This window comes from Gorilla gorilla, chromosome 7, assembly GCF_029281585.2.
Source record: "Gorilla gorilla gorilla isolate KB3781 chromosome 7, NHGRI_mGorGor1-v2.1_pri, whole genome shotgun sequence".
NCBI classification, from domain to species: domain Eukaryota; kingdom Metazoa; phylum Chordata; class Mammalia; order Primates; family Hominidae; genus Gorilla; species Gorilla gorilla.
In genome coordinates, this window is record NC_073231.2 from 91,680,227 (window position 1) to 91,824,405 (window position 144,179).

At 39.4% G+C, this 144,179-nt stretch overlaps 1 protein-coding gene across 1 annotated transcript; it reads left to right on the forward strand.

Moving 5' to 3' along the window:
• Positions 1-135,129: 135,129 nt before the first annotated feature.
• Positions 135,130-137,319, forward strand: LOC101144860 (G1/S-specific cyclin-D1-like). The gene has a single exon (XM_055348266.2). The coding sequence runs from the start codon at positions 135,274-135,276 to the stop codon at positions 136,156-136,158; it is 885 nt and encodes a 294-aa protein (XP_055204241.1). The 5' UTR covers positions 135,130-135,273; the 3' UTR covers positions 136,159-137,319.
• Positions 137,320-144,179: the final 6,860 nt, after the last annotated feature.

Consider the following 144,179-nt stretch of genomic DNA (forward strand, 5'->3'; position numbering starts at 1 on the left):
CCCGGCCTCCAGCCACCTGGCTCGAGCGGACCCGCCCCCAGTGATAATAACACAACTGGTCGCGTACACAGCGGCCCGAGGAGGACACCAGGTACTCGGTGCCACAACGGCAGCAGACCCTGCAGGAGGAGTCGCCGGGCTCCTTCCCCTGGCCAGTGAAGAGGACGGCGCCTCCGGGCCGCTCGGGGTGCGGGAAGGGGTAGCCGTTCTCCTTGAGCTGGTCCTGGGTGAGCAGGAACTCCTGGAGGCGGCAGTACAGGGCGGCCCTGCTGAGGCCGGGCATGGAGCTGGGGGTCAGGCCCTTGAGTCTCTTGAGGGTGTTCAGGACCACGTTCAGGTACCTGTTCTTGTTGGGGCTGCAGTCGTAGGCCACCTTCTCCTCGTTCAGCGCCTTCTCCTCGGCCTCCTGCTTGGAGGCGCAGAACTTGAGACACTCTTCGGTGAACAGTTGGAGATAGCCTCGGCGGATGACGGTGGGGACTTGGCACCCAGACCTTCGGAGGAGAATGGGTTTCTTCAAACTCGGTAAGGATGGACGACGGACGATTCGCTTAGAGCTGATGGTGGTGGTGGTCTTGCATGCCATCCCTGACCTGTTGCGCGTCTTCCCTGGCTGTCTGCCGACCTTGGAGCCACTGGAGCGCTGGCTGCTGCTGGCCACCCGGGTTCTCTTGGCATCTGTGTAACCTGTGACCAAGCAAGGCCTGGAAGACTGGGCGATCGTCTTCCTCTTCCTGGGGGCTGCGATGCGGACTCCCGAGGGCCTCTCTGTCAGCCTTGGGGCGGCTGGCAAGCAGCAGGCCGATCCCCTCTGCGCAGGGAAGTAGCACGCCTCCGTCCCCATCTTGGGCCACGCGGGGGGCACCGCCGGACCCCTGTTCTGGGGCTCCGCCTGGATGTCCACAAATGCTGAGGCCTGGTTGTGCATCTGGGGCACCCGGAGCCCGAAGCTCTGGGCAGGCTGATGAGAGGGCAGTGGGAATTCTGGAGCCTCGAGGGCCGCCTCCTCGGCCACCTTCTTAGCTTCTGGGAATCCAGGTGGGAACCAGCAGGGAGCTGTGGCTCGCAACATCTTGCTGCCTTCGGGAGCACCGGCCTGGCTCTGCTCCGCTCCCAGCTGGCGGCTTGCCTCCAGGGCCGCCTCCTCGGCCACCTTCTTAGCTTCTGGGTACCCAGGTGGGAACCAGCAGGGAGCTGTGGCTCGCAACATCTTGCTGCCTTCGGGAGCACCGGCCTGGCTCTGCTCCTCTCCCAACTGGCGGCTTCAATGAGTGCCGCGGCCGCCACGCGTCGCCTTTATAGACGCACAGGGCAGAGTGGGTGGGACTTCTCCTTGATAGGTTGCTGCTTCAATCCAATCACACTGAGCCTCATCTTCCACCAGACTCCAGCTTGGGAATGCCTCAGGGGGTGCGCTAGTGGAATCAACTGGAACTCCCTGTTGCTAACCTTGGAGCTAGGTTGCTTTTCCTGAGTTAATTAACTGTCCGTGCAGGGCAGTCCTATAATGGCTACTGGAATTGGGCTACCTAGGATTAAATGAAGGTTCAGGGAGGTTGGTCAACTTGCTTGGGCCCACACAGCACCCCATGGAGCCGGGACTGGGCCAGCAGTCTGCTGCATGCTGGAGGGCAGGATCTCTCTGGGGTTGCCTTTCCCTGCTCTGTTCCCTCCTCCGCTGCGGGCAAATTGAGGACAGGAAGTGGACCGCACCCACTTCTCTCCCAGGACTCGGGCAATGTTCAACCCAGGGGGTCTTCAAAAGGTTCATACAAAATGCACCTGCTGAAGGAACTATGCATGGATTTCCACTGGTTTGCACTCAAATAAACTTGTCCTAACTTCTTAGCACCTTTCTGAACTAGATCTAGTTTGAGGCACTGAGAAGGATGAGACATCCACTGAAAAGGACTCGTATCACAGCAACATGAATTCCACGAAAATTGCAGCAAGAGCAAACATCAAATTTATGGTGAAGCTTGGGTGGAAGAATGAAGAAATCATTGATGTTTTAAGAAAAGCTTATAAGGACACTACCCCAAAGAAATGAACTCTTTACGAATGTATAGCTTGTTTCAAGAAGAGGTGAGAAGATGTGGAAGATGAATCCTGCAGTGGCGGTGAATACCACTGTGCCCAGTTCAGCTGCAGTTACGACGAGAGCTATCACTGGAAATTTTAAACAGGAGGGATCACGATCCTGACGCATCCCTCTGACAGATTGTAACCGGAAGTTGGAACATGGCTTTACCAATATGATCTCGAAGGCAAGGCATCATCAAAGCGGTGGCTACCAAGAGGTGGCAGTGGTCCAGTCAAAGGAAAAGGAGGCCAGTCAGGAGCCAACATCATGGCATCAGTGTTTTGGGACACTCAAGGCATTTTGCTTGCTGACTTTCTGAAGGGCCAAACATCTGCTTTTTAGGAGAGTGTTCTGAGAAGCTTAGATAAAGCTTTGGTAGAAACATGCTGGGAAAGTCTCACCAGATCCTTGTTCACCACCTCAGTGCTCTGTTCATTCCTCTCATCAAACAAGGGCAATTTTGTCAGTTTCAATGGGCAGTCCTTAGGAATTCACCTTACGGGCTGCTTTCATTCCTTCTAGATTCTTTTTGTTTCCTAATTATAAAAAGTCTCCTGGCCTTGCTTGGAAAGATGAGAGAAAGTCTCCTTGCCTTCCTTGGACAGATGAGAGATGAGATCCTCCTCTTCTCTCCCAGGACACAATGGTCAGACTTGAGTTTCCTTTCTCCTCACTCTTCTCCTCCTTGGGGGAGGTGCGGTGCCGGACAGACCTACTCCCGTGTCTAGACACGGGTAGACTCGTTTAAGATCCTCACAGGCAATCCTCCATGGGGTCAAAGGGGAAGGACTTATCTCTTCAGGGCTCAGTAGTCCACATCCTTACGCGCACCTTCACCAGCCCAGGGCGGGGTAGCGGAGGGTGAAAGGGAGTGGCTCAGAGCCCGCTTCTTCCGCTCGGGCGTATCCTGGGAGGAACCCTTGTCCAGTGAGCAGGTCTTCGTCTCCACCAAATTCCCTAGGGGGACATTTCTGGCAGCCCTTCTTGTTCAGCAGCTTACGGGGGTCAGGTGGACCTCTGCTGGTCACCAGCCTGAAGCCCTTTCTCCATTTCAGCTATTTTTGCAGTTGCCTAGGTGACTTTTGAACCTCATTACCCAGAACAGCAAACGGACGAGGGGTGAGAAGAGTGGCCGTCTGGGTTTGCAGCATAGTGCTGCCTTATAGGAGTTGTGCAGTCTTCGGTTGTGTGAAACTTCACCTGGCTGATTTGTGGGAATGCCTCCACAAATTCGCTAAATTCAGTAGCTTTTGCCTTCCAAGATTCATTTACACAATGTCGAACGCTTTATATGAATGAGCATGAAGAGTGCTGGGCAGGAAAGTGATGATATGGGTGGTAGGGACTCCTCCGAGTAGAGGAGTAGGGTTTTACTATTATAACTAGGAGGCAAATAAAAAGGAGCTGAACGTCATCCATAATAAAAGAAGCACACACTCACAAAGCTCCATACCAACTACATGAAAATGGAAATCATGATATTTGGAAATACAACTCAATTGGAAATCATTAAGTAATCTCATCAAACATTTTTCAGTGGGTGGCAGGGCTATGGCGGGAAAACGGCAATGCTTCCGGCACCTACTTAACTTGATTCCATGAAATTCACCCAACAGGCCTCCAGAGAAGATATTACTGCTTTGATATTACAAAGGGAAAACAGCAATGGCGTCTCTAAAAAGCACAACGTTCTAGGACTGGAATGACTTTAAATCCACACATAAATTTCTGAGTGTTTTTTGCCATAAGGTACTTTGCACCTTACTGTAAACCACATCCTAAAATTGTCTGCAATGCAAATGGATTATGTGCATCCAACAGGAAACAGCACAGGTTGAGAAGCTCTTACTTCATAGCTCATTGTGACCACTAGTGAAAAGTGTGGGGTCTCATCACTTTCCCTCCCACGTTTTGCCTGTTGGTTTCTCCACACTGTCAGGAGGATTTGACCAACTCCCTGTGGCTCAGGTTCGCTTATGCAGCCTGGTGGGGAAACCAGTGGGTATTGAAGACCTGCCTCTGGTGTGCCAGGAAGTTGTGCCTGCCGGCCACTCTGACTTGCGATCTTCCGCCTCAGTGTATGGCATCCTACACCTGGGTGATTAACATTGCCAGCATGATAAGAAGGTCCCTTCATCACTATTGCCACTAGTCTTTCCTACTCCTGTGCCCTGTTTCTTCTTTATTGGAACCCAAGAACGAGCAAACATAGTATTTTCAAACATCTCTCCCCCTTCACTGGTACCACCAATATTCCACCATCCTAATTCCCTCAGAAGCATTCAGTCTCTCCATCCTGAGGTGGTGAAATCCCTCTAGGCATTTATAAGTATACCTGGACAAAAGAAATACAAGATACCAGTGTATTAACTAAATATAGTGTTGCTACGTTCGTACTTTTCCTTGGTTGATTTTATTTTATAAATAGGTATCACTCGCATTTTTCAAAATGCGGTAGGCACAGAGAGTATATATGATGGACTGACATCCTCCTTCCCTGCACTCAGCAACCGAGATCTTCCCCCTACGGGCACTCAAAGGTCTCATTGTCTGAAATATCAGCCTAAACGTAGTTTATGTTTAGTAAGCAACAACTGTAAATAGTCCCACATCCAAACGGAGTGGATTTAGGTTTCACTTTTCCAAGGAAAATCCATCAAAGAATTTTTCCACATACTTTAAAACCATCCCACGTATAGAATCCATTATTATTGATGGGGACAAGCCCAAGGGTCAGCGGCGGGGATTCCGGGGGACTGGGAGTGGGGGGTTGGGGTTACTCTTGGCTTTTTGCCCTCTCCTGCCGCCGGCTGCTCCAGTTACGTTCGCTTAGCGGCGCGGTGGACAGGGTGAGCTCTCGGGACTGATGGCGGTTTTGGAAGAGGCCTGGGGCTAAGGACAGGCCAGGGCGGCGGGAGAGGCGGACCGGTGGCGTGGCTGGATCTGGGCGCGCTGTCGGACCTTCCACATCACCAGCTGCAGGCAGGCGTTTGCGTCCTCGCTGGAGTTGTGGCCGTCCTGGCTGTCCTGGATGATCTGTCCCAGGTAGTCGGCCGCGAGATTCCTGAGGGAGCGCTTGTAGGGGAAACCCAGGTAGTGCGGGAAGAGCACGGCCGTATCCACCACGGTGCTGTGGATGAGCTTCAGGGCCAGCAGATCGCTCTCCAGGCTGTGCCCGATGAGGATGGTTTGGGCGCTGAAAAAGCTCAGCAGGATGGCTTGGACTTGGGGCAAGGTGATGCTCGTCTTGGCCACGTCGGCCTCGGTGACTCCGGAAAACCTGGTATTGTAGTCCACGATCTCGTTGTCGGGCTTGACGAAGGTGTCGTACACCACTCGCATGTCGGCGTCCACCACGGTGACGCGGGTCAGCTCTAGGCCATGCGTGGTGTAGCACATCTCACAGTCCAAGGCGTAGATTCCTGGATAAGCGTCTCTGGACAACTCTTTCCTGAAGGTCTCCACCAAGCCATCGAGGCTCTCCTTGCGGCCGTCCCGCACGTGCTGCTTTGCCACCTGGCAGCCCACAGAGCCAGGAGCAGCTGCACAGCAGGTGTACTGGCTAACCCGGCCTCCAGCCACCTGGCTCGAGCGGACCCGCCCCCAGTGATAATAACACAACTGGTCGCGTACACAGCGGCCCGAGGAGGACACCAGGTACTCGGTGCCACAACGGCAGCAGACCCTGCAGGAGGAGTCGCCGGGCCCCTTCCCCTGGCCAGTGAAGAGGACGGCGCCTCCGGGCCGCTCGGGGTGCGGGAAGGGGTAGCCGTTCTCCTTGAGCTGGTCCTGGGTGAGCAGGAACTCCTGGAGGCGGCTGTACAGGGCGGCCCTGCTGAGGCCGGGCATGGAGCTGGGGGTCAGGCCCTTGAGTCTCTTGAGGGTGTTCAGGACCACGTTCAGGTACCTGTTCTTGTTGGGGCTGCAGTCGTAGGCCACCTTCTCCTCGTTCAGCGCCTTCTCCTCGGCCTCCTGCTTGGAGGCGCAGAACTTGAGACACTCTTCGGTGAACAGTTGGAGATAGCCTCGGCGGATGACGGTGGGGACTTGGCACCCAGACCTTCGGAGGAGAATGGGTTTCTTCAAACTCGGTAAGGATGGACGACGGACGATTCGCTTAGAGCTGATGGTGGTGGTGGTCTTGCATGCCATCCCTGACCTGTTGCGCGTCTTCCCTGGCTGTCTGCCGACCTTGGAGCCACTGGAGCGCTGGCTGCTGCTGGCCACCCGGGTTCTCTTGGCATCTGTGTAACCTGTGACCAAGCAAGGCCTGGAAGACTGGGCGATCGTCTTCCTCTTCCTGGGGGCTGCGATGCGGACTCCCGAGGGCCTCTCTGTCAGCCTTGGGGCGGCTGGCAAGCAGCAGGCCGATCACCTCTACGCAGGGAAGTAGCACGCCTCCGTCCCCATCTTGGGCCACGCTGGGGGCACCGCCGGACCCCTGTTCTGGGGCTCCGCCTGGATGTCCACAAATGCTGAGGCCTGGTTGTACATCTGGGGCACCCGGAGCCCGAAGCTCTGGGCAGGCTGATGAGAGGGCAGTGGGAATTCTGGAGCCCCGAGGGTCGCCTCCTCGGCCACCTTCTTAGCTTCTGGGTATCCAGGTTGGAACCAGCAGGGAGCTGTGGCTCGCAACATCTTGCTGCCTTCGGGAGCACCGGCCTGGCTCTGCTCCGCTCCCAGCTGGCGGCTTGCCTCCAGGGCCGCCTCCTCGGCCACCTTCTTAGCTTCTGGGTATCCAGGTGGGAACCATCAGGGCTCTGTGGCTCGCAACATCTTGCTGCCTTCGGGAGCACCGGCCTGGCTCTGCTCCTCTCCCAACTGGCGGCTTCAATGAGTGCCGCGGCCGCCACGCGTCGCCTTTATAGACGCCCAGGGCAGAGTGAGTGGGACTTCTCCTTGATAGGTTGCTGCTTCAATCCAATCACACTGAGCCTCATCTTCCACCAGACTCCAGCTTGGGAATGCCTCAGGGGGTGCACTAGTGGAATCAACTGGAACTCCCGGTTGCTAACCTTGGAGCTAGGTTGCTTTTCCTGAGTTAATTAACTGTCCGTGCAGGGCAGTCCTATAATGGCTACTGGAATTGGGCTACCTAGGATTAAATGAAGGTTCAGGGAGGTTGGTCAACTTGCTTGGGCCCACACAGCACCCCATGGAGCCGGGACTGGGCCAGCAGTCTGCTGCATGCTGGAGGGCAGGATCTCTCTGGGGTTGCCTTTCCCTGCTCTGTTCCCTCCTCCGCTGCGGGCAAATTGAGGACAGGAAGTGGACCGCACCCACTTCTCTCCCAGGACTCGGGCAATGTTCAACCCAGGGGGTCTTCAAAAGGTTCGTACAAAATGCACCTGCTGAAGGAACTATGCATGGATTTCCACTGGTTTGCACTCAAATAAACTTGTCCTAACTTCTTAGCACCTTTCTGAACTAGATCTAGTTTGAGGCACTGAGAAGGATGAGACATCCACTGAAAAGGACTCGTATCACAGCAACATGAATTCCACGAAAATTGCAGCAAGAGCAAACATCAAATTTATGGTGAAGCTTGGGTGGAAGAATGAAGAAATCATTGATGTTTTAAGAAAAGCTTATAAGGACACTACCCCAAAGAAATGAACTCTTTACGAATGTATAGCTCGTTTCAAGAAGAGGTGAGAAGATGTGGAAGATGAATCCTGCAGTGGCGGTGAATACCACTGTGCCCAGTTCAGCTGCAGTTACGACGAGAGCTATCACTGGAAATTTTAAACAGGAGGGATCACGATCCTGACGCATCCCTCTGACAGATTGTAACCGGAAGTTGGAACATGGCTTTACCAATATGATCTCGAAGGCAAGGCATCATCAAAGCGGTGGCTACCAAGAGGTGGCAGTGGTCCAGTCAAAGGAAAAGGAGGCCAGTCAGGAGCCAACATCATGGCATCAGTGTTTTGGGACACTCAAGGCATTTTGCTTGCTGACTTTCTGAAGGGCCAAACATCTGCTTTTTAGGAGAGTGTTCTGAGAAGCTTAGATAAAGCTTTGGTAGAAACATGCTGGGAAAGTCTCACCAGATCCTTGTTCACCACCTCAGTGCTCTGTTCATTCCTCTCATCAAACAAGGGCAATTTTGTCAGTTTCAATGGGCAGTCCTTAGGAATTCACCTTACGGGCTGCTTTCATTCCTTCTAGATTCTTTTTGTTTCCTAATTATAAAAAGTCTCCTGGCCTTGCTTGGAAAGATGAGAGAAAGTCTCCTTGCCTTCCTTGGACAGATGAGAGATGAGATCCTCCTCTTCTCTCCCAGGACACAATGGTCAGACTTGAGTTTCCTTTCTCCTCACTCTTCTCCTCCTTGGGGGAGGTGCGGTGCCGGACAGACCTACTCCCGTGTCTAGACACGGGTAGACTCGTTTAAGATCCTCACAGGCAATCCTCCATGGGGTCAAAGGGGAAGGACTTATCTCTTCAGGGCTCAGTAGTCCACATCCTTACGCGCACCTTCACCAGCCCAGGGCGGGGTAGCGGAGGGTGAAAGGGAGTGGCTCAGAGCCCGCTTCTTCCGCTCGGGCGTATCCTGGGAGGAACCCTTGTCCAGTGAGCAGGTCTTCGTCTCCACCAAATTCCCTAGGGGGACATTTCTGGCAGCCCTTCTTGTTCAGCAGCTTACGGGGGTCAGGTGGACCTCTGCTGGTCACCAGCCTGAAGCCCTTTCTCCATTTCAGCTATTTTTGCAGTTGCCTAGGTGACTTTTGAACCTCATTACCCAGAACAGCAAACGGACGAGGGGTGAGAAGAGTGGCCGTCTGGGTTTGCAGCACAGTGCTGCCTTATAGGAGTTGTGCAGTCTTCGGTTGTGTGAAACTTCACCTGGCTGATTTGTGGGAATGCCTCCACAAATTCGCTAAATTCAGTAGCTTTTGCCTTCCAAGATTCATTTACACAATGTCGAACGCTTTAAATGAATGAGCATGAAGAGTGCTGGGCTGGAAAGTGATGATATGGGTGGTAGGGACTCCTCGGAGTAGAGGAGTAGAGTTTTACTATTATAACTAGGAGGCAAATAAAAAGGAGCTGGACGTCATCCATAATAAAAGAAGCACACACTCACAAAGCTCCATACCAACTACATGAAAATGGAAATCGTGATATTTGGAAATACAACTCAATTGGAAATCATTAAGTAATCTCATCAAACATTTTTCAGTGGGTGGCAGGGCTATGGCGGGAAAACGGCAATGCTTCCGGCACCTACTTAACTTGATTCCATGAAATTCACCCAACAGGCCTCCAGAGAAGATATTACTGCTTTGATATTACAAAGGGAAAAACAGCAATGGCGTCTCTAAAAAGCACAACGTTCTAGGACTGGAATGACTTTAAATCCACACATAAATTTCTGAGTGTTTTTTGCCATAAGGTACTTTGCACCTTACTGTAAACCACATCCTAAAATTGTCTGCAATGCAAATGGATTATGTGCATCCAACAGGAAACAGCACAGGTTGAGAAGCTGTTACTTCATAGCTCATTGTGACCACTAGTGAAAAGTGTGGGGTCTCATCCCTTTTCCCCCCACGTTTTGCCTGTTGGTTTCTCCACACTGTCAGGAGGATTTGACCAACTCCCTGTGGCTCAGGTTCGCTTATGCAGCCTGGTGGGGAAACCAGTGGGTATTGAAGACCTGCCTCTGGTGTGCCAGGAAGTTGTGCCTGCCGGCCACTCTGACTTGCGATCTTCCGCCTCAGTGTATGGCATCCTACACCTGGGTGATTAACATTGCCAGCATGATGAGAAGGTCCCTTCATCACTATTGCCACTAGTCCTTCCGACTCCTGTGCCCTGTTTCTTCTTTATTGGAACCCAAGAACGAGCAAACATAGTATTTTCAAACATCTCTCCCCCTTCACTGGTACCACCAATATTCCACCATCCTAATTCCCTCAGAAGCATTCAGTCTCTCCATCCTGAGGTGGTGAAATCCCTCTAGGCATTTATAAGTATACCTGGACATAAGAAATACAAGATATCATTGTGTTAACTAAATATAGTGTTGCTACGTTCGTACTTTTCCTTGGTTGATTTTATTTTATAAATAGGTATCACTCGCATTTTTCAAAATGCGGTAGGCACAGAGAGTATATATGATGGACTGACATCCTCCTTCCCTGCACTCAGCAACCGAGATCTTCCCCCTACGGGCACTCAAAGGTCTCATTGTCTGAAATATCAGCCTAAACGTAGTTTATGTTTAGTAAGCAACAACTGTAAATAGTCCCACATCCAAACGGAGTGGATTTAGGTTTCACTTTTCCAAGGAAAATCCATCAAAGAATTTTTCCACATACTTTAAAACCATCCCACGTATAGAATCCATTTTTATTGACACAAATTTAGTACCAATAAAAGACTCTTCTTCTCAATTTGTTTTATTTAACAATAAGTCTTGAACGTCATTCCCAGTTAACATTTTGAAGAGTTTCCTCTCTTTGGTTCTGTCTAAGCTGCAAAGTATTCTTCCGTAGGGATGAACGTACTATAATTTATTAGCCAGCCCCTTACTGATGTACAATTAACTAGTTTTAAATCTTTTACTCTTGAAAATATTGTTTCTCACACGTAAATATTTCTATAAAATAAATTAGTCGATTTAGAATTGTTGGAGTTCAAGACCAGCCTGGCCAACATGGTGAAACCCCATCTCTACTAGAAACACAAAATTAACCGGACATGCTGGTACATGCCTCTAATCTCAGCTGAGGCAGGAGAATCACTTCAACCTGGGAGGCAGAGATTGTAGTGACTCGAAATCACGTCACTGCACTCCAGCCTGTGCGACGCGTGCGAAACTCTCTCTCAAAAAACAAAAAAAAAAATTAAAAAATAAAAGCGGTACATATACCCAGTAGAACACTATTCAGCCTTAAAAAAGAAAGAAATCATATCATTGGCAACACGAATGAGCCTAGAGGATGTTATAGTGAGTGAAAGAAAGCAAAGGCCGGGCACGGTGGCTCATGCCCGTAATCCCAGTACTTTGGGAGGCCAAGGCAGGTGGAAGAGTTGAGCCCAGGAGTTGGAGACGAACCTGGGCAACATGGTGAAACCCCATCTCTGAAAAACACACAAAAATTTGCCAAGTGTGGTGTTGGACGCCTGTAGTCCTAGCTATTCAGGCGGCTGAAGTGGGAGGATCTCTTGACCCCGGGAGGTGGAGGCCGTGGTGAGTGAGCCGTGTTTGTGTCACTGTACTCCAGCCTGGGTGACAGACTGAGACCCTGTCTCAAAAAATAAATAATTACGTAATAAAGTTTTAAAAAGCAAGCACAAAAAGACAAATACTGCATGATCTCACTTATATGTGCAATCTCAAACAATGCAACTCATAGCTGTAGAGAGCAGAACGGTGGTTACCTGAGGCAGGGGCCAGAGAGGGACTGGGGAGATGTTAGTCTAATGATACAAAATTTCAGATAGGAATAGTTCTAGAGATCTATTGAACAGCCTGGCAACTACAGTGTATAACTATGTATTGTATACATAGTTACACTACAGTGTATAACTATGTATTGTATACATAGTTACACTACAGTGTATAACTATGTATTGTATACATAGTTACACTACAGTGTATAACTATGTATTGTATACATAGAAAATTGCTATAAGAGTAGATTTTAGACATGTCCTCATCACATTAAAATCAGCATGTGAGGAAACTAGTGTGTTAATTAGCTTGATTTTGTCATTCCACAGTGTATACATATATGAAACATCATGTTGTACGCCATAAATATATATAATTTTTATTTGTCAATTTAAAATTAAAATTTATATAAATTATAAAAATAAAATGAAATAACATACACTACAAAAGACTTTTATTTATTAAATCCCCACAGAAGGGGTCTAAGTTATAAAGGAAAATAAAATTCCGGGAACGGTAAAATCAAGCAGAAATGCCCTACTTCAGTGCTTTCCGAAATTTGTCTGACAGAGTGGAAATCCAGTTTTTCACTAAGTCACTGTTCTGGAACAGTTTGTGTGTGTGTATGTATGTGTGTGAGGGCTCACATACACAAATTGAATTAATGGAAATGTAAGCATTCAAATTATCGTTTAATTTAGTTATGTAGATATACACACACACACACTCACACATCGAAAACATTTATGAAATCAGCCATTCCACCAAAACTAGCTGCTTAGTGTCTATCTCTCCTTGAAGATTCGAAATGGAAATGTGGATTTAGAGAGGCATGATGGTTCATTCTCTCTTGGAGCCCAGTTGGAAGTTGACTGACGGATTCAGACATTGTAATTGGTTGGTCTGGGGGAAGAGTCCACTTTGACTCTTGGGAAGTCAGCTAGAGCAGCAGACAAAGCAGGGGCTCTGGAGCCAGACTGCCTGCACCTGACTTCTAGCTATGATACCTTGGATAAACTACTTAACACTTGTGCTTCAGGTTCCTCATCTGTAAAATGGGGATAAGAATGCTATCTCTCTCACAACTATTAGGAGGACTGACTGGGTTAATACGTGCAAAGTACCAAGTACATAAGAAACCAACAACCAGTGCTCATTACAGTCATTATTATTTTGGGCAAGTTAAGCCGCATGTTTCTTTAGGTATAAAATTAGGCTCTATTTGCCTACCTGTTGGGTTGTTCCAAGGATTAATCCCATAGTGTTCATGAATTCCCTTTATAAACTATTATAGAAAAGAAATATAGTTAACATTAATTGAACACCTACTATGTGCGATCGTTTTAAGGCTTGCCATGTGTTGCTTCATTCATTCCGCACCATCACATTATGATCACTCTTTCGTTTTCAATTTTTTTTAAATTATACTTTAATTACTAGGGTACATGTGCACAACATGCAGGTTTCTTACGTATGTAAGCATGTGCCATGTTGGTGTGGGGCACCCATTCACTAGTCATTTACATTAGGTATATCTCTTAATGCTATCCCTCCCCCTCCCCCTGCCCATGACAGGCCCCGGTGTGTGATGTTCCCCTTTCTGTGTCCAAGCGTTCTCATAGTTCAATTCCCACCTATGAGTGACAACATGTGGTGTTTGGTTTTTTTGTCCTTGCGACAGTTTGCTAAGAATGACGGTTTCCAGCTTCATCCGTGTCCCTCCAAAGGACATGAGTACATGCTTTTTTATGGCTGCATAGTATTCCATGGTGTATTTGTGCCACATTTTCTTAATCCAGTCTATCATTGATGGACATCTGGGTTGGTTCCAAGTCTTTGCTACTGTGAATGATGCCACAATAAACATACCTCTGCGTGTGTCCTTTTAGCAGCATGATTTATAATCCTATGGGTATATACCCAGTAAAGGGATGGCTGGGTCAAACGGCATTTCTATTTCTAGATCCTTGAGGATTCGCCACACTCTCTTCCACAACCGTTGAACTAGTTTACAGTCCCACCAACAGTGTAAAAGTGTTCCTATTTCTTCACTACCTCTCCAGCACCTGTTGTTTCCTGACTTTTTAATGATCGCTATTCTAACTGGTGTGAGATGATATCTCATTGCGGATTTGATTTGCATTTCTCTGATGGCCAGTGTTGATGAGCATTTTTTCATGTGTCTGTTGGCTGCATAAATGTCTTCTTTTGAGAAGTGTCTCTTCATACCCTTCCCCCACTTGTTGATGGGGTTGTTTGGTTTTTCTTGTAACTCTGTTTGAGTTCTTAGTAGATTCTGGATATTAGCCCTTTGTCAGATGAGTAGATTGCAAAAATTTTCTCCCTTTCTGTAGGATGCCTGTTCACACTGATGGGAGTTTCTTTAGCTGTGCAGAAACTCTTTAGTGTAATTAGATGCCGTTTGTCAATGTTGGCTTTTGTTGCCATTGCTTTTGGCGTTTTAGACATGAGGTTCTTGCCCATGCCTACGTCCTCAATGGTATTGCCTGGGTTTTCTCCTAGGGTTTGTATGGTTGAACTTCTAACGTTTAAGTCTTTCATCCGTCTTGAATTAATTTTTGTATAAGGTATAAGGAAGGGATCCAATTTCAGCTTTCGACATATGGCTAGCCAGTTTTCCCAGCACCAGTTATTGAATAGGGAATCCTTTCCCCATTTCTTGTTTTTGTCAGGTTTGTCAAAGATCAGATGGTTGTAGATGTGTCCTATTATTTCTGAGGGCTCTACTCTGTTCCATTGGTCTACAGTAACCAAAACGGCAACCAATAGCATGCTGTTTGGTTACTGTAGCCTTCTACTTTAGCTTGAAGTCGGGTAGATTGATGCCTCCATCTTTGTTCTTTTGGCTTAGGATTATCTTGGCAGTGGGGGCCCTTTTGTGGTTCTATATGAGCTTTAAAGTAGTTTTTTCCAATTCTGTGAAGAAAGTCATTGGTAGCTTGATGGGGATGGCATTGAATCTATAATTTACCTTGGGCAGTATGGCCATTTTCACGATATTGATTCTTCCTATCCGTGAGCGTGGAATATTCTTCCATTTGTTTGTCTCCTCTTTTAGTTCGTGGAGCAGTGCTTTGTAGTTCTCCTTGAAGAGGTCCTTCACATCCCTTGTTAGTTGGATTCCTAGGTATTTTATTCTCTTTGAAGCAATGGTGAATGGGAGTTCACTCATGATTTGGCTCTCTGTTTGCCTGTTACTGGTGTATAAGAATGCTTGTGATTTTTGCACATTGATTTTGTATCCTGAGACTTTGCTGAAGTTGCTTATCAGCTTAAGGAGATTTTGGGCTGAGACGATGGGGTTTTATAAATATTCAATCATGTCATCTGCAAACAGGGACAATTTGACTTCCTCTTTTCCTAATTGATTACTCTTTATTTCTTTCTCCTGCCTGATTGCCCTGGCCAGAAGTTTCAACACTGTGTTGAATAGGAGTGGTGAGAGAGGGCATCCCTGTCTTGTGGCAGTTTGCAAAGGGAATGCTTCCACTTTTTGCCCATTCAGTATGATATTGGCTGTGGGTTTGCCCTAAATAACCCTTATTATTTTGAGAGATGTCCCATCAATACCTAATTTATTGAGAGTTTTTGGCTTGAAGGGCTGTTGAATTTTGTCAAAGGCCTTTTCTGCATCTGTTGAGATAATCACGCTGTTTCTGTCTTTGGTTCTGATTAAATGCTGGATTATGTTTATTGATTTGCATATGTTGGACCAGTCTTGCATGTTAGGGATGAAGCCCACTTGATCATGATGGATAAGCTCTTTGATGTGCTGCTGGATGCGGTTTGCCAGTATTTTATGGAGGATTTTTCCATCGATGTTCCTCAGGGATATAGGCCTAAAATTCTCTTTTTTGGTTGTGTCTCTCTCAGGCTTTGGGATCAGGATGATGCCGGCCTCATAAAATGAGTGAGGGAGGATTCCCTCTTTTTCTGTTGATTGGAATAGTTTCAGAAGGAATGGTACCAGCTCCTCCTTGTACTTCTGGTAGAAATCGGCTGTGAATCCGTCTGGTCCTGGAGTTTTATTGCTTGATAGGCTATTAATTATTGCCTCAATTTCAGAGCCTGTTATTGGTCTACTCAGGCATTCAACTTCCTGGTTTACTCTGGGGAGGTTGTATGTGTCCAGGAATGTATCCATTTCTTCTAGATTTTCTAGTTTTTTTTCCTAGAGGTGTTGATAGTATTCTCTGATGGTAGTTTGTATTTCTGTGGGATCGGTGGTGATATCCCCTTTATCATTTTTTACTGCATCTGTTTGATTCTTCTTTATTTTCTTCTTTATTAGTCTTGCTGGTAGTTTATCAATTTTGTTGATCATTTCAAAAAACCCTCTCCTGGATTCATTGATTTTTTGAAGGGTTTTTTGTTCTCTATCTCCTTCAGTTCTGCTCAGATCTTAGTTATTTCTTGCCTTCTGCTAGCTTTTGAATGTGTTTGCTCTTGCTTCTCTCATTCTTTTAATGGTGATGTTAGGGTATGCATTTTTTATCTTTTCTGCTTTCTCTTGTGGGCATTTAGTGCTATAAATTTCCCTCTACACACTGCTTTAAATGTGTCCCAGAGATTCTGGTATGTTGTGTCTTTGTTCTCATTGGTTTCAGAGAATATCTTTATTTCTGCCTTCATTTCGTTATGTACCCAGTACTCATTCAGGAGCAGGTTGTCCGGTTTCCATGCAGTTGAGCGGTTTTGAGTGAGTTTCTTAATCCTGAGGTCTAGTTTGATTGCAATGTGGTCTGAGAGACCGTTTGTAATAATTTCTGTTATTTTACATTTACTGAGGAGTGCTTTACTTCCAACTATGTGGTCAATGTGGAAATAAGTGTGATGTGGTGCTGAGAAGAATGTATATTCTGTTGATTTGGGGTGGAGCGTTCTGTAGATGTCTCCTAGGTCTGCTTGGTGCAGAGCTGAGTTCAATTCCTGGATATCCTTTTTAACTTTCTGCCTCGTTGTTCTGTCTAATGTTGACAGTGGGGTGTTAAAGTCTCTCACTATTATTGTGTGGGAGTCTAAGTCTCTTTTGATCACACTTTAAAGATCAAAAGGTAGAAGCGCAAAGACGTTATCTGTCCAATATTACAAACCTAGTAAGTGGTGGAATTTGGCCTTGAACCCAGATATCTAACTCCAGAGCCTAAGTGCTTCACCTACCTCACAGTGGTGCCCCTACAGAAAAACACGTAAGCACACATTCAGAAAGCTGGTGGGCCGGGGGGCTGGCCTCCTACTCAGAGGCCATGGAAGTCCCACGTGGGGTGGCTAGTGGTGTATGGGCAGAGGGATGTGGACAGGCGCGAGGGGGCACGGCAGGGACTCGGGGGACTGGGAGTGGCGGCTCGGGGATGCGGGAGGCGATTGGTGGAAGGACAGAGGTCTGGGAGGGGCAGAGGGATGGGGACAGGCCCAAGGGGCCGCGGCAGGGATTCCGGGGGACTGGGAGTGGGGGGTTGGGGTTACTCTTGGCTTTTTGCCCTCTCCTGCCGCCGACTGCTCCAGTTTCTTTCACTTTGCGGCGACGTGGACAGGGTGAGCTCTCGGGACTGATGGCGGTTTTGGAAGAGGCCTGAGTCTAAGGACAGGCCAGGGCGGCGGGAGAGGCGGACCGGTGGCGTGGCTGGATCTGGGCGCCCTGTCGGACCTTCCACATCATCAGCTGCAGGCAGGCGTTTGCGTCATCACTGGAGTTGTGGCCGTCCTGGCTGTCCTGGATGATCTGTCCCAGGTAGTCAGCCGCGAGATTCCTGAGGGAGCGCTTGTAGGGGAAACCCAGGTAGTGCGGGAAGAGCACGGCCGTGTCCACCACGGTGCTGTGGATGAGCTTCAGGGCCAGCAGATCGCTCTCCAGGCTGTGCCCGATGAGGATGGTTTGGGCGCTGAAAAAGCTCAGCAGGATGGCTTGGACTTGGGGCAAGGTGATGCTCGTCTTGGCCACGTCGGCCTCGGTGACTCCGGAAAACCTGGTGTTGTAGTCCACGATCTCGTTGTCGGGCTTGACGAAGGTGTCGTACACCACTCGCATGTCGGCGTCCACCACGGTGACGCGGGTCAGCTCTAGGCCATGCGTGGTGTAGCACATCTCACAGTCCAAGGCGTAGATTCCTGGATAAGCGTCTCTGGACAACTCTTTCTTGAAGGTCTCCACGAAGCCATCGAGGCTCTCCTTGCGGCCGTCCCGCACGTGCTGCTTTGCCACCTGGCAGCCCACAGAGCCAGGAGCAGCTGCACAGCAGGTGTACTGGCTAACCCGGCCTCCAGCCACCTGGCTCGAGTGGACCTGCCCCCAGTGATAATAACACAACTGGTCGCGTACACAGCGGCCCGAGGAGGACACCAGGTACTCGGTGCCACAACGGCAGCAGACCCTGCAGGAGGAGTCGCCGGGCTCCTTCCCCTGGCCAGTGAAGAGGACGGCGCCTCCGGGCAGCTCGGGGTGCGGGAAGGGGTAGCCGTTCTCCTTGAGCTGGTCCTGGGTGAGCAGGAACTCCTGGAGGCGGCTGTACAGGGCGGCCCTGCTGAGGCCGGGCATGGAGCTGGGGGTCAGGCCCTTGAGTCTCTTGAGGGTGTTCAGGACCACGTTCAGGTACCTCTTCTTGTTGGGGCTGCAGTCGTAGGCCACCTTCTCCTCGTTCAGCGCCTTCTCCTCGGCCTCCTGCTTGGAGGCGCAGAACTTGAGACACTCTTCGGTGAACAGTTGGAGATAGCCTCGGCGGATGACGGTGGGGACTTGGCACCCAGACCTTCGGAGGAGAATGGGTTTCTTCAAACTCGGTAAGGATGGACGACGGACGATTCGCTTAGAGCTGATGGTGGTGGTGGTCTTGCATGCCATCCCTGACCTGTTGCGCGTCTTCCCTGGCTGTCTGCCGACCTTGGAGCCACTGGAGCGTTGGCTGCTGCTGGCCACCCGGGTTCTCTTGGCATCTGTGTAACCTGTGACCAAGCAAGCGCTGGAAGAGTGGGCGATCGTCTTCCTCTTCCTGGGGGCTGAGATGTGGACTCCCGAGGGCCTCTCTGTCAGCCTTGGGGTGGCTGGCAAGCAGCAGGCCGATCCCCTCTGTGCAGGGAAGTAGCACGCCTCCGTCCCCATCTTGGGCCACGCTGGGGGCACCGCCGGACCCCTGTTCTGGGGCTCCGCCTGGATGTCCACAAATGCTGAGGCCTGGTTGTGCATCTGGGGCACCCGGAGCCCGAAGCTCTGGGCAGGCTGATGAGAGGGCAGTGGGAATTCTGGAGCCTCGAGGGCCGCCTCCTCGGCCACCTTCTTAGCTTCTGGGTATCCAGGTGGGAACCAGCAGGGAGCTGTGGCTTGCAACATCTTGCTGCCTTCGGGAGCACCGGCCTGGCTCTGCTCCTCTCCCCACTGGCGGCCTCAATGAGTGCCGCGGTGGCCGCTCATCGCCTTTATATAGGCGTGGGTCAGAGTGGGTGGGGCTTCTTCTTGATTATTTTGGTACTTTATTCTAATCACACTAAACCTCATCTTCCACCAGACTCCAGCTTGGGAATGCCTCAGATGGTCTGCTAATGGAAGCAACTGGAACTCCCGGTTGCTAACCTTGGAGCTAGGTTGCTTTTCCTGAGTTAATTAACTGTCCGTGCACAGCAGTCCTATAATGGCTACTGGAACTGGGCTACATAGGAGTAAAATTAGGTTCAGGGAGTTTGGTCAACTTGCTCGGGCCCAGACAACATCCCATGGACCCAGGACTGGTGCAGCATTCTGCTGCATGCTGGCGGGCAGGATCTCTCTGGGGTTGCCTTACCCTGCTCTGTGCACTCCTCCACTGTGGGCAATTGGAGGACAGGAAGTGGACCGCATCCACTTCTGTCCCAGGACATAGGCAATGTTCAATACTGGGGGTCTTCAAAAAATTCATAGAAAATGCACATGGTTAAAAAACTATGCATGGATTTCAGTTTGTTTGCGCTAACGTAAACTTGTAGTAACTTTTTACAACCTTTCTGAACTAGACGTAGTTTGAGGCATAAAGAAGGATGAGACATCCACTGAAAACGTCTCCTATCAGAGCAACATGAATTCCGCTAGAGTTGCAGCAAGAACAGACATTAAATTTATGGTGAAGCTTGAGTGGAAGAATTTAGAAATTATTGATGTTTTATGAAAAGCTTGTAAGGACAATACCCCACAGAAATCAGCCGTTTACCAATGTACACTTTGTTTTAAGAAGAGATGAGAAGATGTAGAAGGTGAATTCTGCAGTGGCTATGAAAACCAACTGCTATGAAAACCACTGTGGCCAGATCAGCTGCAGTTAGGAGGAGAGCTTTCTGTGGAAATTTTAAACAGGAGTGATCATGGTCCTGTCTAAAATGTAAACTAAAAATGCAAACATTATCTGAGCATGGTGGCGGGTGCTGGTAACCCCAGCTACTCGGGAAGCTGAGGTAGGAGAATTGAACCCAGGAGTTGGAGGTTGCAGTGAGCCGAGATCTCGCCACTGCACTACCGCCTGGGCGACAGAGCGAGACTCTGTCTCAAAAAAAACAAACAAAACAAGCAAACAAAAAACAAAACAAAACAAAAAAACCCAAACAAACAAACAAAAAAGAACTTGCAATGCTCCAGTTATTTATCCATAATACCTTCCTCATAAAAATTCAGGAAAGGGATATTAGTTTGGGGAAATAGTTTCTCCAAAGTCTAGAAAATCTTGAAATAACTCTGCCACCTATGAAATTTCATCTTCTCACTGAGAATACTCTCACCTCCCAGATATATTTTCTCTCATGTAACCAGTGCTGTGTACACAGTGAGGGTCTGGCTGTCATTTGCTGTTTTTCCTGCTGACCACTTCTTTCTTTAGCTGCACTTTCTTTAAATGCAGTGAAAGTCTGCATCTGGTCAAAGACTCATTGTGTCTTTAGGCCTGTGAGGCATTTTTCTTCTCCTATTATGTACTGATTTAATTAGGTCATTTCTCAGAACTTTCCTGACCCCCACTGGCACAGCCCACAAAGGTATGCAGAATTTTCTACTTCTATAAATCCTCAAGCATTCAGCCAGCACCTGTGAGGGCAATCCCTCACAAAATACAGCTTTTCTCAACTCAGACCTTATTTTAATATAGAGGGTGTGTGTGCTTGAAACCCTGGACGTTATTTTCATTGCAGTTAGAAAGTTTGTTATCAAATCCTATTTACAATGTTTTTGAACTGTGGCCTCACGTTGAACATAACAATGATGAAGAAATACAAAGCAGCCTGCATAGGTGGTGGCAGAAGCGCGAGGACCCGGCAAAGTCAGGGAGAGTTAAGTGGACCAATTATGCAATCCGCGCAACAGAGACAAAGGATCTGCAGCATGGCTCCACCCATGCATCCAAGACAACGATCTCCTGCTGAAGAACTTCTGGACTGGCCTGTGGGGTTCTTTTGGTACCAGACCATTGTTCTTTGCTTCCCCATTTATTGCTTCTGTAACACACAGATTGGTTTAAGGCTTTTAAAAATCTATTAAATTATCTCTATACCCCTGTTGAAACAAATTCTATGGTTAATTTCTTACATATTACTTTAAAAAATATTTTTGTTCTTACTCATCTCTCAGAGATTACTCATTCATGCTAATGCTTCTGGTCAAAAAATGTGTGTTCCATTTTTCACACTATTCTTCATCTTCTAGATTTCAATTTTGACCAATTTTTAGTCTTTGAGGTTATAGGCCCACGAGTTCTAAATGCTAGTAAGGCATTAATATGGACTCCATTGATCTACTGCTGAAAGGAGTGAAAGAAAACTCTTGTAATTTTAGAAGTCTGAGGAGGGCAACTGTTACTAATAATTAGCACCTTATCAATATAACATATAAAATTAGATGATGGATGAGAGAAATAGTGGGAGAAAGTGCTTGCATCAGTGTTCTATTGCAGCATAAAAAGTTACCACAAACAACACAAATTTATTATCTAACAGTTTCTGTAGGTTGGAAGTTCAGGAATGGCAGGGCTGGGATCTCTGCTCAGGGGCTGATCAGGCTGAAATGTAGGTGTCTACAGGGGCGTGGTTTTCAAATGGAATGCTTTCAACCTCACTGGTTGTTGGAAAAGTTCATTTTTTTCTCAGTAGTAGTTGTGCACTCTCCATTTTCCTGCTGGCTTTTACCCAGGGGCTATTCTCAGCTTCTAGAAGATGCCACAGGTCCTTGCCTCTGGCCCCCACAGGCAGTTCATGCATGGAGGTTTACATTTTTCTGGGCCAGCCTGAGCATATCTCTCTGAACTCTTCTGCTCTGGCCATCCAGAAAAACTCTCCGCCTTTAAAGGTCTCATTGTAGCTTAGGCTCTCCCAGGATAGTCTCTTTATTTGGCATCTTAATTACATCCAAGAAATCCCTTCACTTCAGCATGCGAATTGGTGTTTAATTGAATAATTGGGAGAAGGTGCAAGCACACCAGGGGCCCTAAATCTTGGGAATGTTTTAGGATTCTGCCCACCAAAATGGTCTGGGGAGAAATGAAGAAAACTTTTTTATGCTGAATATCCAGTGTACGGCGAATGAGCTGCTTGTGCCTAGTAACTGTAAGTGATTGAAGTCACGGCCTAGGTTCAGGTGGCCTCTCTGAAGAGATTCCTGGGTTAAAAGGGCTCCCTTTCATCAACCTCCTCTATCTATTTCCTTTCCACGGATGGCAAGTTTTACAAAGAAACCCACCCTGCACTGAACATAGGGGTTCTTTAAGACTTCTGGACTTGATATGCAATCTACAGATCTCTTATTTGGGTCACTTTTTAAAAATTAACTTTATTATTGCAGTATGATATTCATATAAAAAGTGACCTAATCATAAGTGTTCAGCTTAACAAATGATCACAGAGTGAACACACCCACATAACCACACTCATCTCCAGAAACAGAAGCATCCCAAAGGCTCCCTTAATGTCCCCTCCCAGGCTTTATATCCTCCTACTTCTCTTAAATTAACCATTACCCTGATTTTTGATACCATAGGATTAGGTTTGCCTGTTTTGTGAGCTTTTTTATGACTAAAAACTTATAAATAACCTCTTCATCAGACGTCTTTCATTCAATATTGTGTTTGTGAGTTTCCATTGGAAGAACATGCCACAATTTATTTGGCCATTCTATTGTTGATGAACCTTTGCACTGTTTCCAGTTTTTGACTTCTACAAATAATTCTGTGAACATCTTTGAACCTGTATTTTGGCGGGCTGTGCACACCTGCCTGTTGTGCATATTCCTAGGAGTGGAAATGGCAGGTTATAGAGAAGGCATGAGTTCTACTAAAACATTTACTGCCAAAGAGCATCTCCACCCTTAACTGTGGTTAATGCTCCAGTTTGGAGACTGTTTTACCCTCTATGCAGAGTAAACTTCCAATCTGCTACTGGAGTGGAAAGGCTCAGCCATCTACATAGCGGAGTGAGTGAGGAAAGGGGTCTGGGGATTCAGCAGCCTCTTATAGTTTCAACTCATTCTCCCTATTTTAGCCAGCCCATCTCTCCTCAACCCCTTCAAGAGTTACCTGATGCTGTCAGCTTCAGAACATTTTGTCTTCTTTCATGGCACAAATTAGATTGCTTTTCAGCTTTCCTTATCATCAGTTTCAGATTCATTTTCCCCAGATCTGCTGCCTTTTTCTTTTCTCTTTTCTTTTCTTTTTTCTTTTCCCTCCCCCTCCCCTTCCCCTCCCCTCCCCTCCCCTCCCATCCCATCCCTTCCCGTTCCCTCCCCTTCCTTCCCCTTCCCTCCCCCCTTTCCCTTCCCCGTCCCCTCGCCCCTCCTCCCACCTCCCGTCTCCTCCTCTCCCCTCCCCTTCCCTTTCCCCTCCCCTTCCCTTGCCCCTCCCTTTACCCTCCTCTCCCTTCCCATCCCCTCCTCTCCCCTCCCCTTCCCCTCCTCTCCCCTCCCCTTTCCCTCCTCTCCCCTCCCCTTTCCCTCCTCTCCCCTCCTCTTCCCCTCTCCTCTCCTCCCCTCCCCTCCCCTTCCCTTCCCTTCTTTTCCTTTTTTGAAGATAAAATCTCACTCTGTTGCCCAGGCTGGAGTGCAGTGGTATGATCTCGGCTCACTGCAGGCTCAACCTCCTGGGCTCAAGCAATCCTCCCACCTCAGTCTCCAGAGTAGAGATGAAGTTTTGCCATATTGCCCCAGACTGGTCTCAAACTTCTGAGCTCAAGCAATCTGCCTGATTCAGCCTCCCAAAGTGCTGAGATTCCAGGTGTGAGCTATTACACCTGGAAAAAAGAGGCTGCCTTTTTCATCTCTCCTGTTTTCAAGATTTTTGATGCTGCCATGCCCTCTCCCATTTTTTTGCCCCTATGGTTTATACCTTTAAGACAAAGTTCATTGTCTTTTGTTTTAATGAGGAGCTGGAAGAGAACAAAAGAAGAAAGCACACGTGTTTAACGCTATCTATCTGGTGAGGTAACATTCCTTTAAATGTTCAACATTCCTCCCGGAGTAAAGGGGTAAAGGAAGTTTCTTTGCATTATTTGAAATGGCTCATGGCTTCACAAAATAAGATTCTAGCCTGCTTCCTGTGGGTAGGATTTTGTTTCTCTCTTTTGTTGTTGTTTTGGAGACATTTATGCATTTTTATTTTGCTTATAATGTGTCACAAGGAAACATACCATCTGCAGCACCAAGTCTAACAACATATAACCATATGTTGATAGAACCAAAGATATTTATCAGCTGTGACTTCCGCAGTGATGGGTTATTAAGATATTTTTGAATTATTTAGATGTTTGTTTCTGTTTTATGCCAGTAGTTTGAGAAAATATGTAGCTTAGATCTCAATATAAACTGTTTTGCTGCGCATATTTAGGGGGAACAGATATCAATGGTAGAATTAACAATGTTGTCCAATTGATGGATTCAAACATAGTCAAGAGTGTCTAGTGATGTTGAACTCTGAAAATTGTGCCAAGTTATTCTGTGCCTACAGGCAGAATCACCTTGAGGTACATTTTTTTTTATTACCATTATAGGAGAAATTACTTGAGGGGCCTACGTCAGTTAGGGTAAGGCAAGGCCAACATATACCTATTGTCCTGGGGAGGAGGGGAGGAGAAATAATAGACCATATGCGGGCCCCTGAAAGTGACCCTTCCAATGTCATTTGGATTAGAAAATGGTCCTGAAAAGAAAGTGGGAAAATTTACCCAGGCACCAAGTAACTGCTTGGAAGTAAAGAGATCAAGGTTCTTTTGTTTTCTTCATGGGTTTTGGTGTTAGAAAAACCTTTCTACTGTGTTGGAATGGCAATGAAAGATGTCCCCTGGTAGGAAAGGACATCACAGGTCTTGGAGGGAAGGTTGCCATGAATGAAAAGGGAGTGTGTATTTTAACTAGGGCTTAGAGACCCCTGGCATAGGGCTGACTCTGATACAGGAGGCAGATAAGGCTGAGAACCCTGCAGACCCACCCTACTCAGGCATATTGGTCCTGTTTTGGTATCAATGGTTAAATATGTGTGTACAAAGTAAACAGCTCAAATAGGCGGGTTTTCCAGGAGCCTCTGCTATAATCAGGACAAGTAGAGGCTTTACCGACAGAGACAGTGATTATCCTATGGACCTTGGGGTCTTGGAAACACCAAAGTGTTCAGTGAGACACTATGTGACAATAATAGACACTGAGGCAAAGGAACAGAATCGGTGACATGGGGGGACCAGCCAGATGCTAGTTTACTCTCTGCCTGACATTTGGAAAGAGAATTAATTCTTTTAAGCTGAGTAAGATTGTGGGATTCTTGAACAGTTTCAATGAGAGAACATGTATACAGTGTTGATACTCCAGGAATGAGATCTCAGACTTTCTAGTATGAATGTATGTGAATTCCTAAATTGTTAACAGAAAAAATAGGAGATTAGACAATATTTTCATCTGGTGAAGCAGGTTGTACCTCTCAATTTTTGTTAATGAGATCCCACCTTTCTGCCATATATATGTGTATCTCGTTTTAGATCATCTTCCATTAGTCAATGTTGAAAATTGGCACCCACATTGCAGGATTGTGATTAGGATTAAAAAGAAAGTAACGAATGCAAACACTTAACACAGTGCTTGACACATAGTGAATGCTAAATAAATCTTTATTGTTTCTGTTCTCTCAAGTTCTTTCTGGTTGCTACAAAGTGTTTATAGCACCAGGGTGTAGAAAAGCCATCTATGTTATGGGCTTTGTGATCTTAGCACAGAATAAATATCTATGTTATGGGCTCTGTGATTTTAAGCAATTTACAGTCATCTTCAGAATGGGAAATACTACAGCAATTTCCCAGGGATGTTGCAAGGGTTGAATAAGACAAAGTATGTGGCAACCGCCTCAAATACAGCACTAAAGGTCATGCAAAGTGAAGTTCTTTTGATTTTTAGTATCATTCCAAGGAAATGCCAAATCTGGCTCAGTATTTAGACAATTATAGTGGCTAATCCTGAATCTTCATCTCTGCATGGAATAGTTTTCCCAGTGAACCTTCAAAGGAGAAAAAGATTGGAGGTAGATTCTTATTCCTTTCATTTCTTGAGGAGCATGCTGTTTTCCCTCATTTTTTGGGGATTGTTCATTGCTAGTACTTTCCCATGAGGGCATAAAGTGGTAGACAAAGATAATTGGTCAATATTGTTTGAGTTGCTTTAACCTAGGAGTCTGACTGCCTTCCTCCCTCCCCACTGAGTTCACTAGTACTGTATCTCTAAGTGCCTGAGTTCCAGCTCTTGTTCAACACCAGCCAGTTTCACAATCTTGGCCAGGAGGGAATGATTGAAACCAGCAGAAGAAAGAACAGTTTTAAAAAGAGATTGCGACATGATGACTCAGTGACAATCAATTGAAGGAGAGTGGAGGAGTGGGGAAGTGCCGTGAAGGCCACTGTTTCATTCATTGAGAGTGCTGAACTGGCACCATAAGGAAGCCAGGAAAAGCTCCATGAAACCAGATCTCCAGGCGGAGTTCTTCAGGGCAGAGGGGCACCACACCTCTTTTTTTTTTTTTTTTTTTTTTTTTTTTTTTTTTGAGACGGAGTTTCGCTCTTGTTACCCCAGGCTGGAGTGCGATTTCGTGATCTCGGCTCACCGCAACCTCCGCCTCCTGGCTTCAAGCGATTCCCCTGCCTCAGCTTCCCGAATAGGTGGGATTACAGGCATGCACCACCACGCTCGTCTAATTTTGTATTTTTAGTAGAAATGAAGTTTCTCCATGTTGGTCAGGCTTGTCTCGAACTCCCAACCTCAGATGATCCACCCGCCTCGGCCTCCCAATGTGCTGGGATTACAGGCGTGAACCACCGTGCCCGGACTTCCCCCCCCCCCCCCCCCCCCACCAATTCCTGCAAAAGTGAGAAAGTGACCATTTCCCACAGGCAGTGGCTAAATACCAGACATCCGGAGGGAAGCTGCGTGCGCACTCTCGGAATGTCCCAGGTCCTGATCTCGTCCTCACCACTTAGCTCCCATGGAAATTCGATTAGCGGCTTGGGAACACTGGTGCTCATTTGAGGAGAATGCCAGCACTCTCTTCCACTCTGTTGATTATCTGTTCTTTACTACTTGGAATCATTCTTTCCGATTATGTTATCCGTGGCATCGGAATGCAGTTTTGTTGTGTTTCTGCCATCGGAAATGATTTCCCGAGTGATTCTCTCATCTCTTCCAGACATCTCTCTCCCCTTTCTCCTGCACCCCCGCCCCATTTGTCTGGCAGTGAGTGAGTCAGAGCTTCTTTCTTCTTTCTCTTTGCTGCTGGCATTAAAGGGAGACTCCTTAGCGGCTGCTCAGCTACCTCCCAGAGACAGCAGCCTTTCTGCAGTGGGAGCACTGATTTTATTGATTCTCTGCAGGTTTTCTAAATAGCGGGTCTTCCGTAAATCAAGCCTATTGTGACTGTGAGTGAAATGGGCAGTAAAGACAGGTGCCAACAGTGGAAAACAATTTCCAACACATGTAGAAATTTAAGGAATTGTTATTGTTTGGCTATGGCACCGGACTTTAAGATTTAGCTCGTGTTTGATTCAAGATTAAGTTTTACAGTGTTTGTCACACCAGCGTATAGAAAAATCATCCATCCCTTGCCCCTACACAGGACTCTAATTAAGTTACCTCAGACACAGGGGTGGATTGAAAGGTTATTTATGGTACAAGATTCCTTAATTTGTTTTTGCTTGGCCTCACAAGTTTCATCCTTCCTTTGCCATCTTATCTAGGGCAAGGTTCTCAATCTCAATTTTACTATTTTAGGCCAAATTTATTTTATTTGATTTTATTTTTTGCTCCTATGCATTGTAGGATGTTTAGCAGCTTCCTTGGCTTCTAGCCACTAGACGCCAGTAGCATACTCCCTCCTTTCCTAATAATGACAATCAAAATTGTGCCCTGGGGACAAAATTATCCCCAGTTGAGAACTGTTGGTCTAATGGAAGATAAGTAGAATAAAAGAAGGACTTAGAAGCCTTGAGCTCAAATCTTATTTCAAAGGCTCCTTAATGTAGCTTCTAACTTTAATCTTTGATTCTGGAATGGCCTGTGCTGTTATAGCCTGCAAGCTGGCCAGTGCTGCTGGCGTGAACTCTGGGATAACAAAGCCAAAACCATGTGTCTGATCCCAAGGAGGCCACAAAGCCTGGTCAATTCTATGATCCTAGACTGTTGCTCTAATCCCAGAAAGCTGTACTTCTGGAAACTCATTCTTTTCGATAACGGAAATTCTTCTTCCTACCTTCAGGCTCCATTCGTTCACCATCCAGGTAGCCACTGTTAGCAATATCTTAGATGACCTTCCAGAGTTACTTCTTGAATATGTCAGTGAATGTGCATACAGGTTCCTGATCAATTTCCCGCTCCCCCAAATGGGCATGTAGTACATGCTAGAATGCACCATTTCTTTCTTATCAATAAATCATAGAATTATTCCATATCAGTAGATATTTCATTTCTTCTTTTTTTGGGTAAACTGCTATATAGAATTCTATCATACAAATGTATCAACTTATTTAACTTCTTTCACTGATTTGTACTATTATAAAAAAGTGCCATAGTGAAAAATTTGTGTAAACATCAAGAAGTGAAATTTCTTGGTTAAATGAAATATGCATTTGTAATTTTGATAGATAATGCAAATTGTTCTCTATAGGAGTTATAGTAAGTTACCTTCCCACCAGCAATATATCACAGCAGTCAGGACAACAGAGTGCTACTACTTTGGATTTTTATCGATTGGTAGAAAATTGTTTCTCAACGTAGTTTCAATTTGCATGCATCCTACTATTGAAGAGATTGTGTTTCTTCATACGCGTAAGAGTCATTATTTACTTTTTTGTGGACCATTTGTTCATTCCTTGCCTATTTTTCTTTTGGATTGTTGGGGTTTTTGAATGAATTTCTGTAAGTGTTATATATTAGGGAGACTAATCTTTTGTTATATGAATTGCAAATATGTTTTCCAATATGTCAATTGTTTTTTATTTCGTTCACAATTTTTTGCATAAATAAACTTTACAAAAATTTTATTTCATCTAATAAACAACTTTTCCTTCATGAATTTTGGTTTCTAATTACAAAGAAATTTGTATTTTTCTTCTTTTATTATTTTCCCTTTTTCAACATCTAAATTTTTAATCCGTATGGGATTTATCCAGGTAGCTCAGTATAAGTTATAGATCCAATTTTGTGTTTTCCACTACTCAACCCCCCCCCCCCCCCACCCCCCTTGCAGAACTCACTGGCTCTCTTGTTTATTTTTTCAAAGCAGGCATTTTTAAAGGGAGCTTACTAATGTAAGGACATTTTCTACTTTTCACCACATGAACAGTGCCTTCAGCAGTAGAGGGCTGGACTGGGGTGCAGGACTGTGGGCCATTGTCTCCTGCAGCACCTCTAGCTCCTCCAAACTACATTAAGGTCACTTCTTCTTTGCACAAAGTCCTCATGTACTTGCTCACTAGGTTTGCGGGAGTATATGGGGTGAAATAGCACATAGATTAGGGGAAAGCCTGCTCCTTTCTAATTTTGTATAAATGTGGCCAGTTTGAAAAGAATCTCAAATGCATTCAGTGATTAGGAGTCAGTTGGCTCATTCTTGAGTTTGTGAGCATAGCCTGAATACCTTCAGCGTTTGACTTTCAATGTTTACCTTCAAGTGAAAGTACTTATTTATCTGTTAACCACTAATATGGTTTGACTATCTCCGCACCCACATCTCATCTTGAATTCCCATATGTTGTGGGAGGGACCTGGTAGGAGGTAATTGAATCATGGGGGCAGGTCTTTCCCTTGCTGTTCTCATGATAGTGAATAAGTCTCATGAGATCTGATGGTTTTATAAGGGGGAGTTTCCCTGCACAAGCTCCCTTCTCCTGTCTGCCACCATGTGAGATGTGCCTTTCACCTTCCACTATGATTGTGAGGCCTCACCAGCCACGTGGAACTGTAAGTCCATTTAAACCTCTTTCTTTTGTAAATTGCCCAGTCTCAGGTAGTCTCAGCAGTGTGAAAATGGACTAATACAACCACACTTGGTTCTTCTTTTTCCCTGTATTAACCTATCTTGCTTGAGTAAAAAGAGAATACTATATGGATGTATGGTTCTTTCAAATTGTGGTTCTCAGCAAGGTCTATAACCTAATGTGCATTTTCATGGAGGGGAAATAGATCAAGATCTCATATTTAAGCAGATCCACCCATATCTGCTGTCTTCTACAACAGATCCTGCCATTTCCTTGCCAACCTCTTAAAACTCTTATTGCTGAGCTGGTCAGGCTCCATGGCTTCTATGTGTGTGCCAAAGCCTGACCACAGACGCCTCCATCATTCCTTCAGAAGCATTTTGTCAAGCTGGTACAAAATAAAAGCTGGGATCCTGGCTGACCCATGATAGCACCCACTCACTCAACTTTACTTACAACGTTAGTAATTTTCACACAATTACTAATGTGAGAAAATAAAAATAGCTTGAGAAACACCAATAATTTCAATGAATCATTCAGATGGCATTATTTAACTGTATAGTCCCAGACACACCCTATAGTTCATATATACTGTGCATTTGCAAATAGTAATTTTGTCCTTTATTTTAAGTCAAGAATTCATAAGGCATGATATCTGTCTTGAAAATCTAAGCTCACCTTGATTCATGTCAAGAAAACTAAGAGCCATGCTTCATTTAAATTGGAATCTAAAACATTTCATTGGCAATCTGCATTTTAGAGACTGCAAAAATATCTGCCGAAGAAAAGCAGGAATTGGTCCTGTATGTGTTCAATTTCTCAAGATTTTAGAACAACTAACAAAACTAGCACAGCACTTTGATTTCCTTTGTTTTGAAGATAACACATTAGCTTAATTTTGAGCATTTTGTTCAGAGAAACACTAAGTGGTGTGATAATGGACACACCACATAGATAATGGACGTAGCACATAGATTTTCACATTGCCAAGGGTGTGAACGAGAAACCCATGGGAATACGATGTCTGGAAACTGCTTCATAGTGTCAAACTTGTCGACGGGTCCCAGGATCATTCCTTATTCTTGGCTATTAGTCTGCAAAATGTGACTTAGAAAAGACAAAGGGAAAGACCAGGCATGCAGTGGGTGTGGTGGCAAGGTTAGCACCATTTTGCCCTTAGATTTACACTGTCTGAGTCACCTTGACCACTTTGCTCTTTGGGCATCTACCTCTGCAAATAGAAGCTCTCAATGCTGAGTTCCAACCTGTTAACAATAGCAAAGGAGAAGCAGTCTGCTGCACTCATTAATTTTTCAGTGCCTTAAGGTCAGAGACCACACCTTCTTTACATTTTGCAACTTCCAAACCCAGCTTTATGCCTGGAACTAAAATAAACTGGCAACACATTTAGAACCATCCTTGATTCTCTGAAAGGTAACTTGGTTTCTCTTTATAGTACAGTTGCTAATGTGCAGCTTCAGGCAATTTAGTCTCTCTCTCTCTTGTGAGGACCCAGACATTGTAAGTGCTGTATAAAGCACTTTTTTTTTTTTGGCCATGCTTCTTACCATGGTTTATTTTCTTAGAACTTAAGCTAAGACATTAAAAAAAAAAATGCAGGTGGGGGATGTGGAGATGGGGAACCAACTTAGTAAATAGAAGCAAGACCATTTTGCCTCAGGGTATTTGCTTTCTACAAAGGGTTTCTTACAGCAAAGGGACGAAAAACACTTTGTCCAGATAGACATCTTGTCATAAGTGTTCTTTGTGTTCTTTAAAATTAATGGATAGTGAGGAACTTTCATATTCAGTTTTGATTTCTGTAGTCAATGAGCAGCTGCTGGTGTCCTCCTAAAAAGAAATTTCATTTTGTAGAAGATTTAGATCTTGGTAGGAAGGAATAATATTTATAGAAGGTCTGAATTCAGTGGGTAAATTTCTTACCTTTTCCTTGCTATAGTTGGCTTTAAATATATATACATTAAAAAAAAATCACAGTGCTTGCATTACCACACCCTAGTCCTCACTCCTGGGCCATAATCCTTCCTATTTACTCTTATTTCTCTGGGCAATTGAGCTGCTCCAGCTTCTTTTGGCTCACGAAAGCATTACATCATCATCCATTACATTCCCCCTATTGACCACATTGGAAGGATCTCTATGTTCTGTTTTAGCTCTTCAGCCCCACAGGTATGGCATAAATAAGAAATGTCAGACTTGTATAAAGGGCCTTCATGCTGCTATTTATTCTTACCCAGTCTTTAGTGGATTGCTAGCTTAGGGCCCTATTTTCTAGTCTAATCAAAAGAGAATTGGTGGTGTACTTAAGATCTAGACCTGCTGTTTTGGTAGAATATGTAACTGCCTAGATAATGGAGTTGCAAGGATGAGAAGCCAAATCTATCCTTCATCACTGGATGCTGTCTAAAATTTGACTTTTGGAGTATCATCCTTTTATCTCTAAGCACTAATAAAGCATAGAGTGTGAAGAGAGTAGGGACAGAACTAACATTTTTGAAATCTGATATGTGCCAGAGAGTCTTTTAGGCAAAATCCCTTATTACTGTCTTTTTTTCTTTAATTCATGCAATAAAACTGTGAGATAGATACTATTATTATATTCATTTTGTGGATGAAGAAACTGTGGCTTAGAAAGAGCCTCAGGTCACACAGCTAGTCAGTATGAAACCACCACCAGCACACAGTCAGTCATTACAGAAAACAGGATTTGAACTCTACTCTTCAAATCAGACTTGAAATTACTCGCTGTTTCCATCATATCCTGGGAGGAGTCTCAGAGCAGTCTTCCCAGTTAAGGAGTAGCCTCTCTTGGGAAGGAGAGGTCACTACTACAGGAAGAGGGAAAAGAGCAAGAGTGCTGAGTTTACAGAATATGATCAGCTGTTCATTGACATGTTTGCCTGGAAGTGGCCCTGCAGGCGCTGGCTACAGAGCAGGTCTCTCCTGGGACTCCAGGGGAAACAGGTTACACAAACATGCAATCAGAGAATGCAAGAGTGTATGAGACCCTGGAAATCACCTAATCCAGCTCCTTTCTTTCACCGCAAATGAAGAAACAGACAGGAAAAAACTTGCCCAGAAAGATGAAGCAAGTTCAGGGCAAAGCAGAGTTTATAAGCCATGCACTCCAATCTACCAGTTTCCTCAGCTTCTCAACCTCCCATATCTGCTTGGGCTGCCATCTTGGGTTATTATTCTTGGTCCAAACCTCAGACTCCATCACTTAATAATGCGTCAGCTTCCTACTAGCTATAGAAGTGAATTGTGAGGAGTCTGGTGGTTTTAAAAATATTTTTCTGGATAATTCAGAGTCCCCTGTATCCAGAAGTACATTATTATCTGCATATACTATATTACTCATCATGTGCACTAGAACGTTGGCTCCTACTGCGTGAATACAGCGATCACACTCACACATGCCACAACAGCAGCAGTGTCATTAGCATGGTGTCATTACACATGCACAGCCCACAGATGTTCCCCATTTCTAATCAGCCTTCCTCTACTTATTTCTTCAAATTATATGAAATTGTTTTCATTATTTCATAATGAACAGGACGGTAGAAAGCTTTAGCTTAGAGAGTTAATTATAGCTTTTAATTTTAAATCTGCCTCTTCAGAAGGTTGCTCACTGACTTAAGAACTATCTTACCCCAAATTGCCTGCAGCTCATATTTCCTCATGGCCTTCCAGGGCTCTGCTGACTCATGCAATAAAACTACTTTACCTTCTAGTGCCTCAAGTTTCTCATTTGTAAACTGGAGTGGCTGATACAGACCAGCTTTGAGGCATTTTTGTGACAAGCAGTAAAAAATGGTAGCAAGCTTAATTGTAGCTTTCTTGGACTCACGGCACAAGGGCATTCTCAAAGGTCTAAATGACTCTGTTCAGTTCAATACATCAGTAGTTCATTTGGTTCAGAATCTTATGTTTTTGTTTTATAATTTTATCCTATAATTTAATACAAGGATGAAAATTAACTTGTGAGTCCCTAAAAGACATACAGGAAAAAGAAAAGTTAATTTCTTATGTTGAGTTCTGACCTGAGCAGGATCACATTAGGTAAAAGTAGATCAGAAAAATGATCATCAGAATATATAAGAAAAAGAAAAGGAAATTGGATTATTCTGATGAGATTAAAAGACAATTGAAAGGTCAACGTGACAAAAATTATCTCGTTATTTCTTGCATATGCTTCTTTGTTGTGGTTACCTTTTGTTCCCACATGGAAAAACTATTATAGTTCACCTAGGTAGCAAACCTGCACTTGTACCCGTGAACTTAAAAGTTAAAAAACATATATAATGAATGTCCATATAAGCCTGACACTGTTACAAATTTTTATTTCTTATGCTAAATGCATTTTAATAAAATTTCTAGATTAAGAAAAAAATTAACTTAAGTGCTCAATCTTTTTTAAAAAAGGAAAATTTTTGTAATCTAGTCCTGGTGTGTGTGCATAGATGATGTTACATATTGGATTTTAAAGGATTAATGAATGTTTCAAAACACCTTCATCTTTGCTGAATGATGTTGGTGGGGTTTAAAGCTGTTTTGTGTTCACAATACTTCCTCCACAAAGTATTCACACACCATCTCCAGCTGCTGCTATTCTCTCTGCTACTTCTGCACTTTTTCCATGGCTCCATTACTGCCCCTTGACTGGATGATTTATGTGTTTAATATTCAGGCTGTCTGTCTTACTAGCATGGAAGTTCTTTGAGGTGTTTCTTTTCTGTGTAATCTCACAGGCATTATATATAGATGCTTAAAAAAACTTGTTGAGTGAATTAATGAATTAATGAGTGGGTGGATGGATGATGGTACCAGTCAGGCTAAAATACATAATTGCCCATGAGAAGTTACTGTTTGGCACTTGTATTGGTCAGGATTCTCGAGAGACACAAAACCAATAAGATATACATATACAGTAATGTTCTATATAATGATGTTTCAGTCAAGGAGGGAGCTCATTTATGACGGTGGTCCCATAAGATTATAACGGAGCTGAAAATTTCCTATCGCCAGGTGATGTTGTAGCTGTCATAATGCAATACATTACTTACATGTTCATGATGACACTGATGTGAACAAACTTACTTCACTGTCTGTCATTTAAAAGTATAACATATATAATTACTCACAGTACATAATACTTGATGATGATACTAAATAACTACGTTAGTGGTTTGTGTATTTACTATACTATACTTTTTGTTATTATTTTGGAGTGTATGCCTTTGACTTATTACAAAAAAAAAAGTTAACTCTGAAACAGCATCAGGCAGGTCCTTCATGAGGTATTCCAGAAGGCATTTGTATCATAGGAGATGACAGCTCCACGCCTGTTATTGCCTCTGAAGACCTTCCAGGAGGACAAGATGTGGATATGGAAGAAGTGATATTAATGATCCTGAACCCATGTAGGCCTAGAATAATGCATGTGTTTGTGCCTTAGTTTTTAACAGAAAAGTTCAAAAAGTAACAAAAATTTAAAAACAGGAAAAAACTTGTAGAATAAGGCCATAAACAAAGAAATAATTTCTCTACAGCTTTATAATGTGTGTTTTAAGCTAAGTAAGTGTTATTACAAAAGCATCAAAAACTTAAAAACAATTAAAAAGTTTAAACATAAAAAGTTATAGTAAGCTAAGGTTAATTTATTATTGAAGAAAGAAAGGTTTTGTAAATTTAGTGTTCCCTAAGTGTACAGTGTTTATAAAGTCTACAGTAGTGTAAGGTAATGTCCTCAGCTTTCACATTCACTCACCACTCACTGACTTACCCAGAACACCTTCCAGCCCTGCAAGCTCCATTCATGGTAAGTGCCTTATACGGGAGTACTACTTTTAATCTTGTATGTCATATTTTTACTGTACCTGTTCTATATTTTGATATAATAATACTTAACCATTATATTACAATTGCCTACAGTATTCAACACAGTAACATGCTATATAGGTTTGTGGCCTAAGAGCAATAGGGTCTACCCGATATGCCAGATGTGTAGAAGGCTATACTATCTAGGTTTGCGTATGTACATTCTATGATGTTCACACAACAATGAAATCACCTAATGACACATTTCCCATAACACATCCCCTTTATTAAGCAATGCATGACTGAATATATGTATATATACAGAGAGAGAGAGAGAAAGAGCGAGAGAGATTTGTTTTCACGAATTGGCTCACATGATTATGGAGGCGGGCAAGTCCAAAATTGATAAAGCAGTCCAGCAAACTAGAAAGTCAAGCAAGAGTTGCTGTTGCAAGCTTGAGTCTAAAATATGTAGGACAAGAGAAGGCTTGAGACTCAGGCAGTACTTCTATTTTACAATATTGAGACAGAATTCCTTCTTCTCCAATAAACCTCACTTTTTGTGCTTAAAGCCTTCAAATAATTGGATGGGGTTCACCCACATTATCCAGAATAATCTCCTTTAATTTGTCAACCAAATAAAAAAATGGAAAGGCTCTTTAAAAGAAAATAATATTTATTTGAGAATAGGATGTGACAATGAGAATACACATGTCATAGTAAACTATGTGCATGGCCAAAGAGGTGAAGGAAGACAAAGATTTTTAAAGGAAAATGAGTAGGATTACATAATTGTTTTAAGGTAATCATCCTTGGCTTTGAGGACCAATAACAAGTCTGGCACAAGTCGGAGGCTGGATAAGCAGTTGCTGGGCAGATGTCTTCACAGACATATTTTTTGTGTGTGAGAGTGCAATAACTTTTGTGCCAGGTTATGGTTTTTGCAGTCTTTTATGACAGTTATTGTTATCAATTATTTATGCATGAGAATCTTTCCTTCATGGCCTTCCCTAGCTCTATCAGGTTTCTTTCTTTCATTTCATTTTTTTTTTTCTTGACACAAGTGACTTTATTTTGATTCTGACAACTTTCACATTTTCCTCTTTTGATCAAGATCTTTCTGTAGAAGAATCATTGAGCAATCGTCTATAGTTAGGTTTTTATTGTTCTCCAGTGCCAGGATGGACCTGTCCTAGGTTGCTGGCCTGGTTCCACATTGGAGGCATTGAATGCAGCTAGGACCCAGTGTCAAAACCCCTTTAGCCACATTTGAGTGGCAAGAAAGGATTAGAGGGAGTGCTTCTCAGGCTAAGTCTACCCAAAGTCCACTGTTAAGTTCAATTTTGCCTGTTCCATATCTTTTGTTGTTATCTCAAAGTGTTGGGCTATCATTATTCTGTTAGGAGTTGTACTGCAAAAGTTTAACAAATAACAGATACAAAATCTGTAGTCTAAAAGTCTTGGGTCTGCAGGAAGTGACAATTTTTACTTATTCACTATAAGGCTAGGAACGCTTGAAATGAGGCATTCTATGCACACTTTCAAATATTGCATTTCAGTCAAAGCCTTGGTAATATAAACAAAGTTTACAGTTATATCCTGTTATAAAGAGAGAGCAAATTCTTATTTAACTTATGCAAACAACTCTATTGCTATAAGAATATTCATGGATAGAGTCTGAATTTTAGAGGAATCAAGTAGGGAGAAAAAGCACATTCTTATACATTTGTTCACAAAAGTATACTTTACCAAATTGTTGTAAACTATAGCTAGCTTAAGAGAGAAAGTTTTCTTGAATCTGGAAAATAAAACATTTAAATAAAGAACAAATAGTGTTTTAAATGAAAGTCACAAAAACTTTATCTTATCAGCTATTTAATCACAGTTAATTAATCATCAGTTAACCTTTTAATTTTTGTTCTGCTTGATTTTGATTAGTAGTTTTACAAATTCAACAGTTTATTCATTAGCGTTCTGAAATTTTTTATTTAGTTCATTGGTCTTAAAATTATTGCAAACCTTTATTTAAGAGTACTTATTAGAGTCTTTTCCATAAATGTGATTGCAAATGCTTTTAGAGAAAAATTAAAACAATAACTGTGAATGATAAAAACTTAGAATAACCACAGTCAAAAATCTGATGGAAGCTCATTATAATCAGCAATTTACAAGGCATTTGGTTATTTTTGTGGCATACAACATGTAACCAGAATTATGACCAATGACATTAAATTTTTAAGAGTTTTAAATAATTTTTGAACACTAATACAAAAAACATACTCATAAATGTAACTGAAAGAAGATCTAGTATCATTTATCATTTGCCAGTGCTTCCCATGTAACTTAACAAATACGCCTACTCATCTAATATCTCTACAAGAAAAGAGATACATCTTTCGAGGTTCTCCAGGGGCCTGACTAGAAAATCTCCAAGTTAATTTTAGGTCAAAAATTTTTAATTTATAATTTTGACACTAAGGAAGCCCATCAAAGATGTCAAAAGATTTCAAACACTTTATCAAAACAGACCACAGATCACTGTGAAATAATAATAATCATTCATTTAACCAGTGTGATAAACAAAAGACTTCAAAAGCAACACGGCAAGTTACATAGATATTAAAAAAAAACTTAACTCTTTTAAAGCTCAGTTTTCCTAAGTAACCAAAAACCTAATAAAAGCAACATAAAATTATCTTGATAAATACAAAATCTTTGTTTCTTATGCTGACTACCAAAACAATAAAAACAAACAAACAAAAACCCAAATACTTTCTGAAGTGTGATTCCTTTTTCTTATGGAAAGCCCATTTAGATAACCTGGGATTTGAACCTGATGAATAAGTACTTCAATTTAATTTTGCAAAAGAAGAGAATGTTTCCAAGTTTATGAGTATACATCGTATTATAAAAGAAGTAAACAAGAAAACTAGTACCCAAGACAGGGATTACATGGAATAATTCAGACACATCAAGAAAGGCTGCATACAGAATCAAGTTATATTGGAGGGAATCATTGGTTTTCTAAAAGTTCAAGATAAACATTTTAGCATTGGGCCATAAGAGTAGAGTCAGAATCATAAGAAAAAAAGTTACAGGAGCTGACAAAAAAGTGGAAGGAGAGACTTATCATTCCAGACCTTGTCAAGGGGAGAAAGAGGAAGAGCAGAAAGCAATAAAGTATGACCTGCAAATCACGTGCAATCAAAGTTGAATTTCTGAGCTAGAAATCTGAGAAGCCCCAATAAGAAAACTCTACCTTAAGAAATGAAATTACCATTCTAAATGAAAAAGATAGCATTTTTAACCTGAAACTAGAGAAATTAAATGGATCTCAGGAAGCACTGTGACAGAAATAGAACATGTAAAACAGGAAGAAGCTGCAATTCAACAGATTATAAAAGATTAAAAGAAATTGATTTCAGAATAAAAATCAAAACGTCTTGCAATGTTTACTAAGAACAGATTGATACTTCATTAAAAAAAGGAGAAAAAGAAGCAAACAATACTGTTTAACTTGTTTACTAAGAACAGATCGATACTTCATTAAAAAAAAAAAAAAAAAAGGAAAGAAAAGAAACAAACCAGGCATAGTGGTGTGCACATGTAGTCCCAGCTACTTGAGAGGCTGAGGCAGGAGGATTGCTTGAGCCTAATAGTTCAACTTCAGCCTCGGCAGCGTAGTGAGACCTCATCTCTAAAATACATTTTTTTAAAAATAAAATAAACCTTGTTCTAACATAGTGGAACACATTTTTTAGTTTTGAAGTAATGTATTTTTAATATTAAAGTTCAATCTTTAAAAAGGCTTATAAATAATTTTGTTCTAATAATAGCCAACTTTATCACACACAAAAAATTTATTTTATAAATTCATTCTTTACAGACCTTTTACAACCTGCATAGGCCCTTGGTAACATGTTTAGAATTTCTGCTTTGCCCTATACTTCCCTTTTCTTAAATAACCAGTCATTTTACTCCAGAACAAAAATTTACTACACAAGATTCTATCTCATACAAAATTATTGTCTTTTTAACCTTTCTTACCAAAAAATACATTTCCATACTTATAAATTTCTTCACATTTTCCTCTCCTCCTTACTGGTTCCTTTCTGTCTTGTTTCTATTACCTTCCTAAATTTATTTTTTGAGACAACCTATAATAAACTGAATTTAGACAAAATTATTCTTTTTTCTGAATAAAGAATATATTTTACGGCTTTATCATTAAAACACATCTTTTGATATACTTTATATATAGAATTATATATTGATTAAAATGTTAAACTCTTAGTAACCTTAATTTCTAGTGAAAACTTAGGAGGCAAAAAATTATAAACCATCTCTCACATATCAAGTATTTTATCTTATTTAAAAATGACTTAGATATTTAATGAGTATCTATCACTTTATTTAACATAACATTAAGACTTTAAATTATATAAAAAGTTTATTTACATATGTTGATCCCATTTCAATTTAACTACTGTATTTTAAACAGTTTAACTTATGAAAACTGAGATATTAGACAAAGCTAGTAGATGTTTTAAGTTGTTTTCCTGTTAAATATTTTCATAACTTATGATTATTAGGTGTTCACCTAAGTAAAAATATTAAAGTTAAATAAATGAATATTTTCCCAATACCTCAAAACATACAGCTGTTTTCATTATATCAACAATATTAAACAAGATCATTCTGTTTCTAGGCTAAATTTATAGTTTTACAAGCTTTGTGTCACACCCTGACACTTTAAAACATCTATCAAAGACAAATATAAAATTGACCAGTAAATCTAGGCAAAAATGTATATTGACAATTCTGAAGACATTTCTATTTTTACTTTATCAACAAATTTAAAACCAAATAATTTATCAAATATTTACTTAAGTCACATTAACTAAAAATATTTGGGTTTGTTATATTTTTGATAAAATATTTAGGCACTTTTTTCTTTTAAGTTAATCAGAGCTCTTTCATATATTCTAGTAAGAAAATATCACATACACACAACATAAAAACATACAGACAACACAAATATATAGACAGAAGCAGGTTCCCTAGCTTTTATTTTGAAATTTTAGTCTTGAGACAGTAAAACAGTAACATTAACATACCAATTGATTAAAGACATTTGAATCCAAATTGTATTTCTGACAAAATAGAACCTGTTCATATTGCTAAACTTTATTTGCCCTGATAAGTAATCTAATGAAAGCTGTGGAACAAAATTTTGGATAAAACAGTTTGGGTTAAAAAAAAAAAAAAAAACTCTTTTACCTTTTTTTTTCTTCCTTTCAGTTGCAGTTAAGTTTAGGGTTACATGTTCAATGTTTAAAATTTCAATATACATTTTAGCTAGTATTGGATGAACTGTATAAGAAAATCCAAACCTTCAAGTGTCCTTGAATGAATAACAAATCTATCTCATGTTTGCCAATATGTTTGACTAGTCAATATGAGTAGAGAAGCATTTTTAAAAAGCTACTTGCAGTTTTATTTATTTGCTTTTTTTCTGGCTCCTGAGTGGCAAACAAAGGAATTTTTTATGCCAGAGATACTTTGTATTATTGATCTAAGTTTAATATCTTGACCTGTTTGATCTGAGAGTCTGTTATAGATATGTATCTACTTTCCTTCCTTCCTTCCTTCCTTCCCCTCCTTCTTTCTCCTTCCTTCCTTCCTTCCTTCCCCTCCTTCTTTCTCCTTCCTTCCTTCATTTCTTCCTTCCTTCCTTTCCTCCTTCTTTCTTTCCTCCTTTTGACTCAAAGTCTCACTCTGTCGCCCAGGCTGGAGTGCAATGGCACAATCTCAGCTAACTGCAACTTCCACCTCCTGGGTTCAAGCAATTCTCCTGCCTCAGCCTCCCAAGTAGCTGGGATTACAGGCACCTGCCCCCACACCTGGCTAATTTTTGTATTCTTAGTAGAGACAAGGTTTCACCATGTTAGTCACGCTGGTCTCTTTGGCCAGGCTGGTCTTGAACTCCTGACCTTGTGATCTGCCCATCGTGGCCTCCTAAAGTGCTGGGATTATAGGCGTGAGACACCACACCCAGCCTCCTTTCTTTTAGAATATAAATATTCATTTAACTATTCTGTTACTCCAAGCAATTGCTAAATCAAAAAACCTAATTCCCAAAAGATGTGTAGGTTGTTTGTTGCCATGGAGCTGTTGTAATTTGTACAGCTATTAATTTAAAAAAATCTTTGAAACTTTTTTTTTAAATCTTGTCTGGTGTGCCATAAGCAGTGAGTTTATCTCAACACTAGTAGAAAATTAGCAGATTCAAAATAGCCAGAAGGAAAAATAGAGAGATTGAGAACTTAGAAAGCTCTACATGTTAACTCTATGGTTGGTTGTAGATTTTTAACAAGCTTGGAGAGTTTGAATAATGGCCATTGAGCTCTGAATTTTCCTTGACATGAAGGAAAGTTTGCTCATTAGTTTAAAAATGTGCATGAGAACAGGCCATCATATGTAGCCAGCTGGAGTCTCAGAAAACCTGGCATGCCTTAATGTTTGAGAATCTCACTTTCTTTCTTATTAATCTCTCAAGAGCAAAGAAAATCCCATAAATCCTGTCAGAGAATGTCAGGAATTTGGACTAGCGTTTCAGGTATTCGCTTTTTAAATTAATCATTCTGTGTCCACCATTTAGGATGTATATTTTCGCTCTCAGAAGCTTTTCAGAAATAAGCTAGAGAAAAGAAGATCCAAGTTACTTACAGACATGTGTAACTAAACCAAAATCAGAGTGTTCACAAAAACTTTAACCCATGTATGCAGACCAAACAAAACATTAAACTAGGTGTCCAGAACCAATGTGAATTCACCAGAAAAGTCATGCCTGAGAAACAATATAAATTCTGTACAAACTAGAGTACTCTTATCTTTACACCAGAAAGTGTTTGCAAAACAAACAAACCAACCCCTAAAACTTCCATAGTTTTAAGAGGGATGCAAGTTCCTTTATTTAAGGCTGCCTTAGTACCAAACCAAATCCTGAAGAAAGTCAAAAAGCCTCTACCAAAAAGAGACTCAGCCTAAGAGAAGATTCACCAGGTCAGAAAAGACAAGGCATGCACGTGGCGAGCTCAGAGATCTCAAGTGAATACTGCACACCAGTTCCAAGAATCGCAGATTCCTTCTAAAAGTGCTCTTTCTTCAGGTCCTGCTTCTGGACACATTTATGTCAACCTAAATAACAAACAGAGAGATGCTCTTTAAAAGAAAACATTTATTCAGGGATAGGACACTGTAACTATTCAGAAATAGGACACACACTGTATGTGTGCCATAGTAAACTGTGTGAGTATTCAGGGAGGTAAAGGAAGACAAAGGTTTTTAAAAGAAAAATGAGGAAGATTACATAATTATTGCAAGATAATTATCTTTGCTACAAGGATCAATAACAAGGTTGGAGAGGCAGTTGCTGGGCAGATGTCTTGCAGAAGTTTTTCTATGTAAAGTTGCAATGGCCTTTGTGCAAGGTTGTGGTTTTTGCAGTCTTATGTGATCATTCTTACTAAAAGTTATTTATGCATAAGAACTCTCCTTTCATGACCTTCTTCAGCTGTATTTTTTTTTTCACGTAAGTGACTCCATTTTGATGCTAACAATTCTCACAACTTAAAGTCAACTAGTTGTAAATGTTAGTCACATCTATAAAATACATTCACAGCAAAGCTAGACTAGTGTCTGACCATACTACTGGGCCCCATATCCCAGCCATGTTGACACATAAAATTAACAGTCACAGCATGTGAAAACTGAATGGTGCTTCCATGTAACCAGAAACAAAACAAGTGACCAATGAGATCATTGTGGCCATGAAAAGGTTGCCTTCACATACTTCAATGTATATATAAATCACTGGAGATTTTGTTTAAATACAAATTCTAACCCATTAGGTCTGGGATGGGGCCTGGGATCCTGCAATTCTAACAAGCTCCAAGATGATGCTCATGCTGCTCATCTGCGTCTGAGTAACAAGACCTCTGAAGACCTGCCTGAGAGAAGTAGATGGCCAAAAAGACAAGACAGGCTTAATAAATGGCTGAAACTGGGGCACAAGATAAGCAGGAGACTCTGAATATGAAATTATAATGTTCAAATTTGAGGTGAGCCAGAAAAGATGTAACAATTGCAGCAACTTCTGCAAAGCAATAGCAGAAAACCTCAGGACTCTCTACTGAAATAATTGGCTGCTTCTGGGAAACGACAGAGTTTCAGAGTCCCAGTGACTAGTAGGCAGAGACCTGTATGAAATATCAGAGAGCACTGAGCATATTAACCTCGAAACAATGCAATGGGAAAGCACTAGCTGCGTTTCCGACACCTCCGGATAAATGAAGGGGCTGTGATTAAATGAGACCACATTGGTGTTCCCATGTAGTAATTAGTTGTGTAAGTGTCTGTAAGTCAGTGGCTCTCAAACTTTTACACCCAAATTCCCATAATTGCAGAGGAGAGCTAAAAATGTATTCCCAAGAGCCTGTTTTAACAAAGTCCACAGCCCTTTAAAGCTGCACATTTTCACTCTTAAAGGCCTATAAATGTTGTATTCTATATGATTTAGGGTTCCCCAGAGAGACAGAATCAATAAGGTAGATAGGCAGATGTAGATATTTGAGAGGGGATTTATTAAGAGAATTAACTGATGGGATTATGGAGGCTGAGAATTCCCATGGCAGGCCATCTGCAAACTGGAGACCGTGGGATACTGGTAGGACGGCTCAGTCCAAGTTCAAAAGCCTCAGAACCAGGGAAGCAGATGAAATAATTTTCAGTCCAAGGCCAATGGTCTGAGAACCCCGGGGGCGGCTGGCGTGTCTTAGAGTCAAAAGGCCAGAGGGCTTGGAGTGCCTATGTCCAAGGGGAGGAGAAGAAGAACACGCCACCTCCAGGAGAGAGAGAGAGAGAGAGAGAGAGAGAGAGAGAGAGAGAGAGAAACTCACCTTTTCTCTGTCTTCTGTTCTATCCAGGCTCCCAGCTAATTGGATGATGCCTGCTGATGTTGAGGGCAAATCTGCTCCACACAGTTCACTGACTCATGCCAATCTCCTCTGGAAACACCCTCACAGACACACCCAGAAGTGATGCTTTTCCAGCTCTCTAGATATTCCTTAATCCAGTCAAGTTGACACCAAAAATTAGCCATCATGTATTCCGTTCCATAAAATAACTGAGTTTGTCTTAATATAAAAGTATTTTATATTATTTGCAATCAGATAAACTGAATTTCCAGCAAACAGGACTCAGGCCTTCTCATCCTCCTGGTATACATAATATACCACCTAGGGGAACACTTAAGAACTTTGGTCACCTGCATATTGGTCATCTACATCAGAGGCTGACAACTACTTCTGAGGGCAGAATCTAGCCCACCATATGTTTGTGTAAATAAAAATTTTACTGGAGCACAGCCATACCCACTATGGCTGCTTTCATACTACAGAGGCAGAGTTGAGTAGTTGCCACAGATACTGTAGGGTCACAAAGCCAAAATTATTTACAGGAGGTTCTCAAATAACATCATTTCATTTAATGTCATGTTTGTTGATGAGAAAAGAATTGATTCCCAGCCAGATCTAGACAAGGGGAGTTCGCATGTTCTACCATTGTCTTCATGGGCTTTCTCTGGGCACTCTGGTTTCCTCCCACAACACAAAGATGTGAACGTGAGATGGGTTGGCGTGTCTAAGTTATCCCAGTAGGCGTGAGTGTGGGTGTGTGTGTGTGAGTGCCCCTACCATGGGATGGCATCCTGTCCAGGGTGGGTTTCTGCCTTGCTCGCTGAGCTGCTGGGATAGGTTCCGGCCACTGTGACCCTGAATAAGTGGTTTATAAAATGAATAAATGAATTAATTAATATAAATTATTGCAGAGTAAAAATGTCATAAAGTATATGGTAATCATACAAATGCACAACAATAAATGATGCAGCATGAAAGCACTCAGAGAGCCCGCTGTGTTGGTTTTTGTTTGTTTTTGAGTTGTGTGGTGGTAGGAGGTACTCCTTACAATTTTCACTTTGCAAATATTTATTCTTTGATTTAACCCATGACTACTACAACTGCCATCACTCAATGATTCACCAAAAATTGGGTAAATAATTATCTCATTTGTTTTAATTAATCTTAAATGTATGTATAGCCCACATTTATTTCAATGTTTAATATTAGAAGTGTTTTGGGTTTTTATTTAGAAGTTTGGTGATGATTTTGTGACCAGAAATATGCAGGAGGAATTTAACTCTTGTTTAGATTAATTAGCCTATGGTAAGATTGGTTTCATTATATGTCGTTTCACTTAAAGTTGCAGTTTCCAAGAACCTACTGAAAACGTTAAAGTGAGGACTTATGTACTATTTGACTCTTCAAAGAAAAAGTTTGGCCACCCTCATCTAAATTATTGTGTTGCTTTTCCCTTAATAAATGATGTTACTACTTTCCCAGATTTGTATGTAAAGAGTCCTTTCAGATGTTATAAATGAAGCAAGCCTGAATTAGTTAGATCCCACTGATTATTGGCTCAGATATTGATATCTATGGAGTGAACAAGATCTTCAATTAGACACACTCATTTAACTCAAGTAAAGCAAATGGGGTCAGCCGTATTGAAGTGAGCCAGCTTTTCCAACCTGAGCTGAACCCGTGCCCCTGGACAGGCAGAGCTAAAGTTGTCTCATGTAAATGCAAATGCCTTCTTGTGTAAGCTATTCTGTAATGAATGATGCAGGGGAAATTAGTGTTTAGACAGCCTAGTACTGATAATTATGGATTACAAGAAAAAAATTAAACATAAAATGAGGAAAGTGGGCACGAGGAAATGGAGAAAGTATACACACTCAGGACAGCTGGAGGAATTTAGTATCCTGGAACCTGACAGCCCAGAACAGTTCAGAGCAGATCCAGCCAGGGCAGCATTCAAGCAAAGCTTTGAGACAATGCTGAGAGTTTAATCTGGGATAAATGTGGCTGACAAATCCAAAGGACAGGCATTGGGCTAAGAATAGCATATAAGCCAAGGGAAAGGAAACCCAGATTTGAAACCGAGCAAGAGGAAGGACGACAGCCAAGCTAGGAAATATGTAGAGGATTACACCACAGAGAAAAGGAAACTAGCTTGCCTTTAATGGCTTTTAAGTCAGTGTTTGAAGTTTGGGCAATTTGAAGCAGTTAGAAGAGACTGAAGCTGTTTAGCAGGGCCATCCATTCAAAAAATATAATTTCAGGGTGCTTCTGAAGTTATATATATATATGTGTGTGTGTGTGTATATATATATGTGTGTGTGTGTCTGTGTGTATGTGTGTGTGTGTGTATATATATATATGTATTTTCCCCCTGAGTTTGAGGGCAAGACTTAAAGAACCACACAGAAAAAAAATCTTTCTTCCTCAGAAATTCTGGGGCAGTTAGTCCCAGGAATTGGGGATTGGAAAAGCAGAATGAAATTTTCAAGGTAAAGCACTTTACTTACAGCAAAAGTTGTAAACTTGTTCCTGAATGGGCTTGACTTTAAGGAATGGAAAGAGATTCATACCCCAGGAAATCTCAAAGATGTTTTGCTTACATGGGGTCAGTATCGTCTCTGTAATCATATTATATACATGAAATCTGATTGGCTTTATTATATATTACCTATACCAAGAGTTTTTCACTTCTGGGCAAAATGCTCCAAATGGGTGTTCCTCCCTTCCACCCCCTAAAAATAAAATAACTAGCCCAGTTACTATTGTTGCTTATCCAGTGTTAACTAGATGTACAGAGCTATAAAAGGACAGGAATTCTCTCAAACAAGGAAACATGTTGTTTCCCGTGTCTGTAACTGGTATCCCTGTTGTGTCATGAATGGCATCAGCCTTAGGATGAAGATGACGTAGAAGATAACTAAGTGGTGGGGCTGGAAAAATCTTAGCTCTTGCTGGCCTCATGAAATCACTGGTGTACTCTATGCTGGACCTCCAGTTATAGGAAAGATAACATTTCTATTTTGCTTAGATCATTTTGAGTTGGAGTTTCCATTACTTGCTGCCAAAATCATACTGATGCATACTGATATGGCCACGTCCTCCTCCAGATGCTGAGGATACAATGGTAAATATGAAATAGACAAGGGTTAACTGGAACAGCAGCAAAGAAACCAGATAATTTTAGCAGAATAATTGATGATGGCTATTTGACCCCCAAATTGGTGCTACTGTTGACTAACTGATTTCAATTTAAGGAAGGGAGTGAATCCTGGGGGTGCAATACCAAACTCATTGTAGGAATTACAGTTTCTAAAAATTGAATGGTTATTTACGTGCTTAACGTTGAGGAGACATTGGAAATAGGAGATGTTATGGGGGGCAGGGGAAGCAGGGATGCTTCCACTAGGAAACCTCCTTTAAAGGGTACTCAGAAAGAGTATCCAAGAATATGAAGGAAAATCAGGAGAATATGGAATCAAGGAAGCCAAGAGAAGAGTATTTAAAGGAAGCCATGGTCAACTGTGCAAAGGAGCTTAGGAATTAGGAAAGATGCCGGCTGTAAACTGTTAGATTTAACCACAACAAGGTCAATGTGAACCACGACAAAAGAAGTTTCAGTGTGGAGAGAGACGTGGGTGTCGGACGGGAGGGAATTGAACAAGGAAAGGAGGGAAAGGCAGTGGAGTCAGGGATTATTTTTTCAAGCAGTTTAGCTGGAAAGGGGGATAGAAAAATATAGAAGATTGTGCATATTTGGGGAGGAGAGGGAGAATTTCAAAGTTCCACAGAAGATTCTGTTTGGCCCTCCTGATTGAGAACCTCTTATAAAGAGGAATAATCAGTTACATTTGGCCTTTATTACAGGCCCATACTATACAATAGGTATTCAGAAGGGGCCTGTTTTAAAAGGTCCACCCTGTGAGTCACATAATGAACAATGAGAATTAGATGGGTAGGTTAGGATTTCCCAACAATATACTTGCTGTGTTGAGTTTGGCTATGAAGGGCTTTTAATTTCCTGTATAAGACTGTTATTTTAATTACCTTTCTCAGGGAGTTGTGCTTACTTACTCTATGGTTTTGAATGGTGTTCAAAACTTACTCGGTGCCGAGGCCAGCTCGGTCGGGGAGACCCTAATCCAGTGGCGCTAGAAGAATTAAAGACACACACACAGAAATATAGAGGTGTGAAGTGGGAAATCAGGGGTCTCACAGCCTTCAGAGCTGTGATCCCAGAACAGAGATTTATCCATGTATTAACAGCAAGCCAGTCATTAGCATTGTTTCCATAGATATTAAATTAACTAAAAGTATCCCTTATGGGAAACGAAGGGATGGGCTGAATTAAAGGAATAGGTTGGGCTAGTTAACTGCAGCAGGAGCATGTCCTTAAGGCACGGATCACTCAGGCTATTGTTTGTGGCTTAAGAATGCCTTTAAGCAGTTTTTCACCCTGGGCGGGCCAGGTGTTCCTTGCCCTCATTCCAGTAAACCCATAACCTTCCACCATGGGCATTATGGCCATCATGAACATGTCACAGTGCTGCAGAGATTTTGTTTATGGCCAGTTTTGGGGCCAGTTTATGGCCAGATTCTGGGGGGCTGTTCCCAACAATTTGGTAAAACTTTGTTTTTAATTGCACATTTGTTTTTAATTCACTTCATATATATTATGAAGTGAAGTGAATTGAAAATCACTCTGGTCGTACCACACAGAGAAAACCTCTCTACACATTTCAGCATGCTTCCTTTTAGTCTTTTTGTTGCATGTGTATTTGTCAGCACCTTCCATGTGTTTAGTACTTCCTTAGGCCTGGGCACCACTGGAAGCAGCCATGAAATGTGAGGCCTAGACCCCACTCTCCAAGAGCTGACAGTATATTTGAAAGGAAAATCATACAGAATGAGCTGCAAGAGGGAATCATGGCCAGGGCCAACATTAAGGGGAGGCAAGTGAGGCCGCATCATGCAAGGGCAGGATCAAATTCTGGCTTTATTTTAAAATGTGATATTTTGTTCATCCTGAAATTTTTTTGTGCTAATTTGATTTTAAAAAAATATTCTATCAAAATATTATACATCTTAATTGCTGAGTTGTTTAGGGCCCCTTAAATTTTGTGCCCAAAGAGAATGCCTCACTGGCCTCACCTTAGTAATCCCCTGGCTGACAGCATGGGCCTTAGATTCAGACAGATGTAGGTTTGAATCCATCCCTCACGCTTACTGGAGATGTGACCTGAGCAAGTTACTTGCCCTCTGTAAGCTCAATATTTGTAAAGTGGAGCCAGTTAAATTAAGTAAGTTAATACAGGTAAAGTACTAATAAGCTTAAGGACGTAACAGATATTTAGTAAAAAGAATATTATTTCAAAACAAAATGAGTGATCTAAATATTCACTATAAAATAGCACTTCAACAGAAATTGAATGTAAATCAAGTGATTTTAAAAGCAGCTATTTTTTTAAAAGGTGAGTGAAATTTTAATATTTTAATGTTATTAAACTCAATATATCTAAAATATCATTTCAACATAAAAGCAATATAAAAATTATTAATGGGTTATTTTACATTTTTTAATACTAAGTCTTAGAAATTAGGTATGTATTTTATACTTACAGCACACCTCGATTTTGACGAGCCAGATTTCAAGTGCTCAGTAGCCACATGTGTCTGGTGGCTGCCATATTGGATGGCACACATATAGACCTTCTTGGAAGATATTTGGAGACTAGAGTAGTTGAGACAGAAGTGTGGAAAAAGTAAGGCATTTTTAAACCTGGTTAATAAGGAAACTTTGGAAAGAGCACAACCTTCAAGTATGGGACAGTTTCTAATATCCTTTGAATAACTCTCTTTGAAATATGAAAGGGTACGATTGGTCAAAAGAAAACTTCAGCTGAATTAAATTTAACAGAGTTTAATTGAGCAAAGAACAATTCGCAGATGGGGCAGCCTCCCGAGCCAGAGTAGGCTCAGAGACTCCAGTGCAGCCATGTGGTAAAAGATTTATGGACAGAAAAAGAAAAGGAACATGCAGAAAACGGATGTGAGGTACAGAAACAGCTAGATTGGTTACAGCTTGGTGTTTGCCTTAGTTAAACATGGTTTGAACAGTTGGCCACATTTGATTGGCCAAAACTTGGCTACTGTCACAAGAGCAGGCTACAGTCTGTTTATACCTCTACTTGTTATGGTTAACGAGGTACAGAGAAACCTTTAGGCTGAACTTAAAATATGTAAGCAGGCAACTTTAGGCTAAACTTGATTTAACAGAATATTTGGGAATACAATTAGGAAAAAAATTATTCAATAGGAAGAAAACATTACTCCCCCTTTAATTTCTACCAGTTTATCAAACGTTATTTGCTTCTGCACTATCCTTCATTCTCTTATTCTATTTCCTTTGGATTCTAAGAACATCTTAATGTTATTTCTGAGCACATTAGCCATGGATTTGAAATATTTTGAGTTTTAATTTAGTCTGTTCCCTGGGCCAAAAAATTGATGAGCATTTGAGAGCATAACACCTAGATATTTCACAGATATTTTAAAGGCTTGAAAAATTCAAACTTGAAAAAATAAAACTATAACTAAACTTAAAGTTGGCAAAGAATTATAATTCTAAAGTGACTTGCTTAGAGTCGAACTCTTACTGGGAAGGTGAGAGTCTGTCTGCTTAATTCACTTTGTGTTAAGAAAACTAAAAAACCAACAACAAATTTCCCAAAGAATATGTACAACATCCTTGAGGATAGTGTAAAATCAAAAACATTTTTAAAGATACTAACTCCAAGTACCTTTGCTTCCTGGCCTCCATCAGGAATCCTGGACTCCCAGTGGAATCTTCACCTTCTTTGCCACATACATGTCCCCTTATGTTAGCAATGATTGCAGATGGGGTACTACACTTGCAGCAAAATCCAGCCAGACCCATCAGCCCCAAGTTATTTTTCTAGCATGAAAGAAATTGCTGCTTTTTTGTGTGTGCTCATAGTTTATTTATAGCATTTAACATTTTACTTCAAGTCAAGACCTAATTTTAGAGTGCAAGAATTGACTCTTTTTGGAAATAGTAGGGATGAAATTTCTTTAAGAAGTGCCTTCCTCATGATCTCTATATTTTTAAGGTAAATGCTGAGTCATTCATGATGCATTAAAAAAAAAAATCTTTCTTTTTTCAACCCTCCTTCCTGGATTGGAAGTGAATGCCAAATCTCATGTAGAAATCATTTTCTGGAAGTTTTCCAGGTCTGAGAATATGGGGAAAAGGTCTTTTCAAATTCTACGGCTTCACTGTTCTGTGTGTGTGCCTGTACCAGCAGTTTTGGTCTCACCTGAGAGTTTCTTAAGAAAGCAGAATTTCCTGTCTAATTGTATCTTTATACATACTAACCAATCTCTCCCTGTTTCCCTCTCCCTTGCCCTCCCCAATCTCTGGTAACTGCTGTTCTATGAAATCAATTTTTTTTTATTTCACATATGAGTGAGAACATATTGTATTGTCTTTCTGTGTCTGGCTTATTTCACTTAACATTATGTCTTCTAGGTTTATCCACATTCTGGTGTTCTATTGCACAATAGGGTTACTATAATAACAATAATGTATTGAATATTTCAAAATAGCCAAAAGAAAGGATTTTGAATGTTCTAACTACAAAGAAATAATACATGTTTGAGTCTATGGATATGTTAATTACCCCAATTTGGTCATTGCAGAATATATACATGTGTTGAAATATCACATTGTACCCCATACATATATACAATTATGTGTCAAAACTTTAAAATTTAAGATAAAAAATTTTTTAAAGACAGTAGAATCCCAAGCTCCAACCAAACCTACCCAGATCAGAATCTGCATTTTAATAAATTTCATGAGATGATTCTTACACATATTAAAGTTTGAGAACTGATCTATAGAGTACAAAGGCCTCCATAGTTTTGTTTAAATAATTATTGTTAAAACATCCACCATAAATAGTTCCATTACTATTACAGTTTCTCAAATTAAAATTTAAAAGTTTCCATACTTGACCATTTAACTAAGATTTCCATTATAATATCATGCTGCCATTCAAAAGAATCTTTGACCTGAATATTCCTTTACAAAAATGTTCTGGTGTAATTTACAAATATTCTTGTAATCTATACGGGTATTCACATTCATTCTTATACAAGCACCCTTGGAATGAGATCCAGGCATGGGTATTTTTTAAAAGCTTCTCAGGGGAAGCTGGTATGCAGCTAGGACTGAGGGCTGCTGTTTAGTCTCCAGAATATCTGATCCGCAGGCCTCAAGCTAATAATTGCAGCTCCGGTTCTTATAAGATGTATAATTCGCCCATGGGCTGATTCAGGTCAAGATTTCTTTCCTGCCTTTTCTTGCTCTCCTTGGTTTTTTAGTTCTTAGCTATACCCTAAACAGTCATTCTTATAGCTCTGCCATGATTTCACTCATAAATCATTTCCTTTCACACTTCTGGTATCTTTCCAGCCTTTCAGAGTTTTTCTGGAATCCAGGAGCCTGAAAATAGTATCCCAGATGTGTCTACCTCCATTTTCCTCCCTTCTTTCTCTGTGATATTCTTCAAAGACAGCCCAAAATAGCACTGGCCTCCTCTTGCTGGGACTTCAACATTCTCAGGCAGATTTGCATTTTTTAAATTAAAAAAAATCCAGAGTAGCTTTACTAAATTAGATATCCAGCTATTCAGATCACTGATTCATATTTTACAAAGCCAGTGATTATATTTTAAAACTAGAGATGCTGGTAGGATGATGGCCAAGCTCAGAATGCAGTGAGTTTCAGCCTACTTCTGCTCCCCACTCTCGATGAAATGGCTGTCAAGCAGCTCAAGGCTGATTTCTGTGCTGGACCACAGAACAGATGACACTCCTATCCTGTTATGTTTGCTTTAGAAGCGTTTTAAAATGCTCTTTGGATGAATAATATTAAAATCTCCCAAACCAAATGAAGGCATTACATAAAACAAATAATAAATTAATACCATAAAGACATTTCTGGCCAATTACTTTCCCACATAGTAATTTTAAAAACACGCATATTTCACAACTAGGGAGCCAATTTGGATTTGAGAATGTAGCTGTTAGAATGACCTAGTTATTATATTTCTATGTGCTTTATTTGGGGACCATTTTGATAAGCCCATAGGTAGTAAAAATACTTCTTTAAAAAGAAACAAAAACTGTTGTTTTCTATCTGCTGTCATGTGTCTAGAAAGCAAGAGTGCCGGATTCTGTTTTCTGTTTCAGGAACCACCCAGGTCTTTTTGCCCTCTGGCTCAAGCGTCCCCTCCCTTTGGGTTCTGAGCTGACAGGTCTCTGCAGCCTATAACCTACTTTTCCACTTGATCAGTCTACTAGTTTTATCTTTAGTAATTCACATCAGCATTGAGCCCTAAGACATGAAGTCCTGTCAAGCTGGCCCAATGAGAAAACCAATTTAAATATGTGAGAGAACATTAAATGACTGCCTTGGGTTTTGAGTCCACCATGAAGAGAATTGAAAGTACTCAACGTCTTGAGTTCATGCAACTTTCCCTACCAATATTTTGCCAGACAAGGGACTTGAAATCAAGTAGGACATATTATGTGCCAGGAAATGTACTTTTCAGGAAAGTACTTTAAAGATAAAGATTAAAAGCACTTTATGGGGCCTTCATGGCAATATTATCATTCAAGGGCATCCTTAAAAGTTAAACTTTTACTAGAAAACTATATAAATAAAGATGGGATCATTAAATGTTTTAAAGTACAAATTAACTAGCAAGATTTAAAAAATCTTTTAAATCGACCTAGGAATTTAGAAGTGGAACAGTAATCTACTTTAAATTGTTTTTTGGGAAAAAAAAGTGTGATGTTAATGAATAAACATGCATTTAAAAAAAATTCCAAGTACTATTAAATAGGCTGTACATGAAATCATGAAAGCAATTCTAAAAGAGAAACATTCCAAAAAAATCTACATGTTTTAATATATCGTTAAGTTTCCATTATATGGTTTACCTTCCCTGTGGATCAGCAACAGACAAGTTGAAATCCTGAGCTGACTTTCTCATTCCCAACCCATATGCAGCCCACTTCCAGCTGTCTTTTCCATTTTACCTCCTGGTATGTGCCCTAGGGCCATAACCCGGCTTTAATGCCACCCAAGACACGTCTACTGATTTAAACAACAACCATCAACACCAACAAACATAACACATAACCCCAAGATGTTACCCTTATTTCCCTAGATCAGGGCAATCACAGGGAAATATAAAGGGCTTTGTTAACAACCATAGTGGTATTAGCTGCAGCCCCACTGACTTTCATTATTTTGAGTTTAGATCCCATCTATCATTTGAATATGTCCTCTAAATACATGTGTTGAAAACTTAACCCCCAATGCAGCAGTGTTGGGAAGTAATTGGGTCTGTGGGGGCAGAGGACTCATGAATAGATCAAGTTGGTACTGGAGGTGGCTAGGTATTGCAAGAGTGGATTGTTATGCAAGGGAGTCCACCCTTCATGCTCTCTCTGTCTTGCATGCTCACTTCTGCCCTTCCACATGGGATGAACCTTGCCAGATGCTGGTGCCATGCTTTTAGACTTCCCATTCTTCAGAACTGTAAGCCACATTCATGTATTTTCTTTATAATTACCCAGTCTGTGGTATTTGGCTATAGCAACACAAAATAGGACCAAGACATTTCTCCTGTACCACTCAGCCTGCCTCACTCAATGCTCAGTATAATGCTCAAGTATAAGCTTTCTTAAGATATGAAGTTCAAGTGTTAAATAATGTCAGATACCTCACTTCACACACAGTAATATACATTTTATGAGTATCATTATTTAATCATTTATTCACATATTCCAACAGACCACAGGTATAGCTATTGATTTTCTTCTTCAGTCCCAGCGTTCAGTAAATTTATTCATTTGATAAATACTCAGCTAGTCCCAGGCACCTTGGTAAGACAAATATTTACTCTGGTGACTCTGCCAATGATCAAAATATTTTCAGAACTTTTTCTTATTTGTTTTTCAGGGTCAGAAGTGTGTCAATTATATAACACCTTACATTCATGGAGCCAGTGCACAAACATTGTCACATTGTCTAATCTAGTCCTTATACTAATCAGGGGATTATCACAATTCATATTCCAGGAGCACACTGCTAACTGTATCCCGCTCAATATATACTTGAAAGAATGACTTCTAAACACATTTGACAGCTGAAAATGGAGACTGGAAGAAGTGAGTGACTCTGTTCACAAAGTCAACATCCAAGATGTAAGAACACAAACTTTCAACTTCTGACCCACAATTATTTTTTTCTTCAATACACCAGTATCTTCAACAGTGACAAATCACTACCTTGAGGGAAGACTTGATATGTGAAAAACTCTCAAAATTCATCAAGAGTTAATTATAAGTATGGTGGGGAACCAAACTCGAAAATAGCAGGAAGATTGTATTGTTTTGTTTTGTTTTGTTATGTTTTTAATAAAATTGAGGCATTGATACTCAGGTAACAAACGAGCCATATTTTCTTGAGTGGCTTATGAAGTGGCTCTGTAGACAGTTCTGGGAAACTAGTTCTAAATATTTGTGTGCAGTGTCAGCTTCTCTAAAAGAAGCATGCAGGACTGTTTTAGAGGAGCAGGATGTTCTGTCAGAATGGAGAAGGGATCACAGTGAGTTTCATGAGTCTTGGTCTGTGGTCCAGGCTTGATCCTTCAAAAAGCATACACAGGACTGTTTGCATTTGTTGTTTACTTTAAAAAACATTAAGTAGAGCATGGGACCTGAGGTTTAACAACTATACAAACAAATATATATTTTTAAAACATTAAGCAAACCAATACAACTTATAATCAAGCAAATCCAGATTCAATCCAGAACAAGGAATAAGAGTTGCATTATTCACCTAGAAAACTCTGCCCCGGCCTTCCCTTTCACTGGATGGTAACAGAAGCAAGGAATGAGGCAGCTTAGTCTAGCCAGAGGTAATGCCACATAGAAGCCTGTCTAGTTTCTTTAAAGACCTTAAAGAAAATGGAATAAGCAACTGGGGCAAAAAGCACTGGTTGTGGTTTCCAGATAAGGGCTGCAGCCCTCTATCCTATCTGTGATGAGGCCAAGGAGAGAATGGTGCATACATTAAAACCCAGAGGTATCTGAGCTTTGATATCCTTGTGGAGCTGGCTGATCAGACTGAGCCATTTCACCCTCAGGGGTAAACACAATATGCAGATTGTGTTTCCAGAGCATAGGAATGTTCAAGTTCATAGACTTTTCTTTCTTAATTCTAACTTTTATGTTCATGGCTAAAATCTGACATACTCTCAAGGTTTTTACATCCCATAACTGTCAAATAACACGAGCAATCTATGAACTGGCCATTTTACAGGGGGAAGGAAATCGCTTCTGGAAATATAAAAAATAATCTTTGACTCTTGGCATGTTAGTGTTCATTTGTTTTTTCCTCAGGTCCTGTATTGGGAAGCTCTGTAACAGTGAACTTTCACATAACGATGGGGTTGTTAGAGGTTACACAGAGATAGTCGAGTGGCAGATAAATCACTGGGCCAGCTTTTATCATCTCTGATCTGAGAAACTCAGAGAAGGAACAAGCATTTCTCAATATCAAGGCTGATACTGAAGAAAACGGAAGGATAACACAACGCTGGATAAATACACAATAATAGTTATCATCTGGCAAAGCAGACTTTGTAGAGCCATGACCATGAAAACAAAGCAGCTCTTAAAAATTAGGCTAAAGATAGATAAACACAGATCAAAGTAGGCTTAATTAAGAGCACTACCATGAAGAGTTAATTTGAGGACTAATTGAAAACTAGAGATGTTGAAGAGCCCAGATTAGCTCTATGAAAATCAGAGAAGACAACATAAGTTTCTTTTTTTTACCTTGAAATTAGTTTTTTATTTACAGAATACACCCTTATCCAAAATGTATCAACATGAGGCAGAGCGCTGTGGCTCACGCCTGTAATCTGAGCACTTTGGGAGGCCGAGGAGGGCCGGTCATTTGAGCCCAGGAGTTCAAGACAAGCCTGGGCAACATGGTGAAACCCTGTCTCTACCAAAAGCACAAAAAATTAGCTGGACATGGTGGCTCGTGCCTGTAGTCCTGTAGTCTCAGCTACTCGGGGAGCTGAGGTGGGAGGATTGCTCGAACCTGGGAAGTCAAGGCTGTAGTGAGCCATGATCACACCACCACACTCCAGCCCAAGTGACAGTGCGAGATCCTGTCTCAGGAAAAAAAAAATAGTATCATCATGCATGGTAAATGGAAACTTAAAAATATTACCTAGTTAGGTTGGTCAGGATGTCTAAACTATCTTTGCAAATGATAATTGCTAACATTATTGAGTACTGTGATGTGCCACATGGATATATTTTTATCTCATATAATACTCATAAAAGCTCAATGTGGTTTTAGGTACTCTTATTATTCCCATTTTAAACATGTGAAAACTGAGGCACAGAAAGCTTAAGCAACTTCCCCAGTGTTCTAGTTATCCATTGCTACAAAACAAATCAGACCAATTTTTTTTTTAAATTATACTTTAAGTTCTAGGGTACATGTGTACAATGTGCAGGTTTGTTACATAGGTATACATGTGCCATGTTGGTGTGCTGCACCCATTAACTCGTCGTTTACATTAGGTATATCTCCTAATGCTATCCCTCCCCCCCCTCCACCCCCTGACAGGTCCCCGGGTGTGATGTTCCCTTTCCTGTGTCCAAGTGTTCTCATTGTTCAATTCCCACCTATGAGTGAGAACATGCAGTGTTTGGTTTTCTGTCCTTGCAATAGTTTGCTGAGAATGATGGTTTCCAGCTTCATCCATGTTGCTACAAAGGACATGAAATCATCCTTTTTTATAGCTGCATAGTATTCCATGGTGTATATGTGCCACATTTTCTTAATCCAGTCTATCATTGATGGACATTTGGGTTGATTCCAAGTCTTTGCTGTTGTGAATAGTGCTGCAATAAACATACGTGTGCATGTGTCCTTCTACCAGCATGATTTATAATCCTTTGGGTATATACCCAGTAATGGGATGGCTGGGTCAAATGGTATTTCTACTTCTAGATCCTTGAGGAATCACCACACTGTCTTCCACAATGGTTCAATAGTTGAACTAGTTTACAGTCCCACCAACAGTGTAAAAGTGTTCCTATTTCTCCACATCCTCTCCAGCACCTGTTGTTTCCTGACTTTTTAATGATCCCCATTCTAACTGGTGTGAGATGGTATCTCACTGTGGTTTTGATTTGCATTTCTCTGATGGCCAGTGATGATGAGCATTTTTTCATGTGTGTGTTGGCTGCATAAATGTCTTCTTTTGAGAAGTGTCTCTTCATCTCCTTCGCCTACTTGTTGATGGGGTTTTTTGATTTTTTCTTGTAAATTTGTTTGAGTTCTTTGTAGATTCGGGATATTAGCCCTTTGTCAGATGAGCAGATTGCAAAAATTTTCTCCCATTCTATAGGTTGCCTGTTCACTCTGATGGTAGTTTCTTTTGCTGTGCAGAAGCTCTTTAGTTTAATTAGATCCCATTTGTCAATTTTGGCTTTTTTTGCCATTGCTTTTGGTGTTTTAGACATGAAATACTTGCCCATGCCTATGTCCTGAATGGTATTGCCTAGGTTTTCTTCTAGGGTTTTTATGGTTTTAGGTCTAACATTTAAGTCTTTAATCCATTTTGAATTAATTTTTGTATAAGGTGTAAGGAAGGGATCCAGTTTCAGCTTTCTACATATGGCTAGCCAGTTTTCCCAGCACCATTTATTAAATAGGGAATCCTTTCCCCATTTCTTGTTTTTGTTAGGTTTGTCAAAGATCACGTGGTTGAAGATGTGTGGTATTATTTCTGAGGGCTCTGTTCTGTTCCATTAGTCTATATCTCTGTTTTGGTACCAGTACCATGCTGTTTTGGTTACTGTAGCCTTGTAGTATAGTTTAAAGTCAGGTAGCGTGATGCCTCCAGCTTTGTTCTTTTGGTTTAGGATTGTCTTGGCAATGTGGGCTTTTTTTTGGTTCCACATGAACTTTAAAGTAGTTTTTTTCCAATTCTGTGAAGAAAGTCATTGGTAGCTTGATGAGGATGGCATTGAATCTATAAATTACCTTGGGCAGTATGGCCATTTTCACGATATTGATTCTTCCTATCTATGAGCATGGGATGTTCTTCCATTTGTTGTGTCCTCTTTTATTTCGTTGAGCAGTGGTTTGTAGTTCTCCTTGAAGAGGTCCTTCACATCCCTTGTAAGTTGGATTCCTAGGTATTTTATTCTCTTTGAAGCAATTGTGAATGGGAGTTCACTCATGATTTGGCTCTCTGTTTGTCTGTTATTGGTGTATAACAACGTTTGTGATTTTTGCACATTGATTTTGTATCCTGAGACTTTGCTGAAGTTGCTCATCAGCTTAAGGAGATTTTGGGCTGAGACGATGGGGTTTTCTAAATATACAATGATGTCATCTGCAAACAGGGACAATTTGACTTCCTCTTTTCCTAATTGAATACCCTTTATTTCTTTCTCCCGCCTGATTGCCCTGGCCAGAAGTTCCAACACTATGTTGAATAGGAGTGGTGAGAGAGGGCATCCCTGTCTTGTTCCAGTTTGCAAATGGAATGCTTCCACTTTTTGCCCATTCAGTATGATATTGGCTGTGCGTTTGTCATAAATAGTTCTTATTATTTTTAGATACATCCCATCAGTACCTAATTTATTGAGAGTTTTTAGCATGAAGGATTGTTGAATTTTTTTAAAGGCCTTTTCTGTATCTATTGAGATAATCATGTGGTTTTCGTCTTTGGTTCTGTTTATATGCTGGATTATGTTTATTTATTTGCATATGTTGAACCAGCCTTGCATTCCAGGGATGAAGCCCACTTGATCTTGGTGGATAAGCTTTTTTATATGCTGCTGGATTCAGTTTGCCAATATTTTATTGAGGATGTTCATCAGGGATATTGGTCTAAAGTTCTCTATTTTTGTTGTGTCTCTGTTAGGCTTTAGTATCAGGATGATGCTGGCCTCATAAAATGAGTTAGGGAGGATTCCCTCTTTTTCTATTGATTGGAATAGTTTCAGAAGGAATGGCACCAGCTCCTCCTTGTACCTCTGGTAGAATTCGGCTGTTTATCCATCTGGTCCTGGACTTTTTTTGATGGGTAGGCTGTTAATTATTGCCTCAATTTCAGAGCCTGTTATTGGTCTATTCAAGGATTCAACTTCTTCCTGGTTTAGTCTGGGAGGGTGTATGTGTCTAGGAATTTATCCATTTCTTCTAGATTTTCTAGTTTATTTGCGTAAAGGTGTTTATAGTATTCCCTGATGGTAGTTTGTATTTCTGTGAGATTGGTGGTGATATCACCTTTATCATTTTTTATTATGTCTATTTGACTCTTCTCTTTTTTCTTCTTTATTAGTCTTGCTAGCGGTCTATCAATTTTGTTGATCATTTCAAAAAACCAGCTCCTGGATTCATTGATTTTTTGAAGGGTTTTTTATGTCTCTATCTCCTTCAGTTCTGCTCTGGTCTTAGTTATTTCTTGCCTTCTGCTAGCTTTTGAATGTGTTTGCTCTTGCTTCTCTAGTTCTTTTAATTGTGATGTTAGGGTGTCCATTTTAGATCTTTCCTGCTTTCTCTTGTGGGCATTTAGTGCTATAAATTTCCCTCTACACACTGCTTAAATGTGTCCCAGAGATTCTGGTATGTTGTGTCTTTGTTCTCATTGGTTTCAAAGAATATCTTTATTTCTGCCTTCATTTCATTATTTACCCAGTAGTCATTCAGGAGCAGGTTGTTCAGTTTCCGTGTAGTTGAGCGGTTTTGAGTGAGTTTCTTAATCCTGAGTTCTAGTTTGATTGCATTATGGTCTGAGAGACAGTTTGTTATAATTTCTGTTATTTTACATTTGCTGAAGAGTGCTTTACTTCCAACTATGTGGTCAATTTTGGAAAAGTGTGATGTGGTGCTGAGAAGAATGTATATTCTGTTGATTTGGGGTCGAGAGTAATGTAGATGTCTATTATGTCCACTTGGTGCAGAGCTGAGTTCAATTCCTGGATATCCTTTTTAACTTTTTGTCTCATTGATCTGTCTAATGTTGATAGTGGGGTGTTAAAGTCTCCCGTTATTGTTGTGTGAGAGTCTCAGTATCTTTGTAGGTCTCTAAGGACTTGCTTTATGAATCTGGCTGCTCCTGTATTGGGTGCATATATATTTAGGATAGTTAGCTCTTCTTGTTGAATTGATTCCTTTACCATTATGTAATGGCCTTCTTTGTCTCTTTTGATCTTTGTTAGTTTAAAGTCTGTTTTATCAGAGACTAGGATTGCAAACCCTGCCTTTTTTAGTTTTCCATTTGCTTGGTAGATCTTCCTCCATCCCTTTATTTTGAGCCTATGTGTGTCTCTGCACATGAGATGGGTCTCCTGAATACAGCATACTGATGGGTCTTTATTCTGTATGCAATTTGCCAGTCTGTGTCTTTTAATTGGAGCATTTAGCCCATTTACATTTAAGGTTAATATTGTTATGTGTGAATTTGATCCTGTCATTATAATGTTAGTTGGTTATTTTGCTCATTTGTTGATGCAGTTTCTTCCTAGCATCGATGGTCTTTACACTTTGGCATGTTTTTGCAGCGGCTGATACCAGTTGTTCCTTTCCATGTTTAGTGCTTCCTTCAGGAGCTCTTGTAGGGCAGGCCTGGTGGTGACAAAATCTCTCAGCATTTGCTTGTCTGTAACGGATTTTATTTCTCCTTCACTTATGAAGCTTAGTTTGGCTGGATATGAAATTCTGGGTTGAAAATTCTTTTCTTCTAGAATGTTGAATATTGGTCCCCACTCTCTTCTGGCTTGTAGAGTTTCTGCTGAGAGATCAGCTGTTAGTCTGATGGGCTTCCCTTTGTGGGTAACCCGACCTTTCTCTCTGGCTGCCCTTAACATTTTTTCCTTCATTTCAACTTTGGTGAATCTGACAATTATGTGTCTTGGAGTTGCTCTTCTTGAGGAGTATCTTGTGGCATTCTCTGTATTTCCTGAATTTGAATGTTAGCCTGCCTTGCTAGGTTGGGGAAGTTCTCCTGGATAATATCCTGCAGAGTGTTTTCCAACTTGGTTCCATTCTCCTCGTCACTTTCAGGTAAAGCAATCAGATGTAGATTTGGTCTTTTCACATAGTCGCATGTTTCTTGGAGGCTTTGTTCATTTCTTTTTACTCTTTTTTCTCTAAACTTCTCTTCTCGCTTCATTTCATTCATTTGATCTTCAATCACTGATACCCTTTCTTCCAGTTGATTGAATTGGGTACTGAAGCTTGTACATTTGTCACATAGTTCTCGTGCCATGGCTTTCAGCTCCATCAGGTCATTTAAGGACTTCTCTACACTGGTTATTCTAGTTAGCCATTCGTCTGATCTTTTTTCAAGGTTTTAAGCTTCTTTGCGATGGGTTCAAACTTCTTCCTTTAGCTCGGAGAAGTTTGATCATCTGAAGCCTTCTCTCAACTCGTCAAAATCATTCTCCATCCAGCTTTGTTCCGTTGCTGGTGAGGAGCTGCATTCCTTTGAAGGGGGAGAGTCGCTCTGATTTTTAGAATTTTCAGCTTTTCTGCTCTGTTTTTTCCCCATCTTTGTGGTTTTATCTATCTTTGGTCTTTGATGATGGTGACGTACAGATGGGGCTTTGGTGTGGATGTCCTTTCTCTTTGTTGATTTTCCTTCTAACAGTCAGGACCCTCAGCTGCAGGTCTGTTGGAATTTGCTGGAGGTCCACTCCAGACCCTGTTTGCCTGGGTGTCAGCAGCAGAGGCTTCAGAACAGCGAATACTGGTGAACAGCAAATGTTGCTGCCTGATTGTTCCTCCGGAAGCTTCATCTCAGAGGGGTACCTGGCCGCGTGAGGTGTCAGTCTGCCCCTACTAGGGGTTCCCTCCCAGTTAGGCTACTCGGGAGTCAGGGACCCACTTGAGGAGGCAGTCTGACCGTTCTCAGATCTCAAACTCCATGCTGGGAGAACCACTACTCTCTTCAAAGCTGCCAGACAGGGACATTTTAATCTGCAGTGTTTTCTTTGCCTTTTATCCAGCTGTGCCCTGCCCCCAGAGGTGGAGTCTACAGAGGCAGGCAGGTCTCTTTGAGCTGTGGTGGGCTCCACCCAGTTCGAACTTCCTGGCCACTTTGTTTACCTACTCAAGCCCCTCCCCCAGCCTTGTTGCCGCCTTGCAGTTCGATCTCAGACTGCTGTGCTAGCAATGAGTGAGGTTCCTTGGGCATGGGACCCTCCAAGCCAGGCGCAGGATATAGTCTCCTGGTGTGCCGTTTGCTAGACCATTGGAAAAGCACAGTATTAGGGTGGGAGTGACCCGATTTTCCACGTGCTGTCTGTCACAGATTCCCTTGGCTAGGAAAGGGAATTCCCTGACCGCTTGTGCTTTCCAGGTGAGGTGATGCCTCGCCCTGCTTCGACTCACGCTTGGTGGGCTGCACCCACTGTCCTGCACCCACTGTCCGACAAGCCCCAGTGAGATGAATCCAGTACCTCAGTTGGAAATGCAGAAATCACCTGTCTTCTGCATCGCTCACGCTGGGGGCTGTAGACTGGAGCTGTTCCTATTCGGCCATCTTGGAACCACCCCCCTCAAATCTGACAACATAAGTTTCAAAGGGATTTTCCCTTCTACTCTGTAAGTAGAAGACTCTGAAATAAATGGGTCATTTACTTATTGTTTTATTATTTAGACCCATGACTACAAAGGCACAAATATAAGAAAACAGTAGGATAGTTCAAGTTTCACAGGCCCTTTCATTTAGAAGTCTGCTCACCACTCATCATGAGAAGGCCAGTGGGATGCTGGAAGCCAATCACCACCTGGAAGCGTGGCTCTGGAGATGCCCTATCCTGGGCCCTGGGATTTTGACTCACCTGCTTGCCCCATTCAGGAGCCCTCTTAGTGCTTCCCCAGCCACACCTGTCATGCTCATTACAACTCTTTAGAAGAGAAGACTACTAGAAATTGACACCTGGCCCCACACCACATTGCTACCAAGCCCAAACATTTCTCCTTCCCCAAGAGGGAATCAATCAACCTTTCACCCATTCCTGGTTTCCCCAGTCACTATTCAAGAAAAAGCTTCCTTGTTGAAACAACCTGTCATCTCCAGTTGCTTGGCCCAAAACCCCTACTCCTTATTGCCTGACATATTCAACTTCCTCAACCTCCCTGCCTTACCTGAAACCTTGGCTTCTCAGAGGGACCTGCACTTCCCACAACACTGTCAAGTGGAAGCATTTCTTCTTTTACCTTCCCTGAAACTCATGGATAAGAAGTGTCCGTGTCTTCTTTGCTCCCCCACCACTCTTAGGTCATTGCTCTTCATTGCTGCAGATTCTCCACTCCCCCACCCCTGCTGTTTTACAGAGAAAAATACCACATCTGCTTTGAGGCTCCAGCTGAGCCAAACCACCCTCTACCCTCCTCATTGCATCATCCACTGACTTCCCAGTCCCATCCCCTTCCTTTATGGAAGACTCCCCTTGCCTGAGAAATACTTCTTCTCCACACCAATGTCAGCCACTGTCCTAGGAGATTTTAAGTCTTATGTGGATATTTACCTATTTCACTTTTAGCACAGCTGTCCCCTCCCAAGGCCACACTAATATCATCAAGGTGAAATGGTACAGCCTCCAAAACCACTAATTAAAATTCACACTCCTTCTAACCTTCTAGCTAGCTCACTCATTCCACTATTTATTATTGAAATTGTTCCTTCACATCACTGGGTTCACTAATGCCTTTATCATTCCCTCTTACCCACTTCCTTCCTTTCTCTTTATTCATGAATCCTCTTTGGTCTTTCATTCCCTTACTTAGCTGGCTCAGATCCCACAGTATGTCTATTCAATTACCCTCTTGCAGTTACCTTCCCCTCTTCCCACTACCTGGGGTGGTGGGTGGGGGAACAGAAACAAACCTGAGTTCAAGCCCTCTTCTTGTATCACTCTTCACAGTCTTTCCAAGTACTGTTATCCATTATCATGGCTTCAAATACCTCTTTTGATGGTATTTGAAGAGGGACTGAAATTTGACAACCCCCAAATTTATAGCTTCACCTCCATGGTTTCATCTGCATTCTAAGCATACACACACTTAACTGTCTGCTTGGCTTCTCTCACTGGGTACCTCAAATGGATTACTGCCAAAATTGAGCTGCGTTTCAACCCTCCAGTGTTCAGTAATCCAGTAATCTCAGTAAATGGCCCCTCATCCTGCATTCACTCTTGGTATTCAGTCAACAAATAAAGTCCCATCAGCTCGATCTCCCTACATCTCTCAAGTCTCATCTTTCCACCTCTGCCCTTTTCTGTCTGGATCAAACCACCTTGACCATGGCAATAGCTTGGTCTACACCAACCTCCACTTCGTGCTCTACCCAGTTGCCAGAGTAACATTTAAAAACAATTCTGATTACATCTCAACCCTCTTTAGAATTTTTCAATGACTTCCTTTCCTCTTTGCATAAAATTAAAAATCCCTAACATGACCCTCAATACCAGGCATCATCTGGCTCCTGACTGTTTCTCAAATGCATGGAGCACTGCTCTCCTTTGATGCTCTCTGTGGTTTTCTCCTGCTGTTCCTCTTTGTTTGGTTAGCACCTACTTATGCTTAAGGTCTCAGCCTAAACATTCTTTGAAGAAGCATTCTCTCACCTATAAGATTATATTTATTTGTAGGATTTATAACTAAATTAAATATTATAAATATTTACAAAATAAAATAATATACAATTATAAATAAAATCAAATTATTGTAGCTAAATTTAAAAATATATTTTTTGCAATTATATCTTCAGCATGTCCCTCCTGCTAGACTGTAAAGTCTATAACCTCAGAGACTCTCCTATTTCTAGTAGGGTGGCCAAGCATCTTGATTTGCCTGGAACTGAGGGAGTTACTGAGACGTAGGACTTTCAGTTTTAAATCTAGGAAAGTCCTAGGCAACTGGCAGGGTTGGTTTCCTGAATCTCTAGTTCTTAGAACAACCTTTAGCAATTCTTATTAAATGAATGATTAAATGGAAGAGCTTCTCCTTCTATCCCTCCAAAGTAGTATAGGTGTGTAGGAGGAAAGAGTAGAATCGTGGTTTGAAGGATTAAGCTACAGAAATGATTACTATCCTCCCCAGAACTTTTATTAAAAGGATTAATGCATACCACAGCCCTTCAAGAAGTTGTGAGATAGACATGTAAACTTCACCTGGCCTCCTGACAGTGTAGCAGGAATAGCACAGGGTGAAAGTGTCTCAGATCCTCTACCCTCTAAGTCCTTGGGTCCATCTCTAAACTTTTTAGATCACAGTGTGTACATTGAAAAGGTTGAACTTTCTTTTCCTCTTTTTAGCTCTAAAATTCTCTTTCTTTTTAGCTCTGAAATTATTTGATGTCTTTTACATAGGCATAGCCCCGTGAAGAGGGGAGACTTATACAGGGATGCCATTCTATAGTTTAGAGTTATAGGAGGTAGTAATATTCCAGGCTGGGGTCTTAAATATGTCAGTAGAGAATGCCTTATCTCCTACTCAGGACTGGCTGCAATCTAGAGCCATTAATTCATTTAACTGATTCGTTCATCACTATTTATTCAAGTCCTATTACATATTAGGAACTGGGCTAAGTGGCGGAGACCACTGATTGCTTCAACTGCCTCCCAAGGTCCCCAACTATGGTGGCCCTGCTAATTATAGATGATGTCCTATGCACTGAACTAAACCCTCTTGAATGAAGAGTATCTCCTATTTTCCTACCTCCAAACCTGTCTGCCTTCAGATTTTCTTCCAGCATTCTCTCCACTGCACCAGGGGTCTGCAATATTTTTATATAAAGGGTTATATGAGAAATACTTTAGTCTTTGTATGCCATGTGCAGCCAAAAGATTCCTATAGACAATACATAACTGAATAGGTATGGCCGTCTTCCAATAAAACTGTATTTGTGAACACTGAAACTTGAAATCAAAATAATTTTCATCTTTCACAAAATATTCTTTTTCTTTTGATTGTTTTCAATCACTTAAAAATGTCAATACCATTCTCAACTTAAGGGTCATATAGAAGCAGGTAGCAGGCTGGGTTTGGCCCACTGGCCATAGTTTGCCCTGCAGAACCACCATTGTTATATGGTATTTAAGTATAAGGGTTTCCTAAGCTAGAGTGCCTACAATTGAATGAATCTTAGCTGTAACTCTTAATTAAACCTGGTGACCTTGGTTAAGTTTCTAAGCCACAGTTACAAACTGCCTCAGTTTCTTTATCTGTAACATTGAAATACTATTAGCATCTGTCTCATACAGATGTTGTGAGGATTAAATTATGTAATACTTGTAAGATAATAAGAACAGTGCTTACAACATAGTAAGTACTCAACGTGCTTATAATTATTATAGTTATCATTATGTGGTTCTTATTCCTGCCAATGGCCCCCCATTAATTAGAAGATACATTTTAAACTTCTTGGGAGGTGTGCAAAGCCTTTCCTTTGAATCTCATCTTCTACCACCTCCTTAGCTACCTGTGATTCACTCATCCCTATCACTTCTAATTCTCTAAATCTATCATATTGTTTCATATACCTTTGTGCCCCTCTGTCCCTCCTCAATACCCCAATTTCTCTCTCTCACACACAACACACACACACACACACACACACACACACACACTTTTCCTATAAGACCATATGAACATGACCCCTTCTCTTGAAATCTTTGAAGCCTTTCCTGACCATTTCTATCCTCTCTCCACCTTCCAATCCAACTCCAATTTTGGGTTTTCCCTCCTCTGGGTTCCCATAATACTGTGTGAGGAGCTCCATGTTAGCACTTCTCACACTGTAATAGCAAAACACATTATTATATATTTGTCATTCCCACTGGGCTTTGAGCTACTCATGGACAAAAACTCTGAGTTTTTAATGTTTCTATTTGCAGTGCCTATTATCAGTACCTGGTACATGGTAGACAACCAAAAGATACATTAGGAAGGAAAAAAGAAAGGAAAGGTGGAAGAAAAGAATAGAAATGAAAGATGGAAGGAGGGAGAGAGGAATAGAGATAGAAAAGAGAGAGGCCGCAAGATAGGCAGTGACTGCCCTGTTTATCTGATATAGGTATGTGGCCATATACACCCTACTTGATGTGCTCATTCTCCCAGCTGGTGGAATTCCTTTAGTGAGAAGTGGAAATAATGACATAGACTAATAATGGCGAAGTTTGGGATAAAAGCCTTCCCAATTCCCTTCAAATAATTGTCACCTGATATGCTTTTACATGTTTCTAGACCTGCATAGTTTCTTATCAGATCCAACATGCTTAAGCTTAGAGGAGGTAATTTGATTATATAGGCTTTGGAATAGACAGTTAAATGCTACATCAGAACAGGTCACCTCGATGCAGCTCCTATCACCCTTCCTGTCCTCAGTGATTTCTCGATGAAAGAATAATAATCTTGGGTACTGGTATCAGTTTGTCCATTTACTGGCTGTGTTACCTAAGTCTGAATTATCTGTCTGGGACAAAATTAGTTTTCTTTATCTATAAGATGGGGAAGTTGGATTTTGTGCTCTTATCTAACTCTGAAAGTCCTATGAATTTTTGGATCTATTTTACTTCTGCATAGTCCTGTATCTGCTGATGTGCTTTCTCATACATAAGCTTATGTCAGTTTTATGGGCTTTCTCAGATATGTTAACTGTTTACAGTACTCTAGAAATGGAGACAGGAATGAAAAGAAAGGGAGGAATTCTGGGCTATGTATGGTAACTAAGTATCTAAATAGAGACAACTGATCGATTTTCTTTTTCAGGATTCCACTTTAAAATAAGAATCATATGAATAATTTGGCAGAGTGCATTGGGTTGGAAAGGTATAGAAAGCACATCTATTGATTGAAGCATAAATGCCCTTTTGTAATTCCAAGTGCTTTCTCATAGGGCAGGGTTATGAAATTCAGGTAGTCTATTTGGTTGCCTGGCTTTTTGCAGGTGTCATTAATTAGACTCTTTAACTTCTTTGAATTGAAAGGAAAGTATGGATTTTCTGGCAAAGGAATTTAGAAAACAGATGAAATCAGTACCCTTGGAGGGAAATTACAGTAAAGTAAAGTAAAGAAATTACAGAAAGTAAAGTGAATTAAGAGAGTAAACAACTTATCCTCCATTGTAACTTCCAGAAAGTAAATGTGCCCTTTTTCAAAAGTCAGGGCTGTCAGCTGCAGTCTTGATGTTTTTGAAGCAATGGCTTAAAACTGTATTTGATCATGAATGAGAGAAAACGAGATAATCATACACATGCATGCATTCACACACATACTTAGGTATTCTAGAACTTCTTCCATTGGTTGTAACCCAAATTCATTTGTATCAACCTTTGTGAACCTTTATTTGCTTAACATCTATGTACATTGCTAACTTCATGTCATTCTTAGAACTAAATAAACACTTTAAAAAGAGGAAGACAGCCATGATGTCATTTCAGTATATCTATATTTATATCTATCTACACATATTGCACCTAAGCGATTAGTTTTTTTATATGTTTCATGAAAACTATTGTAGCCTATTTAATTAAGTATCCCCAAAGCCCACTCTACACCTGCCACATACTCTTCCTTATCTCCCATGATATTTAACAAAACAAAGAAGAAATAGAATATGTGGTTATTGTTAATAAGAGGAAACTCAATTAGCAGCTTCAACCAATCAACATGCTTTAGCATCAGCCAGTTCCTAAGCAAAGATCTATGGTGAAGACCATTGGGGCCCAGAAAAAGATTTCCCAAAATAAGGTGCTCAGGCATGCTGATTGCTTTGAAAATTGAAAGGTCTCAAAAATAAGCCTCAGAACCAAGGTCTCTTTTGACCCTTTCCCTGCCTCCCTGATTCTCTTTCCTGGAGGCACTTGGTGGGATTCTCTCTGAAATATCCTTCTCTAAGAAAATTGCATGAAATAAACTTGTTATGTTTTTCTCTTGTTAACTTGTTTTTGTTATAGAGGTGCCCACCATGAACCTTTACAATGGGGAGGAAAAGAATCATCCTCTTTCCACCTTTATGGTAATACTTTACATAGACTTTGAAAGGGTTCTGATAACCAAGTAAATCTATTTTCTGTTGCCTGAGCAATGCACCAGAAATGGTGATGGCTTGAACTAAAGCTCTGTAGGGAAGATGGAGAGAAGGTCATGAATGCCAAAGCTACCAATGAAGTAACAGCTCTATGATGTGGTGATTGGTTGAATGTGAGGGTTGAAAGAGAGAAAAGTGTCCAGGGCAATGCCCAGATTTCCAGGTTGGGAAGATGAAGGGATGTTGAGGGCATTCCTAAGACAGGAATTCAGGGTGGGGACAGGATTGAAGGCTAAGATAACATAAATCCAACTGTCTATGGGGCATACATTCTCAGTCACCTTAAATGTAGCAAAGTGATTTCACTTAAATTTAAGGTGCCTGAGAGTGAATGCCCCATAGGCAGTTGGATTTGTGATGCTAGGCCAAAGGACAGAAGGCTGGATCTGTATTTCAATGTCTCCAGCTTATAAATGGCAGTTGTACTTTAGAGAAGTATGAGAGTAAGGATTAGCTGTGTGATAGTAATGTATGTTGCACATTTTCTCAGTCCAATAAGTAGCTTGAGTGTGGGTGAGCTTCCTCAAAACACCACAATTACTTTAGACCTTGGGATCTTCTGGCTCAGTGTGTTGCTACTATGTTATTTACAAACACAGTCAGTGCTTAGTAGATTCCTATAAATCTGTCTTCATGTTTTTATAAACTCATTGATCAGCAGGAAAAAAATGATTTATCTATTCTATACAGATTTCTATGAATGAAATCACTGGTCTAGGAATAAGAATGTCCAGGTTTTATTCTCATTTTTGCCACAAAGTTGTCTGTAGTATAGGAAAAATCCCTTTCCACCCCTTATTGTCAATATCTGCATCTATAAAATTATGGGATAGAACTCCTTCCAGTTGTAATATTTTATACTGTGTATAACTTTCAAAAGGGAAGCATATCTCTCACTGGAAGTTTTAACCAGTAGTTTATAATTCTTTAAACTGTCCAATGTGCAAAACTCCTCCTAATCCAGTGAAGTCTAATGTGATACAGACTCCTTTCTGCCTAGTAATTTTCTCAGCAAGAAGATTTAATTGTTATGTGGGTTCGGAAAATGAAGATAGGTTAGAATCTGCCTTATACCTCAGATAAATAGTGATCCAAAATAGCATGTTTGTGTAACTAAAGGGGAGAGAATGGACTGAAAATGCAAAACAACTAACTCCTGCAAAGGTGCTGCTTAGAAAATTTTTTTGAGAGAACTTCTGACTCATGTACAATTTATTCATTGATGCTTATTTATTTATTTGTTTGCTTGCTTGGAGAAAAAATAGTTTTGGTGAGAATTTTTACATCTAATAATAAAACCAGAAGACTTGCAACAGTGTTTCTTTAAATATCTTTTATTAATTTCCTGTCTGTTTACACTAAAAAAGGAAACTAGAATAGAACTTACGAATTCTTCATCTGTACCCAGAGATTAAATATATAAGGCTCACTGAAAGAGGTTTTTGATGCATATCTAAGAAATATTTGTTTTGTAAATTTAGTCATGGTATGGCTCCATGATATTAAAAATGATTAACTAGGTCAGTTAAAAAAGAAAGAAAGAAAAAGAAGAAAGAAAGAAAGAAAGAAAGAAAGAAAGAAAGAAAGAAAGAAAGAAAGAAAGAAAGAAAAGAAAGAAGAAAAGACAGAAAGAAAGAAAGAAAGAAAAAGATGTTGTCCCAAAAACGTCAACCTCTACCAATTGAAGGCTTTCTTTTTCAATTATGTTCAGTATATTTGAAAATAAGTATAAATAAATATGTTAAATTGATGTCAGTAGTATTTTAAGCAGTCATTTTTAAATACCAAAATGGACATCTTAGATTCCAAAGGGAACAGCTTTTGTTTGACCTAAAGTAAAATGTTATTGAAATCTTTTGTGAGATTTAATTCCATTTCACCTAATTTTAATCATGATTTTCTAACAATCTAAACCTGGTACAATTTCTAATACACTTTGTTTGATTAAACCAATTAATTTCATTAACTACTCATGTCTCAGACAAGTGACTTGGCATTTACTCAGCTCATGAATTGTAGTTCAAATGAATATAAACAAACAATAAAACAAACAAAACAAAACACAAAATGTATAATAATGTCAAGAATGAGATAAGATCCACATTTTCTAAGGAAGCCCTCAAGGCCCGTCAGAATGGAGCCCTACCAACGTTCTCTAGCCTCACTGTTATCTGATCTCCCATTCTTTTTACACTCACCCACCACCAAATGCCCCTTCTCCTTGCTGTCTGTCCCTCTCATGCCTCGGCTTGACCATGCTGCCATATTTACAATGTCCTTACCTTTTCTTCATCATTCCTTTCTTAGCTAACTTCTACTCACTCTTTAAGGCTCAGCCTCAGCTCTGTTTCATTTTGAATATCTTCTCTGGCTTGCCTCCATCATCAGCCCCAGTGAGGCAACCACCCTTTCTATGGTTTCCATAGCACCAGGTTCATCACTGCACAGTGTGTGAGAGCATGGCTTCTGGGTCAAATTGCCAGTGTTCAAATCCTAGCTCTACCCTTCATTGTCCTGGGTGACTTTGGGCAAGTCACATAATCTCTCTGTGCCCCGAGTTAAGCACCAATGAAATGGGAATAATAATATAGTTATCTTCAAAAGGATATTATTTTATATTAAAAGAGTTTATTTATGTAAAGTTCTTAGAAAACTGCATGCCACATAGTAAGTGCTCAATGCATGTTAGCTACTACTGTGTTATCTCCATCACTGGTCTTATGAAAATTTATCTGTGAGCTTCTTGAGGCAAGAGAGAATTACTTACTCATCTCTGTTCTTCTGCCTCTAGCATGGTACCTGACGCATAGTACATGCTAGTAAGTGTTTCATAAATGAATGAGTGGTTGAACACAGTCTCTCTATTTTTTTTTTTTTTTGGTCATTTAGTTTGCAGAAGTGGCTTAGGGTAAGGCTTATATTTGAGAAATGGTAGTAAATTGGAGAAATGAAATAGGCCAATTACATTTTGAGGCAGATAGATCTGGCTTTATACTAAAATATTAAAGACTTCTATGAGATGCTGCCCTTCATACACTTAAATCCATGGCTGTTACCAGAATCCAAATGCCAGGTCTGGCAGAATAAGGAAGGGAATTTAAACTATTCATCCATTATATCAAAGTGAGCCTGTTGCCTCTTCTTACCTCATGCCTAGAAGTCCTATATAAAATCTCTCTTTTTATATACTGTGAAAAGGCATTATTATTATACTTATTGTTAATATTATTAAAAGGTGATTTTAATATTAAATATTAATTAAATTAGTTAATGTGTTATAGTATTTATGAACTGATGATCTAATTAATTTATTAAATTTGATTAGTTTGATATTAATATTAAATATGAAAACATAGCTCAGAAAGGATATGTTTTAAAAGAAACTAATTTCAAAATCCAGTGAGAATCTGTTGACCTTTTTTATAAACATTCACGTTTGAGTAAAATCTTTCCTGCCTCTTTTGCATTGAATGGCCTGAGTGGGTGTTTAGCAGCAGGAATAAAGGAAAGAATTATGAGCTACAAATATCACTATCTGCTCTTGTGACAGTATAAACAACAAGAATAATCTGTCCTGTGTGTTTTATTCCCATTTAAAAGAAAAAAATTAGCTTCTATATTCTGCTGGAGCTCTGACAGTCTCATGAATGAACCTTTGTCCTTCCCTGGCTATTGTTTGGTTTGTACATATGCATCCTGGAGCTTTGTAACCAAATATGGAGGGTGTAGTGATCATGAAAATTAACAATAGATGTAAAGACTAGAATCTGACAACACTGACAAAGAACAAAAGGCAACATATTATCTATTGTAATTTCTAGATGGGGAAAACAAGACAAAATTGTAGCTTATTAGGATCTAGTCCTCATTGAACTTGGGATTTAAAGTAAAACAAAAACAAACTGTTTGTAAATTATTGTTTGATTTCCTCCTTTATCAGACAAAGAGTTTTAACTTTCGAAGAAAGGCTATGCTGATGACACAGTAAAAATTATAGGTGATTGATCGCCAGTTTGGCAATCCCCAAATCTACTTGTATACTTTTCTGCTCCTTATCACCCATCTCTTAAACTTCCATTGGGTGTTAAATGGTCTTTTTAAGAGTAACCCCAATGAGACACGGGAACCTATGTCTCCATGCCCCAGATAACCCAAGGGACTAGCTGGAGATTTGGAGAGATTTACTGGAAATATCAGCCCCAAACCTATGTAGTGCTTTTCAACTCCAAAGAGAGATTTAAAGCCACATATGGAAGCCTCAAGGGAGAGCATGACTTTTGAAGAGCAGAGACTGGCCTCATGAAAGTTTAGAAATGGCCCCTTTAATTCTTTGGCACCTAGACAAGTGAATCAAACAAGGGTTCCCAATCGTCCCTTCAGTTCCCTCTACCTCTCACCACATTGGCCTCCTCCTCTCCACTCTCACCACTACTGTTAAGATTCTCGTGATCTCGTCCAAGAATTATTTTCATATCCCTACTTACTGTGTGACTCTGGGTGACACAGGAATTACTATTGAAGAGTTTCCTTCTTTTCACGATGGAGTTAAATTTAGAATCTACCTCAAAGGAGTGATGCCTAGATTAAATTATATAAAAATGCTCAATCTAGCACATAATCAATAAATGTTCGGTAACACAATAGAAATCAATACTTCTAAGGCATAGTTTCCACATCCTTGATTTCATAAGAAGAATGCAAGTTTCAATGTTTTAGATTACCATAAAAGACAGTGATTCGTTTGTTGCTGACACAAACAACATCTATTTTCTCCCAAACAAAAGTTGGATCATGCTGGAGTAGCACAGAAGCACAAGAGAAGCACATGATCCAGTAATTGTGTGGTAAGGAAGATTTTGAGTAGTGACTTCTGGTCATTTGAAGAGCTCTAATCACAGGCTTTAGATGTTCACAGAACAATCATCAAGAGGCCATTTACTGAAAAGGACATCTGTCCTGGAAAATAGAAACTTCATTTATAATATTGTTTCTACCAATGAGGATTATGTCAAGACTGATAAGAGTTTTTATATCTGTTTGCAGACTTCAAGATTTCAACATTTTAAGATAATCTGAAAAAAATTGGAATGTGCCCCCAGCTGCGTGAGTAACTAAAGATAACAGTAACCAAGTCTCATTGGATGACCCAGTTCAGCTGAAAGCTTCTCTTACAGATGATGCTATATTCTTGAGAGGAGCTTAGAGTGACTGTGTGGTTCACAAACTGTGCAAATCAAAATGTAAATTCTTAGCTTATCTAATAATTGATTTATTCTGTAAGGTACAATAAATGGTTTAACCACTCTGAAATTTATTTTCAAAATAAAATGAACTCTAGATGTATTCCTAACAGATGCAGAGAAACTCAAACTAGGATGCCTTGAGGTTTTCTGAGATGTTTATTTATCCTTTGTTTCAATAGTGAGAACTAATTAGAATAAAATAAAATTAATGAGAGCTAATTAGAATAAAGATAAGATTGATTATTTCTACTTCCAGTTAAAACTAAAGATGTAGAATCAATTTTATGGAAAAAAGGTTGCCAGGTTTTACTCAGTTCAAGGCTGTTTTTTTTCCCTCTATTTGTTTAGGATAAACATAGGCTTCTTCCTGCATGTCAATACAATACTACATTTGGCAAGTGTCTCCTGTTTCCAGATGATCCCGGCAGTTCATTGTTCGGGATATTGATTTTAATTAGCACAAGTGGATCAGCAGCTCTCACTTCAGTTGATCTGAAAATCAACATCTCTAGATGCTTTTCCTCTGCTCTTCCTTCCTTCAGAAGAGGAAACACAGTTTTTCATGTTTGAAAATCAATAGAATAATTGCAGGCCAATAACTCTATGCCAGCAGAACTCATCTGTGAACAACCGAAAGAAAGAAGCCAAAAGAATGGTTGATTCATTTTTGTTGTAATATACAATTACTTAGAGCGCTGTTCCTATAGAGGAGATCTAGTCAGAAAAGAATTAAATCACTCCTTCCAACAAAATTGCTTATGCAGGTAAATAGAAACCAAAAGTCAGTGTATGATAAAGAAGAAAGCTACCATTTGAGGAAGAAAAGCCCAGGTAGTGGGTCTGAGAAGTTACAAACATTTAGTACTGCCAGCAACATCAGTTGGCTCTCTTGGTAGTTTTCCACGGAGGTTTTACATTCAGGTTTTGCCTACTGACATGACCTGAACTTGCCTTGAATTTCCTTTCACTGAGCACTGGGGATTACATATTTTTCCAAATGCAACGGTCTAAATATTAAGTAAATTTCAAACTTCAGATGAAAATTTTTAGAAGGGTAGGTGGAACCTATTTTGAAGGTCTCTTTTAATCTTCCAATTAATTTCATGAGTTTATTGCTTAGAACTTGAATCCTAGAGATTATCTTGTAAAAAGCTTATAATTTTCTTTATAGGATAAGAGAATCTCTCAGGAGTCTGAATTTAATAAATTATGTTGTCGAAATGTCATCAATAAGCAAACACCAATTCAATGTCTTTCTAATCAAACTCATAGCAATAGCAGAATGGTGGTTTCTAGGAACAAGAAAAGGTAGGGAGTTGATAAGTAGATGTAAAGTTCCAGTTATGCAGAATGGGCGTGGGAAGAGCTTTTAGAAATCTGTTGCACAAAAATGTGCATATGGTTCTATCCAAGTCTCTCTGTGTGTGTGTGTGTGTGCATATGTGTGTGTAAAAATTTTTTGGTCAGTGACTTAAATGACAGAAACACTATGTTTGGCAAACTGACAAACTTACTGAATAAGTGGTCATTGTGATAACATGAAGGCAGAGGAAAAAATACGTTAAAAATGCCTTTAAAGTTATGATAAACATATCTAACAAGATAAAATGTAATAAACTAAATATTTATCAAATATAAACACATAAACATAAGCAAAATACAAAATATATTTCTATATTTTATGCAATATGGTTATATAATATATAAATAATGTGTAAATGTTATACATTAATAACATAAAAATAATATATAAATATATAATCAAGCATAAAAATGTAAATATATAAAGACAAAATCCTTCCCATCAATAATCCCAGGTTCAGGATAGATGCTTATGGCTAAGTAGTCCTTATGTGAAAAGCAATCTGATTTTGTAGTTGCCATCAAAACTTATATGAGTAATGTGATGAGGCTGGGCCAATAATTAATGAGCTGAGCTACACACATAAAATTTTAGAGTCCAGAACAAGGAAATAATTTTTTTTCTCGCACTGAATTATGTACATGCTAGAGGACCACTGAATTTGTATGTACATTTCAGGCAGACATACCTCCAAGGATGTTTGGCAAACTTTAATATTAAAAAGACAGAGAAACAGAAAAATGTAGATGATTTTGTGTGAAGAAGTAAGCCTTCAAAATTAAAAGATATACTTGAGAGACTTTCTTAAAGATCACTGGGTTTGTAAATGCTGAGAATTAGATAAATTCCTTTGCAGTTCTATAGAACAGAATGGAAATAAAAAGTATAAAATTATATCAGCAAATAGATGCTATGGTTCTATCTACATCACCAGTTTTGGCGAAGAAGAGGTGCTATGGTTTGAATGTGTCCCCCAAAAAGCATGTTTTTGAAATGTAATCCCCAATGCCACAGGGTTGGGAGGTGTGTTTTTGAAACTTAATCCCCAATGCCACCCTAATGGAAGGTGTTTAGATCAAGAGGACTCCATCCTCATGAAAAGATTAATGCTAACTATAAAAGGGCTTGAGGCTTCAACTTCTATCTCTTACTCTCCCTTTCCTTCTCTTTGCCCTTCTACCATGTGATGATGCAGCAGGAAGGTCCTTGGTAGATGCCAGCCCCTCAATCTTGGACTTTCCAGCCCCCAGAACCAATAAATCTCTGTCCATTATCAAGTATCAAGTCTCAGTTGTTCTGTTGTAGCACCACAAAATGGACTAAGACAAAAAGAAAAGGTTTATGTAAGAGATGTACAGTGCCTGACACCTGAAAGCCACTCAGTGCATGGTAGTAGCTATTGTTGTTATTATAATCACTTTGTTTATTTGAGGAAAGGGGGTGAGTATTATCTCTCAGACCCTTCTCATCAATTCTCTTACTTCTCTGAACATAAATTTAATATGATTAAGGCTTCTTCAATTAATTGTTTTTATATATATAATTCTTAAATTCATATTGTATGACAATGAAGTAGATGAAGACAATTATTTAGAAAGCCAATAAGAATAAAATTTACTGCTGCAACTATGATAATCACAGAACTTTTCCCAATGATATTTGTCCCAAGATACACTGCTCCTTATTCACTTGTCCGTTAGAGACTCTAGCTGAAAAGCAATTAATCAGATTTTTTCAGATGAGAAGTTCTATTTTCATTATTCCTGTATTCCTGAATTTATTTTTGGGAGCTATTTTAGACATTTTAAATTGAAATTTCTTTATTAAACTAAGTACTTGACAAGCCAGCACAAAGCAAATTTGTCATGTTTGTTTATGGAACCTAGTAATACTGGGACTCTGGTGGCTATGTATTTCTGATGGAAAAGATAACTGAACCATTCTACAATTGGGTAGTAAATGATTATAATAGTTTTATCATCCTGTAATAATTGCCTTGTATTAAAGTGTTTCCTGAGTCATTAAATCTCAAGGATATCTATTTGGTCATGTTTTCTTGTGGTATTTCAAGGCTACTGGTGACTTCTTCAACAGTTGAGAAACTGAACTATGTGTTCATGAAAATACTCCATCATTAAAGTTTATGGTAAGTCTGATATCTATCTAAATAATAAGCAAACTTTAAAAGACACTATCTTTTAATAGTATGATTTATCATCATCCTCATCATTGATATCATCATTATTAAAAGAGAAATAATTATAAATGACCAGAACTTTTCTCATAATTACTATTCAGTTCATACTAATTCCAATCTCAAATTATATCTCTGAGAATCTGTGGGATGTTGTAAGAAGTTAAAACAGTTGCCTATAGCACATAAATGCTCTTCTCTACTTTGCTTTTTTCCTCTTTTATCTCTACATCCTTCCTCCTTGGAGTTTTTTCCTCTCAATTTATTCACTCATTTTTGTCTCCAACATTGCTTTTTCTCTCCAATTTTATGAATGAAAATCCAAAGAAAAGCCTTAGTTTATATCTGAAATATCTACATACAGTATAAAGAGAAACATATTTGCTTTTTGTCCTTAGAGCTCTTAAAATCCTTGGAAATGAAGATTCAGGAAGCTTCCTGGTTGGTGAACACACCAAAGTTTAGGAGGGTGGTTCCCCCAGAAATAACACAGAAACACTACACCCTACCCCCATACCTTGTTCTATGAATCTTTTTCATTTTGCTATTCTTCAGCTGTATCCTTTCCTGAGGTCTGTCAGCCATTCTAATGAAGCATCAGACCTGAGGAGGGAGTTATGGGAACCCCTGATTTAGAGCCAGTTGGTCAGAAGTACATGTGGCCCAAGACTTGGAACTGCTGTTTGAAGGAGAGGCAGCCTTGTGAGACTGAGTCCTTTAACTTGTGTCTGACACTAAATCCAGGTAGATAGTATCAGCATTGAATTGAATTTGTAGACACCCCGTTGGTGTCAGAGAATTGGAGAACTGATTGATGTTAGAAAACACCATACTACAGATTTTTTTAAATTAGCAGGTGATTAGATAACTACCTGTGATAATTATATCCTTGCTTATTAATAAGGCATTCAAAAGCTACTTAAAATTGCATTTTGTATTCTAGGGCTGACTTTTGCTCACTCTTTAAATGACTTAAAAGTAGGACAGGTAGACAATTCTGATGTAATCTTCTTTCTTAAAGACCATTGGATTTGTAAATGCCAACCAAGCAATATTAAGACATTTTATGTAGGGCCAGGCATGGTGGTTCATGCCTTAATCCCAGCACTTTGGGAGGCCGAGGCAGGTGGATCACCTGAGGTCAGGAGTTTGAGATCAGCCTGACCAACATGGAGAAACCCTGTCTCTAAAATTAGCTGGGTATAGTGGTGCATTCCTGTAATCCCAGCTACTCAGGAGGCTGTGGCAGGAGAATCGCTTGAACCTGGGAGACAGAGGTTGCATTGAGCCGAGATCACACCATTGCACTCCAGCTTGAGCAACTAGAGCAAAACTCCGTCTCAAAAAAAAAAGACATTTTATGTAAAGTTTATTATAATAGTTATTATATTACACATATGCAATATGTATTTATTATTGCTCTTGTGGAGAGAAAAATCTCAAATTACAAGTAAAGATTCAATTCTTTACTTGGGGGCAGCACCAGGTAGCAAACTGTATGTCTTAGATAAAATTGAATTAACTGTAAGAGGACTCTGCTTGTTTAAAAAAGGAACATATATATATATAAATGAAAATTTTAAAACATCTATATGTGTGTGAGAATTACATTATGGATGATTTATTTACACACGAAAACTATATTGGCTTCTTTTATAAAACAATATAAATTTTTTTTCAATGGTCGATAAAACTCAAATGCCTTTAGGGGCCAGACAAATAACAGGCTACAATAGCAACAAGAGAGATAAAATCATAAAGAACAAACATTAAGAAAATGGTATATATGAAGATTTCAATTATAAATTATCAGTCTATGAAAATAAGAACTGCAAACAAATCATGATCTCTTAGAAAATTTGTTTTCCATAATGTACAGTAATAGAAATTATCATTAATTTTGTTGTTAAATTGAGCAACTTAAAAGAGGTATAAAAACAAGGAAAAGCATTGTACATTGAGAACTACAAATCATTACTGAAAGAAATTAAGAAGTTCATAAATAAGTGGAAATACATCTCATGTTCATGGGTTTGAAAACTTAATATCATTAAGATGTCAATACTACCAAAGCAATTGATAGATTCAGTGCAATGCCTATCAAAATCTCAATGATGTTTCTGCAGAAATAGAAAAATGTAGCCTAAAATTCATAAGGAATCACAAGGGACCTTGAATAGCCAAAACAATCTTGAAAAAGAAGAAAAAAGTGAGAGGACTCATACTTCCTGATTTTGAAACATATTACAAGTCTACAGTAATCAAAATAGTGTGATACTAGCATAAAGAGAGATATACAGATGAAACAAAATATAGGACCCAGAAATAAACACTCCTATATATGATCAAATGATTTTTCACAAGGGTGCCAAGACCATTCAATGGGGAAAGGACAGTCTTTTCACAAATGGTGCTGGGAAAACTGGGCATTCACCTGCAAAAGAATGAAGTTGCACCCTTAACTGACATCACATACAAAAATTAATTCAAAATGGATCAAATACATAAATGTAAGACCTAAAACTATAACACTCTTAGAAGAAAACATAGGGGGAAATTGTCACAACATTGGATTTGGCAATAATTTCTATGACGTCTATAGCATATGCAACAAAGAAAAATTAGACAAGTTGGACTTTATGAAAATTTTAAAAATTGTGCATCAAAAGACAGTATCAACAGAGTAAAAAAGCAACCCACAAAGGGAAAAAATGCAAATTACATATCTGATATGAGATTAATATTCAGAATATAGAGAGAACTCCAGAACTCAACAAGAAAAAATAAACATCCCAATTCAAAAATAAGCAAAGGGCTTGAATAGACATTTCTCCATAGAAATGTACAAATGGCCAATAAGCACATGAAAAGATGCTCAGCATCACTAATCATTAGGGAACTGCAAATCAAAACTACAATAGGATACCACATTATACCCATTAGAATGGCTACAATTTAAAAAAAAGAAAATAACAAGTGTTGGCAAGAATGTAGAGAAAATGGAATGCTTGTGCTTTGTTGGTGGGAATGTAAAGTGGTGCAGTCCTTCTGAAAAACAATATGCTTACACCCGTAATCCCAGAGCTCTGGGGGCCAAGGTAGGAGGATCACTTGAGCCCAGGAGTTCAAGACTAGCCCGAACTGAGCTGTATACTTATAAGTGGTCAAGATGGTAAATTTTATGTTATATGTATTTTATAATAATTTTTAAAATGGGAAAAAAGGAAAATTTTAAAAACAAACCTTTGAATAAAAATTAATCCATAAGTTCATATTGATAAGAAAGAAAGAGAGAGACAGTAAGGAAAGGAGGGAGGGACAGAGGAAAGAAGGAGGGAAGAAAGAAAGGAAGGAAAGGAGAGAATAAGGGAGGGAGGAGGGTGAGAGGGAGGAAGGAAAGAAAGGTGGAAAGAAAGAAGAAAGTTAATTTCTTTCTTACAGTATGGTGCTGATTAATACAGAGACAGAACAATGAACTTAGAAAATAATCTGTTTACATCCATCATCAGAAAAATGATTTAGGCAAGAATCATTGGTGGATGCTAAATCAAGGTGGGGAAAGGCATTGAACAAGAATCAGGATGTCTACAGTCTCAAAGTATCTCTCACTAATTATTTAATAATGACAGAGGGAAAATAGTAACAATACAGTGGAGAAAATAGGCAAAACCTTCATCAAGTGATGAAAATTAACACCACCAAGGAAAGGCAGATGGGCATCTTGTGCTGCCAGAAAGACACAACATCTGTTATAGAGTATTCCAGCCAAGAATGCATAACCTAAATCTGGTTATGAGGAAACATTTGAAAAATCCAAACTAAATGACATTCTATAAAATAACTGGCCCGCATGCTTCAAATATGTCATCGATATAGCAAACAAACAAACGAAAACCAAAGTAAGGCTGAGGGTCTGGTTCGGATTGAAGAAACTAAACAGTCATGACAACTAAATGCGAAATACGTTCTTGGACTAGATTATGTATTGGTGGAAATTACTCTAAGAAATATTATTTGAACTAGGGGATGAAAGTAGAATATGGAATATAGATAAGATAAATGTATCAATGTTAAATTCTCTAAATGTAAGTATTGTATTGAAGTTATGAATTATAATTGTTCTTGGAAATATGTAAAGACTGAAATATTAAGAAGTAAGGTGCAATAATGTATGCAATCTACTGTCAAATAGTTTTAAAGAACCGTGTGTGTGTGTGTGTGTGTGTGTGTGTGCCTGGAGAGACAGAGAGAATGACAAAGCAAATGTGACAAAATGTGTAAACATTGGTGAGTCTAGGTAAAGCATGTATAGATGTTCTCATTTCAAATTTTCAAAATTAAAAATTAGATTTCAGAATTTTTTAATTCTGAAGAAATTGTGTGGGGTAAATTGACGAAAACAATCTGTAAGTCTAATTCTATCCATGGGCTGCCAGTTTGCAGCCTCAGGTTTAAAACATCATTTGACTTCCCTGAAATAGCTAAGGAATCATTAAAAAACAAACCAAAAAACCCACCCGTTTGCAATGAATCAGAAATCAATGAAAATAAAAAGCTTTTAAAGTTTCCCACCTCAAGGCTGTTGTCTGGGGTGTGATTTCTTCCTAAAAATTAATTTTGAAAAGGATAAAGGAGGGAAATTTCCAAACAACACAATATTGTTTTGTAAAAATTTCAACTTAAGTCAAAGGAGTGAGGTTTGTGAAGGGTCCTGAGAGTCAGATTATCCTCCCATCCAGATCCTCTCCTCTTATCATGGTGCAGGAGCGTTGTTTTATCAGGTGGATTGGAGAGTAAGAAGTTACACCAGATGACAGTTTTCCAGATAACAAGCTTTCACTTTAAATTCTCTTTCTAAAATTTTATTTTTTTCTAAAATACTTCCTATCATTAGGGTATACTTTCATTAATCTTCTTTCCATCATGCTTCAGCTAACGTTATTTGTTTTATTCGTCAGTGCCATAACACAGGACTTATGTTCAATTTGCTGGTAGAATCTTGTTAAAAGGCAGGAACGTCATCGGTTAAAAAAAAAAACATATGGGCTTCCCATAGAAATATAGATGGATTCTCCAGACCAGGTTCTTCCACCAATACACTAGGAAAGCTTTGGTTAATCATTTAGATTCACCGGGATCTAGTTCATCTGTAGAAAAATTTAGCTAAATTATATCACCTCTGAGGTCCTTCCAGATCTAGTAAGCATCATCCATTCAGAAGCTGATCTGTTTTCATTCTCGAGACTGGACAAGAGGTAGGCATTCACAACAATGGTCCTAGGCTTTATTTTTCAGGAATTTTTGTTTCATTAATTTTTTAAATTGACAAATAAAAATTATATATATTTATGGTGTACTACATAATGTTTTGACATATGTATACATTGCAGAATGGCCAAATCAAGCTAATTAACATACCTATTACTTAACGTCCTTACCAGTTTCTGTGGTGAGAATGTTTGAAATCTACTCTTAGTAAGTTTCAGGTACATAATACATTGTTGTCAACTATAGTCACCATGTTGTATAATAGACTCCTGAACTGAAATTTCGTATCTTTTGCAGTGGTCCCCAAGCTTTCGATTGTACTCTCCAACCTGGAAAAGGTGGAACAGGGATCCCCAATATATGCATATTAATTGGCACATGATATCTATGTAATGTTCCACTAATAGGTAAATTGAGAAAGCACATTTAAAATAGACATTTAAAAAGAAAAATACAAAAAATAAATTATAAAGGAGACCCTAATACTTTTTTCCAGCACACAATGCATCTCCTTGCCCACTCTAATTTGCATACCACTGTTTGTAGAAAAATGTCTAAACCCCTTCACATGTCATCTAAGGCCAGTCACATTTTGTCCACAATTTACCCTCCTAGCTTTCCTTCCCACCACGTTCCTCAAGCACTCTTCACTCTGGCCACCTGGGATGGCTCACCAGCCTCTGAACAAATCAAGCATTGTCACACCTCCTTGTTTCAGGCCCTGCTTTCCCCTGTTTTTCTGTTGAGGGGGAAGACAAACATCACATATATCCTATGTAGTCTTTAAGACCTTCAACAAAGTTACTTCTTTTGTGAAGCCTTCCTCCCATTACAACTTATTCCTCCTCTCTCAAAATATGACAGGATAACATTGCAATATGGTTCACCAAATTAATTTATATAAGTTGTATTGTATACACAAATTAATTGAGTCTATGAACTCCTTCACAGCATTTTGGTGAGTGAAGATCAAAATTATCTTATTTTTATCTTTGCCTCATTCCCAGCACCTTGTACATGGCAAGGGCTCAATAAAATTTAATTTCTTTAGGGAAGTTGTACCCTAGAGTTGAACTCTTGCTTTCAAACTATCCCATTTCTTGTAAAGCTGTGAAGGCAGCTATCCACAGCAATGAAGATTACAGGTAAAACTAGTCCACAGACCTCTTATGTATCTAGAAGACTTGTTGAAGATAATGATTATGATGAAATTGTAATTCTTGATTTCTTCTTTTAGCAACATCTTGCAAAGTGGTGTTCAAAGAATGCTATTCCTGTGAGGCATAAAAGTAAATTAAATAAATAAATATATATATATATAGTTATTCTATATATATATATATATATATAGTTATTCAATAGTTAACTATGCCTGCCTCATTTCATATTTAAATGGATCAACTAATAATAATACATTTCAGGAATGAAATATTACCATGAACTTATTTTTTTCCTAAATCATTTTTAGCTTTCCTGATTCATGGTGAATGTGACAGTGTCTATAGCACTGTCAGGGGACCAGATTAACCCAGGCAGCAGGTGGTAAGTCAGCACCTTGGAGTTTGTGGTTTATGCAAACAACCTCACTGACTTGAATGTGTAAAAATCAAAGAAATCCCACAGTCTTGGAGGTAATAGATGATGTTGTAGCAGGACACACACCAGAAAGGAGGCATTGCTTTCGTGGCTAAGATTTATGACCTCCCTATATATAAAAATAACCATGGTTCACCCTAGAGACTAATATAGTACTTGTTGGTTAACTGGGTACTAATCTAGTGGTAAAAGTAAGGTTGATTACCATTCAAGCAGTGGAAAGCCTAGACCAGGGTTTTTTTAACCATTTGTCTGCCAAGGACTTCTTTGAGAAGCTAAAGAGAAGAGCCATAAAATCTTTTTAAAGATGAGTTATGCTCCTGGGAAAAATGTTGTCTCCTGGGATACCAGGCTAACAGGTTCTGGAGTGTTCTTTCTCTCCTGTGGTTTTATGATTTTCATGTGCAATTCATTATTTGTGTGTGTTGTGTTCTTTCAAAATCACTATTGGAAAGTTGAAAAACTTCTTAGAATTCCGACCATTCAGATAAGGTCCCCAAAAGCATTTTAGAGCAAAGATACTGAAGCCCAAGAATCCAAACTTCCTGGTAACTTTGGCAAAGCTTTTTTATATATAAATAATCAGAACATCTTGAATTAAATAAATTCAGGGTGAATTATATAAATTTCAACATATCTGTTTTTTTCAGTAAAATGAAGAATGCATAAATAAGGTTTTAATGTGTACTAGAATTGGATCTACTTTCTACATGCTAAACCTGGGCCCTCCTAAGTCACCATTTGTCAATAAGAAATCAATCATAGAGATCCTAATTATACAGCCAAAATTGAATCCTCGAACTATATATATGTTTTATTAAACCTAAAGCAATAGAAATATTTTATGAATAATTCTATGTTTCAAAAAACTCTTCTATAGAATAATATATTCATTTATTACTATATTTTCCTCTAAAAAGTAAGAAAGAAAGAAAAATAAATAAAAATAAAATAAAATAAATAAAAAGTAAGAAAGAAAAAGCTCAGGACACAAAATCTAGCAAAAGGATTAGATCAGCTGTAAGAATTCATCTGAAGGGACTATTAATAAGGAAGAAATATTTTTAAATTTTTGTTATTAGACCTCCAAATAGAATGGCAGATCTACCAACACTTAAACCTATGTAGAGTTCTGATTATTCCTCTTTTCTAAAGTACACACCTTAAATTATTAACTTTTAAGTTATTCATTATACCTTAAAAATTCAGTTGAGCATGTTCTCATAAAGCAAAAGGAATATTTCAGTCTGGTTTCAGCAAGATGTGATTTAGGGAACCTCTCAAAAAATGGTGGGGAGAAAAGGGATTCTAAGATATATAACTGGCTTCTCCTGAACCCAAAATACGGAGGAACTCTAACATCTCATCCAGTTTCTCTGTCTTCTTGTCTCCTTTGTGTATGCTGAAGGCTTTATAAACACAAGGTTGGAGTGTAGTCAGCCAAGGTTTCAAAGGGCAGGCTACTTCTTACTCTATTTTTCTTAGGACTTTGATCTTATCTCTTCTGCTTATGCCAAATCAAGCTTCTGTTGCCCCAACAGCTACCCCAGTTTAGGAGCTGAGGAGAACAACAACACTATTTTTACTGGAGAGACCCTGACTAGAGGGTGGGCATGGGAACAGGCAGGCTAAACTGCAGAGAGCAGGCTGAGTGAGCCACAGAGTGATGTACAGTCATCCCGTTTCAGAGAACTCCAGGGACCATCAGAATGAAGTCAGATTTCAGTGCAAAACTGTGTATTTGGCCACTGTTTCTGTACAATAAGGTAAAAATTAATCATAGCAAATGGCTGCTTATTAATAAAACCAAATTATTAAAATGGTCTAAATTGTAATGCCTTCTTAGTCATTCAAATTGCCCTGGGTTAGACTTAAAATTGACATGCAGGTTTAGAAATGTAACTCTAGCTATCAGAAGGAAATGAGAAGAGATATTCTGTCATCTATTATTCTTTATAGGGGAAAACTGATTGATCCAAGGACAAACCTATCTCCATTACTTGGCCGGAATCTAAGAAGTAAACCTATGAGGATTATATATATTTATGACCTAATCTGTCATGCCAACATAATCATGATGTGCCTTTATGATATTCTTCACTCTCTCTTCCTCAATCTTCATATCTACTTGGTCACCAACATTTATTAATTCTACATTAGAAATTACTCTTGAATAAGGTTCCCGTTCCATCATCCCCTGTGTCACTAACTTTAATTTACTCTTGTGGGTCATCCATCTACAAGCTGCCAAGGTAATCATCCCAATAACCACAGGATAAATACACTCTCTTTGCACACAGGATAAAGCCCAACACCTTGGCAGCGTCTACAGGGCCCTTTGCAGTATAGCATCACTTAAACATCATCTAACCTCATTGTCACCAAGGCCCCCTGTATTATTTATACACATGAGGAGTCCTCATTCTTCCTCCAACATCCTTCTCAGACTTCCAGCTTGAGAGAGACATTTTCTTGGTCTTTCCTTGGTGAATTCCTAGTAATCTTTCAAGCACCAGTTCAAATGTTATATTCTCTAAAGTTTTCTTTGACCCACCCATCTGCCATCCTCACTCCCACAGGTAAAATATCTGGGCTTCCTCTTCCTGCAACATTTTGCTTGCATCTCTTTTGGAATACTTAACACGTTTTTCCTCCATGGTACAACATAGAGGCCAACTTCAAAGTTGAGTCTGTGACATGTCGTTGTGTGACCTCATTCAAACCACTGTACTTCCCTGTACTTAATTTCTTCAACTGTAAAATGTAAATGAATATGTCTACTAAACAGAGCTGTTGTTTAACAGTTCAATAATGTATCAACACAGCTCCTGACCATGGTGAAAATTCAGCAAATAGAACTATAATTATTATTATGAATAATTGTTATTAATTATATATGTAAATACCTATATAATGCTTATTAAAACTCTGTGAAGGTAAGAACTGTGGGGTTTTAACACAGTCTTTATCGCACATACACATAAATTATGTTTTCTTGCTTTATCTCCTGGATATTTGAATGGATTTTCTGTTTTCCAGTGTAACCCAGATGTAATATCCTTACCAGGTTCTTGTCTCTGGCAAGCATACCTAATCTGAAATGGATTCACCGAAGCCCAGCTAAACCATGACCAAATACAGGTCCTGATAAGGAATATACTATCCAGCAACTACAGTGATTAAGTGTTGTGCTAAGAATATTTATTCTAAATATTTATAGGTCTTCTTTTTAAAAATAGCCTAAAGAATTTTGGGGAAGATGATAACAGTGGGTAGAGTGAGTGTTCAAATGTGTACATATCAAGAATATACATTATCATAGAATCATTTAAATGTTTAAATTGTGTTTATATTGCTCATTCTCAGTAACTCTTCTAGATGCCATAAACCTCTCTCAATCACCCAATGGAATTAAATTAATGGAGCTATTTTGCATACTAGGCTTGAACAGAATTTTAATGATAAATATCCCTTCTGTATTTTATATTTATATCATATTCAGGCTCCTAAAGAAATATGCCATTTCAGGAACTTTAGTTCCAACTTCCTAACAGTTTGTTGAAAGCGATATTAACTATATAACTGGTGAATGACAATTAAAATTACACTGATAAAAGCAGAAAAAACCAGCAAGTCTTGCAGTTTTCCATTGATTTCTCTGTTGTGGCAGCATTTATTGACATGATAAAGCCCTCTTCCTGCATCATCCAGAATTCTCCACAATATTTTAAAATCAAATATATATATTTTTAAATTATATATATATATATTTGTATACCTACACACACATGGCTTATCTTGGCTAATCAGGCAACATTTTTCTAAATTCTATCGCTTACAAGGTCATTGCTGTCAGATTGGGGAGGTATGATAATAACTGATATGTATTAACTGTCCTGTACTATTAAAAGCTCTTAGCGTATACTCAAGCACTTTACACTTTAATGAAGGTCACAACTGCCCATTTTGTTTTCCTCAATAAGTTATATTTCTGGCCTCATACTGCCCAGTTCATTTAACGATTGTTGCCTCTAGCAAAAATTTCCACTAGAAATATTTTTAGTATCTGGTGGCATCTGTCAATTACATTTCTTAGAACATAGGGTTTAGATGGACAATAATTTTCTGATTAACTAGAAATGAGTCAGAAGACCCCGATAAGCATTTCTGGAAATGAGCACTCCTGGCTGTCTTTGTGGTACGTGTGTTACCTGGATGGATACACTGAGATTCCCATTCACTGGAATCCATAGCTCCCTGGTCCTGGACCAGGGGCACCGATGTAGGAGGTATGAGACCTGAGGCATCATCTTCCCTTCACTGCTGACTAGCTTTGAAACCTCTTGTCCATGTCTCTTCATATGGACTCCGTTCTCTCAGGTATAAATGTAAACTAAAAATGTCTGAAGGATACCATATTAGTCTCTAATATTTCAAGGTCTCTGATAATTCTAAAATCTAGGCTTTCTTTTATTTATTTGAAATCCAGAAAGTACATACTAGAGTTTTATTCAAAAAAGCAAATTTGGAGATATGTCCTAGATCTAGCACATATATATATATATTCTAACATACGTTTCTGTTTCTGCACCTAAAGTTATCATACATTTTTATTTATGTTCCCTTGCTCTTCCTGGAATATTTCATCTTCCACTCTTCTCCATTTTTATTCAGACCTTCCCCATTCTTCCTGATGATGTCCTATCTACCAGTCCTCATGTGGTCACAATGCAGTTATCATCTCTAAGCCAAAGAGTACTGATTACAATTTATTCTAGGACATCAAATATGCAGTGTGTCATTGACTCTTTCTATTATATGCTGTGTGTCACTAATTCTAAGATGCATTTCTTATTGTAGTGTCTCTCAAATCAGGATGTATCTTAATAATCGATGACATATTGCAAATATAACTAACTGCTTTTCTTCTTAAGTGGCACAAAAAGAAAGAGAGTATATCATAATTTCTGGCATCTTGCAGTCAATGGAAATTAGTCTTACTAGTATTTGAAATGCTGTCTTATTCACTAGACAGATCTTGTCTGTATATTTTACTTCTTCAACTTATATATAAGAATATATTTTTATATTTTCATACTCCTCAACCCCATATTAATGTTTTAGAAATTCATCAAGAGTTTGATTAATAATTATAGAACTACCATGACTCAAGGAACCAGAGTCTGGACTTCTGAAGAAACATTCAATTATATTTACCATAATGTATTTATTGAGGTAGAGATATGGATCAATATATTTTAAGAATTTTCAGTGACGATTAAAAGAATTCATTTATTCTTTATCACTGAGATGTAACTAGATGTTTTTCTTTTTCTCGTCATTTTTCAGGCTTTCCCAGAATCTTAAGGATGATAGGAATCTCTAACAGTGTTTTGGACATTCCATTTATCTGCACAGAACTTTATGCTAACCTGAGGCAAAAAATAAGACAAATTTCTAAAAAATACTTTTTTCTATAGTTTACATTTTTGTACTTTTTGTCATAGTGAGATTTTATTCTGAGATATCCTCCATGAGATGGTGGAAGTGTTGTTGTTCACTGAGTTTATAGCACTGCATAAACTGCCCGTCTCTCAATCAAATAAAGCCTACAATTAACAATGCAGAAATAGCACTAAACATTCATTTTCTTAGGATCTGGGCAATAATGGCATACCTTTAAAATCTCCACTTAAATGTATATCAAATAAATTTTAGAACCCAATATTAATTTTCAAAATCACACAGAGGTCAGTCACAGTGGCTCATGCCTGTAATCCCAGATCTTTGGGAGGCCGAGGCGGGCAGATTACCTGAGGTCAGGAGTTTGAGACGAGCCTGGCCAACATGGCTAGACCCCACTTCTACTAAAAAAAAAACAAAAATTAGCTGAGTGTGGTGGCACATGCCTCTAATCTTAGCTACTTGGGAGGTTGAGGCACGAGAATCGCTTGAACCCAGGAGGCGGAGGTTGCAGTGAGCCGAGACGGCACCACTTCACTCCAGCCTGGGTGACAAAGTGAGACTCCATCTCAAAAAATAAAAATAAAAAATAAAAATAAATCACACAGAATTGCATTTTTCTATGATTATTGCTGCCTCTAGCCTGACAGAATACAGCACTGTGTTTTACCTCTCTTCTGGGCCCGAAAAATATTAATTTTATAAACAATTGTTAAGCATTGGCCACATGTGAGTACTCTGCCAGCACAGTGAAAATGCAAGAATAAATTACCTTCAAGAGACCTACAGTCTAAAAAAGATGTACAAGAATGGGACCCCATCCACCTTCTGAGAACATCACAGTTGTTTGGGAGCAGTGTCACTGGAAACTCTTTTTAAGCATAAATGTTTATATTGATGCTGTGATGGGGAAGATATTATAGAAAACAGTATTTCATCCCATTTACCTTAGGCAATAAAATAGCATAGATATTTTTAAAGGAACAAGTGTCAGAAGAAATAAACATATTAAAAAATCAATATCCATGTGGGGCTAAAGGCAAGTTTTTACAGATCAGAAATAGATGAATTTTCTGAGCTCAGAAAAACCAGGCACTCAGGCATCAAGTTCCAAGAAAAAGAACTCACTTCAGAACTCTGAGAAATGTGTTAGAAGAGTTGCAATCTGCTCTCTCCTTCATGCAGTCACAGAGATGCAGGAGGAGAATGTACATTTTTGACACAAAGACACTGCAGCCACATCACAGCCCAACTCTGGCTGGGCAAGATCTCACTGCTATCTTTGGGTGCAGGCGTCAGACTACTAGGCCGGTTACAACACCAGGGCACCTTCTGAACAGCTGGGATTGACAACACAGAGGGTTTCCAGGACACACACTTTTTTCTTTGGAAATGTTTAACTCGGGTACAGATTAATGAAAAGGAAATACACCTCGGAGTCATAAATAGTTTTAGAATGAGAGCTAGTTGTTTAAATAATCTCATTTTGTTTTGGAATTTGTACATGTGAATACTAGCTACAAGGATAAGCAAAGTCAAATACATTCTGTATTACAGAATCTAGAAAAATAGGCTGCACAAATTTGGGCTGCAAAGATGTCCAGTGAGATACAATAACATTAAGAAACTGTTAGGTTAAAAACAAGTAAAGAAAAATATTGGTCATTTTAGAATTGCTATAAAGTTTATTCTAGTTCATCTGCTAACCAAACTATATTACCCTGAGTGTGTAAACTGAGTAAAGAAAATGAACCAATTTGGGAGCTAACTGCCTAAACAGTGATTTCATTTAAAATTTTTCTCTTTTTAAAAATTCCTTTGATTAAAAATATTTATATAGCAATATAGCTACATTAATGCAATAACATGGTTTCACAGGTGCAAACATAAGTTAAACTTATCAAACTGTACATTTTATGCTCAAGTATACATTAATAAATCTGCTAAAATGTCTATGTAGGTATCTATGATGTTATATTAATACAACAAGACAACATAGTGGGTGCATATTATTTAAGGGATAATATTTTAGATATTTTAGAGAGAGATTGATACTAATACTTTAATAAAAATCTTTTTTTTTTCTGAGACAGGGTCTCACTCTGTTGCCCAGGCTGGAGTACAGTAGTGTGATCACGGCTTACTGAAGCCTTAACTTCCCCAGCTCAGGTGATCCTCCCACCTCAGCCTCCCCAGTAGCTGGACTACAGGCACGCACCAACATACCTGTCTAATTTTTGTATTTTTGCAGAGACAGGGTTTCACCATGTTGCCCAGGCTGGTCTCACACTCCTGAGCTCAAGCAATCCACCCACCTTGGCCTCCCAAAGTTCTGGGATTACAGATGTGAGACGCTGTGCCTGGCCATTAATCATATATTTAAATCCATTTATTCAGGTATCCTTTCCTTCAGAAGTAGGAGAATTTATCGACTTAGCTGTGATGAAAGGGTAATAATATTAAATTATCAGTCAAATTAAGGACAATTGTAATCGTGGTGAACAATGAAAATAACATTTTAGCTGCAATTGCTATATATCTGCAAATATTGCAAATCTGTATCTTGCTACATATGGGTAGAAAATGCTAGGCAGAAGTCAAAACCTGTAGATTAGAGAAGAAAATAATCTTCCTCCAAAAAACAGATACAATAAGTGGTAAGCATGGCACTTTATTTAAATCTTACCATATTTAATCCCAGCTCCCACATGTATCGGCTATCTGATAGTTGTGGGAAGAAAAATTTGTCTTAAATTATGAAAGTTTAATTTGTTACCTTCAATGACTTTTTGTTGAAGAGATTAGGGAAATTCTTAGACTCCCTCTCTTCTGAATTAATTTCCATAAGATCTTTTAGAATAGATAAACTTGAGAAGAAAAGACCAGAGGAAAGAATGTATAAATTTAGTGTCATTCTAACAGGAAATGACATTTGGCTATGAAGGATTGTCTTTGCTGGAGCTCTCCATCCTTTTGAAGTTTTCAATATCATAAACCAAACACCGGATAACCCAGTGTAACTAAGGGGGAATATACATGTAAACAGTTAATACATCTGTTTGAAATTCTGGACTGAACAGGAGATGAAAATAAAGCAGGAAAAAAGAATGAGAGTACCAGTGGGGGAAAACCACTTATTTCTGATTTTATGCACACACAAATACATATATATATATAAACAAAAATAATACTTATCATGTGGTTTGATATGCAGAAAAAGCAACCCTGAAAATGTATATTTTATCTAAAAAGTTTGCAAGGCCTTCCCGCCTTGTCAAATTTTGTATAAAGGCTCAGTGAGACCACATTTGCTGAGGATAGTTCCTTGACAGCTGAGTAATAGAGCTTATTGGCAATGCCAAGACTTAATGGCCTTCAGTGAATAGTGCCTACGCTGGCATTTGGCAGATTTAGAGCTGTGGTTATGTAAAGGGTGGGTCTTTCAGGAGGCAATATTATAGATCGGCCCCTCCTTAGATAGTCATAGTCCAAGAGAATAAAGGCAATGCAAACTATTAATAGCAAAGTCTTTTAGTCTATAAAACTAGTTAAGAGTACAAATGGTTTCATTTAAAATTCAATATCAAAACACTTAATCCTTGCATGTGTAAAGATGAAAGAAGTACCATTCTATTACAGTATTATATAATTAAAATAACTAACTGAGACATACTGTGGCTTGTAGTTTTCATGAAAGGTCCCTTGTTCCCACCACCATGAAATGACATTTTTTAAAAAAATTTAATATAGGCCGGGAGCAGTGGCTCATGCCTGTAATCCCAACACTTTGGGAGGCCAAGGCAGGCAAATTGCTTGAGGCCAGGAGTTGGAAACCAGCCTGGGTAACATGGCAAAACCCTGTCTCTACTAAAAATACAAAAATTAGCCGGGCATAGTGGTGCATGCCTGTAGTCCCAGCTACTGGGGAGGTTGAGGAGTGAGAGTTGCTTGAACCTGGGAAGCAGACATTGCAGTGAGCCAAGATCCTGCCACACTGCACTCCATCCTGGGTGACAGAGTGAGATTCTGTCTCAAAAAAACAAAAAACAAACAAAAAAAAAACACCCAAAATAATAAAATGTATGGGCAATGTAGTTTGTGAAAATGACAGGTAAGGACACATACATAAGTTTAAAAATGATTTTGGATGATGACTACTCTAGCAGAAAGGTACAACAATCATGCTCTTTGAAGAATTAGTTTTAAACTTGTCTTCATCTTGGGGATTATTACTAATCATGGTGGATTATCCCAGTTTTTTTTGTCTCTCTTCATATACTTGGCAACTTGATTCTATCATAGGAAGAAATATGAGATTAAATTCAAGTCAAGCAATTTTTTAACCTAAGATGTAACTTGGTAGGAAACCAGTACTTTAATTTGAGTGTCAATTATTGGTTATTATCTGAAGAGTCATTAAACTGAGGTGAAGCCAAGTATTGTCTCTGCAGAATCAGACCTATTTGCTCCAAATTATCACCTTCTTGCTTAATAATTATGTAACTTTGGGCCAATTGCTCAATTTTGCTACATTTCATTTTTTCATTGGTATAATATAAGAAGAACGCTTATTATAGAATTTTTGTGAGAATTAATATAGATAATATTTTCAAAACACAATCCCTGCCATATGTACGTACAACTCATGGTATTCACAGTTAGCTTTGCATTAGGAGCGGGTTAGTTTGCAACTGCATGGAGTATAGTTTTCTTACCAACAACCATCAGGGTTGGTAAGAGAAGACTGTTGTACTGATAAATAATATGAGGTAGCTAGAACTAGAAGGAATATTCAAAAGTCTGAGAATCCCCACCATCCATCCCTGGGAAATGGAATCCCTAGGAATCAGAGATAATTTGTCTTCCTAAAATGAGAATTCATTCAATGTTAAAGTCTAAGAGTTCAAGAGAAAAAAAAGCTTCAAAACAGACATCGTCCCTCTTCCCACTGTCTTCTCCTCCCAGGCCCCAGTGCTTTGTATCACTATAGTTTAGTTTGCATTTTCCAGAATTATATGTACCTGGAATCATATAGCATGTACCCTTTTTTGGTGGGGAGGTGCAGACCTACCCAGAGTCTTTCCCTAACTGCTGCCAGATGCTTAAAATTCCATTTTCAGTACATTACCCCTTGCAGTGGTTCTTAACCTTAGCTAAGTCACAAATCCCCTCGAGACTGATAAATCCTATGAGCCATCTTCCCAGAGAAATAAATGAAGAGAAATCCATTCCCACAAAATGTGGCACATAATTTTAGGATATTCAGATGAGAGAATTTGGCTTACCTGAAAGCTTTTGTAGCTGTCAAATACATAACGAGACTGAAGATCTATCACAATAAAGCTGGAAAGGCAAGAGCAACCCAAGGCCCTGCAGAGCAGGGGGTTCATATGTTGGATGTTCACTAGAAGGATTGTATTTCTCCCTAGATTTTTTCTTTCTGTTTCTTTTTAGGGAGTACTGCACACAATAGAACCAACTTTTATCTTTTCTGTGATAGGAAAGTTGTCTTTTTTTTTTTTTAATTTCTGTACCTGGTTTGTATGTGTTTTGAGGGGGAAGCATTCTTGTTTTGCTTTTCTGCTTCTTTTTTTTTTTTTTCATTAGAGACAGGATCTCACTCTGTCACCCAGGCTGGAGAGCAGTGACATGATCATAGGTCACTGTAACCTAGAACTCCTGGGCTCAAGCAGTCCTCCAAACTCAGCCTCCCAAAATGCTGAGATTACAAAGTGTGAGCCACTGTGCTCAGCCCTGTGTTGCTTTTGAACACAGAAGCTAGCCTTGAATTAACTTTGGCTTTTAACTAAAATTCTGAGTTTTTAATACTACGTTTTCTCTCACTCAGAATTTTTTCTTATCCATTAAAAAAATAAGAAATTGTGAGGGCAATTTGATACTTACATCATTTTCAGCAGGTGAATTATACAGCCTTAGTTCAATCATACTACTTAAATATATTGCTTAGAGGGTTAACTAGCTAGGGCTTTGCTTAGATCATTGACTCCAGAAATGCTCCTTGTAACTATGGTCCAGGAGTATAATTTAAAGATCACATGTTAATATGATGTTAATGTGTGTATGTGTGTATGTATATATATGTGTGTGTGTGTGTGTGTGTGTGTATTATATATAATATAAAGATGAACTCACCCAACCATTTATAGGCATAAAATACCTTATAAAATGATCTCCATCCATATCCATATGCAAAATAATCTATCAGATCAAAACATTATATATCTCAAAACATTTCTCTGAAGAAGTCATTTTATGCTTAGATGACAACTTTTTTTTTCTATTTTCCCTTTAGCAATACTCTCTCAACACTGTTTATCAAAGGAACCAATATGAAAGGAAAAACATTGCTTTGAAGGGAAGATGGATGGATCCCCTAGTAAACTACAGCTTGAGGTGCAATTTCCTAAAGTTCAAATGCCTGAAAAAGGGAACGAAAGAAAGAAACTCAACTCTTGAGACAGCTTTAATGCTAGCTTTGATCTCAATTATAGAGTTATTTATGAAAAGTGCATTTTTACAACTAAAAATAACTTAGGATCAAAAGATTCTAGAGGCTATACTATGGAGTGCTTAATAAAAAGTTGAGTAAAGAGTAATGAATGGTTTTGTACTATTAATTTGAAAGAATTACCTTCTCTTTAAAACAGCTGCCAAGATAGTGAAGATTGACATGTCACAGGAAATTAAAACAAATGGTTTCTAGTCCTGTATGCCTTGGTGGGTAAACAGTAGGATAGAGCCCTTACCTGGGAAGCTGTGGGCTGGACTCTACCTCTAACTGTGTGCAACCATTAAAGGTGCAACCTTCAGCAAGTTTATTTAACTCTCTGGGCCTCAAATTACCTACACCTAAAGTGCATGAGAAGAACTAGTTCTTCTCTGAAATTCTTCCTGTCTCCAATGGGCTGTTCCTTAGTTCCTGTTAACTAAGCATACTCACACTCTAATAAATACATGTAAAATCTTACCCCTTATAGAAATAGTTTTTTTAAAAAAACAATAATCAGTTTTAAATTTAAATCATAGGTCTATTCACTCAATGGACATGGTTGGGATTCAGTGTAGAAAAAGCACAAACGATGAACTTCCAGTCAACTTTCAGTATTTGCATAAACACGACACAATTGTAGATTATCAAGAAATAGTTTTTATCAGACTAAAATATTCTAATGAATGATTTCATAGTCTTTTGGCTGTTTAATTAAATTCAGTGAATAAATCATTTCTTATTCTCTAGGTAACAATGAAAAAACATCTCAGAATAGTATAGAACAGCAAAAGGAATTGAAAGATGATGCTGAGGATGATAGATGATAGATACACAGACAGACAGACAGACAGATAGATAGATAGATAGATATTGATAGAGAGATAGATAAGACATATAGATAGAATCCACTAGGTAGAAAATGTCTCCTGTGGATACTGGAGAGTAGCTACCTATCTCAGGGAAAACAATGGCAAACCCATGAATAAGCTGATAGCTTTGACTAATAGGATATCTTAGTTGCTGGGTTAAAATACGAGACTTGTGCTCAGATTACAGTATCTTTCATTTTTATAAGAGAACCTTTTTTTTGAGAAAACATATGTCACGTTCAGACAATCTGGAAATGAATATTCTTATTCCTACCCCAATCTCATTTTCTTTTCTAGTTTTTTTTTTTCCTGTTCTTTGCAGCTCACAGGGATAAGGCAGGCAGAGTAGGAGGTAAAGGAAGAGTACTCATGCCAATATGGCTCTTTGAGTCATTACCCTGCAGATGAGTTCCTCCAAGCACTAAAGGAGTGAGTCAGATCCTCCCTTTGCCATTCAGGGTCCCTGAAGTACGTCTGAAGGAAAATAACAGGTCATCCAGTCTTTTTCCAATTTGGAGCTGTTGAACTGCCACTGTTGTACTCCTTCCATATCTTAGTATCAACTTTAATATTATTTAGTAAATAATGTTCTAAATGGCTCAATTTTTTATTCAAATAATTTCTTTAAAAATGATATTTTACTAACCAGTTTATCAAAAATAGAGTTAAATAAAAATATGTAGAAGGAATTAAATAATATCATGTTATTTAATTACCACTAAATACTGTTGCCTACTAAAACTGCTCTTTGATCCCTGCTCTCTGTTAACAAGATTAGTAAGATAATAAAGCCTTATTAATTTGAAACTGAGACACCTTTCCTTGACATGATCAGAAGGAATGAAAGATAATCGAGAAGAAATAATTTTCTCACTTTATGATTTAAGATTATGTAATGCCCTATCTATAAATTATTAATAATCTTTCCAAACAAAGCAGAGGTTAAAAACAAAATGGGAATAGGGTGTCTGTTGCTGATAGTGTACAAGGTAAAAAATACATTTGTTCTACCAGACTCATACATTTTAGACTGATACATTTGAAAGCAATCTAGTCCTCCTCTTTACACTGCATTTGCTCTTGCTTCTGTAGTGAACAGCTCAAGTGGATTTAAAAAGAAAGAAGAGAAAAAGAAAAAGAACCCAAATCTTTGTCTTTGATGTAAATTTTATAATTTGGTTTTGGAGAGAGAGTAACCACATGAACAATAGAGAACAAAGCAATCTTAAAGCAAGTTGTTTAAGTGTCAGACAGCATAGTAATAGCTGACTTTTGTTGTCTTTTAATAATAATATTGTATACAAAGCATTTATTATGGGCCAGACATGATATTAAGTACTTTAAAAACATCATATCATTTAATCTTTCTGCTAATCCAATGAGGTAGGTACATTGTTATTCCCATTTCTGGATGGAGAAACCGAAGTTCAAAAAGAAAAAGAAACAAGCTCAGGACAACACAATGGTAATGGGAAGAAAGGATTCAAATCCAGCCTATCTCAGTTCCCATTGTTTATTGGATAAAGAATAGAGTCTAAGGGGGTGAGCAGGAGAATTTAACTAACTTGCTTTTCATTTTAATTTGGGTTCTGACAACTACAATTTTTTTCTGTATAGAAACAGTAGCACATCCTCAAATCCTCCACTTAGATAACAGTTTTAACCCCTGTCTATTGGCAGAATTTTTTAAAGAGCTTCTCCGAAGCCCCAACTCCACTGGAGAATATGTTGTGGGGGTGGAGCAAGTGCAGTGCCCAGTGCTTAGAGGTTTATCAAAAAGGATTGTGTAAAAATCCTTTAATCTGCCACAACTGGAACACAGGCTACAAAATCAGCCCATACTCTTAGTTTTAAAAACTAAACCATGGCCACTACATGAACCATTCCCCAGCCTGTGTTGGGAAGGCATCAAAAGCCTATTGCTCTTAAGTATTGCCATGGGGCAGAGCTAAACTCTTGTCTTAAAATCTCAAGCTTGCACTGAAGTGTGACTCAAAATCAAAGGACAAATTCAAATTAAAATCATGGGCTGGGATATGATGAAGGGAATGTTATCAAATATCTACCTGAACTCCTGGGGAGAAAGTTCAATTTGCTGTGCAGACGGCTATAGCTGGAATGCAGCAAAGCTAAATCCCCATCCCCAGCTGGAATATTCAGACACAGGGCTGCTATGCTTTTGGAGCTCCAGCAGGTGTTGTCTGGAGTTTGACCAAAACAACAGTAGCTCCGCTGCCAGCGAACTGAATTACACCTGAAGCCTTTCTAGGCATAAATGACTGTTCTTTGCACTCTCTCCACCTCCTCCCCTCCAATCTGGTCCAACTTCCTAGATTCATATCACGTAAAAATCCTTGTATTTAACAGCAATTAAAAGCAATATTAAGATGGAATGCCAATCAATATTAATATTCAATCTGTGCCAATCAGCCTAACCTGTTTTCTAGGCTAATTTTTAGCCAGGAAAAATTAATCGCTTTTAGAAATTAAAGTCCAAATAAGTCACAACTGTTTTCACGCTTAGAAAATGTATCTATCCATTTGTTTAAGGGGCTTACATAAAACTACTGAAGCTAAAGGAAGCCCTCAGGACTAACAGAATATTCCTGCAGCTCTTATGCTTGCCAAAACCTGGCTGCTGAAAGGATATCACATGAAGCTAAAACAGCTGGGATGTCTATGCCTTAGAAACTTCCTTTAAATTTTCATGTTGTGATTTAACATCCTTTTGCAATTATTGTTTAAAATCACTTATAGTTACTTAGTGATTGATCAGCAAAAATCAGTAATTTGATGTCTGGTGTAAGAGGAGCTTCTCTCAGAATCAGTTTTCTACTTTCTTCAGTGTACAGAGCCAGATTCAGCAACTGGGGCTGTCAATACAGAGAAACAACTGGGGAGTTTTTTTCAAATGTGAGTGCAGAACCCTTTCCCAGACAAATTAAATCAGAATCATTGGAGACAAGGTCCTGACTTTAGTGACTTTATAGGTTCCCAGATGATTCAAATATACAGGCAGAGTTGAGGAAAGTTAGTTTAGGTTGTGAAATCCTACGCATGAAAAGTAACACATTGTAGTGGCTTAAAAATGGGAAAGATAATGCTGTATATTTTGCACATGGGCAGAAAGTATATATGTGCACACAGACATAAACACATGTATGTGTTTAATACACAATACATAAAGGGCTTGGTCATTTCTCTATAACAAATTTTGTGTAGATTCCTATTCTGTTATTTTAAAAGGGAGGAAATTATTGGTTTGGGAAGCAAAGAAGACAAAATTAATTTTAGTTAAAAAATTGATTCAAAGGTCCAGCTTATCCTCATAATTATTTTTTAATGTTTCATTCTGGGAAGACTACTACACATCACACTAGTTTTTATGTCGTAGGTAGAAAATTAAATAGCAGTCTCACATATTCAGAATCTGCTTAAAAACAATTAATTTCTTTGTATATATATTTTTTAAATTTACCTGGGTCCAAGCATTATTGAACTCTTGCAACAATAATTAAGCAACAAACTTTAATAATTATTAAAATACCTTGGAACTAATGATAATTGTTCTTTTTAAGCTTTCGGGGCTCCCAAGCTGGAAAGAATATATGTAATTGGCTAAAATACTTACAAGGCTCTGGAGGAATTCTTCTAATGAAAAGCTAGATGGGAGACTTGCATCTATTGAATGGCTACCTTGTGTCAGACATTGTGTTAGGCACATTATCTCACTGAGTCCTAAACTAATCCCTGTAGAACAGGGGTCAGCAAACTATGGCCAAGGGCCAAATTTCACATTTGTAAATAGTTTTATCATTACACAGCCATACTCATTCATTTACCTATCATCTGTGGCTTCTTTCTTGCTAAAAAGCAGGGTTTAGTAATTGCAACAGGGATCATATTGTCAGTTCCTTCACAGAAAAAGGTTACTAATCCTATTATAGAACATTTATGATTATCTGTTTTTGATGAAGGAATCAACGTTAAATTCAAAAGCACCAAAGCATTAATTTTTCTTCAGAAACTATTGTTGACTGAGAAAATGACCTCAAGAAGTGAACTAGCTTGAGAGATGACATGCTAATGATTAAGTAACTAATATTATATACAACTTGAATGTTTCTATACTTTTGAAACAATAGGCAATTACCCTTGCATTCAGATATCATATGAGTTTCTCATTGCTTCTTGAATGAAACAGAATCAGGAAATAAAGATGTCATTTATTGAGTTTGGATAAATGAACTAGAGCTGACATCTATGAATACAACATTTATTTTTATTTTATTTATTTATTTATTTATTTATTTATTTATTTATTGAGACGGAGTCTCGCTCTGTTGCCCAGGCTGGAGTGCAGCAGCACGATCTCGGTTCACTGCAACCTTTGCCTCCCAGGTTCAAGCAATTCTCCTGCCTCAGCCTCCTGAGTAGCTAGGACTACAGGCATGCGCCACCACGCCTGGCTAATTTTTTATGAATACAACATCATAATTTAGTCATGAAAATACTCCATTACTTGAAATGTGGATATATGTCAAGAGACAGAAAATAATCACAAAAGAGATTTGTTCTAAGCAAAATTATATGCTGAACTTCTAATTTTTGTTGGTGAGAAGGACACTTCCTCCCTACTCCTGATGCTTCCTTCCATTTGAAAGGAGCTGCACTAGCATAACACCTGGCCTACCTCTGTGCTTTCTCTTTCCTTGCAAAAATCTAATTTTTTCCCACCCATCCTCTATCACTCTGATGCCATGAGTATCTGCTAAGATCTTTGGCAACACTGGGTATGGTGGGTTTCCACTAAGTTGTAAACATATCTTTATCTGAAATAGTTGGTCCAGGAGCCTGGAGACTGGCTTGTTTTCTAAATTTGGTGGGTGAGTGGGGCCAGTTCTCAGATAGTCTTTTGGGACTGTCAAGTGAGGCATGAGAGATTTGGCTTGAGACAGACTTGGCTGCAGCTGCTGAAGAAATCATAGCACTCCTCAGTTATTGAGAACCATCTGGCTGGGACTGAGCAGAACAGGAAGTTGAGGTGGTTGATGAATTTTGGACTTTAATTCCTGTGAAATTAGCCCACAAGGGCAGTAAGATTGATTATGGATTTGAATTACTTTGGATTTTGAATTTTAGAAACTTTATATTTGGACTTTCATTCTCCTTGACAATCTGATCCTGAGGTTGGGTTTTATGATCAAATGTGGGGCACCTTATTACTATCATGTTATTTTTGGATCAAGTGGTAGATTTGATCATTGTTTCCAACTATTTGCCCAATGAGTTAAAAAAAATTAAAACTGGGACTATTGAGAGATCTTTTTTTTTTCTTTTTTTTAAAATGAATGAAATGCCCTTTTTACAACTCTCCTAGTCTCTATGATTTAATCTGGCCAGTAACTTTTAGAAGCAAAACTGGACAAGTCAAGTTTAATTCCCTCCTCTCCTCTTTCTCTTAGGTACAAGCTACCCATGTGAATTATGCGTTCTGTTCAGCAATTCTATACTGTAAGCTTTTATGGAGTCAACCTTTGCCCCTGTGCAGGGAGGCTGCCCCAGATCTGCATTGCCCATTCCTTGGGGTTAAGATGGTATAAATTCACTTGTGCCCCTGGGATTTCTGAAGCAGAATTATAAGATGAAAAATGTCCTGTGACTGTCACTGTTAAGCACTGGAAGAACAGTGTGAATGCGTGAAAGGCTATGCTATTCAGTCACAAAGTATCCATCAGTCAATCTTTGTAGAGAACTGTGCAGGGAAGTAGAATGTGGGGACTAGTCATGCAAAAAACAGGATGAGTTTTTCTTGGGATAAGCTGAAGTCGAGGTATTATGAAAAATTCAGTGCTAGCAGGGTTGCAGAGAAATAGGAATGTTTTTACACTGTTGGTGGGAAAGTAAATTAGTTCAACCATTGTGCAAGATGGTGTGGCAATTCCTCAAAGATCTAGAACCAGAAATATCATTTGACACAGCAATCCCATTACTGGGTATATACCCCAAAGGAATATAAATCATTCAAATATAAATCCATACAAAGATACATGCACATGTATGTTCATTGCAGCACTAGTCACAATAGCAAAGACATGGAATCAACCCAAATGCCCATCAACGACAGACTAGATAAAGAAAACGTGTTACATATACACCATGGAATACTATGCAACCATTAAAAAAACGAGATCATGTCCTTTGCAGGGACATGGATGGAGCTGGAAGCCATTATCCTCAGCAAACTGAGGCAGGAACAGAAAACCAAACACTGCATGTTCTCACTTATAAGAGGGAGGAAAACAATGAGAACACATGGACACATGGAGGGGAATAACACACACTGAGGCCTGATTGGAGGAGGGAGAGCATTAGAAAAATAGCTAATGCCTGCTGGGCTTAGTACCTAGATGACAGGTTGATAGGTGCAGCAAACCACCATGGCACATGTTTACCCATGTAACAAACCTGCACATCTTGCACAGGTACTCCAGAACTTAAAATTAAAATTAAAATTAAAAAAGGAACATGCAATAAATGAGAGCGAGATGAAGAAAAAAGCATCAATGAAGTAGTTCTAGAAGGTTTAAGCAGAAGCAAATAGTAATGTTTCAAAGAGAATTTTCAGGAGAGAGATCAATGCTATAAAAATGATGTGAAGTCATCAAGCAGCATGAATTTAAAATATGTCGTCAGATTCAACAATCAATGTGGTAATTGTTGAAAAGAAAAGGTACATAGAAATGTTGTCAGGGTCACATTGAGTTTTTCTTATTCAGGCTAGGAGATACCAGAAGATGTCTGAAGATGGAGGAAATGCAAACTAGGAGGAGTTTCCTAGAAATGAGTGGAAGTGTTTAGCAGGAGTTGATATTATTAACTATTATCTTAACAAACCTTCAGGGGAACTGCTCTAAGTAATCACTTGGAGCACGTTAGTTGTATTCATTCCTTTTGTGTTCACTGCAGATTTCCAAACAGTAGAAGTTTCTGAAGCGTATTAGAAGGGATTATAACCTTTACCATAATTATATAGCTGAGACATATAAAGTATAAATCTCAAAATAGATGTAAACGATCCACATAATCACAAGGCACAGCCGCTATGAAAATGCCACAATATTCTGCAGTTTATCTAAAAGTATCCACATTTCCTGCACTATCTGTCTCATTGCACACTAGCAGCTGTTTAAATAATGCTATTTGCCACCTAGGGCACACTCAATATATTCACAAGGCAAAGTTCTCATAAGTTCCATAAGCAGAGCATTCTTTTTATCTTTAAACTTAGCTTTAAAGCCTGTAGTACCTAGGTGCACATATGTCCCAATTTACCTAAACAATTCCAGTTCCTTCCTGTTGTCCTGATGTGATTGTTGATGGCACCCCTTTTCACTCCTGAAAGTGTCCTTGCATGGATGATAGATTGTACCATCACCCTCCTCTTACCTCTTACTTTCTCTCTGTTACACTCCAATGCAAGAAACACTCCACTCAGGGTTCTGTCTGACAAATATATTTTATACCCAATGACATAAAAATAAATATTACAGATTGATAAAAATATGTGGGCTCATCAGAACATTAGAGCTTATTGCTTGAGAATCACTATTCAAGATAAATGTAAAAAATGGCAGAAAAGAGAGTGATGGCAGAAAAGAGAGTGATGACAGAAACTGCAAAGATGCGGCAGTGGCCAGAAACATAATAAAAATCCTAAAACTGAGGTCCACAAGCAAATGAAAAACAGAGTACCTATCAACATTAGAGATGAAAAATAACCTTTACAATGGATTATTTTTCAAATTAACTTCTTTAAAAATGCTACCATATTGGGAAAACTGGCTAGCCATATTTAGAAAGCTGAAACTGGATCCCTTCCTTACTCCTTATACAAAAATTAATTCCAGATGGATTAAAGACTCAAATATCAGACCTAAAACCATAAAAACCCTAGAAGAAAACCTAGGCAATACCATTCAGGACATAGGCATGGGCAAGGACTTCATGTCTAAAACACCAAAAGCAATGGCAACAAAAGCCAAAATTGACAAGTGGGATCTAATTAAACTAAAGAGCTTCTGCACAGCAAAAGAAACTACCATCAGAGTGAACAGACAACCTACAGAATGGGAGAAAATTTTTGCAATCTACTCATCTGACAAAGGGCTAATATCCAGAATCTACTAAGAACTCAAACAAATTTACAAGAAAAAAACAAACAACCCCATCAACAAGTGGGCACAGGATATGAACAGACACTTCTCAAAAGAAGACATTTATGCAGCCAACAGACACATGAAAAAATGCTCATCATCACTGGCCATCAGAGAAATGCAAATCAAAACCACAATGAGATACCATCTCACACCAGTTAGAATGGTGATCATTAAAAAGTCAGGAAACAACAGGTGCTGGAGAGGATGTGGAGAAATAGGAATACTTTTACACTGTTGGTGGGACTGTAAACTAGTTCAACCATGGTGGAAGACAGTACGGCGATTCCTCAAGGATCTAGAACTAGAAATACCATTTGACCCAGCCATTCCATTACTGGGTATATACCCAAAGGATTAACAATCATGCTGCTATAAAGACACATGCACACATACGTTTATTGCGCCACTATTCACAATAGCAAAGACTTGGAACCAACCCAAATGTCCATCAATGATAGACTGGATTAAGAAAATGTGACATATATACACCATGGAATACTATGCAGCCATAAAAAAGGATGAGTTCATGTCCTTTGTAGGGACATGGATGAAGCTGGAAACCATCGTTCTCAGCAAACTCTCGCAAGGACAAAAAACCAAACACTGCGTGTTCTCACTCAAAGGTGGGAATTGAACAATGAGAACACTTGGACACAGGAAGGGGAACATCACACACCGGGGCCTGTAATGGGGTAGGGGGAGGGGGGAGGGATAGCATTAGGAGATATACCTAATGTAAATGACGAGTTAATGGGTGCAGCACAACAACATGGCACATGTATACATATGTAACAAACCTGCATGTTGTGCACATGTACCCTAGAAGTTAAAGTATAATAAAAAATAAATAAATAAATAATAAATAAAAATGCTAGCATATATAATATTCACAAAATATCAACTTCATAATGTCCCATTCAGGTTCGGATGCCCTCGGTGACTCTTGGTTACCTACACAGACTTAGCTGGACTTGCAGTTTGCAGCATTCAGCTTCAACGTCCTTTTCCCAAATCCTCTCTCCCTAATTTGAACTCCTTGGAGAAATTTGAGCTCCTTTTCCTTATTTATTATGGTCAATTGGCTGCATTGCTCATGAGGCAGTGATAGGGTTTCCTAGCTTCTCTGGCCTATCAACTGTATCTTTTCTGCTTCAGGTAACATTCTGCTGCTCAGAGTGATTACTATTTTCTCCTGACTGTGAAGCACCTACAGTGGGGAATTCAAAATCTGGCTGGTCATCTAAGTGAAATGGTGCATTTTAAAAAGAAAGCTTCCCAGGCACCATTCTAGAGTTACAGATTCAATTCTCTGGGGAATAGGATCCAGGAATCTGTACGTTTTACAAGACCTTTAAATTGTTCTCACATGCAGGGTCTCTACCACACATTAGTCACTTAGTCTGTGCGCCAATAGTTTTGTTTTATATGTGCTTCTCAAGGTCACAAATGACCTCTATGTTACTAAATGCAGCAGTCAATTCAGTTTCTACAAATTGCATTTGATACAGTTTATATGACATACATACTACATATCCACCACACACACACACACACACACACACACACACACACCTCCCTCTTCCATACCCCTACCCCAGGAATTTCTACACTTAGCTACATCCTTGTCTCAGTTTTCCTACTTCCTCACAAATCACTCCGTCTCACTCACCTTTCCTGGTTTCTCCAATTCTCCAGATCTTCAGTTTTAGAAGCGATCAAGGGTGTACCCCTTGAATTTTTATCTTTTGTATCCAAATTTATTCCTAGATGTTTCCATTCAATTTTATTGCTTTAAATACTACCTCTAGGCTGCCAACTTACAGACCGATATCTCCAAACTAGACCTCTCCCTGCAAGTCCAGGCTTCCATATCCACTCACCTACTTGACACAGCCACTTGCCTAATGGGCACCTCTAGCTCAGCGTGACTGAGGGTGATCTCACCACCCCACCCAGACCTGCTTGTCTATCAGTCTACTTCATCTCATCCTTTGCTCAGTCTGAAAGCTTCAGAGACTTTGGCATTCCTCCTTTCCAATCTAACCCACCAGAAAGTCCTTTCGGATATACTTTTTAAATGTACCCCAAGTCTAATCACTTATCACCCTCCCTGACTTATAGCAAGTCACCATCATGGCTCATCTGGATTCCTGCAGTAGCATCCCAAATGGTTTCCCACTTCCATCTTCTTCCTTCCCTCTAATCACCACTCACAGCCAAAGTGATGCTGTTCAGATGGAAGTCACATCTTTCTCTCATCTACAAAAATAAATAAATAAATAAGAAAACCTAAACAAACCAAAAGCCCTCTAATGCCTTTCTATCTCAGAGTGGAAGCCCGAATCTTTCTAAGATGGACAAGGCTCTATGTGGCCTGGTTCTCTGTCACCCTGTTATCTCATCTCCTGCTATTCTGCCCCTCATTCACCTGTTCCAAGCCATTCCATCTCCCAGCCATTCCTCCAACATGCCAGGCATGCGTCCTACCCAGGCCTCTTCCCCCAGATATCCACAGGGCTCCCTCTCTGACCTCCTTGGGTCTTTATTCAAATGACACCTTCTTCATGGGGCCTTTCTGGGCCACCCTGTCTATAACTTCAACTCCTTCTCCCACCCTTCATTCCCTGTGCTATGTTTCATCCTCAGCACATACTCCTCATCACTACCTAATTTATCTACAATTTACTTATGTTGCTCATTGTCGTCCCCAGTTAGCCAACTAGAATATAAGCCCCACGACAGCAGGAATTTTTGCTTGCTTTTTTTATTTTTTTTTGTCTTTTTATTCAGTGCAGTAGCATATCCCATGACCTAATACAGGGTCTGGCATATAGTAAGTACTCAATATTTATTGAATAAATAAATGTGTGTTTGTTGTATTTCCCTAATACAAGAATTCAGCCTAGCACAATATCCAATATACAGAAGGATCTGAAAAAATATCGGTTTTGAGACACTGGGTCCTACTTGAGGGTGAAGATTGGGAGGAGGATGAGGATCGAAAAATTACCTATTGGGTACTACACTTAATTACCTGACTGATGAAATAATCTGTACACCAAACCTCTGTGTCACACAATTCACCTATAACAAACTTGCATGTGTGCCCTTGAATCCCAAATAGTTATTAATTTTAAAAAAACTCCAAAATACATATATTGAGTATTTTTTTTTTTTTGAGATGGACTTTCACTCTTGTTGCCCAGGCTGGAGTGCAATGGTGCAATCTTAGCTCATTGCAACCTCCGCCCACCCAGGTTCAAGCAATTCTTCTGCTTCAGCCTCCTGAGTAACTGGGACTACAGGTGCGTGCCACCATACCCTGCTAATTTTGTGTTTTTAGTAGAGACAGGGTTTCTCCATGTTGGTCAGGCTGGTCTCGAACTCCTGACCTCAGGTGATCTGCCTGCCTTGGCCTCCCAAAGTGCTGGGATTAAAGGTGTGAGCCACTGCGCCTGGTCCTGTTTTTTTTTTTTTTTTTTTTTTTTAATGATTGAGTAAAGCAGAAAGTTTCTCTTCTCAAATTTGGCAAGAACCAATGTTCATGGTTTCAAGAGTATCACTACTGGCAGCAATAAGGGCCCCACTGCAATGAAGGGGTTTTGAGGGAAGAAAATACGTGTGGAAGACATATCTGCACAATTTTACACATATTTTCCAAAATTATTTTCTCTTAACGACAGACATAATTCACACCTATATCTTCTCAAAACCCACACTTCTAACAGGATCTGAAATACAAGACAAGCACTCTGCTGTGGTTTGGATATGTTTTGTTTGGCCCCACCAAGTCTCATGTTGAAATTTGATCCCCAGTGTGGGAGGTGGGAGGTGTTTGATCACAGTGGGGGATCCCTCATGAATGGCTTGGTGCCATTGTCTTGGGAGTGAGCAATCTCTCACTCTTAGTTCCCATGAGAACTGGTTGCTGAAAAGAGCAAGAACTGGTTGTTGAAAAGAGCACCTCCCCCTTCTCTCTCTTGTCTCCTCCTCTCCATGTGATCTCTGCACACGGTGGCTCCCCTTCACCTTCTGCCATGAGTGGAAACTTGCTGAGGCCCTCATCGAAAGCAGATATTGGTGCCATGCTTGCTGTACAGCCTGCAGAACCATGAGCCAAATAAACCTCTTTTCTTTATAAACTACCAAGCCTCAGCTATTCCTTTATAGCAACGCAAATGGACTAAGGCATAGTCTTATGGAAAAGCTACTTGCAGGCCAGGCACAGGGGCTCAAGCCTTTAATCCCAACACTCTGGGGGACCAAGGTGGGCAGATCATTTAAGACTAGGCTGGCAATCTTGGCAAAACCTCGTCTCTACTAACAATACAAAAATTAGTCTGGCATGGTGACGCATGCCTGTAATCCCAGCTACTTGGAAGGCTGAGGCACAAGAATTGCTTGAGCCTGGGAGGCGGAGGTTGCGATGAGCTGAGATTAGGCCACTGCCCTCCAACCTGGGAGACAGAGCAAGAATCTTTCAAAAACAAAAAACAAAACAAAACAAAACAAAACCTCAATCTACTTGCAGAAGTCTCAGGAAACATATATATAAATCCATATTAAATGTCATGCAGGGTATTTGTATTGTCATCTATTGTCATCTATGCCAAGCCTGCATTTCCCCTGTGACTCTCACATCACCAAATGCTTGACAATTCTACTCAGGGACAAAGGCATCCAAATCATTTCAACAGCAGTTGCCAGCATTATATTCTGCATCCCCTCCAAGACAGCTCTCACTTTATAGACTTTTTATCCTGTTCCCAGGGTTCCTCTTCCTCCCTATACCAATCTTTATGGCGCATTTCTATGAATCAAAATGTTCATATGTGAAAAGGAAAAAAAAGAACACATTTTTCTTTTTTAAAAAAATGAGATAGGAGTCTCACTATGTTGCCCAGGCTGGTCTCAAACTCCTGAGCTCAAGCAATTCTCCCACCTCAGTAATTTTCTTGTAATTAATATGTGATGTGAATTTGGGAGGCACAAGGGAAATGAATGAAAGCTGGTAAATATTATAGTCAACATTTATATAAAAAGCAGCAAGATTAATACATGATAAAAAGATATACCTTCTTCCCCTGATTCCCTCAGAACTATATTTGTTTCACTAATTCTCCTCACAGACTGAGAAAAACAGACTTATTCCTTCTTTACATTTGCCTTGAGCCATGAAATCATGCCACAATTACTCAGGGAGGCTACCTGCTTTGATCTAAAAGAAAAGAGACTCTTGTGAGCCTGTAATTACCAAAAAATGAGAAAATTGATTTGGTTGACATTTCTACAGCCATTCATTGTCTTTAAAGAGACTGTTATTTAATGAGATTTCCAAATTTCCAATAACATTCCCAGAGAATTTCTATTTGAAGGTGTTCCAGTCTTCAAATATGCCAGCTCCTCCCAATAACACTGTGAAGTATCTATTAACATGCCCAGTTTTTATAAGTGAGGAATCAGAGCTGAAGATAAGTGAGGTAATCTGCCCTTGAACATACAATATTAGGTGGCCAAGCTGGATTCAAGCCATATTTCTGATGACCAGCCTCATGTCCCTGATCATGTAGGTCTATAACACCTCTGCAACAATTAATAACTGTCCTGCCCACACAAGGTTCCAACTCAGCCGGTATTTAAGTTGCTGCAAGTTTGGCCCTTAATTCTTATTTATAGCTGTAGTCCAGCATTTCTGAAATTGTGATTACCAAAATATAATCAGTATTCCAAGGAGAATGATGCTCTGTTAAACAAAGTCAAAGAGTCCTCTTCACTTAGAACTCCACAGAGGCTTTAAAATGCATATATACATTATGAATCACAAAGAGAAGGAGAAAGCAGGCAGTTTCCCAAACTTGATGACTGCAAAACTCTTTAAGGGTGTATGTATGTAATGGGGAGAGGTGATCGGGGAAGGTGAAAATATTTGTTACACTCTCAAGAGACACTAATATTCCACAAACAAGAAGATTAAATGTAACATTTGTGTTTTAATTTGAAACAAAGTTTCAGTGGCTTAGAACTTTCTTTTCTTCACCTTTCAACACTCATATTTTTGTTGTGGTTGTGAGAACAGCTTGACCAATTTTAAATGGAATACTAAGGACACTAAATGTTTTTATTATTAAGAAACAGTTCTGTCCTTTGCAACTATATTCTTTCTTTAGTTTGACTTTATTTATTGCTCAGGTTGGTAGCAGTGATGAGGATGGAGGGAAGGGTGGGAGTGATGTAAGAAGGAAAATATTAAAAAAACTCAAATATGAGATGCAGAAACTGAAGAAATATGCAGAAATTGAAGTCAGTTACTTCTGCCAGGTAGATGTTATATCTCTGAGGCTAACAAGATGATAAAATTCTAACACTGTTTTCTTGTCTTATTTATAATGTTCTACATTATATGTGATCATGTAAAAAACATTAGTATATCCAGTGATACAAAATAATTTGAAAAGAAAATTACTATGATGAGCTAAACACCTTCCTGCTGCAAGTCTGGCAGGAAAAACTGCCTTCTAGTGATCCTTCATCTGGCTTTGGATGAGAGAGAAGTTCTAGACACTGGACATTTCTCTGTCTTGTCAACAATCCTCAGAACCACCTTCTAAGCAATTTCAGCCCTGTAAACCACAAGCATGCAAGAAGGCTCTGCGTGACACTCATAGAAAGAATCTTAAAAGACATTGATACTTTTAAATTTGATTTAGTTTCAAAAACAGAATAAAGATTATAATTACATTTGATTTAGTTCCAAAAACGGAGTCAAAAATCTTAACCTTTGACAAGACCTGTGTAAAGAAGCTGAGGTAAGCATTTCACACGGAGAGAGGGGTCAGGAATTCAGAACATTCCATAAAGAAACTTTGAAATTCAGAGCAAGTAAAGGGCAGGGCTTTACACTTATTTGTATTATGATAAAATATTCTGTTATCACATCTGGAGCAAGGCACTCCCAGCTTGCTGAGGAATTTTCCTGGCACATCAAATATGTTTAAAATTGGATGTAACAGGAATCAAGTCTTCATTGTTTTACTACTGCTCCTACGGCAATATTAGGTTCACATCTAATGTAAATGTAAATTTTAGTGCTTAGCTGGTTTTGATGCTGACTCTACAGACAAGTCAGTAATATTGTTAAAGGGTAATGTATGAAAAAGTTCACTTCATGCTTTCTTTAAAGTGAAGGTTTAAAAAATGCAAAGGCAGAAGAAGGTCTGAAGTAAAGGACTGAATGAAGGACAGAAATCAGATCATGTTCTGAAACATTCTTCTGAGTGCTATGGAAGCCAGGAAGTTGTAGCTGACCGAAGTCCTAGTGCTTACCCTAAGAGAACCACAACTTCAGGGAGACATTTTAGGTTCTTCAGGATGAAACCTTTGGAATAACCCGAAGCTGTAACAGATGGTGTGTTTGTCATTTTTGTAGTGTCATTGCAGGCATATTTGGAAAGCCATTCTGAACTTTCACTTCAAGAACCACACGGAGAGTCATTTCACAGTTCAGTGCTGTTGGGTTGCAAGCCTGAGCACAGCACACGCTTTGAACCAGCATGATGAGATACACCCCGACTGCCAAAAATCCAGAGCTGGCAGGAATTCCCACAGTTTCCTAAGCCAACTTTGTTCAAGGCCCACTCCATCCTAAAAGAATCTGGTTAACAAAATTTTGCTTCATTTACTAGGTTTGTTTGCACGAATTATCTCCTACTGAAAAAGCATGGGATCCTGAGTCAAATAGAACAGGGTTTGAACTCTGGCTCTGCCTCCTACAAGCTGAGTGTTGTTGGGCATATTAAATCTCCTTCCTGAACCTTAATTTCTTTCTTTATAAAGTGAGGGCAATAACATCATAAGTGAAAGGACTTCAAAGAGGAATACGTGAAAAACGTGTGTAAAATGCACCTGGAAGAATCCCTAGTTCATAGTGGATATTCCCTAAATGTTCGTTCAACTTCGAAATTTTTAAATATGATTTTATTAGGGGAGAAGAAAACTAGCTTGTGGTTAAATGTTTCCCATCCACAGTTACTGACTAAAAGATAGAATTACAAAGTTATAGCCAAGAACATCATTTTCCCTAGGGCATATCGATAAAATCTTGCAGTTTGCATTACGGAGGTATTAGGAGGTCATGCTGGTTAATAGTTAAGCTAGGCAACAATTCTATTTCAAATCAAATCCTCATTCTAATGCCTCTTAATTGGGTAATCTTGTTATTTAATCTCTCAGCGACTTGGTTTTCTCATCTATAAAATGAGAATTATATTAATCACTAACTTATAGGGTAGTTTAAAGTGTCTAACACACAGTATGTATCAAATCTACATCAGTTTTTCTTTGAATTACTATGTTGTTTCATTAAAATTATTAGCAATTATTAATTGTTCTCTCTGTATTCATTAAAATAACTAAGATTACACTGAGCTAACAACCCCAAAACTTCAAGGGCTTTAAACAACAAAGGCTTTAAAAATTTTATTTATTTTTTTTTAGAGGCAGAGTTTCACCCTGTTGCCCAGCCTACAGTGCAGTAGCGTGATCATAGCTTACTGCACCCAAAAACTCCTGGGCTCAAGTGATCCTTCCGCCCCAGTCTCCCAGGCAAGTACCATGTGCCCAGCTAAGTTTTTAAAAATGTTTTCTAGAGATAAGTCTCGCTGTGTTGTCCAGGCTCATCTCAAAATCCTGGCCTCAAAGGATCCTCCCACCTCCCAAAGTGCTGGGATTACCAGCATGAGCTACCATGCCCAGCTGACAATGATTTCTTTCTAGTTTATGAAAAATGACCAATGTGGTTTGGCAGGAGCTCAGCTTACTGTTCTGTTCATCATAGACCCTCACAGACACATACTGAAGGGGAATACATCTTCATGCATGCTTACATCATTACTGTAGTAGCAGAAGAACTCTACAGGGTCTGGCATTGTCAATTAAATGCTTAATTCTGGAATTGAATCACAACCCACTAGATAGAACCAGTCACACATCCTCACCCCAATGCAAAGGAAGGGACTGGGATGTGTAATTCTCCCATATGCTTCAATGGAGCGAGAAATCATATACTGGTGTGTAGTTAGGAGTCTACCACCTTCTTCAATTGCTTACTTTAAGAGTTTTCCTTACTTATTCTGGCATAGCATAATTAAAAGTAATGGCAAAAATTGCAATTATTTTTGCACCAACCTAATATTTGGAGAAAAGGAAAAAGAAATATTTCCTCTTCAAAAATAAAGGATGGACCAGGTGCAGTGGCTCACGCCTGTAATCCCAGCACTTTGGGAGGCTGAGCCAGGCAGATCACTTGAGGCCAGGAGTTCGAGATCAACCTGGCCAACATGGTGAAACCCTGTCTGTACTAAAAACACAAAAATTAGATTAGTCAGTCGTGATGGTGCACGCCTGTGGTCCCAGCTACTTGGGAGGCTGAGGCAGGAGAATTGCTTGAGCCCAGGAGGCGGAGGTTGCAGTGAGCCAAGATCATGCCACTGCACTCCAGCCTGGGCAACAGAACAAGGCTCCTTCTCAAAAAAACAAACAAACAAACAAAAAGGATGAGAAGTCTTAAGGAAACGAGAAATGAGTAAGAAAGGGTGTTCATTTATTTCTTTATTTTCATGTTACTTAAATAAAGGAAGGAATAGCTATAATTGAGCTCTAGATTCTTATAACTCCTAAAATAGCTGAACATAAAATTATTTTAAAATCAGATAAATTTATGTAAAACAAAATGAGAATAATTACTAAAAAATTCATGTAAGGAATAACTTTTGCCTTAGTTATCAACAGGAACTATAAATTCTCTATTCACATTTTATACTACAAAAATATTTTTTTCTTTCAAGATTAAATTGTTTAGCATGGACGAATCAGGTTCTTCTCCATTATCTAAAACTGATCAGAAAATTAACTCTCCAATGAATATTTTTGTCCTGGTGGCCTGTGATACTGAGAGGTGAAGCCAGCTGAACTTCTGGGTCCAGTGGGGAGTTGGAGAACTTTTCTGTCTTACAAGAGGATTGTAAAATGCACCAATCAGCACTCTGTAGCTAGGATTGTAAAACACACCAATCAGTGCTCTGCAGCTAGCTAGAGATTTGTAAAATGGACCAATCAGCACTCTGTAAAACGGACCAATCAGTGCTCTGTAAAATGGACCAATCAGCACTCTGTAAAATGGACCAATCAGCAGGACATGGGTGGGGACAAACAAGGGAATAAAAACTAGCCACCCCAACCAGCAGCGCAACGCACTTGGGTCTCCTTCTAGGCTGTGGGAACTTTATTATTTTACTCTTCACAATAAATCTTGCTGCTGCTCACTCTTTGGGTGTGCACTACCTTTAAGAGCTGTGACACTCACCACGGAGGTCCGCCGTTTCATTCTTGAAGTCAGCGAGACCATGAACCTGCTGGAAGGAACGAACTCTGGACACAATACTTGGTTTCACAAGAATCATTAATCTATTCCTAGAATCTGACACAATACTTGGTTTCACAAGAATCACTAATCTATTCTAGAATCGGACAAGTATCACATAACTATAAAGACAATAGTTTGTAAAATGACAAAATGTAAATACTACGTGTTGATATATGCATACTACATATCCTCTGTGGACTTTATTACTAATCCACAAAATATCAAAAACCAAAAACCCGTCACCAAGCTAACCTCAGAATTGTTTAGCCAGGGCTGGTTCATCTCTGTGTGAAAGAATGATTTGAAAAAATTCAGTTCAGGTTTCCACAAGATTCTTCTTTTTCCTTTCAGTAGCAATAAAATTCAAACATTGTTTCTGATTTTACTTTTTCTTCTGATTCAATCTTTAGAATTACTTACAAAATTGATGTTAAAAAAATCTGAAGCAATCTTTGCTCAAGATTATTCAAATTCCTTCCTTTTCACTCCCCATTAGCTCATGATTATTGATACATATTTGAAAGCTTAGATTGCGGGTTTTTCGCTTTGCCACGTTTCTTTTCAACATTGAAGACATTAAGCAAAAGGTGGCAATCGTACCCTGCTGACAGATAGAACATACTCCTTTTTTTTGTTCAGTAATCACAACATTACAGCCTATTCATGAAACCACTTTACAGACTGTGATTTTTGAAAACTCCTTTTATACATAAAAAAAAATCACATATAAAAGGAGTCCTGTCCTATTGAGTAACTGCCACCCAGAGCTGGCAGTCCTCCGTCACAAATGAAAGTCTTCATCCCTTTCCCATCTGGCAGGCGCCAACAACTGTGATGATAATCGGTGCCACTGTGGTGGTGGCTTTTGTGTCTGCCCTACTCTTTCTGCCTGACCCACCCCCAAACCTGCGAAGTCTTTAGATCTTCTGTTTGGAAGTTCGTTAACTGCAAATTAAATGCAAAATTGTATCTATACTTGCATATATATATATATATATATGTATGTATTTATATATGTATGTATGTATATTTCTGCAGAGAAGGCATTTGCTTCTCATCAGCTACTCAAAATGGATTTATGACCCCCCAACATTTTAGAAGCCACAGTAATTGTTAGGTTTTCATTACAGGGCATGCAGCCATTTAGAACTCGTGGTATGTCCATGTGTGGGCTGGAAGGCAGTACCAGCTGTAAGTGGAGATCCAGGCTGACAGGTGGATGTTGCATGCAGGTTACAGGCCCACAGCTACAGATAATATCCAGAAAGTTGAACCTAAGCCACAAGATTTCCCAGTGGCCCAGTAGAACCCTGTAGCTGACATTTATGTGGCCGATCTGACAGACAGACAGCATCAGGGTAGTCTACTCACAGCTGACAGCAAAGCTGCTGGACTCAGCCTAAGTAGTGACAAGAGGGACCCTAGGACTCAGGACTGGTCAGAGGAGGACAGTGGGTTTTACATACAAAAAAAGCTCTCAATAACAAGAATCAAAACTAGGGGCTGGGCGTGATGGCTCACATCTGTAATCCCAGCATTTTGGGAGGCTGAGGCGGGCAGATCACTTGAGGCCAGAAGTTCTAGACCAGCCTGGCCATCATAGAAAACGTCTTTACTAAAAATACAAAAACTAGCCGAGCATAGTGGCACTGGCCTATAATCCCAGCTACTTGGGAGGCTGAGGCACAAGAATCGCTTGAACCTGAGAGGTGGAGGCTGTAGTGAGCCCAGATTGTGCAACTGCACTGCAGCCTGGGCAACAAAGCGAGGCTCTGCCTAAAAAACAAACAAATAAATAAATAAATAAATAAATCTAGGTTCTAGTTATCAGAATTAGAACACAAGGTGCAAATCATAACTGGGAACCATGTGTAGTTGAGTCTGCCCCCGACACTAAAAACCATTTTCTTCTTCCCCCAGAGTAATGGAATTATAGTTGAGTGCATACATATCCAATATAAATAGATGTGTAATATATACTGTGTGTGTGTGTGTATATATATATATATATCACTTTTATATGTTTGTGTGTATTTGAAAAAGATCAAGTATTTACTGAGATCCTATCATAGACCAGGCACTAGGCTCAATTCAAGAGGGAGAAAAGTGAAAAACAAATGAGCCTTGCACACCATGTGCTCAATAGCTATTAAGACGAAGATACTTATGGTAGAAGATTATAATATGACAAGTTATCTAGGAGGCATATCAGATGCTGATGGAGTTCAGAGGAAGCTGTGCTGAAATTTTCCCATGATCTCAGGAGCAGGCTTTCCTAACAGTGAGGCCTGTGTGCCAGGGCCCTGGGGTGATGCTGTATCTGCTGATGGACAGCAAGTGTTCTTGGCTATGAGAAGAGGTCTTCAGGACCCAGGCACATGCTGATGAGGTCCAGGTAATAATTCTGCAATTGGTGTCTGGATCTGGACCCCTGGCATAGACGCCAGCTCCAGTGCCTTCCAGAATGAGCTGCAAGATCTGTGGAAACTCATTTAGGAGAGCTCTGGCATCCGACCCGGGTCCCCCAATGCCACTGCACAGCTATTCACCAAGCAGAAGAAAGACCTTGGCAACTCACTTCATCTCACCAAGCCTCGGTTTCCTCATCAGTGCAGTGAAGATCGTAATATTTCCTAGCTCATGATGTCACAAAAATTAAATTAGATAATTCATGAAAAGTGCTAAGCAGAGTTTCCAACACATGGTAATCACTCAGAAAACATTTGTTAGTATTATGATTATTACATACAAGTAAATTAGGTGGTAATACTGTCCCAAGCAACCTACAGATTCAATGAAATCCCTACCAAAATCCCAATGAAATTTTTGCAGAAATGGAAAAATCCATGCTAAAATTTACATGGAATTTTGAGGGACTTCGAATACCCAAAACAATCTTGAAAAAGAGCATAGCTGTAGCTCTCAGACTTTCTGATTTCAAAACTTACTATAAAGCTACAGTAATGAAAACAGCATGGTACTGGCATAAAGATAGACAAACAGACAAATGGAATAGACTATAGAGCCCAGAAATAAATGCTCACATATGTAGTCAAATGATTTTCAACAAGAGTGCCAAGACCATTCAATGGGGAAAGGACAGTCTTTTCAACAAATGGTGCTAAAGAAACTGTATGTCTGTATGCAAAAGAATGGAGTTGCACTCTTACCTGACAATATATACAAAAATTAACTCAAAATGAAGCAAAGGCCAAAATGTAAGGCCTAAAACTATAAAACTCTTAGAAGAAAAAAATTGAGAAAAGATTCATGATCTTAGATTTGGCAATAATTTCTTGGCTATGACACTAAAGACAGACAATTAAGGAAAATATATAAATTGTATTTCATCAAAATTAAAAACTTTTCTGCATAAAAGGACACTATCAACAGAGTTAAAAGGCAGTTCACAGAATGGGAGAAAATATTTGCAAATTACATATCTGATAAGGTATTAATATCCAGAATATAGAGTGAATTCCTAAAACTCAACATCAAAAAAAACCAAAACCAAAAACAAAAAACCCAATTCAGAAATGAGGTAAGGACTTGAATAGACACTTCTCCAAAGAAGACATATAAATGGTCAATAAGCACATGAAAAAAAATACTCAACACCGCTAACAACTAATCATTAGGGAAATGCAAATCAAAGCCAAAATGAGATACCACTTTACCCATTAGGATGGCTATTATTAAAAAAAAACATAGAAAATAACAAATGTTGGCAAGGACACAGAGAAATTGGAACATTTGTGTATTGCTGATGGAATGCAAAATGGTACATCCACTGTGGAAATCAGTATGATGGTTCCTCAAAAAAATTAAACATAGAGTTATCATTTGACCCAGCAATTCCACTTTTGGGTATATAGACAAAATAATTTTAAGCAAGGACTAGAACAGACATTTGTATCCCAATCATCATAGAAATATTATTCACAATAGCCAAAATGTAGAAACAACTTAAGTCTCATCAACAGACGAAGAGATTAACAAAATGGGTGTATACATAGAATACAATATTATGCAGCCTTAAAAGGAATGAAATCCTAATACAAGCTACAATGTGAACTTTGAGAACATAATGCCAGGCAAAATAAACCAGATACAAAAAGATAAATATTGTATGATTCCACTTACATGAGGAACCTAAAGTAGTCAAATTCATAGAGACAGAAAGAGAATAGTGGTTATCAGAGGCTGGGGAGAAGGAAGAATGAGGAGTTAATTGCCATAGAGTGTCAACATGGAGTGATGAAAAAGTCCTAGAGATGGGTGGTGGTGATGGCTGCACAACAATGTAAATGTTCTTAATGCCACTCAATTGTACACTTAAAATTGGTTAAAATCGTAAATTTTATGTTATGCTTTACTAAAATAAAAATAAATTAATTAATTAGATTGGGTCTAGAAACCAATTTCTGGTTTCTCCAAACAAATGCAGTGTGACTTTATTACATAGACTGCAAAATAAATAATAAGTGATGATAAAATTTTGTACAGGTATACTTAGCATTGCTCTGTAAAAGGTACTGAGTCTGTCCTCAGTTTCCTTTGGGAGAAAAATCAAATGTGTCAGCAAATAACTAGATGCTAATCAGAAATTATCTGCAGTATTACACAACAGTATCATGCACATTACCCAGCATGGCAATTGGCATGGGTCTACACATTTTGCATTGATTAAATTTATATTTCTTAAGGATACTTCTTATTTCAGTGGAGGTCTCTATCTCATTCCATTTCTCCCGTGTGGTTAGGACAACAATACATAAACTTATCCAGCAAATATTCCAGTGGAAGCATTTTTACTTCCGGGTAACACCAAAAAATCTGAGAGTCTATTCTTACATCCTTTTGGATAAAATAGGAAAAGAAATCCCAGGTGTTGTCAGAAATCTATGTAGATCAAAGAAACAATCCAGGCTCTTGGGATTTGCCTAAAGTTCTGTTCTTTTAACCCTGATTCTCTTTCAGACCTGGATCATGCCCACATATCTATCTCTATCTTAGAATCAGTGACCACTATTAATACTCAACCCTTTCATAGGAACTCCAGGTAACTGCTGGGGGATTAAACAAGTCAGCCTCTCCACTAATTGAGCTTTGACTTCATTGGTCTTTTCTAGCGGCTAGATTTACTCCCGAGTTCTGGCCCTTCTTTGTGGATTACTTATTAACTATGGTGCTTGTACTGTTCTTAGTACCTTAGCCTCATTTTGATAACCCTGTCCCCAGTCCCTTTTTCTTCGTGCCCATCTTCTTTCATGAGCACGAAGTCAGAAGCCTCAGCCTGAGGCCCTTACCTGCTAAAAGTGTTCCCTGGTGCTGCCTGTCTGGATACAAGGGTAGAGTCTGCTGATAGACTCCTGGCTGTTACTCATTCTGCTTGTTAGGGTGCTCCTGACATCAAAATTGCAGCACAGGATGCCACGTATTACCTGTTGTTTATTCTCTATTCTTGAAATTCTGCTTGCTTAGATGAAACTTTTCTTACTATTTACAGTTGATTTCTCTCTATATGTCTACCTGACTCCAGAAATTGTAACCTCACACTTTCTTCATTTGCTGCACACTTCTTCAGGACTAAGTCTACACAGACCAAAAGATACTAAGCGCTGTTTCTTTCTAGCTTGGAACAACAACAAAAAAGGCCTATATTCACTGTTATTGATGCTTATAAAGTACCCCAAAATTTAACAGCCTGTAACAACTAATATTTATTATGTCACGTATTTTCTGAGAGTCAGGTATCTGGGAATAGCTTATCAGGCTAGTTCTGACTCAGGGTCTCTCCACTGGATTCCCCAGTCAAGATGCTGACCTTGGCTGCAGTCATCTGAAGGTCTGGAGAGTCCACTTCCCAAACAGCCCACCAAGCTACTTTCTGGAGCTCTCAGTCCCTTTCCACATAGACTTTTCCACAGGGCTGTTTGAGAGCCTCACAACATAGCAGCTAGCTTCCATTAGGGTGAACAATCCAAAAAAGAGAGAGCCAGTAGAAGTCCAGTGCCTTTTATGACCTAACTTTGGAAGTCACTTACCAATGCTTCAGCCATATTCTAATGGTCACACAGAGTGACCCTAATGCAAAGTGGGAGGCAAACACCCAACAGAGTGAATACCAGGTGGGGATTATTGGGGGCCACCACAAGGCCTAAATAGAAGCAAAAGATTTATAAAAAATAAACAACAACAAAAAGCAAAAACAAAAACCAAGGACTTCTCTTTAGTCTGTCCCTGATACTTTATATTTGACTTTTGCCCTGAATTTCCATACCCAATACAGTATATAAGCAAACTAAGAACAGTAGCACTTAAACAATTTCCAAGAGACTTCAGCTCATTGATTCTCTGCTTTCTTGCTCTCATTCCTATCTTCTTGGTTCTCAGATCTCAGAGTACTTCAGTGACAATCTTGGATAAGAAAACTACTAGCTCTATTCCCAGGCCCCAGAAATGGAGGTTTCTTATTATTTAATCAGCTCTCTCTCCAGGAAGGCATAAGGAAATAGAGGAAGAAGGTCATCAAACTACAGGGAATACTTGCCTGCTTGTTGAGATCATCACATTGAGTTCAGCTGGTGTTGCTGAGGTAGGCATCTTATACCAGCATTTTCAAATGGTTCCAGAGAATATTAGTTTCCTTGTAATTTTATGTAAGAATTCCATATGTCCCAGAAATGATTCTCAGTATAATAATTGTACTGATAATATTCAAGAAATAAAAAAGCAAAGATAATCTTGATTTGATTATGTACCATACTTAAAGTGCACTTAATCTAATCAAGAAACCATCATCATTTAGCTTAATTTATCTGTGCTATTCTTTCCTTCTTTCACTCTGTCTTTTTTCTTTCTGAATTGAAAATAAGAAGAGACTTAGAAATTATTTTTTTTGTGAAAGTAAAACTAGGGAATGAGAGAACACAGAGATAACAGAAAACACCCATAATCTCTTTTAATCTTTTTGACAATTTTTAGATTGCATTTGCCACCTCTATAACCCACCAACTCAGCCTTCTCTTAGACTAAATAACTAAAAGTGTGTCTCTCAATTTAACTTGGAGTTGAGCCTAGGGGATGCGGAGGAATGTGGAGAAACAATCTGAGAAGAAGACTAGAACTTGAGTAAAAACGTGTCTTCCTGTTCTTCACAAACAGAAGCCTAAATACCACCACATGTTGTTTCCAGAACTCCGGCAGATTCTGCAATGTATCTTCACTAGTTGTTCTTTTTCTGTGTCTATTGTTGCTTTCTCTTGCTACATTTAACCTATGAAGTTGTTGTTTATCATTGCTTGGTCCTGGGCTCTGAGCTCTTCTTTCTATAACTCTCTTCCTAAGTTATCTCATGCTTTCCTGTGACTTTAAGTTCCTTCTGTATTTTAATAATGCCCAACTTTGTATTTCTCAGCTAAATTACCCCTTTAAGTTCCATTCACATAAATCTAACTACCAACTAATATGATCACTTGAATGTCCTACAGGCCTCCTCAACTTAACATGTCTAAAACCCAGCCTTCATCCAGTGCTCACCTCCCTCATATCTGCTTGTCTCTCAGTCTTCACAGCTCTGTAAATGACAGCATCCAGCTGCACAAACAGAAAATCCTAGAAATTATCTCAAATCCTTCCTCTCCCTCATGGTTCCTATATGCAAGCCATCACAAAGTCCTGTCATGTCTGCCTCTAAAATAGGTGACAACCCTGCCTGTTTTCTCCATTTTATTGTTCATTGCCCTAGTCCATGTGCAGTCACTTCTCCCCTTGTTTCTTACAATTGCCTCATCATTATTTAACGTTTCATTTTGTCCTCATAAGTCATTTCTTCACACAGCAATCAGACTTATCTGCTTCCATCAACTCCCTTCACTGATTTTTCACATAGAAGTACATGGAAACACATCTACTTTCCGTATCATGGTTTATGATGCCTGCACAGGTGGCTCACACCTGCACAGTTGTACCTTTTTCTTCCTTCTTCCCCATTGCCTGTCAATGAAAATGTGAGGAGGTGAAGGACAGTGGATCATAGCAAGTCAATGGCTTGTTAGACTAGGGAAGCAAGCTGGAAAGAGACAGGGTGTTGGCAGAGGGCAGGATGCTTGCAGTTGAGATTGTGAAGTGAGTGGCTGAGGAAGGATGGAGGGAAAGTGAAGGAACCCAGAAACCAAGGTCCTGGAAGAACCATTGCTATGGCTATTGAAACTACAATGATTATGGCAGGGAAACAAAATGAGAGATGGACTGGGAGTCTCCAGGATTGAGAAATGAGACACCTGAGAGCATTGGCAGGTGACTGTAACAAAAAGAGGTCATGTGCAAACTTTAAACCTTATATTATCACAATAATATGTATTTATAATGTTAATGTGGAAAACGACTGGGTGCGGTGGCTCATGCCTGTAATCCCAGCACTTTGGGAGGCCAAGGCGAGCCGATCATCTGAGGTCAGGAGTTCGAGACCAGCCTAACCAATATGGTGAAAACTTGTCTCTACTAAAAATACAAAATTAGCCAGGCGTGGTGGCATACACCTGTAATCCCAGCTACTCAGGAGGCTGAGGCAGGAGAATCATTGAACCCGGGAGGTAGAGGTTGCAGTGAGCCGAGATCACACCACTGCACTCTAGCCTGGGAAACAAGAGTGAAACTCCAACTCAAAAAAAAAAAAAAAAGAAAAGAAAAGAAAACATTATTTGAACACACATTATGTCTTTTAATATTTTTATAGGCTCTATGATGTAAGACTTTGTGGGGAAAGACAACGAACATTTGTTCAGTCTATTCTCTGGGCCAGGAACTGAGCTAATTTTTTTTCATACATTATATCTTTTAATCCTGAACATTTCCATCTGTTCAGCAACTTTTGTTCTCACAGTTGCTTTCCTGGAATTAATAGTCTCCACTTGGGCGGGGTGAAGGAGAACATCAGGATAAATAGCTAATGCATGCCGAGCTTAATAACTAAGTGATGGGTTGATAGGTGCAGCAAACCACCATGGCACACATTTACCTATGTAATAAACCTGCATGTCCTGCACATGTATCGTAGAACTTAAAATTAAAATAAATTAAATTTTAAAAAATAGTCTCCCCTCACTGATTAATCATGCTAAGGAAGAAGAGCTGTCCTTTTGAGAAGACTAACTGGCTTCTCCAGCTTTTCTGGATTGGTAGGATAGCAATTGAAACAGTCTTAATATTTTCAGGGAGACTGTCTGGGAGACTGAACAGTGGAGATCAGATAGACTGGAACAGAGAGAGAGGATAAAATGAGACTGTCAAGTTATGTTGCCTTGGCTACATGAGAATAATTTAGGCAAGGAGGTAAGAAATTAAATAATAATTGAGAACAAAACTTTCATGGCCATGCTCCTCAAGAGCTGAATGAAAAAGAGCTAATAATTGATGCATTCGGACAACCCTGCCCAAGTTCTGAACCGTTTCAATGGCCACCTCCCACCTCCCCCAGGACAGAGCCATTCCACACTCAGGAGAGCATTCACCAATTATCAAGAACTTACTATGCGCAGGCACTGAGCCAAACACTGTCACTCTCAAGGATGACGGTGCTGACATAGAGCCACCATGGGTGCTCTCATGAGAAGTATGTTCTCATCCTTTTCTTTCCTTGTCCTTTTCTGAAGCTTGAAAATTCCCTACTTACATATATAATAATCATCAGTTACTTTTCTGAGACAAGACAGAGACCAGCCACTTTGAGGTTTAGGGGATTTTCATGAGCTGTTTTGAATTAAGACATAGTTATTTGTCCTTAAAGAAAACTCAGAAAGGCTTGCATGTGAATTCAGTGAGGTCAATGATAGTAATTACTGAGGTCAGTCCCACTTTGTATGCAGTGGAGCACAACTGGGGCCTGTTGAGGGGATAAAGACCCCTCCCTTACTCATTTGAGGTTGTGGAAGGTCCACGTGGAAAGTTCAGAAGCTTTGGGCTTAATTCCTACTTCTGCCACTTGCTAGCTGTTTGACCTTGGACAATTTACTCCATCTCTTTGTATATTAGTTCCCCACACCCAAAATGAACATAGTAACATCTGCCTTATTGAGTTGCTTTTAGGCTTAATGAGTTAATATATATTTTGTGCTCACACATAGTAGGTATTCAATAAATAATAGCTAGTATTTTGAGGTCAAAATCATTAGCTAATGGGTACTATATCACCTAAATTGGTCGTGCCTGTGGAATAAATCAAGATTTATTATCCTATTAAATGCTCAAAACTGACCACATCAAATGCTATTTTTACACTACTTTATATGTCTTAAGGCTTCCTTCCTCTTTCTTCTTTAACAGAAGCAATGAGAGGATTATCTTACTATTTTTATTTAACCTTTGGTCCAAGAAGTTTTTTGAGGCCAGCAAACAGCTCTTCTTCAAAGCTACGCAGGAGTTGAGGACAAGGCATCAGCTGTCCTTCCCTCTGGTTCAATAAGGGAAGCCTGGGCTGGACAAATTAAAGGAAAGCCCACCAGAGCTAAGAAGCCTAGGTTCCTGGGCCATCACAGAATCAGGCCAGAACAATGAAGAGAAAGACAAACTCTACCACTCCACAGTCACAGTCTATTTCAAAATGGAAACGAGAGGATGCAGGCTGCTCTTGGCATGCCTCTCTTTCTCTGAATGTAAACTTCCTCTGATTTACTGTCAAGTGCTTTGAATATATTGGGAAAGAGAAAGGGGCTAACATGAAAATCAAAAATGTTTAGGCTACAGATTTGTTTTGTACAAATATTTTTCAAGGTTTGGGTGTTTTTTGTTTTTTTTGTTTTTTTGTTTTGGTTTTTCTCTGTCCAATGGCTCTTATTTATTTGGCCTGTCTCTTTAAGGGTAAAGACAGCATGGTCCAGGCCAGGCATGGCAGCTTACTCCTGTAATCCCAGCACTTTGGGAGGCCAAGGAGGGCGGATCGCCTGAGGTCAGGAGTTGGAGACCAGCCTGGCCATGTTGGTGAAACCCTGTCTCTACTAAAAATACAAAAATTAGCCAGGCATGGTGGGGGGTGTCTGTAATCCCAGCTACTTGGTAGGCTGAGGCAGGAGAATCGCTTGAAACTGGAGGCGGAGGTTACAGTGAGCTGAGATCACAACACTGCACTCCAGCCTGGGCGACAACAGCAAAAGTCTGTCTCAAAAAAAAAAGAAAAAAGGAAAAAAAAAAAGACAGAATGGTCCCAATGCAAAGTGCTCCTTTTGGGCCTTATGGGGGTGCTGTTCTTGTAATGATTCAGCCCCTTCAAGGCTGGGAGATGCAGCCTCCCACTTCTGTAGCACTATCCTGGTTTGAGGCACTTATGTCTAGAATCCAAATGACAGGCCTGGAGCAATGGCTTTTTTTCTTATTTATGTATCTGACACCTAAGCTTGTTTATCTCCCCTAGTGACTAAGCACACTAAGTACTTTCTGAAGCAAGTGGAACAGAAACAAGCTCTTCCCTCTTTACATTCCAGTAGCATTTCTGGTCCCTCAATTTTTTCACTATAAGAGCCCTTAGAGTCTATCTATTCTAGATGTTTAAGAACTCATCATGCCAGTAAGAAGCCCTGCCCACCAGGGAAAGGAGCAGACATTTCTCACAGACCACAGTTCTACTGGAAAATAAATGCAAGTAGTCAGCTTGTTTCCTTGACTAGGGGAAACTAAAGTAGAAATTCAGCTCAGGCCTTACGGAGTTCACTTCCTTACACAGAGTTTGTTTGGATTAACTTGGATTAATTTGGATTAACTCTGACACTGTAGACATAACATCCACACAAACACCTGTTTCGTGGGCAAGTGGTTGCATGCATTATAGAAACACATAAATACTTAGGAAGCATTATTAAAGTTTGGTCTTTTATATGGTTTACATAAACATTCAAATGTTTTACAAACATAATGGCCTCATAGGCAGTATCTGGTCCTTTTAAAAAATTGTTCTAGGCCACTTAAAAATTGACTTTGACCCTTTTAAAATGGCAGAGGGATCTAGTTCCTCACAGTCCTCCCCGTTACCTCACTCACTAGCATTACTTTTCTGAAATAATTGATGTTTGTGAAATCCTTGAAATAGTTTGTTTGCCCTTAGCATCACAACTTTCACTTAACCAAAAGAAATGTGACTTACTATGCCCTTACGTTGTTACATCAATAAGCTTTTAAAATATATGTGGCTTTGGAGGCACAGAGGCTCTGAGTTTGTAGAGGCTGAAAAAGCAGTGGAGCAGCCAGCATCTTGGAGGGAAGGCAGATGTCCTGCCCTGTCCTTCCCAAAGCAGATCTATTGTGCTGCTGCTGCCTGGCGTTGGGGTACCTGCTCTACAGGCAGAAATCAGATAAGTTCAGCAACAGAGAGAGAATGAGGAAGGGCTGGAGAAGGAGGAAGGCACAAAAGGAGACTGGCTGTGAGTAGGCAGCAAATTCAATACAAGAATAATTTGTTCCTTTCCCAAAAGAAGCCAAAAAATTTTTCTTTTGATAATAATGAATTTTGTTTTATTGATGAACATCTATGGGCGTGAGAAGATGGATCATGTGGGCTGTAACCGGGGTAACCGAGTGGGCAGTAGTTTAGGCAGCCTGATAAATTTATGGTGAGAACTGCTAGGAAGGATTCATCTGTACACTTCAGCCTCCTCTTTCCGCAATATCACCTGATGCTGTGATGGACTGTGAGCTCACCTGTGTGTCAGAGACAGGAAGGTTGGCTGGCTATGGAAGCATCTAGTCTTATTTATATGCGTTCATCAGAAAAGAGGAAAAGGAGTGAAAAACAGAAAATGTAAGAAAAGTAAAAGTAAGATATGCTGAAAAGCATTATTTTTTATTGTTTCTCATTGACGTGTAATAATTATACATATTTATGCAGTACAGTGTGGGTATTTTAACACATGCATACAATGCGTAATGATCAAATCAGGATAATTATCATACCTATCATTCTGATTTGATCATTACATATTGTATGTATGTGTTAAATACCCACACATTACTGCATATCTATCACTTCAAACATTTATAATTTTTTGTATTGAGAACATTCAGAATCCTCTCTTCTAGCTATTTGAAAATAGACAATAAATTATTGTTAACTATAGCCACCCTACAGTGCTATAGAACACTAGAACTTATTTCTTCCATCCAGCTATAATTTTGTATCTGTCAATCAAACTCTCCCTATCTTCCTCACCACCACCCTCCCTAGCCTCTGGTAACCACTATTCTATTCCCTACTTCTATGAGATCAGCTTTTTTTAGCTTCCACATATGAATAAGAACATACAGTATTTAATTTTTCTGTGCCTGGCCTGTTTCCCTTAATATGATGTCCTTCAAGCTCATCCATGTTGCCACAAATGATATGCTTTCATTCTTTTTAAGGCTGAATAGTATTCCATTGTGTATATATACCACATTTTCTTTCAAAATTTTTTTTTTAATTTCAACTTTCATTTTAGATACACAGGTTACATGTGCAGATTTGTTAACATGGGAATATTGTGCAATGCTGAGGTTTGGGGTATGGATCCCTCCCACAACCCAGGTAGTGATCACAGTACCCAATAGGTAGTTTTTTAACCCACTCCACCTCCACCATCTAGCAGTTCACAATGGCTATTGTTTCCATAGTTGTGTCCATGTGGGCTCAATGTTTAGCTCCACTTAAAAGTGAGAACATGCAGTATATACCACATTTTCTTTATCCATTTATCCATTGATAGACACTTAGGTTGATTCCACATCTTGGCTCTTATAAATAGGGCAGCAATAAACATGGGAATACAGATATCTCTTTGACTTACAGATTTCAGTTACTTTGGATATATATCCAGAAATATGATTCCTGGATCATATGGCAGTTCTATCTTTAGTTTTTGAGGACCCTCCATATTGTTGTTGTAATGGCTGTACTAATTGATATTCCCACCAAAGGTGTACCAGAGTTTCCCATTCTCCACATCTGCATCCTCATCAGCTTTTGTTACATTTTTTGTCTTCTTGATAATAGCCATTCTCACTGGGTTGAGATGATATCTCCTTGTGGTTTTGATTTCCATTTCCCTAAAAATTAGTAATGTTGAACATTTTTTCATTAGGTCTATTTTTAAACGTGCAGCTACAGTGCACATAACACAAATCTGTACACAACAATGACCAGATCGTTTTGATCCTTGTTTGAGACAATAAGTCATCAGCCCTTTGGAACTTTGACAGTCCTCAAGCAGAAAACCTCAGTTTCTCTGGGTTATTACCTGATACCTCGACCACCTTATCATTGGTTGACGGATACGTAAAAGAAAAGTTCCTTCTGTTAAATGTGTTCAGCAAAAAAATAACTTCTGATTAATAAAAAGAATTAGCCAAGCATATCAGATTCGCACAGCACAGGAAGCCCATTGGCAGATTTGTAAGATTCTGAATAAGGAATCACCAATTATGACCTAGTCTATTAGGGAATCTCTGTGAAAAGAATTAAGGCCTATATGATAAAATATATTTCTAAATGTTCATTGATCAACACACAGAAGGCTGCTACATTAACAATATGTTCAAGTTAGCCAACTCTTAAGGTTTCTCCATCTTCCAGAGAGTGACAATTGAATTTTGTGTCTATGAATCATTCTATGATTATGAATTAGTTTTGCATTTATTTTAATTTTGTAATGTGTTAATGTTTCAAAGCAAGAACTTTAACATGTAACAGGAGCTCTTCAGAATTACCTCATGAAGACTAATTTGGTTAATACTAACAAAGTCTGATATTTCGAAGATAGTTTCTCATCAACTGGCAGGCCTCATATTTCACAATTTCATGTTGACATATTGACTTTTATGTCTCAGTAGAGCAACAAATGCCAGTAAATGTGGCATCTGAAATAGAGGAAAGATTCTGTCTATTAAAATTCTTTGAATTTTTTAAACATATAATGTTGGGAGTAGCAGGAAATAAGGAAAATCATTTCCAAATGATTTATCTTTAAATTCATCAATTTCCAATGATATATTTAAAAATAAATCATTTGGAAATGATGATTTTCCTTATTTATTGTCTCTTCCCTCACCAGAAACATGACTTGAATGGTCTTCTTTTCCAGGAAACAGATATAGAACTTTACATATATGGCATTCATAAGTTTCAGTGATTTGTCTTATTTCACTCTTCATTATAAGCAGAGATTCTCTCAACATTTGAACATATTTTGCTTTAAATTTTGTATTCATGATGAAAATTTGAAAGCTTTATTTCTCCTAATGTTTATTTTACTTATATTTCAAGTAAGAATCGTGCCTATTAAATTTGTCTACCACTAGTTGACATACTTCAGCAGATGAGACTCTGCTATGATCCCATTGATCCCCAAATGGGAGTGGAAGACCAACTCTTGTTTCTCTGCAGCCTGTATTCCAGTCTCTATTAGCTATCAAAAATGTCTGTGCCTATTTCAAACTTAACATGTCCCAGCAATGATGTAGTTGGTAAGTTTTCAAATAAACCATGAAATCATTATCTCTCTTATCATAAAATTCCCTGTCTTTTCAACCATAGTTGTAAGTTGAAGAGGAGATTATAGAAAATAACTAGCCAAATTAATACTTTAAGAAATACTTTATTATTACTATTAACCAAATTAATCTTTGGGAGATAATTCTGAAGAACTTCTGTTATATGCTGAAGTCGTAGCTTTAAAGTTTTACTTCATTACAACATTAAAATAAATGGGAAACTGCAGAGTGATTCATAGACACAAAATTCAATTATGACTTTCTAGAAGATTGACAAACCTGAAGATTTGGCTAACTTGAACATATTGCTAATGTAGAAGCCTTCTGTATGTTAATCAATGAAAACTTAGGAGTATATGTAATCATATTAGGACTTCATAGAAAATAATTAAGTCATCATTTCCAAGCTCCCCTTTGAAGACATTATATAAGTGACAATCTGTAGGTGTCCATGAATTTCATATGCTTTGAGATTCATAAGGGTCCACTAAGGATGATGTTGAAAGCTGACAATTGTACTGGGGCGACTCAGTCTAGCCCGAGTTTTGATGCTGCAAAGTTGTATCTCAGAAAAGGAAATAAGTGCCTCACACCTCAAGTCAAACTTGTTTTGCTTGCGCTCTACTTCCATGTTCAAAGATGCGTTCAATCATTTCTACTAGTTAATTTCTAGGTTATTATTTCTATAATAACAACAAAGAACAGAGGATTTCTTTTTCCAATAAATGACAAATTAGATTCAGGCTAAATTTCTACCAAAAAAATTAAAAGACTATGTAAGATTTTAAAGAATATTATCAAAAGAATAAAATATTTGATGAAAAAGTAAGAGACTGCCAATCCAAAACCTAAAAACAAATGGGAATTCAGAGAAATAAATGGAACATTGAAGCTTCTTCTGCCTCAGGGGCATTTGCTGAACCCAGTATATTTGAATTTATGGTATTAGGTAGGCGGAAGTTAAGCCCCAGAGTTCACCCAAGGTGGTAAACTGACTGTGAGAGCTTCCCCACATCAAATTGCATGCCAGAAGGTTACATCTCATGGTAAAAGCAAAGCAAAGCAAAACAAAACAAAAACAAACTATAAATAAGCATTCTACTCTCTGCCTCACACACACACACTCCTCAGGGGAACCTAGGAAAATTCTCATGGCACTGAGTAAACAGGAAAAGAGATAAGGCATAAAAAGTCCCTGAGATGTTATGGTCACCACAGCCATGCCCTGGTGCAGGAAGGCACCTTAATGCTAGGTCTTAAATAATCATAAAAAGTGATTAAGTAATTCAATTAAAAATTAGTCATTGAATAATCCACAATGAAAATTAACAAAATATACCAGAAGACAAGGCACCATGAAAAACAATCAGCAGAAACATTAAATCACCGAAACAAATCCCAAAATACTTAATTAACATTATCCAAACTATGAAAAAAAGTATTCCTACTCTGTTTAAAGATATAGAAGACAGGCAGTAGCATCGAGCAGCAGAGTCCGCACGCTCCGGCGAGGGGCAGAAGAGCGCGAGGGAGCGCGGGGCAGCAGAAGCGAGAGCCGAGCGCGGACCCAGACAGGACCCACAGCCCTCCCCAGCTGCCCAGGAAGAGCCCCAGCCATGGAACACCAGCTCCTGTGCTGCGAAGTGGAAACCATCCGCCGCGCGTACCCCGATGCCAACCTCCTCAACGACCGGGTGCTGCGGGCCATGCTGAAGGCGGAGGAGACCTGCGCGCCCTCGGTGTCCTACTTCAAATGTGTGCAGAAGGAGGTCCTGCCGTCCATGCGGAAGATCGTCGCCACCTGGATGCTGGAGGTCTGCGAGGAACAGAAGTGCGAGGAGGAGGTCTTCCCGCTGGCCATGAACTACCTGGACCGCTTCCTGTCGCTGGAGCCCGTGAAAAAGAGCCGCCTTCAGCTGCTGGGGGCCACTTGCATGTTCGTGGCCTCTAAGATGGAGACCATCCCCCTGACGGCCGAGAAGCTGTGCATCTACACCGACAACTCCATCCGGCCCGAGGAGCTGCTGCAAATGGAGCTGCTCCTGGTGAACAAGCTCAAGTGGAACCTGGCCGCCATGACCCCGCACGATTTCATTGAACACTTCCTCTCCAAAATGCCAGAGGCGGAGGAGAACAAACAGATCATCCGCAAACACGCGCAGACCTTCGTTGCCCTCTGTGCCACAGATGTGAAGTTCATTTCCAATCCGCCCTCCATGGTGGCAGCGGGGAGTGTGGTGGCCGCAGTGCAAGGCCTGAACCTGAGGAGCCCCAACAACTTCCTGTCCTACTACCGCCTCACACGCTTCCTCTCCAGAGTGATCAAGTGTGACCCGGACTGCCTCCGGGCCTGCCAGGAGCAGATCGAAGCCCTGCTGGAGTCAAGCCTGCGCCAGGCCCAGCAGAACATGGACCCCAAGGCCGCCGAGGAGGAGGAAGAGGAGGAGGAGGAGGTGGACCTGGCTTGCACACCCACCGACGTGCGGGACGTGGACATCTGAGGGCGCCAGGCAGGCGGGCGCCACCGCCACCCGCAGCGAGGGCGGAGCCGGCCCCAGGTGCTCCCCTGACAGTCCCTCCTCTCCGGAGCATTCTGATACCAGAAGGGAAAGCTTCATTCTCCTTGTTGTTGGTTGTTTTTTCCTTTGCTCTTTCTCCCTTCCATCTCTGACTTAAGCAAAAGAAAAAGATTACCCAAAAACTGTCTTTAAAAGAGAGAGAGAGAAAAAAATAGTATTTGCATAACCCTGAGCGGTGGGGGAGGAGGGTTGTGCTACAGATGATAGAGGATTTTATACCCCAATAATCAACTCGTTTTTATATTAATGTACTTGTTTCTCTGTTGTAAGAATAGGCATTAACACAAAGGAGGCGTCTCGGGAGAGGATTAGGTTCCATCCTTTACGTGTTTAAAAAAAAGCATAAAAACATTTTAAAAACATAGAAAAATTCAGCAAACCATTTTTAAAGTAGAAGAGGGTTTTAGGTAGAAAAACGTATTCTTGTGCTTTTCCTGATAAAGCACAGCTGTAGTGGGGTTCTAGGCATCTCTGTACTTTGCTTGCTCATATGCATGTAGTCACTTTATAAGTCATTGTATGTTATTGTATTCCGTAGGTAGGTGTGTAACCTCTTCACCTTATTCATGGCTGAAGTCACCTCTTGGTTACAGTAGCATAGCGTGCCCGTGTGCATGTCCTTTGCGCCTGTGACCACCACCCCAACAAACCATCCAGTGACAAACCATCCAGTGGAGGTTTGTCGGGCACCAGCCAGCGTAGCAGGGTCGGGAAAGGCCACCTGTCCCACTCCTACTATACGCTACTATAAAGAGAAGACGAAATAGTGACATAATATATTCTATTTTTATACTCTTCCTATTTTTGTAGTGACCTGTTTATGAGATGCTGGTTTTCTGCCCAACGGCCCTGCAGCCAGCTCACGTCCAGGTTCAACCCACAGCTACTTGGTTTGTGTTCTTCTCCATATTCTAAAACCATTCCATTTCCAAGCACTTTCAGTCCAATAGGTGTAGGAAATAGCGCTGTTTTTGTTGTGTGTGCAGGGAGGGCAGTTTTCTAATGGAATGGTTTGGGAATATCCATGTACTTGTGTGCAAGCAGGACTTTGAGGCAAGTGTGGGCCACTGTGGTGGCAGTGGAGGTGGGGTGTTTGGGAGGCTGCGTGCCAGTCAAGAAGAAAAAGGTTTGCATTCTCACATTGCCAGGATGATAAGTCCCTTTCCTTTTCTTTAAAGAAGTTGAAGTTTAGGAATCCTTTGGTGCCAACTGGTGTTTGAAAGTAGGGACCTCAGAGGTTTACCTAGAGAACAGGTGGTTTTTAAGGGTTATCTTAGATGTTTCACACCGGAAGGTTTTTAAACACTAAAATATATAATTTATAGTTAAGGCTAAAAAGTATGTTTATTGCAGAGGATGTTCATAAGGCCAGTATGATTTATAAATGCAATCTCCCCTTGATTTAAACACACACACACACACACACACAAACCTTCTGCCTTTGATGTTGCAGATTTAATACAGTTTATTTTTAAAGATAGATCCTTTTATAGGTGAGAAAAAAAACAATCTGGAAGAAAAAAACCACACAAAGACATTGATTCAGCCTGTTTGGCGTTTCCCAAAGTCATCTGATTGGACAGGCATGGGTGTCACAAGGAAAATTAGGGTACTCGACGTAAGTTCGGTTCCGATGTATTCTTATCCCCTGCCCCTTCCTTTAAAAAACTTAGTGACGAAATAGACAATTTGCACATCTTGGCTATGTAATTCTTGTAATTTTTATTTAGGAAGTGTTGAAGGGAGGTGGCAAGAGTGTGGAGGCTGACGTGTGAGGGAGGACAGGCGGGAGGAGGTGTGAGGAGGAGGCTCCCGAGGGGAAGGGGCGGTGCCCACACCGGGGACGGGCCGCAGCTCCATTTTCTTATTGCGCTGCTACCGTTGACTTCCAGGCACGGTTTGGAAATATTCACATCGCTTCTGTGTATCTCTTTCACATTGTTTGCTGCTATTGGAGGATCAGTTTTTTGTTTTACAATGTCATATACTGCCATGTACTAGTTTTAGTTTTCTCTTAGAACATTGTGTTACAGATGCCTTTTTTGTAGTTTTTTTTTTTTATGTGATCAATTTTGACTTAATGTGATTACTGCTCTATTCCAAAAAGGTTGCTGTTTCACAATACCTCATGCTTCACTTAGCCATGGTGGACCCAGCGGGCAGGTTCTGCCTGCTTTGGCGGGCAGACACGCGGGCGCGATCCCACACAGGCTGGCGGGGGCCGGCCCCGAGGCCGCGTGCGTGAGAACCGCGCCGGTGTCCCCGGAGACCAGGCTGTGTCCCTCTTCTCTTCCCTGCGCCTGTGATGCTGGGCACTTCATCTGATCGGGGGCGTAGCATCATAGTAGTTTTTACAGCTGTGTTATTCTTTGCGTGTAGCTATGGAAGTTGCATAATTATTATTATTATTATTATAACAAGTGTGTCTTACGTGCCACCACGGCGTTGTACCTGTAGGACTCTCATTCGGGATGATTGGAATAGCTTCTGGAATTTGTTCAAGTTTTGGGTATGTTTAATCTGTTATGTACTAGTGTTCTGTTTGTTATTATTTTGTTAATTACAGCATAATGCTAATTTAAAGAGACTCCAAATCTCAATGAAGCCAGCTCACAGTGCTGTGTGCCCGGGTCACCTAGCAAGCTGCCGAACCAAAAGAATTTGCACCCCGCTGCGGGCCCGCGTGGCTGGGGCCCTGCCCTGGCAGGGTCATCCTGTGCTCGGAGGCCATCTCGGGCACAGGCCCACCGCACCCCACCCCTCCAGAACACGGCTCACGCTTACCTCAACCATCGTGGCTGCGGCGTCTGTCTGAACCACGCGGGGGCCTTGAGGGACGCTTTGTCTGTCGTGATGGGGCAAGGGCACAAGTCCTGGATGTTGTGTGTATCGAAAGGCCAAAGGCTGGTGGCAAGTGCACGGGGCACAGCGGAGTCTGTCCTGTGACGCGCAAGTCTGAGGGTCTGGGCGGCAGGCGGCTGGGTGTGCGTTTCTGGTTGCACCGCGGCGCTTCCCAGCACCAACATGTAACCGGCATGTTTCCAGCAGAAGACAAAAAGACAAACATGAAAGTCTAGAAATAAAACTGATAAACCCCCCCCCCCAAAAAAAACAAAAAGATATAGAAGACAACTTAATCTGCAAAGAAATGAAACTATAAAAACAGGCATAACAGATTTGAAAAAGAGACAAATAGTATAAAAGAAATAAAAAAAATTTGAAAGGCAAATATAAAAAGTCAGGTGAGGGATTAAAGAACAAACTAGATACAGCTGAAGAAGATTTAGTGAATTGAAAGGTAAAAAATTAACCAGAATGCAGCACTGAGACAAGAAGATGGAGAACATGGCAGTTAACCAAGAGACATGAAGGATAAAGATAAGGGCTAACATACCCTTAATCAAAGTTATGCAAGAAGACAAACTCAAGAAGAGTGAAGAAAACAAAGGCAAAAATTAAAGATATAATAGCTGATAATTTTTCAGAACTCAGAGAAAACAGATTCAATAAAGGAAATTGCATTTAGATGTGTCACAGTGAAACTGCAAAACACCAAAGAAAAATGCAGCAATTTTCAAGCAGCCACGGGGAAAAAGGCAGATCACCAAAAGAACGGCAAAGAGGTGTTTTAAGCACAATAATAGAACATGAAAGCCAGTAGAATGATCATTTCTATGTGCAGAAATACAATAATTGCCAATTTATGATTATATATCCATAAAAAATATCTTTCAAGAATTTGAATTGGCCAGGTGCTGTGACTTACACCTGTAATCCCAGCATTTTGGAAGGCCGAGGTGGAAGGATCAGTTGAGCCCAAGAGTTCTAGACCAGCTTGGGTGACATACTGAGACCCCACCTCTACAAAAAAATAAGAAAATTAGCTGGGCATGGTGGCACACACTTGTAATCCCAGCTACTTCGGAGGCTGAGGTGGGAGGATTCCTTGAGCCCAAGAGGTCAAAGCTGCAGTAAGCCATGATCATGCCACTGCACTCCAGCCTTAGCAACAGAGCAAGACCCTGTCTCAAAAAAAAAAAATAGAATTTGAATGCACTAAATACTTGTTATGAGACAAGCATTGTCAGAGTTGTTTTAAAGAAAGTGATGTGTGCTTTACATAAAGATAAGTCTAAAGAAAATGATAGAAAGAAGTATATTATGTAATTCTAACAAACAACAAGGCAGATACAGCTATATAAACATTAGATAAAACTGGCTCTTAAGCAAAAAGCATTACCAAAGATAAAGTAATTTCATATAAATAATAGGTTCAATATTTTACAAAAATGAAACACTGTTTAAATTTATAAGCAAATAATAACATAACCTCAAAATATGAAAATCAAAAATTGACAGAAACACAAAGAGAAATAGATAAATATACAACCACATATTTTTGTTGTTGTCGCTAATGAGTTTGCTCTCCCCAACACTGACGAGGTATAATTTTCTTACAATAAACTGCATTCTTCATAGTGTACAATTCAATGACTTTTAAATTTTATTATTTATTATTTTTTTCAGACAGAGTCTCACTCTATTGCCCAGGCTGGAGTGCCGTGGTGCAATCTTGGCTCACTGCAACCTCTGCCTCCAAGGTTCAAGCAATTCTCCTGCCTCAGTCCCCCGAGTAGCTAGGATTACAAACCTGCACCACCACGCCTGGCTAATTTTTGTGTTTTTAGTAGAGATGGGGTTTCACCATGTTGGCTAGGCTGGTCTCGAACTCTTGACCTCAGGTGATCTGCCTGCTTCGTCCTCTCAAAGTGCTGGGATTACAGTCATGAGTCATAGTGCCTGGCCGAATTCAATGAATTTTTAACAGATAGATACAGGATATCCTATCTCCCCCAAAACTTTTTTTATGCCTCTTTACAGTCCATTACTTTTTTCACTGTCAGCCTCAGGCAATCACTAATCTAATTTTTTTTGTCACTATAGATTAGTTTGCATTTTCTAGAACTTTATGTAATTATTAGGTTGGTGCAAAAGCCATTGCGGTTTTTGCCTCTCAAAGTAATGGCAAAACCGTGATTACTTTTGCACCAACTCAATAAATCATACAGTATGCACAGCTTTGTGCCTGGCTTCTTTCAGTCAGCATAAGGATTTCAAGAGTCATGTATATCGTTGTACATATCAGTAGGTATTTCTTTCATTTTGCTGAAAGGTATATTCCTTCATATGGATGTACCGCAATTTGTTCATGCATTTGCCAGTTGATAGACATTTGGGCTATTTCCAGTTTTTTGCTATTGTGAATAAAGCTGCTGCAGACATTTGTATACAAGTCTTTGTGCCCCCTCTTCAGTAAACACGTAACAGTAGAATGGCTGGGTCATATGGCAAAGGAATGTTTAATGTTTTATGGAACTTCCAGTTTTAATAAGTCACTCTATTATGTTGCATTCTCATAAGCAAATTATGGGAGTTCTAGTTGCATTATATTCTTAGATATTCTGATATATTCTTATTCTAATTTTAGCTACACTAATCTTTATTAATATTTAATAAACACTTATGTATTCTAGGTACAAATCTGTTGTCAGACTCATGTGTTGTAAAAATGCCCATCCATTCCGTGGCATACGTTTTAATTTTTCTCAATGGTGTCTTTGGAGAACAAATCATTTTTTTTTAATGAAGTCCAATTTATCAACTTTTTATGCATTTATTTTCTGTCTATGAAATTCTTGCCTGACCAAGAGCACAAACATTTTTTCCTATGTTTCTGTCTATAGACTTTATAGATTTAAATTTTATACTTAGGTCTATAAGTCATTTAAAGTAAGTTTTTGTGTAGAGTGTGAGGTGTCAATTGTTTGTTTTTCTATATGAAAATCTCTGTTCCAGCCCTGTTTGTTAAACAAAACAAAACACCTTCCATTCCCTAACCCATCTATTTATCAAGTGTAGAATATAAAAGGAAATTGTTGTACATTCATTAAATGGAATAGTATACCTCAATGAAAGTGAATAAATTGGCAATATGTGCAATTTATTTGTGAATTAATCTCACAAATACTAAGAAGAAAAACACAAAAACTGCTAAATTATAAGTTTTCCATATAAACTTTATAAATAAGCAAAATTAAATTACATTATTTAAGGATGCATGTTTTTGTCATATAACCATAAAGAAGAGTAAGAATAAGTGGTCACAAAAGTTAGGGCAGTGGCTTCCTTTCAAGAAAAGAATGAGGCTGTGATGGGGAAAAGGCATTTCAGGACTTCTGGGATATTAGCAATGTTCTACTTGTGGTTATACAGATATATTCTTAATAATTATTCACTGGAATGTGCATACAAGTTATATTTACTTTTTTGTCAATATGTTAGATTTCATCAGAAAAAAAGAAAGATCAGGATAAAGTATCTGAAACTGTATCTGCATGAAAATGATACAGCTGTGGTTTAGTGAAGAAAGTCCTGGCACTGATAAAAATGAATTTGGGCAAAGTCACTTAACCTCTCTGAGCCCCTTCATTTGTGAGGTGAGGATGATAAAATTAGATAAATTATATAATAGCTCTTTGTAAGTTGAGCCATGAAATAATAATCATAGTAACTATTATTATTATTATTACAAGGGAGTGGGCAAAATGACTTGAACGAAAAGATTGCAGTTCATCTGCTCCCCTCTCTAGCCTGTGTGGCTTTCCCACTGAGCAGCCACGAAGCTGTGCCCCTCAGAAGAAGCTGTGCCCCTTCAAGTGTGTAGTTGGCTGACACTTCCAGCGGCTGCATTTTTAGGATCCACTGGAGCATTCGCACTGAGGTGACTCTCTCCCCAGGTTGCTTCTGCCAGTGCCTGAGCACGGTGGGAGTACTAGAGTTGGGCCATTTCTGCACAACACAGGACTCTTCCAATGGCCAATATTTGTTCCTAAGGCTCCACCATTGGCCTGGCCAAGACCTTGGAGCTGTGCTGGACTCAGAGGCTCTTCCTACCCAATCCTCCATTCGCTCCTCTCCTTCCTCAGATCAGACCTACGTTGCTGCTTGTAGGCTTTCCCTGACTTCTACTTCACCTTCCACGGGAGTTTCCTCCATCTTGGAAGACCAGAATTGACTAACGTATGCAGAGCAGTGCTTTTAACTAGCAAGAACTATGCAAATTCAAAAAAACAAAAACAAAAACAAAACAAGAAATTGTATGAGATGTTGTTTACAGGTGCTGAGATTTCTGACTTGTAAACCAACAGCTTCATACACACAGTGCAAACCAACTTTTGATTTATATTTGATCCCTTTGTCCCACATAAACACGGCCAGAAACACAGATATGAATATTTTTATCCAAAAAAGTCCATGAATAGAACAATTGAGTCTTCAAAATGTTTATTTTGCATACTAAACTACATTTTCTTTCCTTTCTTTATGTATTTCTATATTAGATCCAGATTTTTTAAAATAAATTTATGAAAGGCCCAATGAATCTTGATTTGCTAAAGTCTCTCAATGTAAAGTCATCTAAATAAATGCTTTGTGTCAATTTCGATAAGTCACAAAGCTGTAGAAGTCAAAAGATGTAGAGAATTTAAAGACTGTACCAAGCAGATTATATTAAAACTTTTTGCATCCATATTTTGTGTTTGTGTTTCAAATATTTACGAAGTCAGCAGCCAAATGAAAATGATTTTTGCATAAACTGTAAATTGCAAATTTCAAGAAACAAGGAAAATGCATTTAAATTTATTTCATTTAAAAATAGTCATGCCTTGGTGTTTATAGATTTTTTCTTCTAAAACTTTTAAAGAAAACAACAGGCAGCATACTTTGAAAATGCTTTATTTTAAACCACCAGTGCATTTTCCTAAAATTAAACTGAAGTCTGGTTTACTCTAGCATAGTTACTTTAGGAAGTATTTAATCCAAATTCAAAATCACACATAATTTCATTATTTAAAAACCAAATACCTCACTAAATGGTCAATCTA

Bases quoted from the DNA above. Each gene is read 5' to 3' on its own strand.
- LOC101144860 (XM_055348266.2), top strand. From the start codon at position 135,274: ATGGAACACCAGCTCCTGTGCTGCGAAGTGGAAACCATCCGCCGCGCG.